We start from the raw sequence: 111,307 nt of genomic DNA on the forward strand, positions 1-111,307 counted from the left end.
ACATTCCAGTAACCCTAGCTCTCAAAATAAGGAAACAATAGGACTATGAGTTCAAAACAAGCCTAACCAATGCAGTGAGTCGGAGACCAGCTTGGGATGGACTTAAAATTTTATCCTTAAAAAATTAGGCATTGAATTTATCAGATAAATATGAGTATTACTCCAAGACGTATATCTAAAAGAACTTGAAACAGGGACTCAGCAGAGACATACATGCCAGACAGAGTTCACTGCAATATTAACCACAATTACCCGAAGGTGGAAACATCCCAAGTATCCATCAACAGATGAGGGGATAGATAAAAATTAGTACACAATGAACTGTAATTCAGCCATCAAAAGGGAACATTGTATGTCACACCTGGATGACCTTGACAACATTATGCCAAGTGAAATAAGCCAAACACAGAAGGAACACCTGTGTGTATCCACTTAATTAAAATATTAAGCATAGGCACCAGGCATAGTGGCATACACCTGTAATCCCAGCACTCAGGGAGGCAGTGTGAAGTCTAGCTCAAGGCCAGCCTGTCCTACAAATCAAGTCCAGGACAGCCAAGGCTACAGAAACCCTGTCTCAAAAAAAAAAAAAGAAAGAAAGAAAGAAAAGAAAAGAAAGAAAGGGAGAGAGAGAGAGAGAGAGAGAGAGAGAGAGAGAGAGAGAGAGAAATATCAAGCATAGGCAAATTCATAGACCACCAAGTAGACCAGAGGTTACCAGGAGCTGGGGATGTGCAGTTATTGCTTAATGGTTACAAATTTCTGGATAGGGTGATGAAAAAGTTTTGGAAATAACAGTGACAATTGTGTAACATTGTGAATATAACTTAGTGCCATTAAACTGTACACTTAAAATATAACAGCAAATTCTATGCATATTTTACAACTTTTTAAAAGCTAGCTCAATAAAATAGAAAAAATCACTCAAAACTGCTCATTACGGCTAACTTTTATTTGTATTCAAGGACATAGTGGTTCTTTTGCACTGTTGAATAAATTTCTTTAAAAGTAGCAAACATCAGAGTGGACTTTCATCTAGCCTACCAGAGAGATGGGAAAATCATGACCTTATCTGCAGCTGTACAAAGTTAGCATAGCAAAAAGGAAACACGACGTAAATATATTCAAATCCTTCATCTCCAATACTTGATTTCAAGGATTGAATCTTGACAACATTAAAATTATTGTCAAATAAAACTCAGACCAAATTAGCAGTGGTTTTAAAAAGGGAGCAATTTAATCATTATAATACAGAGTACTTTAAGAAGTTTTTAAATGTGTAAAAGAAAAACAGCTTAGTGCATTCAATTGTTACAGCCTTTACATCACTTCTCTTTTTTAAAAAAGTTAACAGTAGTATGAAAAAAGCCACCCACAAAGCCAGCTGTCTGAGTGAAGAAATCAGCAAGTTGCAGCATTTGGAATTGCTAATAAAGCTATAGTTAAAAAATAAAAAGTTTATAAAAATGAAAGCAGCATGCATATTCAAGGATTTTTCATAACATTTCTCATTAGCTGACAAATATTTAACCAAGAGCTTAGTATTTATTACTCATTAAATTAGAAAAAAAAAATGAACTGGCCAAACCCACTACGTGTGATCATTCAAAAGAAATTGTTAAAGTCCAAATATAATAAAACTGAAAATTTGTTCTATAAGGAAATCACATTTTGAAAAGTGGTCCTATGATCACAACAGAGAGGGTCGTTCCCAACTGAGCATCAGCACCGTCTAGTCACCAGGCAGTAGGGACTCGGTCCGAGCTGTCTGGCACAGCAGAGTTAACACCCCTGATTCTTACATGAAAAGCTAATTTGCAACTCCTTAGGGTTGGTTTGGAATTTCTTTCTCTATTCACTGAAATTACTACACAAGGTAGAATTTCATGAAAAAGTAATTCCAGGGAAATCTGACTTGAGCCTGTCTGGCATTCCTGATTCCCACACCCATGAGCACGCACCGCATGTGTTTGACTGTGGACTCTGTTTCACATGTTTGGAGCAATGTTTAGACTTTCTCCCTACTAAGTTCTTTTTCCCTTTGAGGCATATCTTGAGTTTAGTAAAATACAAATCAGATTCTGATAAAGAGCAGTCACATGAGTGCTGCCAATGCAAACAGTGGTTCATGAATGTTTAGTGAAGGGTCCAGTCCTGAAGGCCAGCGAGCCATGGGTCTTCCTGTCGCAGCACCACACGCACGGGCGGCTTTTCACACTGCAACTGTGCAAGCCCACATACAGCTTTAATTTTGGTGTAGGACCTGATAAATAAGACACAGAAGTAAAATACGGTTTGGTTCCCACCCCCCCATTTCTAACAACTTTTACTCTGTAGAATGTTTGGTCACTCAAAGCTGTAAGCTTAGTCACATGTCAAAGAAGACAGGCAACACAGCCCATTGTACACGGCCGTGAGCTGGGCTAAATGTGAGGACAAGCTCTAGTGGTCACTAACCCCTTAGAAAGTCAAAGATTCACAAGATTTCCATCCTGTCATAATAAAAATGTGCTGTATTAAAATTTCAATTTTTACAGGCTTTTTTTTTTTAATTAGCGCTCTATTTACATTGCAGAACTTCTCCCAACTGCAGCAGTCTGACTTTGGCACAGCATCAAGTTCCATTTCTTTTGGACATTGGATCCTGTTTTGAGAGTCTGTATGCCCCAAAGCATGTTCAGTGTCATCCAGGATTGGGCCCATTCACAGTAATTCAGACATTGTGAGCTGAAGAACTTATTCTCCTTCAGGATTTTAAGTAGCTATAAAAGAAAAGCAAACAAACAAACAAACAAACAAACAAACAAAACCCTCAAACTTTAAAGACATCTGTATTGTAATTTTTGCTCAGTTAGCCACAAATACATTCTGCACTGTCTTTAACAGTGAGCTCACTTACCACACACCTCACTGTGGAGTTTGTGTAAACCATGGGTGTGTTCTTCATGTGCCACATTTGCCTTTAGACACATGACTTTCTGTAATCATTTATAGAACTGTTTGTAGGAAGATACTTTATTGTCAGTTCTTGCCACATGAAATCTAAAGACTTATAGTATTTCTGTAAATAATATATATATATACACATACTTCATGTTCTGCAGTATCTCTTTATCACATTTCTTTGTGTATTCATCAAAGTTCATATTGAACAATGAATCCTGGGATGTCTTCTGTGTGTCCAGCTGCAATAACTATTTTAGGAAGGTTTCAGTAAGTATTTTTGCAAGCTGGATCATGTTTAAATAAAACTTTTAGAGGAAACCTATACTGGTAAGTGAAAATTATTTTATTAAATGAGTTATAACACACTAATGGCTTTATAACTTTAGAGTTCCAGGTATTTCTTACGTTGTGTACATGATGTGTGCTGTGTACATGTTCCCGGGGATGGAGCACAGGCCTCCTGCATATGTGCCAGCTGTTGGTAGGTGTCAGGGGTTGTTCCTCAACTGCTTTTTTGCCTTAATTTCAGAGATAGGCTCTTCATGAAGCCAGCAGAGCTCTGACTCAGCTACAGCAGCTGGGCAGTGAGGCCCACTGCCCCCCTCTCCCCATCCTCAGCTACAGTGGCTGGGCAGGGAGGCCCACTGCCCCCCTCTCCCCATCCTCAGCTACAGTGGCTGGGCAGGGAGGCCCACCACGCCCCTCTCCCTGCCCTCAGCTACAGTGGCTGGGCAGGGAGGCCCACCTTGCCCCTCTCCCCACCCTCCCTCCTCATGCTGGAGTCACTAGTACTGTGGGTGTAGATGGGTGCTGGGACATGAATTCAGGCAAACATTTTATCTACTGAACCACTTTCCCAGGCCTGCCTTCCTTTGTGTTCCAAAAGCAAAAGACACATATAGCACGTACAATATAAACTTCTGAAAACTAGACTTATGTGAATTTTATGGCCATAATCAGTATCCATAATCACATATTCTATAATTGAAAGTCAGGTCCAAGTAAACAGTATGGAAGGTTCATCATTTTTCGATGATTACAATTCCCCAGAAAATATCTGCAAAGGCTGCAACAGTTCACTGCAGCACAAAGCTTGTTGATTTAATCTGGCAGAGTACACGTTCTTGCGTTTAGCAATGAAAAAAAAAAAGGCCTGCTACAAATATTTTATGTATCTGGGTCAGAACAAAGCTTGTGTTGATGTCATGAGGAAGTGAAAGGCTAGATTTGAGGATAATGCTACAAAACTCTTGAGCTTCCTGTGACTTAAAATGACAGCAGGATCTTCTCTGACCTGCAATGAGGCTTACACTATTGATGTAAATAAGTGTAACTCTAGTTCATCTGACTTTCTGTCCTAGGAATGTTAGTGAGAAGAAAGCTGGAGAAAGAACTGTTAATAAGTGAGACTAGTGTGTAGCCTTTATTAACGTCTCTATAAATAATTGCTAAAATAAACAAACCAGTAAGATGCCTCCCAACGACTGAGAAAATACTGTGTAGAATAGTAGGCTGGAGAGGAGCGAAGCCAAGGAGCGAAGCCACAGAGCTAAGTAGCTTTGCTCATACCCAAATTCACAGCGAAGTCTATGCTCCTTTCCCTCCCTCAGTGTTTGAGAACACTACAGCAATTTCTGACAAGTTGCTGTTTAAGCTAAGAGAGGAAACAGGCATTTCATGACAACTACACTGTTTTCAAACAGTGCGCTTTTATTCTGGAATACTCCCAAATGAACCATGTTCTTAAATCCCAAAAGAACTAAGAACTGAAGTGCCAGGTGAGGGTGTAGCTCAGTGGTAGAGTGCTCGCCTGGCATGACCAGCCCCCTAGCTCACGCCCCGATATGCGAACTCACAGAAAGTTGCAACTATTTGCATCTATAGTAAATTTTTAGTTTAATCTATGATATATTAAGGAACATACCAAAGCTTTTCACATTTAAACCGTATTTGTTTGCATACTTAAGACTACAGAGATTTTATATTGCTTTAAGAGAGGGTCTTGCTATGTAGCTCAGGCTAGTCTCAAACTTGAAATCCTCCTGCCTCAGTTTCTTTCTTTCTTTTTCTTCTGCCTTGGTTTCTTAATGTGTTAGGATTATGGGAATATGAAGCCACATTGAGCAAGAAATTTTATCTATTTTTTAACCAAACATAGTACTTATACTGTAGGAAGGTTATCTTTTGCCAAAGAGCAAAAGTTACATGACTGAGTTAATTTATATCACATATCAAGTCTGTTATCTGCCTTTTGATCTCTGTGAGAAAGAATTTGTATTGTAGTTGCTCAAAAGCAGATGGCACCTAAGCACTAGTGAGTTAACCCAGGACCTAGAATTGGCCTTTGTCTTTTAACAGAAAAAGATAACTGCATACACAATGCATCTTAAACTCCAGCTGAAAGTCTATTAAAGTTTTGTGAAAACAATGATGGAGAAAAAGATTCTCCTTTTCTTAGGTTTCCTGAGGCCCATCAGTCCTTGTGTTTGTGGTCACTCCCTTCTGTATACTTGCTCTTCTTTTTAGTTTTGTTTTTGAGTTGTTTCCTTATATAGATAAAAATGAAGCATTAGCAGACAGAAGGTTACAAGGAATACCTTTGAGTTATCTTTAGTGTTTGTTTTCCATGTCCCCTCTTACTTTCCTTTGAAACAAACTAAAATGTTTTGAATGACGCTACATATCATAATAATACATGTCACAACTAAGAGCACCTGGTCCTCTGACTGGGAAAAAGTTTTAGAAAAAAAAAATAGTAAAGTGAAGATCAGCACTAGGGAGATGGCTCAGGTCACTAAAGTGCTTGCATAAAAACATGAGAACCCGGATTCAGATCCAAGACCCCTCATAAGAGCCACACACAGCAGTGCACATCTGTAATCCTAGTGCAGATGCAGAGACAGATGGCTCCTTGGAACTTTTGGGGCTCCCTGGCCACCTACTATTGCTAAATCAGTGAACTCCAGGTTCAGAGAAAGATGCTGTCCCAAAAAAATACAGTGGAAAACAATAGAGGAAGACAGTATCAGCCTCTGCGCTCCCCCCCCCCCCCCCGACACACATGCACACACGGGCATGAGTGCACACACACACACACACACACACACACACACACACACACACACAGATGACTGAACCAACAAGGTGACTGTTAAAACATGTGTATGACTGATGGTTAATGCAAAGGCTGAAACACTTACATTCAGTCATCTGATTTAGAAAGCTTCCGCTTCACATGTCGTGGGGGTTCCCAAGTGTCACTATCATCTGTTTCTTCTTCATCTTCTTCCTGCTCATCAATAACTTCCTCTTCCTCTTCATTTTCCTCAAATAACTCTATACCTAGCTCAGATCTTCTCTGTCTTTCTGCAAACCACTCTCTGACCTGCTCATAGCCCATGTGTGATCTGTTGACAAGTTCATCAAGGTCTTGCTCATTAAGAAATTTGTGCTTCAGGTAATAGTCCTTAAGTATTGCTGTTCCAGTTTTGAACTTTATGAGCGATGGTACCCTGTCCCAGGTGTTCATCCTTTTGCCTCCTCTGGGCCTCCCACGGGGTCTGCCTCGGCCCCGTCCTTTGGGTCTGCCTCTCCCCCTTTTCCTAAGGGAAGACAGACCATTCAAACTACTTGAATTGGAGCTTTGATAGTAGTAGTACCATTTCAAGTTTCCATTCTTCCAAGCATATCGGGTGTCCCCAAACCAACTAACTATATCTGTTCTGGCAAGTCCACTTTCTTCAGCCAGTTTGTCATACTCTTCTGGTGACGGCCACTGTGTCCGGACAAACGCACTTTTAAGCATGTGCAGCTGCTCTGGCGTTTTCTTACATACCTTGCCGGTGCCTCCTGACTTAGGGGCAGCTGCTTCCTCTGCAGGAGAGCTCTCTCCAGGCTCTTCTTTGGAACTACCTACGTTACTTTCATCTGCCTCTGTTTTCTCATCCTTTAAAGCTTTTGTTTTATTCTTCTCTGTAAACCAAGCATCAATTTCTCTTCTAGTAAGTTTGGTTTGCGCTCTTAACCTATTTAATTCTTCATCTGTAAGGACAGAACTGTTGAGAAAACTTGCCTCAAGGACACGAAGTTGCTCTGCAGTTTTCTCTTTAAACTTCTGGGGAGCAAAGTCAGGAAAGGGGTTCCACGATTGTTTCTGCTGCGAAGCAGCTACAGCTGGGGGCTCTGGGGTTTCGTCACTGGAGTCTATGATGATGGTGGCAGAAGAGTCACTCGTGAGATGTAAGCACTGATTGCTCTTTGAATTTCTCTGGTTGTACCTCGTATCACTAAACCATTTTTTAATCTCGCCTTTGGTAAGGCCTGTTATTTTCATAAGCCTGATGATTTCTGAGTCATGGGGAAATTGGTTTTGAAGGTAGCTAACTTTCAGTTCTGCCAGCTGTTCTTTAGTCTTTTTGGCCCGGATGCCAAATGAATCCGGGTTCACGAGTGCAGCTTCAGGCCTGACGCTTGGCAATGACGGAACTGCTGCTGTGGCTGGTTTTGTTTCTGTAGCAGGCTGAGCAGCAGGCACTTGACTCTTCTGGACATTTGTTTGATTTGGGACCCCTGCCACTGTCAGGGCAATGGGTGCTGTTACTGGCAAGGTGTTTGTTCCAGCTACCTGGGTAAGGACCAGACCTGGCTGACCAACTATTTGGCATGTCTGTAATATAGATGGTAACCCGTTACTCCCCGCCGAAATGTGTGTAGGAATGACAGTTATGGTCTGAGGTACAGTATGTACTGTTCCATTGAACTGTTTTCTCCTTGCCTCTTCTACTTCTTCAGGAGTCCAACTAACACCATGCTTTAAGCGTTGGGCTGAAAACCAGATCTTGATCTGTTCCTCTGTATACTTTGCTTGAGCAGAAAGAACTGTAATTTCTGACATTGTAGGATAGGGGAATTTGTTGTAGGTATTAAGTAGAAGAGGATTGTTATCCAATGCAGCATTGTAGGTAGGAATGCTATTAACAGGGATTAAGACTTTAGGGACCAAGTTCGAGTTCTGCTGAGCAGACACTGCAGTTATCACCTGGGCTAGGCCCGGAAGAACAGCTGTAGGCGTCACCACGGTGCCGGTGGGATTGGGATGTGCTCTGTTGACGGTGGAAGTACTTGTACTGGATTCTGAAGCTGAAGAATTCACATTTTCTACATTCCCTCCCTGGCTTGCTTTTACTCTGTTCTCTTTCTCTTCAGGGTTGTCCTCAGCTGAGTTATGGTGGACTGTAATGCGTTTGTTTTCTACTTTACTTTTCATCATTTTCATGATGGGAGTTTTACTAATGGAGATTCCCGAAGAAGAAACATCTATAGATTCTCCTTGTTCTGTATTCTCCTCTTTAACAAAACTGCCATCAAAAGTTAGATCGTTTATTGTTTGTTCAAAGATTGTCTGGTTATTCCGTTTCACCATAGTTAGCTTGAAATTTTCTTCTCCTGGGTGGTATTTCAGATTATGTTCAGAAAGTGCATCATACCTTTTGGTAAGAAAATTGCATTCAACACAAACATAGGATGAATTCAGCACAACATTGGGATGTTCTGAATCTACATGGAAAGTAAACATATTTAGATCTGGAGTTTGGAAAGTACAATATTTACATTCATATCCCCCTTCCACTTTTTTGTTTTGCTGATTGTCAGAATCCACAGATTCGTGAACTTCTTCATCGCTGCACACACTCTCTGCTCTAGCATTCTCTATGGGTGTAAGGACAGGAGGGCCTTCATCCAAGTCTGATATCAGCTCAACATCTGGATCCTGCTCACTGGCAAGGACCATGCAAGGCGTTGTTGATTTCCGTCTGCTTGCCATTTTGATTCTAGTGGGGGAGATCTCAGTGGTGACGTAAGAGCACTGAGGTTTAAAACTGTTTGGAATCCTTCATTTGAAAACAGTGGCCTCTGGCTCTTCAAGTCCACTTTTGTACTCAACAAGTCTCACTAATAGTGTTTCCATGATGCACTCAAGTAAAAAGCTTAGTTGGCAGATACAACACTGCTGAACTGCTGAAATGTATGAAGCACAACTCCAATCACCTACACGGAATAAATTTAAAATGAGTGATGATGATTTTTAATCAAATTATATTATTATATTTTACTTATGTTAAGCTGTTGCATAGTCAATTATACAGATCTATACTGTGAAACAGGAATCGGGAGAAAAGACCCTAAGAATCTAAATAGACTTCTGACTCCAAGCCAACAGACCGAAGACCATATGATACTTCGGGGTCAGACCCAGTGTGTTTATTTGGGTCTTTTAGTTAGCTAGATCATAGGAAAAGTAGAGAAGATGCCTGCCATGGCAAGCCAATTTTTACCAGTGCAAAGGAGCAATCTGTTAACAGGAAGGAACTGTAAACATGGTCACAGCGGCATGCATACGAAGTTCAACCCGTCACCTAGGTGCTCTTCCTGCTCCTCTCTCTGGGTTCAAATGCTGAAAGAATAGGGTTGAAGCTCCTTAAGGCATGCGTGGTTCCCACCACTCTCTGCCCCAATCTCACTTTTCTCTCTCATCTCTTGACATCCCCCCCCTTCCTATATGCAGCCATCCCAAGAACACCTGGTGCGTTTGCACGATTTTCCTCAGGCTGCTCTTGATTCCAGGCTATTTGTTGTGTAGCTGACGGAATATCTTCTTATTATAAATCACCTCTCCTTTTATTTTCTAGTCTAGAGTTCTGCATGTTGGAGCACAGCACTGCTGACATTTCTGCTCCTGTTCTCCACCTGTATCTGCATACTTGTGGTCCCTTATCAGAGATACTGTGTCCTGTCCTTTCCCTGCCCTAAGCCCCATAACAATTTTATTATGATAAACAGTCCCCAAAACTCTACAAGAAGCAGAAGACCCCAGTATCTTCAATATAACACTTGCCCAGCTGAGCTTCTCTGCTGACCTCTCCTTCATGTCTGACTGACAATGCAAAAAGGAAGTCCGTGCTGAAGCAGCTAGTCACTAAGTGCCAATTACCCTGAATGGGCAGGAATGAGAAAGCAGTTCCATAGCCCCCAACTGGGCAGAGCAGACTGCCACAGTCAACAATAGCTGCAACTCACAATACTGACACTGAGACATCAACACTTATGCTTGAAAATCACCGAACTTTACACTTGAAATGGATAGATCTTGTGATAAACTTTTAAATTACAAAAATACTTCTAATAGGGGATTCCAAGATGGCGTCGACCAGTAGGCACCATAGCTGAGCTTCTCCGAGGAGACCAGAGACTTGAATGGAACCACAGACTGCTGGATTTTGAGAACTGTAGGTGAGTGGGGCCCCAAACTCCGCAGACCACCAGGGGGTCCAACCCCGGGACAAGCGACAGCCCCGAGGGCTAAACGCACTCCCCAAACTCTGAAAAGGAATCCACAATCAAGCTGTAACCAGCACAAAAAACCCAAATTCGCCACTTGGGGAGGAGAGTTTCCGGAGCCCCAAGCCTGAGGAGTCTCAGCGAATAGGGTGAAACTACCATTGATCCTCTTCATCCACACCACGCTGAACTGCGGACGGCACCTGCCTAACCTGGGTGGAAACACAGGTGGCGAGTCTCACCAAAACCAACTAGAACTGGGGACCGCGTCCGCGTCCTGCGCTCAAGCTGAAGCCAGACGCAAAGGATTGACCCGGCAAACTGGGGCCGTTAGTAACCGGCGCGGTCTGCTCCCACAGCCCAGTGGGTCCGCCCACGGTATAGGGAGCCGAGGGTCACGCTTGCAGGGACTAACTACTGCCCTAAAGGGAACTGGCAGTACTCCAGCAGGAGATTCACGCCAGCGGTCTGAACTGCTTTTGGCACCAGCTGAGTGGCCCGGCTGCAGACAATCCCCAAACAACTGAACTAACTGGGTCCATCTCTGTGGGCCCGCGACAGATCCACCCAGGTTATCGGGAGCTGTGGGTCTTACTGGAAGGGAATAACTGCTGCCCTAAGGCGACGCACTCTGCCTTTCTCTAGCAGAAAGGGAAAATACAGGAGATTTCTCGCCAGCCGAGGGGACGAGCTGCTGGCTCTGACTGGGCTCTCCCTGAAAAATAGACCTAGCAGGGGTCATTCTTGCGCGCCCTCGCTAGGACCGCCCACTTTATCCGGAGCTGTGGGCCTTGCTGGCAGGGAATAACTGCTGCCTTAAAGCGTCTGGGAGCGGTCTAAGCGGCTTGTGTCGCCAGCCACCAGGACGAGCTGCTGGCTCTGACTGGGCTCTCCCTGAAAAATAGACCTAGCAGGGGTCATTCTTGCGCGCCCTCGCTAGGACCGCCCACTTTATCTGGAGCTGTGGACCTTGCTGGCAGGGAATAACTGCTGCCTTAAAGCGTCTGGGAGAGGTCTAAGCGGCTTATGTCGCCAGCCACGGGACGATCTGCTGGCTCTGACTGGGCTCTCCCTGAAAAATAGACCTAGCAGGGGTCATTCTTGCGCGCCCTCGCTAGGACCGCCCACTTTATCCGGAGCTGTGGGCCTTGCTGGCAGGGAATAACTGCTGCCTTAAAGCATCTGGGAGCGGTCTAAGCGGCTTGTGTCGCCAGCCACCGGGACGAGCTGCTGGCTCTGACTGGGCTCTCCCTGAAAAATAGACCTAGCAGGGGTCATTCTTGCGCGCCCTCGCTAGGACCGCCCACTTTACCCAGAGCTGTGGGCCTTGCTGGCAGGGAATAACTGCTGCCTTAAAGCGTCTGGGAGCGGTCTAAGCGGCTTTTGGCCCCAGCCACGGGACGATCTGCTGGCTCTGACTGGGCTCTCCCTAGCTGTATCCCACAATATAGGGAGCTGTGGCTCATGCGGGCAGGGTATAACTGCTAATTTATAGCAAGCTGGGAGTGGCCTGGCATACAGGGGCGTGGAAACTGCTACCTCCTCAGATACTGCCAGTGGCCTGAAGCCATATGGTTACAGGCACAGATCCTGTAATCTCCAACAGGCGGATCCTAGCTGTGTCAGCTCCTGCAGACCCAGCAAGAACTCCCAAATTCATGGGAAAGGCTGGACGCACCTACACAGTGTAGAGGCAGAGCTAAAAGACAGCTACAACCCAGAAGATCTGATCCACCGGGGGTCTTGGCTACAAAACAACAGGAAAGACAGACAGCTGGGACCAACCTACACAACCAGAGAGCTTGTGTGCTGACCTTACTATAGATCCCAATACTGCTGACTTGAGATACAGCAGTAAGGGGAAAAGGCCCAAACAGAAACCTACTTCGCAGGACTCAGCCTGGAGCCCAAGGTGTTGAGAAAAATCTACAGGAGTAGAATCTGAATCACCAGCCTGGTCCTGGGAAGTACTCCCTGTTCCCCACAGGTAAGGGCACCCTACCTATAATCAGACATCAACTATCCACTCCCAAACAGGGAAGGTCACTACAAACCACCTCCCAACATTAGAGTCACCAAAATGACAAGGGGACAACGAAAGAATGCTAACAAAAACCAAAACAGGACGGCATCTCCAGATCCCAGCAATCCTAATGAAAACAACCTGGAGAACCCAACAACAATGGATATACATGAAAACCACCTCAAATCCTTATTAAATAAGATGATATTGGAAGAAACAAATAAATTTTGTAAACAAATGCAGGAGGAAGCAAACAAGAGGGCTGATGACTTAAAAGAGTCATATAAAGAGGCATTTGAAGAATTTCAAAAAAACACAAATAACCAGATGAAGGAAATTATTAAAACAGTTCAAGACCTGAAGATAAAAATGGAAGAAATCATAAAAGAACGCACGGAAGAAAAACGTGATCGAGAAGCATCAGAAAAGAAAGCAAACATCTCAGAGGTGGCCTTATCCAACAGATTGCAAGAAATGGAAGAATGAATATCAGGACTTGAAGATACAATCGCACAATTGGAAACAATCATCCAGGATAATGCTAAATCTGAAAAGTTCCTGACACAAAGCGTTCATGAAATAAAAGACAACATGAAAAGACGAAACTTGAGAATAATAGGGATAGAGGAAAGAGAAGGCAACCGACTCCACAGCCCAGAAAATATCTTTAACCGAATAATAGAAGAAAATTTCCCCAATTTGAAGAAGGAGATGCATACGAACATACAAGAGGCCTACAGAACACCAAATAGAATAGACCCAAAAAGAAAATCTTCCCGCCACATAATAATAACAACACAAAATATACAGAACAAGGAAAAAATATTAAAAGTGGCAAGAGAAAAAGGACGAGTAACATATGAAGGCAAACCTATCAGAATCACTCCTGACTTCTCAGCAGAGACCATGAAAGCCAGAAGGGCCTGGACAGAGGTTCTGCAAACGCTAAGAGAACACAGATACCAGGCAAGACTACTATATCCAGCAAAATTATCAATAACCATTGGAGGTGAAGACAAGATATTCCACGACAAAAACAAATTCACACAGTACCTAGCAACAAATCCGGCTTTACAGAAGTTACTAGAAGGAAAACTCCACCCCAACTGGTCAAACTACAACCAAAAATACATAAGAAATAAATAACTACACCATTGCAAAATCACAACTTCACAAAAACTCGATTGTTATAAATACCAAAAATGAAGGGACTTACCAATCACTGGTCATTAATATCTCTCAACATTAATGGTCTCAACTCTCCAATAAAAAGACACAGACTAACAGAATGGATGCATAAACACGACCCAACATTCTTCTGCATTCAAGAAACACATCTCAACCACAAGGACAGACATTGCCTCAGAGTGAAAGGTTGGGGAAAAATATTCCAAGCAAATGGTCACAAGAAACAAGCTGGGGTAGCTATTCTAATATCTAATAAAATAGACTTTCAGCCAAAATTAGTCAAAAGAGACAAGGATGGTCACTTCATACTGGTCAAAGGTAAAGTCAACCAGGAAAACATCACGATTTTGAACATCTATGCTCCGAATACAAGGGCGCCGACATTTGTAAAAGAGTTATTAACAAAGCTTGCCCCATTTATCGATACCCACACATTAATAGTGGGAGACTTCAACACCCCACTTTCACTCAAGGATAGGACTTTGATTTCAAAACTAAGCAGGGAAATAACCTCATTAACCAATGTCATGAATCAAATGGATCTAACAGATATCTACAGAACTTTCCACCCAAACGCAAAGGAGTATACCTTTTTCTCAGCACCCCATGGAACGTTCTCTAAAATTGATCACATAGTTGGTCACGAAGCAAACCTCAACAGATACAAGAAGATTGAGATAATACCTTGTATCTTATCAGATCACCATGGTCTGAAGCTGGACTTCAACAACAATAGAAATAACAAAAAGCATACCAACATGTGGAAACTAAACAACTTTCTACTTAATGACACATGGGTCACGGAAGAAATAAGGGAAGAAATAAAAGACTTCCTGAAATTCAATGAAAATGATGGAACAACATACCCAAATTTGTGGGACACATTGAAAGCAGTGCTAAGAGGAAAATTCATAGCACTAAGTGCCTTTAAAAAGAAAATGGAGTCATCCCACATAAACAACCTAACAACACAACTGGAAGCCCTAGAAAAAAAAGAAGCAGAAACACCCAAGAGGAGTAGACGCCTGGAAATAATCAAACTCAGGGCTGAAATTAATAAATTAGAAACAAAGAGAACAATCCAAAGAATCAACAAAACCAAGAGCTGGTTCTTTGAGAAAATTAACAAGATAGACAAACCGTTAGCCAATCTAACTAAAAGACAAAGAAAAGCTATTCAAATTAACAAAATCAGAAATGAAAAGGGAGACATAACAACAGACACCGAAGAAATACAAAGAATTGTAAGGACCTACTTCAAAGACATTTATGCCACAAAATTTGAAAATTTAAGGGAAATGGACAAATTTCTCGACCGATTCCATTTACCAAAATTGAACCAAGACCAGATAAACAAATTAAATAGCCCTATTTCGCCTATAGAAATAGAAGCAACCATTGATAGTCTTCCAACCAAAAAAAGCCCAGGGCCAGATGGTTTCAGCGCAGAATTCTACCAGTCCTTCAAAGAGGAGCTAATACCGATACTATTCAAGCTATTCCGAAAGATAGAAATGGACGGAATATTACCAAACTCCTTCTATGAGGCCACAGTCACATTGATACCTAAACCCCACAAAGACCCAACAAAAAAAGAGAATTTCAGACCAATTTCTCTTATGAACATTGATGCAAAAATACTCAACAAAATACTCGCAAAGCGAATACAACAGCATATCAAAGACATCATTCACCATGACCAGGTAGGCTTCATTCCAGGAATGCAGGGATGGTTTAACATACGGAAATCCATCAATGTGATCCACCATATAAACAAACTGAAAGAGAAAAACCATATGATCATCTCTTTAGATGCAGAAAAAGCGTTTGACAAAATCCAACACCCATTTATGTTTAAAGTTCTGGAGAGATCGGGAATACAAGGCACTTTTCTAAACACAATAAAGGCTATATACAGCAAACCAATAGCCAACATTAAATTAAATGGAGAGATACTCAAGGAAATCCCTCTAAAATCAGGGACCAGACAAGGCTGCCCACTTTCCCCATATCTCTTTAATATAGTTCTTGAAGTTCTAGCCAGAGCAATAAGACATCAAAAGGAGATCAAGGGGATCCAAATGGGAAAGGAAGAAGTAAAATTATCCCTATTTGCAGATGATATGATAGTGTATATAAGTGACCCCCAAAATTCCACCAGAGAACTCATACAGCTGATAAACACCTTCAGCAAATTGGCAGGATACAAAATAAACTCAAAAAAGTCAGTAGCTTTCCTATATACAAATGACAAACAGGCAGAGGAAGAAATTAGAAAAATTACTCCCTTCACGATAGCCACAAGCAATATAAAATATCTAGGAATAACCCTAACCAAGCAAGTGAAGGATTTATTTGAAAAAAACTTTAAACCTCTGAAGAAAGAGATTGAAAATGACATCAGAAGATGGCGGGATCTACCTTGTTCGTGGATTGGAAGAATCAACATAGTAAAAATGGCCATCTTACCAAAAGCAATTTACAGATTCAATGCAATCCCTATCAGAATACCTACTAAATATTTTGAAGATATTGAAAGAACAATTCTCAACTTCATATGGAGAAACAAAAAGCCCAGAATAGCAAAAACAATCCTATACAATAAAAGATCCGCTGGAGGAATCTCCATACCTGATCTCAAGTTGTACTATAGAGCAACAGTAATTAAAACAGCATGGTACTGGCACAGCAATAGGCTAGTGGATCAATGGAATCGAACTGAAGACCCAGAGATGAATCCACACACATTTGCTCACCTGATTTTCGACAAAGAAGCCAAATCCATTCAATGGAAAAACGACAGCATCTTCAACAAATGGTGCTGGTCTAACTGGATGTCTACATGTAGAAAATTGAAATTAGACCCCTATTTGTCACCATGCACAAAACTCAAGTCCAAGTGGATTAAAGACCTCAACCTAAAACCACAGACATTAACCCAGTTAGAGGAAAAAGTGGGGAAGAGTCTGGAACTCATAGGCACAGGAGACAACTTCCTGAACAGAACACCAACAGCCCAGGCCTTAACATCAACAATTAATAAATGGGACCTCATGAGGCTGAGAAGCTTCTGTAAGGCTGGTGACACTGTCAAGAGAACAAAGCGACAGCCTACAGACTGGGAAAAGATCATCACCGACTCTTCATCTGACAAAGGTTTAATATCCAAAATATATAAAGAACTTAAGAAATTAAACACCACCAAACCAAATAACCCAATTGAGAAATGGGGCGCAGAGCTAAACAGAGAATTCTCAACAGAGGAATATCAAATGGCTGAGAAACACTTAAAGAAATGCTCGACCTCCTTAGTCATCAGAGAAATGCAAATCAAAACGACACTGAGATTCCATCTTACACCCATCAGAATGGCTAAGATCAATAACTCAACTGACGCCTCATGCTGGCGAGGGTGTGGAGAAAGAGGAACACTCCTGCATTGCTGGTGGGAATGCAAACTAGTACAACCACTTTGGAAAGCTATCTGGTGCTTTCTCAGAAAAATGGGAATAGGGCTTCCTCAAGACCCAGCTATTCCACTCCTTGGAATATACCCAGAGGATGTACTACCACACAACAGGGACATATGCTCAACCATGTTCATAGCTGCCTTATTCATAATAGCCAGAACTTGGAAACAACCTACGTGTCCCTCAATAGAAGAATAGATAAAGAAACTGTGGTACATTTACACTATGGAATACTACTCAGCTATTAAAAACAAGGAATTTCCAAAATTTGTGGACAAATGGATTGAACTAGAAATTGTCATAATGAGTGAGTTCACACAGAAGCAAAAAGAGCTAAATGGTATATACTCACTTATATCGAGACACTAGTCCAAGGTGTACGTCCCCATGAAAAACTGTACCTACCAGAATAGTGGGTAAGAGGGGAGGACATCCTATTGAAACTTTAGGTGGGAGAAGCCTGGGAGAAAGAGGAAATGGAAGGATCCAGTGGGTCCTGGAAAACTATAGGCGAGTCTGGGCCCTGGGGTCCTCTGCAAACTGTGGCGACAGCCAAGGAAAAAATAGGCAGTAAAAACCTTGAACCCCTACCCGGACTAGCCGATGGACATTCTCCACTGTTGAGTGGAGAAGGAGATCTAACTTTCACACAAACTCTGGTGCCCCATATTTGAACATGTCCCTTGGACGGAGATGCCTGGTGGCACTCAGAGGAAAGATAATAGGTCACCAAGGAGAGACTTGATACCATATGAGCATATTCAGGGGGAGGAGGTCCCCCTCACACACAGACTTAGGGGAGGGGAGGGGAGTAGTAGGGGGGAAGTGGGAGGAAGGGAGGAATGGGAGGATACATGGGATGGGCTAACAACTGAGATGTAATATGTATAAATTAATAAAAATGTATTAAAAAAAAAAAAAGAAAATAAAAAAAATAAATAAAAAAAAAGAAAAAATAAATAAAGTAGAAATATATTAAAAAAAAAATACTTCTAATAAATTTGCAGTCAAAATATTTAAGGTCAACTTTTGAGGCTAAGTCAAGGTTTATGTGTTTCTGAAGTCTAAACCAAATTCAAATAAATACTATTAGTGATTATACTTATTTGTCTCTAGAATTTCAAGTGATTTTCATACACTGGCACCATTCCTGTCAAAGCTGAAGGAGAAGGAATCCAGTTCAAGGGCCTGATAAGAAGCTGTGCTGACAGGAAACAAAGCAGTATGCCCACATTTGAAGGTGCTAAGACTAAGACCCTCCATATATGATCATTCAAACACAAACTCCATATTCATCTAACAGATTCAAGCAGCACACAGAAAGATGCAGTAAACATCCCTAACAACGAGCATCAGCTTAGTTACACATAGCATTAATAGTCCACATCTCTACTTGTAAAAATGAAATCATGAGCTGGGTGGTGATGACACACACCTTTAATCCTAGCACTCAGGAGGCAAAAGCAGGCAAATTTCTGAGAGTTCAAGGACAGCCAGGGCTATACAAAGAAACCCTGTCTCAAGAATCAAACAAACAAACAAAAACAAAATGAATGAAAGAAAGAAAAAATCATGGGCTGAAGAGATGGCTCAGTAATTAAGACCACTGACTGCCCTTCCATAAGACCCAGTTCAGTTGCCACTATCCATATGGTGGCACAAGACCAAGTGTAACTGCAGTTTCAGAGGATCCAATGCCTGTTTCTGGCCTCTGTGGGCACTGCATACATGTAGTGCACAAACATACTTGCAGGCAAAACACCAATACATATAATATATAAATAAATAAATCTCAAGAAAATAAAATAATGACATTTCCAAGATATTGTACATATCTGTAGGTCATTATGTTAATGTGAAATAATGGGCTGGAGAGATGGCTCAGAGGTTAAGAACACTGGCTGCTCTTCCAGAGGTCCTGAGTTCAATTCCCAGGAACCACATGTTAGCTCATAACCTACTATAATGAGATCTGGTGCCCTCTTCTGCTGTATAAACATACATGCAAGCAGAACACTATATGCATAGTAAATTAAAATCTTTAAAAACATAATAATGTGAAATAAGCCAGAGTTACAAATACTATTTAAAGACTTATGTGTATGTATATATATATATATATATATATATATATATATATATATATGCATATATAAACACAAGCCATAAACATATATGGGGGTAGGAAAGCTGGTGTGCTGTGAAGTATAAAGGGAACAGTGAGTAGGCAGAGAGGGTTCTTAAGGGAAAGGAGGAGAAGGAGGGGGTAATGGAATATGTGTGGCAGGAAAGCATAAACAAAGGCTGTTTGGAGGTAGGAGACCACCAAAAGGAAGAGATGGGTATGACTAAGGAGAAAGTATAATGGCATGTACTATGAAAGTACCATTTAAAATGTGTTTTCCTACAAAACTTTTATTTGTAAGAGATTATAATTCAAAACTGTTTAGCTGTTATAAACTAGTATCTTCTAATCAAATAGGAATCATTGATATTTTCAAGCTGTCAATCACACAGCTATTTGATAGCTGTTTATTATTAAATCAGGGGATCCTTAGAGTTCAGTGGTAGCAATGAGACTGAAGGTTCAATATCCAGCACCATAAAAAAGAGAAGCAACAGAGAGAACCCCCCAGTAGCTCCACTAAGTGGAAAAGCAATGCATTAACAGTGAGGACAGTGCGGAAGGGTGGGAAAGTAAGCGATCTTTTGACTTTATTCTTCTGGATCTGAAAGAGGTTGTCTTTAATGGGGGTATACTAACAGCTAAAAATCAAAGACAGGTTTATTTTCCAAAACTACTTCAAAGTAGTTTTCAAAATTGTGTTTTCAAAAAGGGGGCCCTCCTGATGACATGGGAGCAGGAGAGCAGGCCCTGCCCTGAGGACACAGGAGCAGGAGAGCCATCCCTGCCCTGAGGACACAGGAGAAGGAGAGCAGCCCCTGCCCTGAGGACACGGGAGCAGGAGAGCCATCCCTGCCCTGAGGACACAGGAGCAGGAGAGCCATCCCTGCCCTGAGGACAAGGGAGTGGGCCCTGATCCAGGACTCTGAGTGGACCTCACCCCAACATCTACCCCATGTATGACTGCTGGAACACATGAAGGGGCCAGATCTGTAGATTCAAAGATTAAAAATCTCCTTGACACACAGAAACAATGAGATATCCAACAGCAGTCTCAGTGAGGATCAGGTGACAATAGTGTAGGCCTCAAACCAGACCCATGACTCATAGCAATGAACATTTGAAAGTAAACATATGTGGACAAAAGGCTACATTGTGTAATAAACTACAGCTTCTGTGACAAGATTTTTTTTTTCCCGAGACTGGGTTTCTGTGTTCTCTGGGTTCTCTCTTGCCTCTCCGGGACTCACTTTGTAGACCAGGCTGGCCTTAAACTAACAGCACTCCGACAGCCTCTGCCTCCTGAGTGCTGGGATTAAAGGCGTGTACCACCATGCCCCTCTGTGACAAGATTTTTTGTTTGTCCATTTTATTTTACTGGGGGAAGGAGATGGATTTTTGTGCATGACGTGTAAATTATAGATATTCAATAAAAGTAAAAAGGAAGAAAAGAAAAAGAAAAAAAGGGGGCCCTTTCTTCAAACAAATTACTCAGAGAAGCCAAAATATAAGTCAAATTATGTTTATGAATGTACGCAACTGAAGATGACGATACTGAGACAAATTAATCTCAGAAAGACAAATATCCTATGTTTTATCTCTTTTATGAATCCCAGGTTTTATACAGACACATAAAAGCTTATGTTTGCATAGGACATGGAATAGGAGCAAAACTAACTGAATGGGTAGGAATAACAGCAGGTGGGAGGGAAAAATAACAGGAGGGGTGAATGTGGTCTACCTTGATATGCGTATACAAAAATGTCTTTATGAAGCCCATCACCATGTAAAAAGCACATATGACAACGAGTGCATTTTTAAATGAAGGGAGCTATAGAGTAGCTGGCTGATAGAGGGAGCTAGAGGCTGCACTACTCCCTGACGGGAGTCTAGGATCCCAGGATGCCACTTCTCCTTTAGGGCTCTAAGAGATGTTTGGGAACCTGTGTCTTACAACTTAAAAAACCAAAACAATCCATCAGTTTCATCCAAATCATCTCACTATGCCACAACTGCACCATGTGATCTGAAACCAATCTAGAGTGAATTCGGTGTCGTTTTCTGGCCAAACGTTTAAGGCCAGCCTGGGCAATCCCCAGTACAGGACGGGAGAAGCAGAGCCTGGGATGCTAGGGCTAGAGCAAAGTGCAGTCTTAGTCGCAGAAGACAGACTGAGCAGCCCAGGCCCCTTTATCTTTCTCATGCTTCAGAAAAGATTAAGCTCTCTGTGCTGACTTCTTTTTTTTTTTTTTATCTTATATAGCATATAAATAAAAATAGGCCATCAAATTATTGCTTTTACTTCTTTTCCTACCAGCTCCCTAATTCTAATTGGTTAAGTGAAAATCTAGTCAGATGTAAACAAATTTTACTTTATTTTTCCACTTAGTGTATATCAGAAGATACTCTGCAGGAATTTGCTTTCTCCTTCCACCACATGGGACTGAACCGCGCCTGGCTTGACAGTCCTTTTTTAAAAAAGAAGAAAGGCAGGAGAACTGGCCTAGCAGTTAAGAGTGTAGAGGACCTAAGTTTGGTTCCCAACACCAATGTCAGGTGGCTCACAACAACCTGTAACTTCACCTCCAGGGCATCTGACATCCTCTCTGGCCTCCACAGATACTCTCCCACCCCAGTCATAGCATATACTAATGTAGACACATACACATAAAAATAAATCTTTAAAAAGTATTAAAAAGGATTTAGCCAGGTGTAGTGGTGCACTCCTTTAATCCCAGCACTCAAGGAAGCAGAGGCAGATGGATCTCTGTGAGTTCGAGGCCAGCCTGGTCTTCAATGTGAGTCCAGGACAGCCAGGACTACACAGGGAAGGATTTAGCACAGCATGACAAACGTGTCAAGCTAGCACTAAGGAAGCTGAGGTCAGAGAATCACCAGCTCGAGGTCAGCATGGTGACCACAAGGCCAGGCTGGGCTACATACGGAAACTGCCCCCACCACAATTTTTCTAAGGCTGTGGTTTAAAAGACAAAAAGCAACCTACTTACCTCAAGACACTCAGACTGCTCCATATCTGGGACTTTTGTATTTAGCTATGCTGGCCTTTGAGACTCTTCCCTCCTCCAAAGCTGCTCGCTACAACTTCCCTTCACCTTCTCTTTGTTTTGCTAACAAAACTGGAATCTGGATAGTATTTAAATTGTTCTTGTGGTGGTTTGAGAGAAAATAGGCTCCTATGTCCTCAGTTGATGGAACTGTTTGGCTAGCTTTGGGTGCAGCCTTGGTAGAGGAGGTGTGCTACTACGGTGGGCTTTGAGGATTCCAAAGCCCAGGCTTGATAAGGAATGAGGACCATCCTCAATCTGTGGGTAGAAGGACAAACGTTTAGAATACAGTTGGAGATCGTGTTGATTTAGTAAAGAGGTAGTTGTGGGTTCTCTTCAAAGATCTCTAACAAGGAGCGCTCACAAGGCCTCAACCCTGCATAAAGAACTGTAGCAGCTAAGGAATGCTGAGAGCGGGGGAAAGATTTCTCCAGGGGAGAGCAGATCAGTTGGTTCTCTGATACCAAATAGCATTATTCAGACTGAGAAGGTTATGTGTGGGAATATATTTACTTATATACTTAGCAACATGTAGCAATAACTTAAAAAGACCAAGAATTTAAAAGAGAGCAGGTTTGGAGGGAGTATAGAGAGGGGAGAAATGATGTAAATATATTATAATTTCAAAAACAAAAGGGGAAAAATCCCACACCGTTCCTAGTTAGCACTCTGCCTCATAATTTCAGATCTGATGTAAGCTCTCAGCTACTGTTCCTGCACCACGCCTGGCCCACTTGCTGTCATGCCCCACCACTGCCACCACCATGGTCATGGACCCTCACCCTCTGGAACTAAATAAAGATTCAACTCAGCCTGCTGGCACAAACTTATAAATTAAATGCTTTCTTTTATAAGTTGCCTATAGTCATGGTGTTTTGTCACAATAGAAAAGTAAATAAGAGAGTTTTTTCTTTTTTAAGTTATTTATTTATTTATTATGTATACAGTGTTCTGCCTGCATGTACACCTGCACACCAGAAGAGGGCATCAGATCACATTATAGATGGTTGTGAGCCACCATGTGGTTGCTGGGAATTGAACTCAGGACCTCTGGAAGAGCAGCCCATGCTCTTAGCCACTGAGCCATCTCTCCAGCCCCATAAGCCTCTTAAGAAAATATGAGAATCCAAACATCCCCCAAAGCTTCAGGATTTGGCCAAATGGCTCAATTCTGTACATGTATTTAGTCTAAAAACAGATCAAAGAACAAAAAGGCAGTGTTGGAGACAGTTAAGTGTCTTCTGAGCAAGAACAAGAACTGAGTTCAATATGCAATAACCACAACAACAACAGAGCCAGACATGGACATGGTAGGGCACTTCTAATTCCAGCAAGGGGGAGTAGGGACAAACAGATCACTGGAGTTCCCTGTCCTGCCTTGGGTACTTGGCAAGTTCCAGGCCAATGAAAGGTCCTGCCTAAAAAAACCACAGTGGACACCACCTGAGAAATGAGAGCCGAGATTATCCTCTGGTTTGCACTTGTGCATGTGCACAATGTGTGTGTGTGTGTGTGTGTGTGTGTGTGTGTGTGTGTATGTGTGTGTGTGTGTGTGTGTATGTGTGTGTGTATAAAATAATCTTCAAGGCTCTTAAAGTTGTAATTTCCTGCCAGGCATGGTGATGCACACCTTTAATCCCAGCACTCGAGATGCAGAGGCAGGCTAATCTCTGTGAGTTCAAGGTCAGCCTGGTCTACAAAGCAAGTCCAGGTCAGCTAAGGCTACACAAAGAAACCTTGTCTCAAAAAAATTTTCTAGGAAACAATAATTTTAGGACAACTGACCCATTTCATGGAAGAAGAAGGTCAGACATAGATTAATTAATTCACAGAGGCTGTGTGGGACAACATAAAACCATGGGATTTAGAGTTGTTCTCTGGAAAAGATACTCAACTAACCGTTTTCACCTATAAAACCAAGCTTCTTCAAAAACTTCATTCAACAACATTGGAATGTCAACCATGTGCTGTGTACTGTGTCCTGCACTAGGGATGCCAGTTGACCAAGACAGTCTGCCTCCGCTCAGCCACTAGCAAGGCAGCGAGGGAAAGTGGCCTTCAGACATTACTTGGAATAGCTCTGACCAATAACAGGAAATTAGCAGGAACCACATAAAGCACAGCCACAGAGAAGCCTTCTCAGGGAAACAGGGATCACCCACCTCAAAGGCAAACAAGAAGTGTTTTCTTCACAGCTCATATGCAGAAAGAGTTTAGTTGTCTTCCCCTCTCTCAAAAAATCTGGGAGAATAAAAGATAGCATTTTCATATTATAAAATTTTCTTTTTAAAAGTAACTTAATTGAATTAAAAAGCAGGAGTAAAAATTACTACTATGGAGCTGGGTGTGTGCTTGTAATCCCAGCACTTGAGAGGAGAATAAGAGGTTCAGTGTCATCCTCTGCTACACGGCTTGCGGCCAGCCTGGGTTACCTACATGGTGACCCTATCTCAATGAAATAAACATAGATATAAGGGTGAAGAGATGACTCAGTGATAAAGCACCTGCCACAGGAACATGAAGGCCAGAGCTCAGATCTCTGGAAACCCCTAAAGCTGGGTGAGCATGGGGTGGCCTACCTGAAGTCCCAGCATACACAGACACACACACACACACACACACACACACACACACACACACTAAAGGCAATAACACAAACACAGGAAAGCTGCTGTAGAGAAGTCATTGCAGGTGACAAACACCTCCTCCTCTGGAGTCCGATTAAAAGTGGCTCCAGATCAACCTCAGGCCTTGTACTATTTACTATAAAAGTAGTTAGAGGCCAGCTGTACTGGGCCTACAACACTGGGTCCTAAAACATAGTAAAAAGTATCTAAATGATTAAGCACTGTATTATAATTACTTTTGGAAAGTTCATGGGTCCATAGAAAAATGTTTTTTTCTTTATTCGTTTTTATTATATGTTTTGCCTGCATGTGTGTCTGTGTGTGCCTAGTCCTTATGGAAGTCAGAAGAGGGCACCAGATCCCCAGGAACAGGAGTTACAGACGGCTGTGAGCCACTGTATGGGCCAGTGCTCTTAACCTCTGAGGCCATCTCTCTCCAGCCCCAGAGAAATAGGTTTTAAAAGCTGATAAAAAGTCCTTTGTTGCACTGCCATTGAAAGAGATAACAACAGCCAGGTGGCAGTAGTGGTGCATACTTTTGATCCCAGCACTCAGGAGGCAGAGGCAGGTGGATCTCTGACTTCCAGGCCATCCTGGACTACAGACTGAGTTCCAGGACAACACATAAAAACTGTGTCTTGAAACCCTTGCCCTCCAAAAACTAAAAAGTAACAACAAAGAACATGGAAAGAATTTATCTAAATAGTATCTATTTTATTATATAAATAAATTTGCATTATATTAATTATAATAATTAGGAGGAATATGTATACTTTTGGACAAGGACTAAATGAAAATATTTTTAAATGGGCCTTTCATATGTTACAGGTAGAATGTATATGATATTTATATATTTTCCTTAATGGTTTGATATTGTTTTCCTATAAAATATAACAAATAATAGTTTTAAGGAATTAAAATTGCAAACAAATAATAGTTTATTTTTATGCTAGTGTTAGTTCTGAGATAGGATCAACTAAATAAGCTGAGTGTTTTGTTTGTTGATGCAGGGTCTTGCTATAGAAGCCCAAATTGGCCTCAGACATAACATTCCTCTGCCTGAGCCACCATCCTGACTTCACTCTGAGTGCCTGGACTGCAGGACATGCCTAGCTCAAACTGCAAGCATGCTTTCTTTTTATTTTTAAGGCAAAAAAAAAAGGTTACATAAAGTTCTTCAGAGGTGGCAGGACCCCATCCCCCAGCAAGTGTGCTCAGGTGTGTCTTGGGACATTGTTTTCAGAGGTGGCAGGACCCCATCCCCCAGCAGGTGTGCTCAGGTGTGTCTTGGGACATTGTTTTCAGAGGTGGCAGGACCCCATCCCCCAGCAGGTGTGCTCAGGTGTGTCTTGGGACATTGTTTTCAGAGGTGGCAGGACCCCATCCCCCAGCAGGTGTGCTCAGGTGTGTCTTAGGACATTGTTTTCAGAGGTGGCAGGACCCCATCCCCCAGCAGGTGTGCTCAGGTGTGTCTTGGGACATTGTTTTCAGAGGTGGCAGGACCCCATCCCCCAGCAGGTGTGCTCAGGGGTGTCTTAGGACATTGTTTTCAGAGGTGGCAGGACCCCATTCCCCAGCAGGTGTGCTCAGGGGTGTCTTAGGACATTGTTTTCAGAGGTGGCAGGACCCCATTCCCCAGCAGGTGTGCTCAGGTGTGTCTTAGGACATTGTTTTGGATTTGCTTCTCAGAGCCTCCAAAAGCACCCATATTCTCTCGGGTGGCTCTAGTCACGCCAGTTTCCATGGCTCATCTGCATCCTGGCTCCTCTGAGAAGATGCTTCTAAGTCAACTCATGATTCAGAACTCATTGAAATAATTACAAATACATGTATCTATAGAAGGACTCAATGAAAACAAAATTTGTTTCATCACAGTATAAAAATATTGGGAGCTCTTATACAAGTTCTTTTATGGTCAGAAAGAATGTGTTTGGCTTTCCACTATATCTCTAGGCTTAACAAAGAACATATTAAGGTCCCAGCAATGTGTAAAACTTACTTTTTAATGTCTGTAAGGGCTAGAGATGTAGCTCAGTTGGCAGAATGCTTGCCCAGCATGCATCAAAATCCTGAATTGGTTTCCCAGACAGGCATGGTGGCACACACCTGTAATCCCAGCACTCCGGAAATAGAAGTGAGTTGTAAGTTCAAGGTCATCCCTGTTCACAGAAGGAGCCCAGGATACATGAGCCCCTGCCTCAAGAAAGGTTAGAGGACGTGTCTGAAGAGATGGCTCAGTGATCAAAAGAGAACTGTGCTCTCCCAAAGGACCCAGGTTCAATTCTAACACCCCCATGGTGGCTCACAACCATCTGTAACTCCAATTCTATAGGGTCTGATGCCCTCTGCTAGCTTCTGTGGGCACAAGGCATGCAAGTAGTGAGCCCACACACATACAAACAGGCAAAAACAATCATGCACATAAAAAAATTAAAAATCTTTAGTGTGTATGTGTGCATTGCACTTCCTTGAATGCTCATTTACAGAACAACTATTGAAAACTCTGTGCTTTGCTTTATAGATTACTTGTAGTAAGCCCATATAGATGAAAGTCACTTTAGCCATCAGAATATGAAAATATGGGAGCTGGAGAGATGGCTCAGAGGTTAAGAGCACTGGCTGTTCTTCCAAAGGTCCTGAGTTCAATTCCCAGCAACCACATGGTGGCTCACAACCATATACAACGTGATCTGGTGGCCTCTTCTGGCATGCAGGCATAGAAGCAGGCAGAACATTGTATACATAAAAATAAATAAATGTTTTTTTAAAAGAATATAAAAATATTCTCCAACTAAAGCACTACTTTATTAAAATATAGCAGTAAACATTCAACAAAAATTTGCTAATGCCTAAATCTCACTAGTAATAAGTAAGTTTTATATATGAATAGTGTATATCTAATTTATAAACTAAGAGTGAAACCAAAGGAGGAAAACACATTCCAAGGACTATTTTTGTGGTGAAATTCAAGTGAAAACAGCATAGTTCTTGCAACAAGAGCAAATACAATTTGTACTTAGAATTATGACTTCTGCTCTGTAAAAAAAACTATAATAATCTAATATAATTTCAAAATATTAAAAGGTAAGGTTTTTTCCCCCGGAAAAGTGAGTAGATTTTGGATGGAAAGATGGGAGAAATATATAGGGATGATAGGACAAAAAGTAGATTATTGAATCTACTCCTCAAGGACTTACTACTCATAAATAAGGTTAATTTTAATTCATTGACATAAAATTTTGTATATTGATACAAAATAAGTTTAATTTTTACACATTGAAATACAATTCAAATTTGATGTTATTCTTCACACATGGTATTTCTGCTCTAGTGTGAGGCATTGTACACATGCAGCTCAATTAATACATGGTTTACTGCCAATACTATGATAGTGCTACTGTAAGCTGTTTAGGATAATTAAGTAATACAAGTCAATCATCATGTCAAGTATAGGAATATACATCCTAGGTTTAACAGATATGATTCTGTTAAGGTTCTGTTAAGATCAGATAAGGTCTTCACAAACCTCAGAGACCTGAATAATATGGCATTTAAAATGTTTCTGCTATTTTAAGGATTATGTGACAATAAGACAGGTTAACTCCTGGGAGTACCCATCCTGTCACAAAGAAGATGATAAGCATTGAAGAACCCCCTTGTGGAGATGGCTTCAAGTGTGGCAAACCAGCTACTAGACAAAAATGTCCTTGTTTCTGCCACAGAAAAGTCTGCCTAAAAATGGGCAAGCTTAGATGCAGGTAGAGTTGATGGTAAAAGTCTGCCAAGACAAGGTAAGCAAGTCCTCAACAGTTCCTGCCTCACAAATATTTGTCAGATATACTGGACCAGAAGGCTGAAGATGATGCTCTAACTGGGTGACCAGTCAGGCAGTAAACTAAATCTGTTATTTTTTCATTTTGGAAGCTGTCAACCAGCACTTCCTGTTTACTCAGGTAGTTAACTTTATTCCTCCTCAAGTCTCTGATAGGGTTGAAGACCAGATAGTTTTAAAATTAAGCTTAGTTGTTTAAGAGTTAAGAAGATATTTTTAGGTCCAGATAGATATTTTAGGTTAATAGATTTGACCTTTGATAGAGAATGATTTACATTCAAAACTTTAGACTCACAAAAATAGATAATATCTCTTCAAGGTTGCCAAATATCCTTTGATTAGACATTATGTCTGTAAGTCTTACTATTAGTTTTTGTAATTTTTCATAATTGTTCTTAATGTATATAAAAATGGGGAATTGTTGAGGGTTGGTCTGATGTATTTTGATGCTATTTAATAAAAAGCCATCGCACCTGGGCAGGACAAAAAGGAGATAGGTGTGGCTAAGGTTCCCAGGGTTTGGAGAGGCAGAGAATCTTGAGAAGAAGAGAGACTGAAGGAGAAGGGAGGAGAAGAAGGCTGCCATGGGTTAGATGGAAGAGAAGCACATGGCCGGCATGGATGGAGATTTGGCCCAGATGAAGAACATTAGCAAGTATATAGGATTATGGATGGGAGGTAGCTTGATAGTCATTATTAGAGCCAGATGGCATGGGATTGGAGCAGGTATCTCATGCCTGCCCCACTATGGGAGGTAGTTTAGAGGATTAATGTCTGCCTTGTCCCAGGTTAACTAAGGTTATTTTAAAATATAACAGGTGTCTGTGTTTGGATTGATTGATAGCAGGTTATTATGCCATATTAATAATTATAGGCCAAGCCGGGCGTGGTGGCGCACGCCTTTAATCCCAGCACTTGGGAGGCAGAGGCAGGTGGATCGCTGTGAGTTCGAGGCCAGCCTGGTCTACAAAGTGAGTCCAGGACAGCCAAGGCTACACAGAGAAACCCTGTCTCGAAAAAAAAATTATAGGCCAGATAATAAGCATTATTAGACCATATGGGTAATATAACACAACAGGTTGGTGGTTAAAGGCACTGCTCTTCTAGAGAACCGCATGGAAACTCACAAATATCTGTCCTCCTGCTCCAGGGGATCCAACGCCTCCTCTGGCCTCCCCAGGCACAAGATAAACACATGATGCAAAACATACATGAAGGAAAAACATCCATTTTCATAAAATAGGAATAAATATTAGAAAAATGTTAAAGTTACTGGATTCTATGCTTATTAATAAAAATGTTAAATGTTCTTTAAATGTCTATAAATTAGACAGTCATAGCTGTACTGAGTCCCCAAGCCTTTTTTCTTTTTGGTTGTTTTATATTTCAAGTTAAATGATTAAGAGATAATAGTATAATGGCCTACTTGGCCACAAAAGATGTTATTTTTGTAAAGTTGTGTATGAATAAAAATAATATTTTTACATCAAATATGGGTCAAATAAAAATATTTTAGAAGATGCTATAGTGTGTTAGGTTTGTGTTAGGTTTTATTTAGCATCAAATAAATAAAACTGCTTTCAAATAGCAAAACTGTGGGCTGGAGAGATGGCTCAGCAGTGAAGAGCACTGACTGCTTTTCCAAAGGGACCTGAGTTCAATTCCCAGTGCCACACGCAGCTCACAACTGTCTGTTACTCCAAGGTCTGACACCTTCACACATGCAGCAAAACACCAATGAAATAAAAACATATTTTTAAAAAAGCAAAAATATATGCACTAAGAATCATATATAGTCCTTGAGACTTCTCAGGACTCTGCTCTGTTTAGTTTCACTATTTTCACCTCAGAGTCAGAGCTCTCTTTAGCTAGCTGGAAATATTTACCTTCACATGTTTGTATTCAAAGTAAAAATTACAAGTCCAGTAAGGTCATAAATTACTTAAAACAATATGCAAGGAATAATGGGATCCATTTAAAACAAAAAGATATCCACTACACTTAAACAAGAAAGGCAGACAAACAGACATGCAGAAAGGTACAGTGACCTAAGGCATTTTCACCTTTAAAATGTAAACATGTAAATAGCCTAGTTCTTTAAAAGTACTAAATTAAGCTGGGTGCAGTGGCACATGCCTGTAATCCCAGCACTCAGGAGGCAGAGGCAGGCAGATCTCTGTGAGTTTGAGGCCAGCCTGGTTTATAAAGCAAGTCCAGGACAGCCAAGGCTACACAGAGAAACTCTCTCTCAAAAAAAAAAAAAAAATTAAATTAGGAATCTGACAACACAAATGTATACCCATGTAAATGGTTTTTAAATATTACTGGCAGTTAGAGTAATTAACTAAAAGATAAGTCTCAAGAAAAATGTCAAAACCAAAAGAAGTCCAGTATTAAAGTGACTAGAAAGACAGAACTGGATATGACAAAAGAGAAGGCATCTAAAAGCCATGAGCAAAGAGATGCTAACTTCGGAGGATCTCTTCGTGTTGGAAGGATCCTGTTTGAGGCTGCAGTCTGGATAGCCATTCTGACTCCGCACTAGGCGTGAGACTCCCTGTTCAGCAGGCCCTCCAGCTCTCTGCCTCACTCCATCTGGAGAGTGTCTTTAGACACAGATGCCCCTAACCACATTTGATATATGGCCCTAGACACAGCTCCACCTAACTCTCCACTCCCTGCGCCTATAGGATAATTAGATACTGTGCTCCCATGCATATGAAAGGAGCATGCTGCCAAATGCAGAAAAAGCATCCTTATAGTGCCTGGTTTCAACCAATTATGAACACCTATGCCGAAAGCCCCCTCCCCACTCCCCAAGGGCTATATAGCCTTTGTTCTCCCTGATTAAAGTTGAACTAGCTCCTGAAGTGGTTCCTGGTGCTTACCGCCTTCCAGGCCCCGCATCGCATCTGCTGCCCTTGCCTTGGTGGCGGGCTGGTGGCCACCAGCCTTCCCAGAGAAAAGGAAGGAGAACCACCCCTTTGCAAACGCTAACAAAAGCTGAAAAGTAAGAAACTACCATTCTACCTGCTTTTGTTCAAGTCAGAGAGTGGAACTTACTGCACTGAGGACTAAAGAATCCAGGTTAGACGAGCTCCTGCTGGAAAGCTCTGATCCGACATTGGAGGAGGAGAAGTAACAGCGCAGTTTGCACATTCCTGCTGTGAGGTGGGGGTGCCACACTGAGTGACATGAACCAGGTTTATCTTGAAACTGACTTGTTGACAGTCTGTGAATGTGACCCAAAAGGGCTTGTCTGCTGCAGAGTTTTCCCCTAGTTTTTTCAAGAAGGTGTGCTGTATCTTTCACACAAGAATGCTATTCTTAGTTCTGAGTAAGGCCATCTTCCTTTAAGAGACTGGAAAATCATTCATCTGTCCATTATAGTCCCTATTCATAAAATAAGGCAGCTATTACCTACTTCACTAAGGATATATTTATTTGACTTTTTAAAAATATTTAAAGTAACAACTGGACTAAAATATTTCAACTACTAAGTATATAATCTAGCGTTTAAAGTATGGTCAAAATATTAAAAATTGGTATGGCTAATATTACTAAATATATAACATCTTACTTTGCATGATTATGGTTCACTATTATCAGTAGCCTGTATAATTGCAATATATTTTTAAGTATTTATGTCTTGACATTAATTTTTAATTATATTTCTTTATTTTCTGTGTGTGAGCATGTATATCACAGCAAATGTGTGAATATTAAAGGATAACTTGCAAGAGTTGGTCCTCTCCTTTTACAGTGTGAGTCTTAGAGATGAAACTTACTTAGGTCACTGGCCCTGATATATTTATTTATTTTGTTAAAGACAGATCTTACTCAAACACAAAGATTCCTCCATCTCTACCTCCCAAGTTCTGAGATTAAAAGCATGTGCTACCATGCAGATGTATTTTTAAATATAGATAAAAGAGTAGTAAATTTTTTAGATAGTTTCCCCACATTAAAGATCCTTCACATGCCGGGTGGTGGTGGCTCATGCCTTTAATCCCAGCACTCCGGAGGCAGAGGCAGGCGGATCGCTGTGAGTTCAAGGTCAGCCTGGTCTACAAAGCAAGTCCAGGACAGCCAAGGCTACACAGAGAAACCCTGTCTCGAAAACACCAAAAAAATTTAAAAAGGCCTTCACTGATGATGTTCCTTTGTCTTCATACTACATTATTAATGGATCTAGTGCAGTGCCTAACACATGGAAGATTTTGGCAAATATTAGCTGGAAAACAAATTATAAATACCGTAAATAATGTATTATGAGGGACTAGAGAGATGGCTCAGCGGTTAAGAGCATGTACTGTTCCTGCAGAGGCGTCAGGTTTGGTTCTCAGTACCCATGTCAGGCAGCTCACAATCACCTGTAACTCCACTTCCAGGGGGATCTGATACCCTCTCCTGGCCTCCACAGGCACGTGCACCCACATGGGACATGCATGCACACACTCCCACACATACACAGGCAACTACACATACTCAGGCACACACACACACATACAAAAATTAATCTTTAAAAATAATTTATGGGGCTGGAGAGATGGCTCGGAGGTTAAGAGCACTGTCTGTTTTTTAGAAGGTCCTGAGTTCAATTCCCAGCAACTATATGATGGCTCATAACCATTTATAATGAGATCTGTTGCCCTCTTCTGGCCTGCAGGCACACATGCAGGCAGAATATTGTATAAATAATAAATAAATAAATAAATAAATCTTTTAAAAATAATAATTTATGATGAAATTAAAACAATCATAGTTGTTAAAGTTTGAAAGCAAGTGCCTTTTTAAAGGAAGGTATCATTTCATAGTTGCTTTTTGCTATTTTTATTTTGTATTCATGTTTATGTGTGTCAGTGAAGTATATTCCATGTGTGCAGGTTCCACATGAAAGCCAGAAGGTGGCCTCTGATCTCCTGGAGCAGGAGTTACAGGTAGCCACTGGATGGGCTGGGAACTAAACTCAGGTCCTCTAGAAGAACAGTAAGTGCTCTCTCTTTGGTGGGGGGGTGTGAGACAGTCTCACTATGTAGCTCTGTCTGCCCTAGGACTCACCATGTAGACCATGCTAGTCTCAAACTCACAGAGATACACTGGCCTCTGCCTCTCAAGTGCTGGGATTACAGACTTATGCCACCATGCCTGGCTGCAGTGTGTGCTCTTAACTACCACCAAGCCGTCTCTCCAGCCCTCAGCTGCTGCTTTAAGGAAAGCATTTTTTTAAAAAGAGAATGATTATCTTTTTTAAAAAAGGAGTGTGTGTGTGTGTGTGTGTGTGTGTGTGTGTGTGTGTGTGCATGCACATGTGTGTAGGTCCTCATAGAAGCAAGAAGGGGACATTACATCCCCAAGAATCTGGAGTAGAGGCAGCTTTTTTTTTTCATATACATTTATTTTATTACACATGCATAAAACAAACTACATACAGCAGGGAGAACCATGAGACAATCATGAGTTATATAAATGTTACATTCATAGTGATTTGGCTATTTGTATTTGGCAAACCTGAAGTAAACATCTTTCTTATCTTGTTGGGTCTAAATTTATGAATGAAATTCAGTATCTATCATATGTCATCTCTATTAACTTAATTCCTTTATCTTGATCTAAAAAGATCTTATCCCCTAACAACTAAACTTAATTGTAAAGAGGCAGCTTTTTAAACATTAGCCACATACAGTATTATGGACACTTAAGTGAGTGCATCTGTACTGGGGCTTTACCATCCCTAAATAATGAAACACATACCTGCCATTGCTTCCTCAGCACTCTCTCTGTTCATTAAAGCAGAATGTTATCCCTTCAAATGAGGTCCTTGGCTCAGGCCATCATCACAAATTGTCCCAAAGTAGCTAGCAGTCTTCTCCTACAAAAAAAAAAAAAATATATATATATATATACTATTATTTTATTATTCTAGAAATCACTTAGACTTATTAATTGCTATAGTTTAGGCCTTAGCTTTTAAAAAGTTTTTAATTCTGGGGGAAAACTTATTTTCTCATAGAACTTTATATACATGTACACATACATATATACTCACATACATATATTCATATACGTCCAGCATTTTTATATACATATACATGTGTGTACACACATATGTATATATGCATGTGTGTACATATATACATATATGTCCAGCATTTATATGTACATATATGTGTGTATAGATATATTTATATATAAATGCCAAACTCAATATTGATAGGAAACACAAAATTTTAAAAGTGCATTAAAAAAATCTACTTATAAGCTAGGTAGTGGTGGTGCATGCATTTAATCCCAGCATTCAGGAGGCAGAAGGAGGCAGATCTCTGAGTTCAGGGCCAGCCTGATCTACAGAGTACGTTCCAGGAGAGGTAGGGCTACACAGAGAAACCTTGTTTTGAAAAAAATAAAATCTAAAAATTTAGCAGGGCGTGGTGCACATACATTTAGTCTCAGCACTCTGGGAAGCAGAGGCAGGTGGACCTCTGTGAGTTTGAGGCCAGCCTGGTCTACAGAGTGAGCTCCAGGATAGCCAAGGCCACAGAGAGAAACCCTGTCTTGAAAACCCAAAAAATAAAAAAATTTAAAAAGTCTACTTATACAGAGCAACCTAGTAACTATTACATTATTTTCAGTAAAATTCCAAAATGCTATTGTGACAAAATAAGTTACAGAAGCACCTTTAGAAACAAAGAAACAAACAAAAAAGTAGACCTTATTTTGGCTCACAGTTTTAAGGTGAGGCCACAGCAGCATTCATAGCTACATACACACGAAAGATTTGCTCACACACTCATGGACCAAGAAAAGGTCAAGAAGGCTGGGCCATACGGAAGCCGGAGACTCACTTCTTCCAGCTGGGCCGTGCCTCCTAAAGGTGCTACAAACCTCTCAGAATAGCACTGCCACTAGAGGCCACGTGCTCAAGTACATGAGCCTCCTGGGACATTCCACATTTAAGCCAAAGAGATTTTTAGCTATAAAGTTGTTACCTAATGACATTTCAGTATGTTGTCAAGTATTAGTATTGTGCAATCGAAAAATGAGAATTTCCCCTCATGGTACTGCATGACTTTAATCCTAGCGCTTGCGAAGCAGAGCACTTGGGATCTCTGGGAGTCCAAGGGCAGCCGGGTCTACATAACAATTTCTAGGCTATCCAGAGTTACATAGTGAGAGACTCTATCATATACACACAAAAATTTTAATTCATTATTCTCTGAAAATTCAAACTAATGTCTAAAATGTTTGGTATATTTCCAAGAGTAACTAATCCACTTGGAAAATTTGAATAAAAACTACGAGTGCTTCTTTTACTAAAATAATAGCAATATTTTTGAAGGTGGAAATATTTTTTATCTATTTATATCCGCATTGGTGTTTTTGCCCTAACATATGTCTGTGTAGGGGTGTCAGTTATTGGAGTTACAGACAGTTGTGAGTTGCCATGTGGGTATTGGGAATTGAACCCAGGTCCTCTGGAAGAGCTCCTAACTGCTGGGCGATTTCTCCAGCTCCGAAGGTGGAGATATTTTTGTTTCTGTTCTTAAATGACAAATACTCTAAAGCACAGAGAAAATCATCCTTTATCTTCCCAAATACTTATATTTTTATCCTGCTAATAGTGCATACAAGGTTATAAAGAATCTTCTTAAAAAATAATTTATAGCTGGATGCAGTGGCACACACCTGTGATCCCAGCACTCAGGGAGGGAGGCAGAGGCAGGAGGATTGCTGTGAATTCAAGGCTAGCCTGGTCTACAAAGCAAATCCAGGACAGCCAAGGCTACAAGAGAAACTCTATCTTGAAAAAAAGGAAAGAAGAAAGAAAGAAAAGAAAAGAAAGAGAAAAGAATGTAAATATATTTTAAAAATCCACTAGTAAACTTCTCAGTTGACTAAAAGCTTAGGCCAAAAAATTCCACTAGTTTCATGAAAAGGAAAAGAGCATTTTACTGACAGACGCAGTGAAGCACTGCATTCTCTCTAGAGCTTAGGACTCTACAATTTTTTTTTCTAGTATCTCCACATGCAGCCACTCCTTCCACTCCATCTACAGGACATGGATTAGAAGAGAAAATGGGGGTGGAAGGAGAAAATAGGAAACAGCTGTCAAAGAGGGAGGTTCGTTTCAAAAGTCAATTATTAATATAGTAGGAAATTGGTAACCAGCTGAAATTCATTCTTAAATCACACAGAAAGGGCAAGATGTTTTACTGAGATGAGCTGCCAAGACACGTGAAGGCACAGACCAACAGAGGCATACCAGATGAGCGCTTTGATTCTTCTGAATGAAAACCGCATTTGTCTGATGCTATTCCAGTTCGGATACAGAGATTCCTTGAGGACATTTCTCTCTAATTCAGAGCTGGGTTTTTTTGTTTTGTTTTGTTTTTGTTTTTTAAGTTTAGTGTAAGTGTATTTCAGAAATTAAAGAACTCAACCATGTACATTATATAATGAAAAAGAACAAGCTGTTCTGGCAGTAGTTATGAAGATGTAAACTCTGGGCTCTTCAACCAGCTGCGTTCAGACCGGCACTGCTGCTCACTCCCTGCTTGGTTTAGGGCACCCGCCTGCCCCTGCACTGCAGCCTCCTCACCTACAGGGTGGGACAGGTGACAGTGCTTTGTGGGGCTGTCAGGAGGACTGGAAGAAGCAGTTATGTTTTTAGACTGTTTTCTGGTACTTAGTGAGAACTCAATGAATTTTGTTTGGATTTTATTTATGGTATTACTTTCATGATATATAACAAAGGAAGTCTTTGTTTAAAATTAGATCAGTACTAAAACATTGTAAAATATTTTTTTTAAAACTGGGTACCAGTCAACCAGTGCATTGAACTCCCTGTTTATAATCCCAGTATGTTAGTATATTGGCTTTAACAGTAGACAAATAATATAATTCAACCCTCTATACACATATATACTCTGAGTTACCTTCAAAATGAGTCATTTTTATATGACACACTGTAAAGGGTATTTCATAGAACTAACAAGTCTTTGACACAAATAATCCTACAGTAAGGAGGAGAAATTGTTCTTCTTAACCTTTACACTCCCAAACACAGTCCATGCACAGTTAAGTTTTAACAACCTTCTTTTTCACAAAAATGGGCGGTGAAAGGAAATATATTTAGCACAGCAGGAAGGCATAATTATGAGTGACTATCTACAAATATCAAAGCTTCCTAAGTCCTTTCATGACAACCAAAAAGGAGAAATGCCTATTTAGGAGAAGGAAAACAGGGGTTCATATCATAATACTAATCTGAGTTTGAGGTCAGCCTGGTCTACAGAGTGAATTCCAGGACAGCCAAGGCTACACAGAGAAATCCTGTCTTGGAAAACAAACAAACAAATAAATAAAACAAACAAACAACCCCAAAACTCTAATCACCCAAAATTAATAATAGCTATTATTTTATTGTCTGTCTATTTATTTGTTTATTTATTTATTTGGAAGGATGACACATGCTATGGTATAGAGGACAGCTTTTGAGAGTCTGTACCCCTTCTTTAGACCACATGGGTTCTGGGGATCAAACTATGGTGATTAGAGCTAGCAGCAAGCCCACTGAGCCATTTTACTGCCCTGACAGCTTTTATTATAAATAATATATGTATACATATGCTATTTGATGATGCATTTTAAAAGATAAGCTCTGATATGAATTTTTAAGTTCTAAAACTAAACTCTGAGAATGAGAACCATGCAAAAAATAATTTCTCGAGGGGCTGCTATGCTTAGTAGAGCACTCATATGGCATGCACCAAGACTTGGATTCAATCCCCACCACAACATAAACTGGGCCTCAGAGCACACAACTATAACCGAGAAGTTTTAGAAGGTAGGATCTGGAAGCTCAGTTCAGGGTTCTCCTTAGCTACATAGGAAGCTTGAACCAGCCTGGGCTACATGAGACCCTCTCAAAAAATATTCAAAATTTAGCCACACTCCTGTAATTCAAGCACTCAAGAGACAGAGGCAGGAGGATTGACTGTAAGTCCCAGGCCAGCCTGGGCTACACAGTAAGGCTATGTCATTTTGTTGTGGTTGGTTGGTTGGTTTTTTTGAAACACGATTTCTCATTGTAGCCCTGGCTGGCTTCGAACTCACAGAGATCCATCTGCCTCTTCCTCCTGAGTGCTGGGATTTTGTTTTTGTTTTCTTTTTCAAGATAGGTTTTCTCTGTGTAGCCCCGGCTGTCCTGGACTTGCTTTGTAGAGCAGGATAGCCTTGAACTCAGAGATCCACCTGCCCCTGCCTCCCCAAGTGCTGAGATTACAGCTGTGTGCCACCATGCCCAGCTAAGCTATGTCTTAAAAGTACCTGGTGGGCAGCTTGGTCTTCATGCAGGTCTCCTAGTCAGGGGAGCAGGGGCTGTCTCTGACAAGGACATTCTTGCATGCTTTTTGATCACTTCCTCCTGGTGGGGCTGCCTGGCCAGGCCACCTTGGTAGAGGATGCACTCAGTCCTGATGTGCTAGGGTGGGTAGGTGGGTGGGGAGGCTCCCCTTTTCTGAGGGGTAGGGGAAGGGGGGAATATGTGGAAGAGGGAGGGAGTGGGCTATGATTGGGATGTACAGTGAATACATTAATTTTTTAAAACACATTTATTTTGCTGACTTCTTGATCAAATGTCATTCTGAAATTGCCTACACACACACACACACACACACACACACACACACACACACACACACACAGATGCACACGCACATTTTAAAATTTATCATTGTTTAGGCCAAAGGTACATATCAGTTAAACATCTTTGTGTGTGTGTGTGTGTGTGTGTGTGTGTGTGTGTATCATCATAACTCTTAAATGCATTAAAGAATATTAAGGATATAAAATGCTAAGATTAGGCCAGGCGGTGGGGGCGCACACCTTTAATCCCAGCACCCGGGAGGCAGAGGCAGGCAGATCGCTGTGAGTTGGAGGCCAGCCTGGTCTACAAAGTTAGTGCAGGACAGCCAAGGCTATGCAGAGAAACCCTGTCTCAAAAAACAAACAAAACAAAACAAAACAAAACGCCAAGATTAGCCCTGGCAGGTGGGATGGTGGCACACACCTTTAATCCCAACACTTAGGAGGCATAGGCAGGCAGATCTCTGTGAGTTCAAGGCCAGCCTGGGTGAGTCAAGGACAGTCAAAGCTACACAGAGAAACCTTGTCTCAAAAATTAACAACAAAACAAAACAAAAAGATTAACCCTGGCTATTCTGGAACTCACTGTGTAGACCAGGCTGGCCTTGAACTCAGAGATTCACCTGCCTCTGTTTCCCAAAAGCTGGGCTTAAAGTTGTGCACCACCACAACCAGGCTGAGTATCTTTTAACAACAAAACCTGGATCTGGAGCGATGGCTCAGCCATTAAGAGCACTGGCTGTTTTTCCAGAGGACCTCGGTTCAATTCCCAGCACCCATGGCAGCTCACAACTGTCTATAACTCCAGCTCCAGGGGATCCAAAACCCTCACACAGACATATATGTAGGCAAAAATATCAATACATATGAAAATAACAAATCTTTAAAGAAAAGAATAAAACCTGAGCCAGGTATGGTAGTGCACACCTGGAATTCTAGCACTTATGAGAGTTGCAGACAAGTATGAGTTACACTGTATTTTTAAAGCCCTCCTGAATTATACAATGAGACTGATCAAAAAACCAAAAAGTAAAATATTTTAATGAACAAATCTGGTAAGTACATAAAAATTTTTTATATTTACATAAAAGTAAATCTTATAAAATACAGATTTTCAAATTTTAAACTCAAATGTAAATTATGATTAGTATCTGAATCACCAACTTTATTCAGGCAAATCTGATTTTCAGAGCAATCAGGATACAATAAATGTTACAGTAATATTATAAAAACATGAGTTATTATTCAAGGGCCAACATCAACATTCTAAAAGTAAATATAATTTAAATTACTTTTAAGATTACATAGGACGTTTTTAAAGATTTTTATTTTTAAAAACATTAACAGTAAGAGCTGGACGGTGTTGGCGCATGCCTTTAATCCCAGCACTCAGGAGGCAGAGGCAGGTGGATCACTGTGAATTCGAGGCCAGCCTGGTCTACAAAGTGAGTCCAGGACAGCCAAGGCTACACAGAGAAACCCTGTCTCGAAAAACAAAAACAAAAACAAAAAAAAGAAAAGAAAAAGAAAAAATTAACAGTAGGGTTGGAGAGATGGCTCAGAGGTTAAGAGCACTGGCTCTTCTTCCAAAGGTCCGGAGTTCAATTTCTAGCAACCACATGGTGGCTTAAAACCATCTATAATCAGATAGTGCTGGTATGCAGGCATACAAACAGAGAGAACACTGTATAAATAATAAATAAATCTTTAAAAAAAGAAAAAAGAGAAAGAATAGAAGGAAGAAAGAAGGAAGTAAGGAAACACAAACAAAAGGAAAGGAAAAAATTAACAGTATACTGGGTGCAGTGCTACACACCTGTAATCCCAGCACTTGAGAAGCCGAGGCAGGTGGCTCTCTGTGAGTTGGAAGCTAGCCTGGTCTACAAAGCAAGCCCAGGACAGCCAAGACTACTCAGAGAAACCCTGTCTCAAAAACAAACAAACAAACAAATAAATATAACAGTAAGTATAGTTACCATAATGTAACAGTTATAGTGATGTTTTACATTTATTATATGTATGTGAGTGCTCTATCTGCATGTACACCTGCAGGTGAGAAAAGGGCATTAGAGGGAGTAGATGGTTGTGAGCCACCACATTGTTGCTGGGAATTGAACTCAGGACCTCTATAAGTGCTTTTAAGGGCTGAGCCATCTCTCCAGGCCCCATGATGTTTTGGGTTTTGTTTTGTTTTTGTTTTTTAATGCACAATAGCGCAGGGAGGATGGCTAAGTCAATCAAGTGCTTCCTGCACACACATGAGGACCTGTGCTACATCTCAGCGCCTGTGTAAAAAAGCCAGGCACTACAAGGCACACCCACAGTCCCAGGCTAGAGAGACAACAAGACACCCCTGCGGTTTGTTGGCCAGCCAGCCTAGCCAATTCAGCAAGCTCCAGGGTCAATGAAATACTCAAATCTTTCGTAGACAGTGACTGAGAAAGACAACCAATGTTGACCTGTGGCTTCCACATGCACCTCCACATGCAAGCACACACACACACACACACACACACACACACACACACACACACAAATATGGGTAATATTGGCTATTATCTTAAGACAATACAACAATCTGAGCATCCTCCTAAATAATTTCATCAACAACAATGCTTAAGAAAAATTGCTTAAGAAAAATTAGCTTAGTACTCAGTTTTCAACATGTTTAAAATTCAAATAAGCAGGCTCTTTTGACCCTAAATCTACAGTAGTAAAACATAAATTAAAAGGCTATTTCTTCAATTAGATTCATGATAAATTTAATTATTTTAATAGCACTTTCATTTAAGTATTAAACCATAACTTACATCAAGTTAAGTCTCAAATATTATGCCTTTTGTACAATGTAAAAACAAACAAACAAAAAAGCAACACAGGGACTAAGTATAGCTTTTACTAAGAAGCAAAGTAAAAAAGGATGCTTGGGCTGGATCAACGGCTGCTGTTCCAAAGAATCCCCATACCCACAGAGTGGCTCACTTCAGTCTGTAACTCCAGTTCCAGGGAATCCAACCCCCTCTTCTGGCTTCTAAGGGCACTGCATGCCATGGTGCACAGACATACATGTAGGCAAAACAGCCAAACACATGCAACAAACACAAGCAATACAGTAACTTTTTAAAAGAGCCCATGACAATAAAAAAAGAGAGTTCATCACATCACTTTTCCATATGAATGTGAATTAAAAATAAAACAGAAAATCTTCAAAACAAGCCTCCACATGTATGCTATTGACTACATTAGTAAAACAGCAAAGCTCTGCTCCTTTTAAGCAAAAAAAGAAGAATCATGAGAGGTGAAACCACTGCGACATCTTTCACGTCGTACCCTCAAGCCAAGCAAGCTCAGCCATGTGGGAGATAAAGCTACTGACGAGCATCTTCCATGAAGACAAATTTATGTTTTCAGCCTAAGCATATTTTCAAAGCATCTGGCATCGATGCCTCTCTGCTTTGGCAGACTAATCTGTTCAGAGCTGAGTATAACACTAGAGCTGTATGCACTGTGGGGAAACCAAGCAACAGCGCACATTTAGAGGAGTGTTCCAAAGGCTGAGCCACAGGCTAGTTATACTTGACCTCCATCTTAAACATTGTCACCAAAAACATTAATCTCTTTTGAGAATACAAGAATGGCTCAGGAGTGTCATAAGAGTTGTTGGTTTTTGTTTTGTTTTCTCATTTTAATCTAAGCAGTCAAATGAAACATGTCAAAAGGTAGTTATACAAAAAAAAAACTTAAGTTAAATTCTGTAAATTCTATATTTAAAAAAATACCTAAGGGCCAGTGAGGTGGCTCAGTAGGTAAAAGCATTTGCCACCAAGCCTGACAACCTGAGTCTGATCCCAGACCCTACACAGTGGGTGAAGAAGCAACTCCTCAAAGTTGTCCTCTGACCTCCACATGCATACAGTAGGATGCGCACACAAACGAAACACATAAGCACAGACAGTAAATAATAAATGTAAAAACGTGAGTATCTAAGGCTAGTTGAGATGATGGCACCACTTGTAATGCCAGCACTGAGGAGGAAGAGGCAGGAGGATTGCCATGACTTCAAGGCCAGCCTGGGTATATTTTGAAACTCCATTTCAAAACAAAATCTGATTATGTATTTTATTTTGCCTAAAATTAGTCTGCATACTTTAAAAATGCTTGGAGGATTGAAAGAGAAACTAAGTGGGGGGGGGGGAAATACTCATAAATGTCCCTTTTCTTAAATGCCCTGTTACCAAACTACTGTCTCTGGTAGCACTCAACCTTTCCTTCACTTAAAATCTGGAATCAGAATTACTCCTTTAGAAACAGAAATAATCTATGTGCCAACAGCCCTGTTAGAACAAACTTTTATTAATGCCCATTACCAGTTTTATTATAATGACTTTTTCAGGGCATTTTTATGGAAACATCATTATTGTTGCATGCAAACTAAAGCTTTAGGACTGAAATATAAAGACTAGCACCACAAAGAAAAAGGTGCGCTTATATCCCCTCAACACACACACACTCTCTCTCTCTCCTCTCTCCTCTCTCTCTCTCTCTCTCTCTCTCTCTCTCTCTCTCTCTCTCTCTCTCTCTCTCTCTCTCTCTCTCTCTCTCTCTCATTTCCTAGGGGAAAGGTGGTTCTTACGGCTTTTCATTTGCCATCACATTAACCTCAGAGAGAATTGTATCTTCGATTTACATGGAATCCCACCCTACTAAACACGTCACAAATTCTCAGCCAGCCTTTTTTTTTTAATGATTTTTCTCCTAAATATTATCCCTTCTCGGTTTTTTGTTTTGTTTTTGTCTTTTAGAGAAGGGCTGGTGACAGAAAAGCGCTGTGGCATTCCTGCTCTATAGCACACCTCTCCCCTACATTCGGTTTCCCAATTGCTGTTCCCAGAGGCTTGGTCTCTAAGTTAAGGATAGCACGCGGGGTCTTATTCTTTGCTTTTGCTCCTTCCTTACTGGTACCCATGGAGTACCTAAACAAAGACTGTCAAGTTCCCTCACATGAAACTTTGGTGTAAATACACAGGAAATAGCTTCTGTAGGGTCTCGGCTTTCCAGCCATCAAACCCCAATCCGTTTTATTTCCTCTTCTGGCAATTCATCCCCATCAAGGGGTCAGTGGTCGTTTCCTTTAAGCCTCAAGGCTTGGAAATTCCTCAGGTCCACCGTCCCCCAAGTCCCTGGACTCAAGCCCCGGACCTCTACAGAAAGAGACAGGTGTGTTTTCACCCTCTTTAATTAACTTCTCCCCTAAGATCCTGGTCTTCCCCACAAATCCAAAGAACTGTACTTTTTAAGGATACAACTCTGACTCTTCCCAGTTAAGGTTTCCCGTGGCTCTGACTCCAAAGCCAACGCTCTCTAGCCCAGCAGGAGACCCTTGGCTGACTCTTTAGAGGGGCTGCGCCGCGTTCCCACGAGGTGGCCCCACGCCTCCGAAGGCCAATGGTCGCGATCTACCCCCACCCCGCAAGGACCTGCACAGTAGTTAGGGTCCGCTGTCCCAGAGACGTCCTCCCCCAGGGAGACCAGCTCCCCACCCCCTCAGCACCCCCAAGTTTTCAATGCTCTCTCAACCAAGGCGCTGAGGCTTTCCCTGCAAACCCCTGCCCCGAGCTCCGTCCTCGCTTTGACACCCCCAGGAGCACCCAGAAGCTGCGATTCTGTCGGCCGCCCGCTCTCCCCGCACGGGGCAGGCCTGGTCCCTCCGGGTCCGATGCTGCGCACCCCAACGCCGTGGGCTGGGTCCTGGGGGTGGGGTGGGGGGGAGTCCTCTGCCCTGCTGCTGCTGTCCGTCCCGTGCTGAGCCCGCGCCCGCGCCTCTCGGCTTCTCCACCCTCCGCGAGCTCCGGCTCGGCTTCCACCCGCAGCCCCGCGACCGCGACCGCGGGCCCCAATACCCAGCCGGCTCGCGCAGCTACCTGCAGGGGCCGCCGCGCCTCAGCGCCTCGCCGCCGCCATCTTGCATTTCAGAGCGACTGCACTTTTCAGGGAGTCAACTCTGACCTGTGAACCCTAACCCCGGAACCACTCGGAGGGCCCTCGCGCGGGGGGCCCCACAGAGCTCTGCGGGCCGGCCGGAGCTCCAAGACGATAGGCTGGGGTGCGAGGGAGACTCCCGTCCCTGAGCCTTCCTGAGGCGCGAGGAGGAGCCAGCCAAGGCGGGGCGAGCCGGCGCCCCACTCGAGGACTCCGCGGATCCTCTGGGATGCGACCCAGGCCGCTCCCCCAAGATCCCTGCGCTGCGGGAGGTGTGAGCCGCCCCGCCCTCTGTCAGGAGGAGCCACGCCCCCTGTCAGGAGGAGCCACGCCTCTGTCACCAGAAGCCACGCCCCCGTCCTGGGAAGCCCCTCCTTCTGGCCTCGCGAGGCCCCGCCCCTCTCAGGCGACTGCTCCGCCCACCGTTGTCACAAGTAAGTCCCCGCCTCCCGCGACCTCCGTCTCTTTTCTTCCATTGAAACTGCCTTGGTCTTCAGAAATCCCAACTCCCCTGAAGCCGATTCCCAAGGCCCCGCCCCCCAAAACCACGCCCACTGTCACTCTCGGCTCCGCCCTGGGAGTGCCCTCTGGATTCCAGCCGCGCCCCCACCCGCTGTCAACAGTCCCAGGCTCCTGTCAGCTGCAGCTCCGCCTCTTCTAGCCCGAATCCAGCAAGAGCCAGAGCTCCAGCTTCGGACAGGAAAAGTTGAGTGTAGCCCCACTTGGAACCTCCCGCCTCTACCTCCTGCCGCAGTACCCCTGTCCCCTGCGAGCCACTCACTGATGCTGAGAGCACCGGGCCCTGCAGCGTGGCCAGCTGACGACCTCATCGTCTTTTTCACCTCCTCTTCCCTTCCGCCCTCTCATCATTGTTAAAATGAAAATACAAACGAAGGCAGAAAGAAACCACCCACTGTATTCACGCTCCGGACGTAAGAGAACTCTTTGGCGCCTGGATGTTTAGTCTCCACCCCCATCCCCGTCAGGGACCCTTTGCGCTTTGATAGCAGGACTCCACCAAGCCACACCAATCCTAAATTCTGCAGTCTGCAGTTGCTTGAGGGGAAGGCTTCGTTGATGAAATCAACATGCACAATATTTAGTTGCATCCTAAAATTCTAAAACGTATGTATGCTGAGGCTTAATGATCTCACCAGCAGAGGTGCTCAACCCTGTCCTACTCTTACCTTGTTTTTAAAACAAAAATTCAACAGCACTTTAGCTTCTTGAAACTAAGTTCAGAATGTAAACTACTTATACAAATAATGTTAAGACATCAATGTAAGTTTTGATAAAGACAAAAATAGAGAGTGATTTATAGTACTGTACTCACATCAGCAAAAATAATAAAACAATACAGTACCCACAATGTATTTCATAAGAAAAATACAAGACAAAAAGTCACAGAGAGAGAGAGAGAGAGAGAGAGAGAGAGAGAGAGAGAGAGAGAGTTTATGTTCACCCAAAGACAGTTCCAGGTCCACTGAGAATCCCAGTTTGGGATTTAACTCTGAGCAAAGAAACTATTCCAAATACAAAAATTCATTCTTTTGTTCATGCATTCACCCATTAGCTTTTCGAGCACAACATGTGCCATGCACTTGAGGAGATGTAAAGCTGACTAAGGCCAGCCAGTTGACCCTTGCTATCTAAAAGGGATTGTTCTGGAACCCTCCAGGATACCAAAACCTATGGTTGTTCAAGTCCCTTAAACTGAGTGGCATTTGCATGTAATCTGTGCAGGTGCCCCATGCAGTGCCCATCAGCCTGGTGTAGCTGCCAGGCAAAGAGCTGCCGTACTGTAACAGTTTAGCAAAGCGTGACAAGGAAAAAAGTCGACTCGTTCAGCGGGCATGCGTGATTTTTTTTCCCTCTGAACATTTTGATCCACAGTTGGTTGAATCATAGATACGGAAGCCATGGAAGCAGAAGGCTGTGTTCTGTCTTCCAGGATCTTACAGACTAGATGCCAAGCAGAAACGTGCTCGTAAAATACATCAAAGTGAAAAGCCAGACGAGGGAGAACCAGAAGCGCCTGGGGCATATGGACTTCACCTCTCTCCCCCAGATCTCCCTCTGTCTTGTTCTTTTCTTATTCCTCCTTTTAGCACCAGTTTACAGTCTTTCTCTCTCTGGAGCACTCAGCCTGCCTCACTCCCTAAAGCCAACAGCCCAGAAGCCTCCCAATTTAAGGTCACTCCCACAGGGCATTTCTGTCCAGGAAAGCAATTTCAATAGCACAGTGCTGGGAACAGTATTCCTGGCTGAAGTGCTGCCAATTATCTGGCACCCTTGCACAAAGCAAGACTGTTAGCAGCATTTGAAAAAAAAAAAGCGGTTGCAGACTTAAGCAATATGCATATATGTTTCCCATAGCAGATTGTGCCAGCCCACATAAATCTGTTTAGAGACCACACTTACAGGGTAACTTGTTTTTATTAAAATAAACTCATTTATAAAAAAAATTGTAAATATGACTGATTTTAACAGCTGCGCAGTTCCAGAAGTAAGTTTTAACCATGGCTTGGCACAGTGAGAAGTCTGGAGTTTTTATGCATAAGCTTGGCGGCTTGTCATACACAGATTGGCATGACAAAGCCTCAGTCCCAGGCATTAGAGATGAGAAGCCGGTCGGTAGGTTCTTAAAAAGCTCGGCACTTCTGCACTTCAGAGCCCACCCCACCTTCGGAGCAGTGAAAAGGATGTTTGTAGGAAATGAAGCACTTTGAACAAAAAGCGGTAAATGCCAACGTGATCTTGGGAACAGGCTTCCAGCAGCTCTGTTTATAGACACTGCCTTTTGTTGTTCTTTTTCGTCTTTCTACCCTTTGCAGGGGAGGGGGGGCAGTGGGAGAGCAGTTTTTAAGACATGATACCGTGAAACAGGCCAAAAAGACATCAAACGAAGACACTTTAAACATTTGACTACAGTTAGGGGAAACTTGAGAATATTGCCCTTGTGAAAAGGTCCCACAATTCTCTGATGGCTAGTTCAGAAGGTGAACAAACAAACAAACAACAAACAAACAAATAAAAATGGTCATGCTAAATGTTGGTCCCCCAAACAAACCTTCCAGGTCAGTTTTAAGACAGGTCCTTGTAAATAATACACCTATGGTGACAGCTGGAGAAAGGAGCTCTGTGCTCCTGAGAGTCCTAACAGTGACCTCATGATTCCATCTTTGCCTTCCTTTATCTAGGACTAGAAGCATAGCTAGGGAACACAGGACAGGAAAATCTGGTTTCCCAATATTGAGTCAAGTAGTGACACATTGTTAAACTTTATAATTCAATCGTTTTGCCACCTGGGTTGGCTCACCTATTAGGATGTAAAGTTATTTCTACCAAAAAATATAGTGCTTTTTTACATTTTTATTTATTTATTTTTGAGACACGGTCTCACTATATAGCTCACCTGTCCTGGAACTCACTCTGTAGACCAGGCTGGCCTTGAGCTCACAGAGATCCGCCTGCCTTCTGCCTCCTCTGTGCTGGAATTAAAGGCATTTACCACCACACCTGGCTTCTTGTTTCTATCTGAAAAGTACAAGATACAAAAGTCATTATCTCTGAGTAGAAAAATCCATTCCTAAAACTGTCAGACATGGGGGGTCAACATTGGAAAAGAAATTCTGCTTGCTACCAAAACATTTCAGTTACAGGCTTGTATTTTCCATGAAATCTCACACCTTGATAATAAACTCTGGATGTTTTTGATGTGTTATCCCTCTTTAGGCTCCTGATGTCTGTGAGGTAGATGGTGCTATTTGCAGTCAGCGTATGAGCTACCTGATGTTTGGAGAGATTAACATTCCCAAAGTAACTAAAATGAGATTTGAATCCATCCTGACCAGTCCCGCAACCTAAGGCTTTATTACACTGCTCCTAAAAAAGGCAATGGTTGCATTATTCAAGTTTAGTCCATACTGAAGAAAGTCATGGGCATTAAAGTCAAAACAATTACTGTAGAAGTCCCCAGAACATGAGGTGTGGGACATGGCTGAGGGCTGGAATGCTTGTGCTTGGAATGCACAAGACCCTCGGTTTGATTCTAGCACTGAACAGAGGATGCCAGAAAGTTTCTAAACTCACAAGACTGCGGGACACATGCCTGGCCCTGCTTATCTGGGCTGTGGCTCGAGTAATCGCTGTTGGACTTGTCTGTAGTTTGCAGGTAGGTTGTTTGAGGGGCTGTCTGGTCCAAGGAAACTACATTCGTGTGATGTGGAGCTGCATCTAGAATAGTCACAGGGGTGACTAACTACGTATCTCCTCTTCTGGTAACATAGCCCAGACCCATACCCATGCAGCCATAGAGACCCAAATAAGCAAGAAGCAGGGTTGACAATCTCTTGAAGGTCACTCATACCACATTCTAGTGGGCACCATCAGTCACAGATCAGGCCAGATTCCACGTGTTAGTAAGAGCAGCTGCGTAGCCACACTGCAAGAACAAGGCTCTCCTCATACCCGCTTTACCATACTCTGGGACCGAGTCAGACTTTTCCCCTTGTCTATGTTTGTTTTCACTTGTGTGAGATTAAGACAATGGTATAGCTGATGTATCAGTTCTTTCTCGAAGGGTTGATGGTTTGTGCAAGGGGCGTGGCTTATCCTAACTTCTCAGGAAACATTAGCCACGCTGATGCTAATGACCTCAAAAGTCTCTCTGCCTGACAGTCTTGGGGAGGAGGCAGGCATGTCTTTCCTTAGGGAAACATGATGACGCTGTTGCCCTTGCTCTTGATTTCCTTCCGGTTGATGGTCCTGTAGGTATGAGAGAAGGACATTGGGTGAGCTAGCTCAGTTCACCCACTCTGTGCACACCCACTCTGTGCACACCCACTCTGTGCACACCCACTCTGTGCACACCCACTCTAATCTCACCGCTCCTCATACCTTTTAAGACTCCTCTTCAAGCCTGACACATTGGCACACACTTTTATTTATTTATTGTGGGTTTTTTGAGACAGGGTCTCTCTGTGTAGCCTTGGCTGTCCTGGACTTGCTTTAGTAGACCAGGCTGGCCTTGAACTCACAGCGATCCACCTGCCTCTGCCTCCCAAGAGCTAGGATTAAAGGCATACACCACCGCGCCCAGCTCAGCACACACTTTTAATGCTAGCATTTGAGTGACAGAGACCAGAAGATCATTGAGTTCGGTCTCTCTAGAGTCTGATCTACAAAGCAAATCCCAGGAAAGCCAGGGCTACACAGAGAAACCCTCATGAAAAAAAAAAAAGACTCCTCTAGATGGCTGGCAAGATAGCACAGTCAGTAAAATTCTTGCTGAGCCAGCATGAAGACACTCAAATAAGTGCCTGGTGCGGCGCCTCTCTCTCTCTCTCTCCCCTCGTCGCTCCCCCCCCCCCTCTCTCACACACACACACACACACACACACACACATCTGTGTAACTCTAACACTTGGTGGCAGGCAGGGCCCAGGAGAGAGAGACTGGCTCCCTGACCAGCAAGCCTAACCAACCAGATAGCTGTGGATTCAGTGAGAGACGACTGTCTCACAAAACAAGGTGGAGTGTGCAACAGAGGATACTCACTGATGACCTCTGACCTCCACATGCATGTGCAAAACCAAACAAAAGCCTTCTAGAACAGCCTCTCGACCTGTGAGCCGTGACCCCTTTGGGGTTCAAAAGACCCTTTCGCCGGTGTCACATATCAGATTCATATCAGATATTTACATTATGATTCATAAGAGCAGAACAATAACAGTTGTGAAGTAGCAATGAAATAATTTTGTGGTTGGTGGGGGGGAGGGGGGTCACCACAACATGAGGAACTGTATTCAAGGGTCGCAGCATCAGGGAGGCTGAGAAACGAGGCCCAGGGCTGTGGCTTGGCTATGAAGTTTCCTTTCCCTAAAAAGCTTGGTCCCCGGTTTGTGGCACAACTGAGAGGCAACTGAATCAGGAAAGCATTAAACTCACTGATGGATTGGTCCATTGATGCATTCACAGCCGGATGGGCTATCAGAAGGAGGGAGTGCAGTGACTAGGTCATGTCTTCAAAGGATACCTCTTCTGCCGGCCTCCCTGGCTTCCTGGCTGGCGTGATGTAAACAGCCTTCGCGGCTACATCCCCCTTCCTCCTTCCGACATGCTCCCAGCATGATAGGATGCCTTACTGCCTGCCCAAACACAATGGAGACACCGAGCACAGACTGAGCCAAAATAAGTCTTTCTTCTTTTAAATTGCCTGGGGTATTTTGTTATAGCAGGAAAAAAAAAAAGTGACTAACAAAGCCTGTGGGATGGAACCATAAAATCCCTGGGAAGTCAAATAGAATTTGGAGTTGGAACACATGCTCTTTAGCAACAATGAACAATCTCTGCCAAATATTATGTTTCAAAATCCAGATCCTAAGGAGAGGATCTGTATGCCCCTGTACATCTTGTCATAAAAGTTTGTTAGAAAAAAACCCAATGGTATGTAGAGTTCCTACAACTTATTTCCTAAGAATTTTATGGGTTTATGTTTTAGATTTATACCTACAACCTATTTTGAGTTGTTTGTTCATTTGTTTGTTTTTTAGGTTTTTTGTGAAACATGGTTTTTTCTGTGTAACGATGGCTGTCCTGGAACTTGCTCTGTAGATTAAACTGGCCTCTAACTCACAGAGATCCACCTGCCTCTGCCTCTTGAGTGCTGGGATGAAAGGGATGTGCCACAACTTCCCAGCTTGAGTTGATTTTTATGAAGTGTATTCTGTTTTAATTGTCCTTTATAGTGTAGGAATGTAGCTCAGTGGTAGGATGCTTGCATAGTATGAATGAAACCCTAAATTTAAACCCTAGCACCAGAAAAAAAGGTAGTCCAATCTGCCTGAGAAATGGCAATCCTGGGGAGAAAAAGGCATGTTTGTGTGGGTATCAGAGGCTGCATGCAAGCAAGGGCAGTTTCTTTGGAAGATGGCCGCAAAGCTAGCCAACACAGAGACTCATCTCTCCTGGATATTTCACATCCTTCTCTCATATTGGAAATTGCCTTGTTATAATAATAATAATAATAATAATAATAATAATAATAATAATAACAACAACAACAACAACAACAATAATAATAATATTAAAATCCCAGCTTCAAGAATCTTTAATTCACTTTCCATATGACTACCTCTTGATAAAATGAGAGAGGGTGCCTACTTCTTTCACCAAATACCCATCTCATACTTTTGCTCTCCCACAGGTGGTATGCCAGGGCCATCATTTTATAAATAGCATGGCTGAGGGACTTCAAAAACAATCATTTTTTTCTCACAGTTGTGGAGGCTAAAAGCTCAAGACGGAGGTGTTGCCAGGATTGCCTGGCTTATGGGGCTAAAGGACAGTCTGTAGCACGTTTTTCTCCCTCTTCTCCGTGTCTTTGTGTCACCTTCCTTCTGAATAATCTGAATTTTCTTTTTCTAAGACCAGCACTTACATAGGATTAGAGTCTGTCTTTTTTTTTATCTCTGGTTTTGGCTTTTTGTTTTTTCGAGACAGGGTTTTTCCTGTGTAGCCTTGGCTATCCTGGAACTCACTCTGTAGACCAGGCTGGCCCTGAACTCACAGAGATCCGCCTGCTGAGTGCTGAGATTAAAAACATGCGCCGCCACCACCCGGCTTGGCACATCACATTGTGACAAACTTTTAAAAACAAATTTCACATATGCCTATAATTTCTACCTGTGCATTTCTCTTAGTCAATGAACATGACGTGAGTATAGTATCTCCTCTTGTTAACGACAGTGCAAACCGTCTTGCTGTAGCAAGCCCTGCACACACAAGCTTAGCATTTGATCCAGTTCTCATCCGTCAAAGATTCTTAGAGTAGCAAGGGACTCTAGTTCTGCTCCCTTCCAAGTGTAACTCAGGGCATCCAGGCTGCCCGCCCCCCTCCCAATACAGAAAAGATGATGTGCAGATGTGAATGATAAATGTGCCCTCATAGTCTCCACCATTTGAATACCTAGCCCCCATTTGGTTGGCACTGTTTGGGTAGGTTTAGGAGGCGTGGCCTTGCTGGAGGAAGTATGCCAAAGCCTTGCCTAGAGCCAGTTTAGTCTCTCTGCTTGGTGCTTTTGATTGGAGACATGAACCATGTACCTCTGCTCCAGCTTCCGTGCCTGCTGCTTGCTGCCAGCCTCGCCATCATGATGGACTCTTCTCGCTCTGAAGATGTAAGCCAAATAAGCACATCCTTCTGTAAGTTGCCTTGGACACGGTGTTTTTATCATGGCAACAGAAAAGTAATAGTACAGGTGGGGAGCAGCTGGACATCTGGACGAGGAGTAAATGTCTCTGTCTGCTGTCTTGCCAAGGGGCATCATTTTGGAGACTGTGTCCAAGAAGAATAGAACTTGTGGTTCCCATTCCACCCTATGATGGAATACAGTCTTCGTTAGTCAGTCTTGAAAGACAAAGAAGACAAAGGCCACTGACCCTCTCTAGTGAGGTGCAAGGTAATCTGATACATAGATGTTTGCTTAAACTTGGATTTGGATACAATTTGATTTACTGTGTTACAAATCCCATTGCGAGCCAGGCGTGGTGGTTGTACGCCTTTTAACCTAGCACTCAGAGAGCCTTGTGGACTGAGCAAGTACTGGATTCCTGGACTTTCCATTCACAGCCAGTCGTTGCTGGATTAGCTGGACTGCAGCCTGTTAATCGTTTTAATAAATCCCCTTTATACACACACATGTGTTTTATTTTTCATTCTATTAGTTATTTTACTCTAGAGAGCCCTGACTAATATAGAGGGGTAGAGGCTCATCTCATGTCCCCTTTCTCCTCATAATTCTTTTTTGTTTGTTTGAGTTTTTTTGGAGGGGGAGGGTCCAAGACAGGGTTTCTTTGTGTAGCCTTGGCTGTCCTGGACTTGCTTTGTAGACCAGGCTGGCCTCGAACTCACAGCAATCCCAAGTGCTGGGATTAAAGGCACCGCCACGTCCGGCTTCCTCATAATTCTTATGATCATCTTGTCATTTGTAAATTGATGCAGCTACCATGATCTCGTTCTTAATATGAATGAATATCACAGGTTGAAAATATAAACCAAGTTCTGGGCGTGACGGTGCATACCTATAACCTGTAATCCCAGCACTAAGGAGGAAAAGGCAGGCAGATCTCTGTGAGTTTGAGGCCAGCCTGGTCTACAAAGTGAGTCCAGGACAGAGAAACCGTGTCTCAAAAAACAAACAAACAAACAGATAAACCTTTTAGCTTGGACTTCTTGTTAGGCAAGATCCTCAATCTGTAATCTATTTATACATTACATAGCTGGATGAGAAGTGAACAGTTTATAATAAGCAAGTTAATATAAAAGGTAATATAAAGCTATGCTTATGGGACAGTAATGGCACTTGCCACCAAGCCTGTCAGCCTGAACTCAATCTCTGGGAGCCACACAGTGAAAGGAGAAAACCAATTCCCACAAGGGTCTCCCTAAGTATCTCAGAGTGATCTTGAACTCGGGATCCTTCTGCCTCATCTTCCTGAGAGCAGGGGTATTAACATGCTCTACCACCCCAGGCTTTAATAACCTTGAAAATTTCTTACCCCAAAATAGTTAAGGGACAGCATAAAATATAAGAAATACATAAATTTTCAATCTGGATAGACAATGATTATTTTCTGATTTTGCAGAGGGGGGGAGCAGCGATCATCCTTTAGATATTTCAAACTTTGTAACTGCTAAAATCACTAAAAGTAACTTAAAATGTTTGTTTTAATTAACAAATGCAGGTAATTGTTGCCGAAACTTTAAAACATAAAAAAAGAGGATTTGTTTGTGTTTCCCTGTTCTCTGCCACTCCTAGCATTTCACCACATTTTCAGATTGGCTATTTTTAAATGAAAAAAAGTGCTAGCTTATCTCTTTCTTTTCCTGCGAGGCTGTCTGGACTAAGAACATAAGGAAAGTGTCCTTTAGGATAGAGTGGCATTTTAGTGATTATATTTTATACCACAGCTGTGAGGTGAAGGCTCAGAAGAAACCAGAGAGTTCATGTGAGAGCGGTAATTTACATTTTTCCTAGTGAGGTGGGGAGACTGGAAATTTTTAAGAAAGAAACAGAAAAGACACATTTGCTATGGTACTAAATATAATGCACGTAAACTGAGTGAATAAATTAATTACAAAACATAAGATTGAGGATAACTTATTTTTTTTTCTTTTTAAATCATTAAAGCAAAGGCTTTTTTCAAGACTCTGATTTCCCTAAATATTCACCCTAGTAAATAGCTATAATTAGGATTCATCACACGTAATCAGTTTCCAAATTATTTCATGAATACATTATCTATTGCTGCGGCCCCCTTTTTTCTCCCCTAAGTCTCACAATGGGCTTTTGATCCCACACTTGTAACTCACGATGTCCACACGCCCAGGGTATCCGTATCGCACTCGCTTGTATTTGTAAAGCATTTTAGTCCCATCTCTTTTAAATCATTTTGATCCAGCATGTGCTCTAAAGACAGAAGCCTTCCAAGGGCCCTCTTTGCTGCCTGTTAAACGCTGTTCTCTGATTCCCAGCCAGAGCTCTGACGCTGGCGACGTCCGTTACTCAAATGTAAGCAGTTTCATTTCCAACCTTTGCACGCTAAAATTACATACCTTAAACATGTTTTTTTCTACTCTTCCTCCTCCTCCTCCCCCTCTTCCTCCTCTTCCCCCTCCTTCTCTTTCTCCTCCCTCTCCCCCCTAACGCCCCCATCCTCCTCCTTCTTTTTCAAAGCAGGCTACAAACGGCACGATTGTGAAATAAAGCAACTTTTACAATGGAAATACATTTGCAAATAAAATTATGTCACCACAATGAAATATTGAGGAAATTAAGTGCTGGTTTGTGAACCTCAGCAGCTAAGTGTTCTGGTTTGAATCTGGAGGTTCTGGAGGCTTGGGGAAATGGGATCTAGCTTGGGGTGCCACTAGAAGTAGGTTCTGGAGGCATATTCTCCCTCGCCACTTCCGGGATCTTTCTCTCCACTTGCTCTTTGCCGTGGTATGAATGGCCTTCCTCTGCCCCTCTTATGTTCCGCTCAAAGGCTCGGGACTAAGCAATCGCACACAGAACCCTTTGCGATAGTGGCTCAAGATCTTTCCTAGGTTGTTTCTGTGAGCTATTTTGGTCATAGAGACACAAAAGTAGCTAATACATCAAAACCTAAAGTATATGAACAAAAAAAATTAATCATAGCTCCTATTAGGTATTTAGCAGCTTTCTACTTTTATTTTATAAATGGAGTGTCCTAGGTCAGGCTTGTCCTAAAATAGCCCCTAAGCAAAGGATTGGGAAAGCATGTGGGTTCTTTGGTAGGTGACACCATCGTGGTCCTTTTAAGGGAGAGGTGACACAGATAAAGGAGATGAGGCTCTCAATCAGGGGAGCAGCTTCCAGTAGGGTTTGAACTTGAATGGAGAAGCTACAGTGAAGACGACACCTGGGAGCTGTCCAAAGCAAGGAGGATAAAGGCTGCTGCCTGCCTGCTTCTCCTACTATCTAACATGTATTTACAGTAGTGCCGGCTCCTGTCACTTCCAGCTTACCTCAGAAGGCAGTCTCCTGGTGCTGGAGGAGGTCGATGTTGACCCATCCAGGAATGATGAAGGCCAAAGGGAGATGAAGGAGCATCTACAATAGCTACTTAAAACACATGATGAAGAATGTGGGTTTAAGGGCTGGAGAGATGCTCAGCGGTTAAAAGCACTGACTGCTCTTCCAGAGGACCTGGGTTCAATTCCCAGCACCCACATGGTGGCTCACAATTGTTTGTAACTCTAGTTTCAGGGGACCTGACACCTTACACAGACATGCATGCAGGCAAAACACCAATACACATTTTTTTAAAAATGTAATTTTTGCAGGGCGGTGGTGGTTCATACCTTTAATCCCAGTAGGCAGAGGAAGCTGGGTATCTGTGAAAATACCCATACACACAAAATAATTTTTTAAATGTGGGTTTTAAGTTACACAGACCTAGGTTTGAGTCCCTCTTCTTCCTCTTGTGTGTGACAATGCCTAAATGGCTTAAGGTAAGCCTCAGTTTCTTTATTTGTAAAGTGAAAATAGTACCAGAACATACTTACTAAACCTTGTGGGGCCTTTTTGGGGTTTAATATATGGAGTGTAGACTACAAATTGTTGGGGGATGATCTGATGTGTTTTGATGCTAATTATTGCTTGCTGTCTGTGACCCACCTTTTGCTAAATAAAAAGCCATCCCACCTGGGCAGGGCAGAGGAGATAGATGGGGCTAGGAGAGAAAGAAATTCGGGGGGGGGGGGAAGAGAGGACTGCCAAGAAAAAAAAGGAGAGAGACCTAAAGGAAAGAGAAAAAGGCTGCCATGGGTTAACTAAAGGAAAAACACATGGCTGGCGTGGATGGAGAATTTGGCCCATATAAAAAACATTAACAAATATTTGAGATTATGGATGGGAGGTAGCTTGATAGAAGTTATTGGAAGCAGATGGCATGAAATTGAGGCAGGGATCCCATGCCTGCCCCACTATGAAAACTAGTTTACAGGATTGATATCTGCCCTTCCCCAGGTTAACTAAGGCTATTTTAAAATATAACAAGTGTGTCTGTGTCTTAATTGATTACTAGCCAGGCCTGCTGACAATACATGTAATTTTAAAAAACAATAACAAATAAGGTAAGACTTCACTGTGTGTATTATAGAACTGACAGGAATGCACATTGAAGATTGTGTTGACTTGTGGCTTTGTTGTCTGTGATGGAAAACTCCTGGCTTGGCTTCTGGGCTCACATTTTCCTATAATCTGAGTTTCACATAGAACAGACCAAATTATGCAACACTGGCCTCTCGACAGAGGTGATGTGGACATGGGCATGAGGACCAATCCATTTCACTTTTTTTTTTTTTTTTGGTGGGGGAAGCTATTGATTGATTGATTGAGACAGGGTTTCAACTATCCAACCCAGCTGGCCTCAGTACCCAGAGGATGACCTTGAAATCCTGATCTGTTTCCACCTCCCAAGTGCTGGGATTGCAGGTATGTGCCGTGGTGCCAGGTTTGTACAGGGCTGGGAATCAAAGCCAGGGCTCCATTCATGCTAAGCACGCACTCTACCAAATGAGCCCTGAGGCACATAGGGCTTTCAATTTACAACAGAGACTCGCCAAGCCTGAATGACTCAGCTTTGTCTAGTCACACTAATGACAACTATTTTAAGAACTGCCGATAACTCAGAGGAACTCTGGTTCTCTTCCACTACTATTTAGTTTTTCCAACCATTTTTTCAAATATGGTCCTTTTGCTAAAGTCAGCATGAGAGAATTTCTGTTAACTTACAGGCTAAGAGTCACAAACCAGCTGGGTGAGATGGTGCACACCTGTAATCCCAGCACTCAGGCAGAGGTAGGCGGGTCTCTGTGAGTTGGAAGCCACCATGGTCTACAAAGTGAGTGTAGGACAGCCAAGGCTACACAGAGAAACTCTGTCTCCAAACAAACAAATGAACAAACAAACAAAATCACAAACCAAATAAAACCCACCTGTTTGTAACCCAGCAAGTTAGCTACTGTCTGCTGCCTGTCCTAATTACTATTTATGCATAAATATAGACTTCCCTTGCATTTTGTTCTTGTTCTCAGAACTAGGGAAAATAAAGACCTCAAACCTTCTAGTCCTTTCTGCAGACAAAGCTTACACAATTACAATTAATTTTAGATGGATCTCAAATTCATGAGAATGCTTCCTATGCAAAGAAACATAAGTAAAGCTAGCTAGCGACTGGTCGTCTCATAACCTTAGAATAATAAATTTGGCAGAAGTAGTTTCTGAAAGTGTAGTAAGAATGATCTGGTAGCTTTCTGCAAGGCTATGAACTAGATCCTACCCTGCCTGGGGCAGTCAGAAGGTAACTTTCAGGAGTTCCCCCCCCCCCACTGTATACATATAAATAAATATTTTTTAAAAATCCACTTTAAGAAGATGGGCTTAAAATGCTTGCCCCTTTTCCGTTACTTCCAATCAAAACTCCTCTAGCATTCAGTATGGTTTGGTTTTAGCACATGCCTCCAGAATTAGTTCAATTAACCAACAAAAAAATTATTTTGCACTTTTGTTCATAGTCTTCAGTGAGTGTGTAATTTTAAAGGAAATATTTAGGAATGTTACACTGCTCTCTGATAAAGGCAAGATACTGCTAGAAAGTAAGGAGAAACTCTAGCTCATCAGCCTAAGGTAGATACAAAGTTACTGATGACTGGACAAGTGGAAACACAGGCGGGTGAGGAAACCTTCCCACCATTCCGTGGACGACTGAAGAAAGTCTGACAAGACCTCGTCGTGGAGGAGCTGTGCATCCACATGGTCTAATATTTATTACAGGTAGTTATTGTTTCTCTGAGTGAGCTACTGAGAAACACCAAGAGAGCAGAGAGAGAGAGAGAGTGAGGTTAGGGTGTTTATCCCCATTCCCTCTGAGCTTACTGCACACGGGTCAAACCCCCTCACTGAGTGGCCATTGATTCTATGAAGGGAGCTGTCTCAGGGTGGCTGTCTTTGCACTTTCAGTAATGACTCCTTGTCATCACTCTTCTGGAATTAGGGGTAGTGGCTAGCACCTCAAGCATACATTTTTATTTTATTTTATTTTATTTTTGCAGGGGAGGAGGTGTTGGGTTTTGAATTTTTTGGATTTTTCAAGGCAGGGTTTCTCTGTGTAGCCTTGGCTGTCCTAGACTCACTTCGTAGACCAGGCTGGCCTCGAACTCACAGAGATCTGCTTCCCAGAGTGCTGGGATTAGAGGTGTGTGCCATTTGTGCATACATTTTTAAGTGCTCACCACTGGTACTGTTTCATGCCAACATACTAATATAGTAATTAAATATCAGACACGACCCCAGGTTAAAACAAAACAAAACTTAAGACAAGAACTGAAATTGGGTTACTTGTAATTTGGAATTATATCTCATCTTGAAAATGTAAAATTTATATGTGTGTGTGTGTGTGTGTGTGTGTGTGCGCGCGCGTGTGCGCGCGCACGTGCATGCAGTTCTACTAGGTATATGAACAAAACTAAAAGCAAGATCTCAGAGATAACTTATTCAGCCCTGTTCGTGATTTACACAGAAATGCAGGGGTAACCCAGGTATTTGTCAATGGATGAATAGTCTTGATTTTGTGTTTCCTTAATAAAACACCTGACACTGGGGCCAGAGAGATGCTTTGAGGGTAAAGTAACTTGCTTCTAAGCCTGACAGTCTATCTAAGTTCAATCTACAGGACTCACACAGCAGAACAGGACCAAGTCATGCAGGCAAAGCACTGTATACATAGTAATAAAGAAAAAATCTTTTTAAAAAAGAGCAGTTTGCCTAGAATAGGCTAAGCACATGATGTGGCGTCAGTGACAACCTGTCCATCTGACAACTCCTCAGTCCATCAAGATTTAATGCACTTTTAAAACCAAGGCCTCCAAGACCTAAGTATTTTCAAGTAGGCACCTTTCCATACCATCCCTTTCATTTGCAGGCCAAGCTTCCAGCACATGAATGCTTGGGGACAGGCTATATCTAAGTCATAATGGACCAGCAAATGTGCTATAGAGTAGAACATTCTTCCTTTTAAAAAAGGAAATTCTAGCATGGTGGCACACACCTTTAATCCCAGCTCTCGAGGGGGGTGGGGGCAGAGGCAGGCGGATCTTTATGCAATCAAGTCCAGCCTGGTCTACAATGGGAGTCAGGACAGCCAAGACTACATAGAGAAACCCTGTCTCAAAAACAAACAAAACCAAGAGGAAATTCCGATTCAGGCTATAACAAGACACTACTCTAAAGTAAAACATGCCATCACAAAAAGACAAATATTATAACTTTCAATTAGAGAGGGTAAAATAGTCAACATTTCATGGGCAGAAAGTAAGATAGCAGTGGTCAGGGTGTGGGTCAGGAAGTGGAGAGGTTTTCTAGTTTCGCTTCTGTGGCTGTGATGAAATACCTACCCTGACAAAAATCAACTATGAATGAAAGCTCAAGCTCAGGTCTTCATTCATTCTTGCCTGTCAAGTTCTTCATGGCCTGAGTTATCATGGCCCTTTGTCTATATTGTTTCTATCTATCTATCTATCTATCTATCTATCTATCTATCTATCTATCTATCTATCTAATATGAATGCTTTATCTGCAGAAAAGGGCATCAGATCACATTATAGATGGTTGTGAGCCACCATGTGGTTGCTGAGAATTGAACTCACGACCTCTTGAAGAACAGACAGTGCACTTAACCTCTGAGCCATCTCTCTAGCCCTATCCTTTAGGGTTTTTTGTTGTTGTTTTGTTTTGTTTTTGCTTTTGGTTTTGTTGGATGGTTGGTTAGTTTTTCTTTTTCTTTTTGGTTTTTTTTGAGACAGGGTTTCTCTGTGTAGCCTTGGTTGGCCTTGACCTCACAGAGATCCACCTGCCTCCCTGAGTGCTGGGATTACAGGTGTGTACTACCATGCCTGGCTCAGATTGGTTGATTTTTCAAGACAGGGTTTTTTCTCTGTGTAGCCCCAGCTGTACTGGAAGTCACTCTGTAGACCAGGCTGGCCTCTAACTCAGAGATCCTCCTGCCTCTGCCTCCAGAGTGCTAAGATTAAAGGCATTTGCCATCATGCCTGGCTTCCTTTAGATTTTTATAATATCAGTATGCCAAATTTCTTCCCCAACAAAGGCTTGCTAAGAACATAGATAGAGGACTAGAAAGTCTACATGTCCCCAGTACTCAAGTCGGACCTGAAACCTGCCAGCCCTTCTGTCAACAACCCTATCGATCCTTAAGCACCTATCTTTACAATTCTGGAACAATCTTCACTGTGCATTGTTCTCAAGGTGAGCCTTACCAACTTTCCCTTAGAAAAAAAGCTGCTGTATCTGGTCTTATCAAGGACACCACAAGAAACCCCACAGACCTGGGCGTAGTGGCACAGGCCTTTAATCCCAGCACTTGGAAGGCAGAGGCATGCAGATTGCTGTGAGTTCAAGAACAGCCTGGTCTACAAAGCGAGTCCAGGACAGCCAAGGTTAACATGGAGAAACCCTGTCTTGAACTGTCCCCTAAGAAAGAAAGAAAAAGAAAGAAAGAAGGAAAGAAAGAAAGAAAGAAAGCCCACAAAATCAACAAACCTGGACTCACAGGGCCTCACTGAGACTCAGGGTGACAATCACGGAGCCTGCATGGGCCTAACCTAGGCCTCTGTATATATGTTACAGTTGTGTAGCTTGGTGGTTTTGACGGACTCCTAACAGGGGAAGCGGGAGCTGTTTCTGATGCTTTTGGGACCCTGTCCTCCTACTGGGTTGCCTTATCCAGCCTTAATATGAGGGGAGGTATCTAGTCTTAGTGCAACTTGATATGCCATGTTTGGTTGCTATCCCTGGGAGGCCTGCCCTTTTCTGAAGGGAAACAGGAGGAGTGGATGGGGAGGGAGGAAGAGGGCAGATGGAAGAGGTGGGGTGGTGGTGGAAGGAAAACTGTGGTCAGGGTGTAATATATGAGAATACATTTTTGTTTGTTTTTTGGAGACAGGGTTTCTATGTAGCCTCGGCTGTCCTAGATTTGCTTTGTAGACCAGGCTGACCTTGAACTCACAGCAATCGGCCTGCCTCTGCCTTCCAAGTGCTGGGATTAAAGGCGTGTGCCAGCATGCTTGGCTGAGATTTTTTTTTTTTATTAAAAAATAAAAAATAAAAGAAAGAAGCCTCTGATTGCTTCCACGTGGCTCTTGTGGTACAGCCTGTTACTATGCCAGGACTGCTTTTGACAAGTGCATTTGATCACACTTCTTCGACGTGTTCAGGGACTCTGAACCTTTCCAACTTTTACTTCTTAAAAGCAGCAGATGAGTAATGCTTCCAGAGACTCTGAACATCCAAATTGCAGTCTCCAGGCTGTGCGCTCAGCTCTGTGGTAAGCATGCGCAAGGCTTCCACTTTTAATTCACAGAACATTTGCAACTCAATTTCTTCTATACCTTTACTAGTTGAGAATTCCATTTCACTATTGATAACAGACCCACCAGAGATGTAAAAATGGAAGCCCACTCCTTGAAGAAGTCTAGATGCAGCTGCTTGAACAATGATCTCCTAAAGCCATCATGAGGGAGGGGCTATTTTTTTTTTCCCACAAATAAGAACCCATGTTGTGTCCTTAAGATCTTCTCATAATCCAAGGCAGCTTGTTTTTTTGTTTTGTTTTGTTTTGTTTTTCGAGACAGAGTCTCTCTGTGTAGTCATGGCTGTCCTGGACTGGCTTTGTAGACCAGGCTGGCCGTGAACTCACAGCGATCCGCCTGCCTCTGCCTCCCGAGTGCTGGGATCAAAGGCGTGCGCCACCACACCTGGCTCCAAGGCAGCTTTTCAGCTTTGGCCATTACTCCATATGCACTCACACTAATAGGCACACCCAGATACCAGAGCTCTCCTAGAGACTGGGCACTTTCCTTTTTATTTCACCGGCTGCAATTTTGTCACAGAACCACATTTTGTTGCAGTGGTAGAAAGAAATAGTTGTGCGTACAGCTATGAAGATCAAGGTAAGGTAAGGGGTGACCTCAGGTCACTGGCAATCTTTTCCTAATGATTAGTCTTATCTAAGCGAGCTTTCACTCCTGTAACATATCTAGCATGTTGCAATCTTCCAGTTGTATCACTTGAGCAACAAAATGTTCTCTCAATGTGTGCTCTATGTGGCAAACAGCAATATGAAAAAAAGATCAATTAAACTTTACAATGTGCTAACTGGAAATAATTAGAAGCAAGCACCCTCAAAATTACCCTTCCAGAGGATAGCAAGTGGGAAGAAACACTGTATTAGTGATTAGGATCAATCAACTCAGGGCTAGAGATGGCTCACGAGGTTCTTCTCTTCCAAAGGACCCAGGTTCAAATCCTAGCACCCACATTGCAGTTCACAACTGTCTGTAATTCCAGTTCCAGGGTTATTTGACACTCTCACAGACATAACATGAAGGCAAAACACCAGTGTAAGCAAAATAAACAAACAAACATGCCCTCAGACTTGATAGTAAGCAACTAAGTAACTAAGACGTGACCACTCCCAAAAGCTCATAACTGTGGTCTGCATGTGAGGAAAAAAAAAAAACAGCAGAGTAATATTGGCTTAAGATTCCTTTACATGGCTGGACATGGTGGCACATGTCTGTAATCCCAGCACCCTGGGAGGCAGAGGCAGGCGGATCTTTGTGAGTTTGAGGCCAGCCTGATCTACAAAAGGAGGTCAGGATAGGCAAGGCCACACAGATACTGTGTAGCGTTGGCTGTCCTGGACTTGCTTTATAGACCAGGCTGGCCTCGAACTCACAGTGATCCACCTGCCTTTGCAGGTTTTTCAAAATCTACTAGAAATATAGATTTGTCACTTTTGAAATCTGTCAGTCTTGAAAGAATGATGTAACCACAAAACCACTCCAATGTCAACGGTAATTTACTTACACACACACACACACACACACACACACACACACACACACACACACACACACACACGTTTCTTGTTTCCCAGGCTAGTCTTAAATGCCAGTTTAATTAAGAGCTCCTCCTGCCTCAACCTGAGTGCCCAGGCCCACAGGCACTTACCACCATACCTGGCAGACCAACAGCATTTTAATGGATGCATACTAATATGAAAGAAGATATGTATTTGTTTTACATTCAGTTAATTTTTATATGTTTGTTTCATGCCTATGTAGCCCTTGTTGTCCCAAAATAATGAAGACCAGAATGGCCTTGAATTTGAGGCAATCCTCTTGCCTTTACCTCCCAAGAACTAGGATTAAACAAGTAAGCACCATGGTGTTTGAATGTCCTATCTTTGCCCAGTAGGTAAAGGCACTTACCATACCAGCCTAATAACCTAGTTTGATCCATAGAATTCATGTAAAGGTGGAAGAAAGATTCCACAGACTTGTCCTCTGACTCCTACGTGTATATTATGACGCATACACACTCATGTTTTTCTAAAGAACTAGAAACAAGCAACGGTTTTCAACTTTTAAAATTTATTATACAAGATGTACAATGAAAGGATACATCTGAAATAAATTATAATAAAGTCAATAAAAACTATTAAGCACAACCTTTTCTGTTTATTGCTTTTTTGAGACAAGAGTCTCAAGTAGCCAGGCTGGCCTCAAACTTACCACGTAGGTCTCTGCCTCACAGGCTGCACGCACACACACACACAGTCAATTTGTACATCATCTCCAGAAATATGAACACGTTAGTGTTTGTCATTTTTTTTTATTTGTTTGTTTGTTTTTTGAGACAGGGTCTCTCTGTGTAGTCCTGGCTGTCCTGGACTCCCTTTGTAGACCAGGCTGGCCTCGAACTCACGGCAACCCATGTGCTTCTGCTTCCTGAGTGCTGGGATTAAAGGCATGTGCCACCACGTCCAGCTGTGTTTTTCATTTTTAATAGGTACATAAGGCAGCATCTAATTAAGGCATCCAAATTACTGAATTTTAGAAATCCTTTAAATATCTACATAATAAAAGACAGCTCAACTTGATACTAAAATCTATACTCTTGAGCTAGGCATGTGCTCAGCGTACACTCGGCCCTAGGTTCAATCCTTACCACCACCATTATATCACCAACAAACCCCACAGCCTTTCACTTCAGTTACCACTCTCTCTACTCTTTTCAAACAAGCTTTCCAAAAGATGCTACTCTGCAAGCAGAGGCTTGACTATCCCACTGAATATTGTATGGAAGCAAGATGGTTTCAATTAGGAAAGAGAAATTTTTGGTATCAGTAATACAACATTTGTATTTATTGCCATATATTTGTATATAAAAAGTATTTATAGAATATAACCTAAATACAAGGGTAGAAAGATAAACAGTTGTCAAATACAAAAACTAGTCACTAATATATTTGTTGTGTATGTAATTACAAAAGTAAATGATACATTTAAAAATCTTTATTAACCCAAATTAGAATTACAAAAATGTTTATCTAAAGACATTAACTTTTATATTACACACAGAATACAGAATTGTATTGAAGACCTCTTCAAAATCACAACTTGAATTTTGGCAGATGGAGAGGGCATTAAAGGAAACCAAAAAAGACAGCAAAAATACAACATATAATTCTGATACAAAAACCTACCAGGAAGGGTAAATTAAGATTGCTTCAGCTAACAAAAAAATGACAATGTTACTAATTATTAAATGTCAAAAACCATTAATTACCTATATATCTTTAAGATCTAGTCAAACAATTACTACCATTACAGTGCTTTGCTCAAGCATCCAAGACTTACCAATTATCTTACTACATGTACATATTAAAATACTTTTACTGTTTTAATCTTTTCTTGAAGATGCAAGATTTCATCTTATCTTGCATCAGTTATGCAGACATATCTGAAGACAATTAAATAGGAATTGAATATAAAAATACTTGATGCATTGATATCATGATCTCGAACAATTGAAATTTTCTACTGCTCGCTCCATTTTCTATGTAGGAGACAGAAAAGAAAAATAGTAAGTTTCAATACTGAAAAAAAGCTGAAAACATAATTTCATTGTTTTTTTCAACAAATATTAAAAATATTAATTATCCATGTAAATATCTGGCCAGTTATTGATACTTATATACAATGCAAACAATAATATTCTTCATACAGCATGTACATATCCTAGTGCTAAACGCCGCCCACATGTGCACACCTCCCACCCTGACTCCATATACTAGGTGGGTATATGGTAGGCAGGTGGCATTTTATATTTTATAGGTGACTGGTAACATAATTAGCATCCAACAAGGTTTTTCTTGAAAGTAAAGACAAGTAGGCTACTTTATTTGAGAGAGGTCTTACTATAACACCAGATTGGACTAAATTTATGGTTCTTTTGCTTCAGGTTCCAAATCTGGGATCACAGATGTACACAAACCTTAAACACTTATTTTAGGGGGAAAAAGGCTATTTTTTTTTTTAAAGTTCCATATTGTAGTGGATGTTAACATGTTTTAATAAAAATATCCACCACATCATATCCATTCTAGATTTATGATACACTGAACTTGTTTGTATCTACTAACAATCTATAATCTTGATATAAAAATGGCCTTTCAGTTATTATTTTTTCGTTTTAAGTAGCCCAAGCTGGTATTAAACATGCTACATGGCAGAAGATGACTGAATGCTGATCCTCTGCCTATGCCCAGATAATGGGATTATAAGTGTGTCACCACACCTTGGTTGGTCTTCAAATTTTTCTTAAGTTAAAAAAAGTCATCTTTAATGGAGATATTATATGGCAAAAGGAGTATAAAACATTTCAAATTAGCCGGCGTGGTGATGCACACCTTTAACCCCAGCAGATTTGGGGGCTGAGGCAGATCTCTGTAAGTCTGCAGTCTGCATAGTGAGTTCTGCACAATCGGGACTATGTAGAGACACCCTGTCTCAGAATAAGTAATAAAAACAGTTTTAAGTCAAAACTTTACCTGAATAAGTGTTGTTTTGTCATAGTCCCTGCGATGCTCATAAATACACTGGCTGATTACTGCATACAAATTTTCTAGTTGGAATACATTATATTCTTGACTTTTTTTAACAACAGTCTTCAAAAGAGTCTAAAAGAAAAGTATTTATAAGTGCCAGATTAATTCCTTGCAACAGGATTTTAAATTTTGCATGCTTGAAAACTTTTTAAAAAGCAGCATGCAGACTAAGCCACTGCTGAGACATGGAAGGCCCTGGCGATGACTCTTAAGACTTTCTTCATTCTGTGACACCAGTCTTAGCCCTGGGTTAACTCTTACTATCCCAGAAACTACAGCGTAAGCTGCTAATTTCAATTATATCCACAAACATCTCCAGATAATTTCTTTCTTTTTTTTAAAAAAATCCATTTACTTAAATATTTATTTAATATGTACTATATGCATGCCTGGTACCCAGAGGCCAAAAGAGGATACTAGATCCCCATGGACTAGAAATGAAAGGCATTAATTTGTTAAACTGCCCTATGTGGGCTGGGGATTAAACCTAAGTCCTCAAGAGCAGCCAGAGCTCTTAGCTACTGAACCAGCTCTCCCAGCCCAGAAGAACTTTTCCTGAAGGTCAAGGAAGTTAAAAGGAATCCTTATGTAGCTAATTTACCACTAGTCTGCAACCCAGCATGTGAGGAAGACTGAAATACTTAGGAAAAGCATTATGATTACAGTTTAACATACTTTTAACTGTGTATGGTTCACAACAAGTGAGGGTGTAGGCTGAGAGAGAATCACCAGAGCCTTCTCCATACTGATAAGCTGTTGCTGTTCTACCTGGGAACGTCTAGCTCGAGTCATTCGCAGAATACCCATTTCTAAAGAGAAAAATTAAACAAGTATTATTTGGTTCACATAATGCCTAAGACAAACAGCTAGACTAATAACAATGTGTACTTAGAACATAAGAAGTGGTTCTGGGTTAATCTTTTTGTTGTAAGATTATGCTAAGCCATTTACATTAAGAAATGGTACACAAGCCAGGTGTGGTGGCATTTGCCTTTAATTCCAGCACTTGGAAGGCAAAGGCTGACAGATTGCTGTGAGTTCAAGGCCAGCCTGGTTACAAAGTGAGTCCAGGATAGCCATGGCTACACAGAGAAACCCTGTCTCAAACAAACAAACAAACAAACAAACAAACAAACCTAAAACCAGAAAGAAGAAAGAAAGAAAGAAAGAAAGAAAGAAAGAAAGAAAATGGTATAAAGTATCAGAAACAGTTGGCTGAGCTTGCTAATAGCTGCCTTTAATCTCAGTACTCAGGACACAGAGGCAGGTGGATATTTATTTATTTATTTATTTATTTATTTATTTATTTATTTATTTAACTCACAGCGATCCATCTGCCTCTGCCTCCCGAGTGTGGGATTAAAGGCGTGCGCCACCATGGCTGGCTAGGCAGGTGGATCTTTATGACTTAGAAACCAGGTTGGTCTAAAGGAGTTCCAGGTCAGTTGAGGCCACTTAGCACAACTTGTCTTAAAGCAAGCAAGCAAACAAAGAACCAACCCCATCAAAAACATTCTAAGAAGTATTTCTCAAATTGATTATTTAGGGAATTCCTCAACAGGTACCTTGAAAGTGGCAGAAGCAGTATGCCAAGCCAGGCATCGTTCTCAGCAATGAATGGTATACTGATCACTAAAGAAGTTAATGCTAAGCTGGATGCTGGTTGTATCATCTCTTTATTTGAACAATGCCTCTTCAGGAATTTGAACATTGGCTCATTCTGTATTTCTTTTTTAGCACACAGCTGGGAAGAAAAACTATGCATCTTTGCTCCCTTCTTTTCTGATCCCTCCTCCTTGTACATGGGTTAGTGGTTGGTTTGCTTTACTACTGTGGGTGCACTTAAGAGACTCTCTATTGTGTATCCAGCTCATCAGAGTAACAGCTGTAAAGCATGGGACTCTGCCATGACCCTAGAACTACAGGGATCGATTCCCCAGGAGAGTCCATCTTCACAAAAACCTTAGTTTAATAATTCTGACATTTTATAGTTTTGTTTTTTAAAGATTATTAGGTATACAGTGCTCTGCCAGCAAGTACACCTGCATGCCAGAAGAGGGCATCAGATCTCATTATAGATGGTTATGAGCCACCATGAGGTTGCTGGGAATTGAACTCAGGACCTCTGGAAGAGCAGGCGGTGCTTTTAACCTCTGAGCCATCTCTCCAACTCTGTTTATTATATGTATACATGGGTGTTTGGATCCATTAGCTGAAAGGTTAAGTAAAGAAAACACTATTTTTTTTTCTTAGCATCTGTGCTCTGAAAGACAGCAAAAGCAACAAACTGGTATGTAATGGCTTGTTTAGGAATTATTTTAAGCTTTAAAGGGTATTTACTTTTTTTTCTCTCTTTTGTTTTTGAGACAGGGTCTCTCTATAGCCTTGGCTGTCCTGGAGCTGGCTCTGTAGATCAGGCTGGCCTTAAACTCAGAGCTCCTTCTGCCTCTGCCTCCCAAGTGGTGAAGGTGTTTGCCTTTGAAGTGAGACTTACCCTTTGACTCCTTTTCTTCGGGAATGTCCATGACCTGGGGGCTAGAAGCATCTCCATGGCAATCAATTCTACCTATCCTCAATTTTGTACAATCTGTAGTTTGTTCAGATTCTTCCAGTTCATTCTCAATATGAGAGGTACTTGAGTTATTTTTCAGGTCCATGTTGCTTTCAGAGGCATTTTGCTTATCATTTTCTTCTAGAGAAGACTCTCCTGTATTTCCAAGCTCAGTGTGTTCTGCACTTGTATGTTGACTTTCTTCTGTATCACTCCCCATTTGGTTATTTATATCACTTTGGCTACTGTCTTTTGCTTGTGAAATTCTCCTTCGCTTTATTTTGGTGTCTATCCGCCACTTTAACTTTTTACGAAATTTCCTCTTCAATTGTGCTTCAAGGAATTTAACAAAAGAAACAAGATGAAAAGTCAAGAAACCATAGTACTTTCACATGGCTGGAATACAGAAATAGTAAATTACTGTGACAAGACAAAAATGTGAACAAATTCCAGGTTATAAAATGATCTGGCTCAAGTTGAGATTTTTAAATTATTACAAAATCTTGAAGCCAGGCACTGGCGATGCCTTTAATCCTAGCACTTAGGAGGCAGAGACAGGCAGATCTCTGAGTTTGAGTCCAGCTGGTCTATAAAGTGAGTTCCAGGATAGGCAAGGCTACACAGAGAAACCTTGTCTTGAAAACACAAACATTTTGAATATCTTTAAGGAAGGCAATGAATTATCTATGTGATGCATTATCAATTATAGCTGAGCAGCAGGGTGGGATATAAACTGAATAGCTGAAGGTCAAGACGTAAAATGACCTATGCTTACACAGCTAAGGTATACCAACCATTTTTTAAGCGTGTTATGCCTGCTAATTCATTGGAATTTCACTTTAAACTGATACCATTAGCAACATCACTTTACAGTGGAAGAAACTGAAGGTACAGAGAGTTCAAATATTCTGTCTAAGGTAGACAGTAAAAATATACTTCATTTGTCTTGGGAAGAGGTGAAACTTAAGAGATGTAATTACTGTATTAACAAAGCCAAGTATAAGACAAAGTAAAGGACATGGGAAAGAATAAAGGAACTTCATAAAGATTACTCAAGACAACTTACCAGGTGTGCTGCAAGCCATGGGAGTACAAGATGCCTTTAGCTTTTCATTCTGGTCTTGATCTGACCTTTTTTCACCAGTAGAACTTTGCTTTGGCATGACATGATAATAAGATGGTGCATATTTGGAGGAGCTACAACCTTATAAACAGATAGGATTTTAGAAATTGTTTCCAGAACTCAAAATCACACAAAGAATAAAAGGATCCATCTAGAGCATCTTCAGATGCCCAAGCATTTCCCTACCTCTTTTCTTCCTAGATTCCTGAATTTCTTCACAAAGCTGCTCAAAGTCTTCATCAAGCTCTTCTTTAATTATTGCATAGGCAGTGTCTCTTAAAGCACAGGCTCTATGCCTAATAAGTCGATCTAAAAAATGAGAAAATAAATTTTTTTCCCAAAAGTAAACTGGGGTGGGGTGGGGGTAAAGATAGCAGCCATTATAATTCCTTAACTTCATACAAAGAGTAAAAGTTACTATTCTGGTTTGGGTGGTAATCTAATGATTTAGATATGCTTCATTATAGCAGACTACACCCAAAGCATTTTTATACCCTACTAAGAGCCCCCTAAAGATATCAGAAAAGGGGAGAGGGATGTAGCTCAGTGTGCTCTCAATTATTTTAAGGAACCGTGAAATAATATACCTGTAATGACAGCATAGGAGACTAGCAGGGGAAGCTAGAGGAACAGGAGCTTATGGTCACTCTTAGCTACAGCCAGAAGGCCAACCTGAGCTACACGATGTTAACGTTCACAGGGGGCTGGCATTCCTTAATCTCAACACTGAGGAAGCAGAGGCAGGCAGATCTGTGAGTTTTAGGTCAGTCAGGGGTAAACTGTGACACCCTATCTGAAACAACCCCTGCCCCCAAAAAACAAAGGGAACTTTCAATAGTTCCTTACAATGATCACTCTAAAAATGGAAACAGAGCCATCTTTGAACATACTTTTAATTATTATTAATAAATATTAACAATAATTAGTTAATATCAAGCACATATTATTACTCTACAACTTATGTGATAAAATGTGCACAGGCATAATGGCACATGCCTGTAATCTCAGCATTTGAGAGGCAGAGAGGGCCATTAGGGCTGTCTCAAACAACAACAACAACAAATGCAGGTTTTAACTAAAAGAATACTTTGAGGGACTAGAGATATGGCTCAACTATTAAGAGCCTAGGTTCAACTCCCAGCACCCACAGGGCAACTCACAACTGTATCTTCAGTTCCAGAGGACCCAACACCCATATACAGACACACACGCAGGCAAACTACTAATGCACATAAAATTAGAATAAATCATTTTAAAAACTAAAGTAAAGAAAGAAAAAAAGGGAATTCTTTGAAATCTATTAGTGTTTATCTTCCCACTTTCAAAAAGAGCACAACAAGCTATTTTGTGTCTCGTTGGGGTAGTGGTTTTCAGCTTGTGGGTCACAACCCCATAGAGGTTGCATATTAGATATCCAGTATATCAGATATTTATACTACAATCCATAACAGTAGCAATATTACAGTTTTGAAGTAACAACAAAATAATTTTGTGATGGGTAGGTCAAAACAACATGAGGAACGGTATTAAAGGTCACAGCATTAGTAAGACTGAGAACCACGGCATTAGAGAATACATTATGTGGTTAACATTTAGGGATTTGAGTAAGGAAAAAAAGATGTGTGTTCAAATTCTGCCCTTGTTCTTTCCTGGCACTGTGACTCTGAACAAAGGTCCCCTGCCCCAGGGTTTCTCTGTGTAGCCTTGGCTGTCCTGGACTCACTTTGTGGTCCTGTGGCTTCAAACTTAAGAGGATCTGCCTGCCTCCACCTCCCAGAGTGCTGGGATTATAGAAGTGTGCCACTGCCACTTTGCCTGGCTTCTGAACAAAGTTTTAACCTTCCTAAAGTGTACTTTTTCAGCTGTAGCATACAATAAGGATATTGTGAGATTTACATGGTATTTTGAATATAAAATATTTATAATTTAACACCTCACATTAAAAGCAAACAAACCCAGAAACCCCATCAACAACCTTCATTGTCAGTAGCCCCAAAACCACCCCCTGAAAAGAAATTTACTAATGCTTACCTCCAGGATCTCTATCTGGATTGTATTCCAAAGCATTACTACAGATTAGATCAATATCCCTCAAATAGTCTTTCACAGTCAGATACTTATGTAAATCAATTTTACTGATTACAGATGAAAGGTCCATTGGTTGCTTTATTACAGTGACATAATCAGGAACCTAAAATTCAAGCAAATGACCAAATCACTTAATAAAAAAAAGTTTTTCTGTAAAGGCAATACAGAGGATATAGAATAAGGATACTATTATTTATATGATTGCTTTGGCTCTATGTTAAATCTATTTACGCTTCATATTTATTCCTATTCTCAAGCAGTTATATTCTCTAGTAATATCATATATTCCTTTCCTTCTGTAACTGCTGCCCCATTCTTCAATGTTAGTTTAAGAACAGACTCTGTAAAACACTGTAACACAGGCCTGTAACCCCAGCACTTAGTTCACGGTAGCCTAGACTACACAGTAAATTCTGCCCATTCTGCACTATGAAGCATGTCCCTGTTTCAAAAACCAAAAAACCTGCCTCAAAGCTCAACTTTCATTCTACACATAATGGTAATACCATACAGAATTAAAACATTCTGAAATTTCTTTTGTCTAAATAGATAGAAAAGTTAACTGTCTATTCTCCAAAACAAAGGAAGTATATTAGATAGCTCTTAAAGCCTACACATACTTAGGATGCTACGTTTATGTGTCCATATAGAGAACACAGGGTTAGAGTACAGCCAGACACCTAGGTGAACTACTCAGGCTTTCGCTTTAAAAAAAAATTCTTATGGCTTAAACTCATTTGACCAAAAGAGGAAATTAGTAATACCTCATCAGGGTCAACAGGCTTAGTAAAGACTCGGAATCGCTTGTCAATAGCAAGCCTATGTGTAACATTTCTTAAGAAAATCCTGAGTTCTCTGAATGTGTCTTCTTCTTGTTCTTCAAGCCGCTTAACTTCTTCTGCTGTCAGTGGTCGTGGTTCGGGTGGTGGTGCTACTGGGAGGACCTCCAAGGCCTGCAAAACTTCACATAGATGAAAATTTTTAGTTAACACTCTCCAAAAATTGGAGGACAACAAATAACTCAATGCAAACAAAATGGGGCTCTGAAGGGTTATTTTATTTACAATTGGTAGGAAACCAAGAATTTACAAAAATAAGACCATAATCTCTATCCCTACACACCTTTAAAATGAAAGCTAGGAGTGGTGGTCCACACCTTAATGCCAGCATTTGGGAGGCAGAGGCAGGTGGATCTCTGTGAGTTCAAGGCTAGTCTGGTCTACAGAGTGAATTCCAGGACAGCCAGGGCTATACAGAGAAACTGTCTTGACCTCCATGCCCCCTCTGAAAAAAGAAATGAGGGGGCTTGAGAGAGTTCAGCTTTTAAGAGCGTCTGTTAATCCTGTAGAGACTGGGTCCATTCCCGGCACTGGACCTCTGTGACTGCACTCCCAAGCTAAGCAGCTCCTTAACCAGCAATGAGGGACAAACACAGGAGCACACAAGAACCAAGAGTAAAACTGTGATGCTGTATGCACTTTAAAGACAGTTTTTTGGTTTTGATTTATTTTATTTATTTATCTTTTTAAAAAGATTTATTTATTATATATGTGTACAGTGTTCTACCTACACATACACCTGCATACCACAAGAGGGCACCAGATCTCGTTAGAGATGGTTGTGAGCCACTATGTGGTTGCTGGGAATTGAACTCAGGACCTTTGGAAGAGCAGCCAGTGCTCTTAACTGCTGAGCTATCTCTCCAGCCCCGGTTTTTGGCTTTATTAATTAGGATTACTAACCTGCTTTCTTTTTTGAAACAGGAGCCTTTGCAGCTTGTTTTAAAATTAAGTCTTCAAAAAATCTGGTCCGTTCTTCTTTATTTGGTAACTGGACATTAAAAATTTCTCCATAATCATGGGTAAATAATTCTTGTACCTTAAAAAAAAAGTATAACACATACAGATTATACATGTATGCAGTATATGCAAACACACAATGCATGTTACTGATTACTTAATCCAACAGTATATTAAACACTTATTTTTAATTAAAATATTTAAACATAAGTGTTTTTTGAGACAGGATTTCTCTTTGTACCCTTGGCTGTCCTGGACTTGATTTGGAGACCAGAGAGATAAGCCTGCTTCTGTGTTCCCAAGTGCTGGGATTATAGGATGTGCTACAGCTCCCAGAAAATATACGTTTTTTGTTTTTGTTTTTGTTTTTTGTTTTGTTTTTTTGTTGTTGTTGTTTAAATATAAGTCTTTTAAAGTAGGTTCGTAGAAGCAGGGGAGATGGCTCAGTGGTTAAAAGTACTGGCTGTTCTTCCAAGAGGACCCATGTCTGCTTCCTAGCACCCCCATGGCAGCTCAGTCACCTGTGACTCCAGTTCCCGGGGATCTAATGCCCTATTCTGGCCTCTGTAGGCACTGCACAAGTGACACAGAACAGGCAAGCACCCAGGGCACCCATACACACAGAATTAAGTATGAATATACATGTGTTAGATTAGTAACTAAACATCAGATTATCTTTTTTTTTTTTTTTTTTTTTTTTGGTTTTTCGAGACAGGCTTTCTCTGTGTAGCCTTGGCTGACCTAGACTCGCTTTTGTAGTTCAGGCTGGCCTCGAACTCACAGCGATCCGCCTGCCTCTGCCTCCCGAGTGCTGGGATTAAAGGCGTGCGCCACCAAGCCCGGCTAACATCAGATTATCTTTACAACTCAAGAAGCCAACCAGAATATAAAAACTGTTATTATACACTAATTATTGACAGCATTATTCACAAAAGCCAAGATTTGTAAGTAACAGAAATGCCACTGTGAGGTGGCATGTGCCTTTGATCCTAATACTCTGTGAGTCCAAGGCCAGCTTGGTCTACATAGAAAGTTCTGCTCAGCTAGGGCTGCCCAATAAGAAAGCCAATGTCCCCAGAGCTGGCCAAGAGCTACTTCAAGTTCTTCCTGGTACTAATCCAGAGCACAACGTCATTTCCACCTTTCATGCTCATGTACCAATTTAATTATTACCATTATCAACCTAATCCCACTTCAGTGTCTTTTGGGGATTCATAATATCTTCTATTTCACCGATGACATTATTCTCATCTTTGCAGTCCATAATATTATGAGAATCAAAAGTGTTCTCTAATGACATAGCTAGCCACTTGTAAGCACTTTTCTCTTTTTCAGTGGTTATATGGATTAAAGGCAAGACCTTGTGTATATATAATATTTAAATGCTCTATCACATATAAGCCTAATGCTTACACCTCCAAGTATAAAAAAAATGAAGCATTATCCTTACATACATTGTGGTCTAATCACTAATTCACTAAAAAAAAAAGTTCAAAGCGTAATGATTTACTTATTTACTTGTGGTTTTTTAGAGACAGGGTTTCTCTGTGTATCCCAGGCTGTCCTAGACTCACTCTGTAGACCAGGCTGGCCTCCAAATCGCAGTGATCCACTTGCCTCCACCTCTCAAGTGCTGGGATTAAAGGTGTATGCACCCATATAAATCATTCATTTACAACTAAGCCCTTCTGCCGGGTGGCAGTGGCTCACCTTAATCCTAGCACTCGGGAGGCAGAAGCAGGTGGATCTCTAAATTTGAGGCCAGACTGGTCTATAGAATTCCAGGACAGCCGGGGCTACCCAGAGAAACCCTGTCTCAAAACAAAATGCCTCCCTACATATTACTAGTCAATAAGGCCTAAGAGAAACAAAATCCAAAACAAACACAAACAAAAAAACATAAAACTTGTTGGGGGTGGTGATGCATGCCTTTACTCCCAGGACTTGGAGGAAGAGGCATAAGGATCTCTGTGAGTTCGAGGCCCGTCTGGCTTACAGAGCAAGTTGCAGGATAGCCAAGGCTACACAGAGAAACCCTGTTTTGAAAACCCAAAACCAAAACTAAGCCAAAAACATAAACTAGGGCTATTGTTTTTGGTTTGCCCACCTAACCTAGACAGAAGACTATTGCTTTAGAGACTACTCAAATAAGTGTCCCTTATTGTTTCATTTACTTCAGCAGCACTTGAATTTTCAAGAAAGTTTTTAAGTTGGCATAAGGAAACTCTTAAACAGCAAATCCCCCTATAAATTACCTCTTCGGGCAAAGCCAAATACGGTTTGTCAGAAGTTGCAAGTAGTAAAACTGGAGCAAATGAAGGTATATTCTGTAATAATGTCGTAAATGTGGCTTTGAGTGTTGGTCCAACTATTTCCCACCACAAGTGAATATGTGGGACGTAGACTATGCTGGGTGCTGTTCTCTTAGCTTCACGAATCATCTAATTAAAAACAATAACAAAAACAACAATATATTTGGTTTCAAAGACAGCACATTAGTAATGTTAGCATTACAGTAACTTCCAAGAATTCTCACACAAAACCTTCAAATTTCTTGAATGCTTCTCCCCAAAAACCCTCACAACTGTTTTAAAGTGTTTAATAAATGTTTCATTTGGAGGAAAATAATTTATTTAAGCAACTAGGAAACAGGCCAAGAAATACACAAGAATATTCTGTTGTGTAACCAAAGCTAAGCAAGTACAAATACAAAGAATTTTTATATTAACCAATTAAATCTAAACATATCAACAATAGAAACAGCAGAGTATTTGTGTACCAGATGAGGAACAGCAATTGTTTTAAGTACTTTAATTCTCATAACACCCAAATTATTATATCATACCTTGCAAACAGGAGAAAATAAAAGAGATCTAACAACTCACTCAAGGACACATAGATATTAAGTAGTAGATGTGAGCCGGGTAGTGGCGGTGCACACCTTTAATCCCAGCACATGGGAGGCAGAGGCAGATGGATCGCTATGAGTTCGAGGCCAACCTGGTCTACAAACTGAGTCCAGGACAGTCAAGGCTACACAGAGAAACCTTGTCTAAAAAACCAAACAAAAACAAACAAAAAGTGGTAGATGTGAGAGATAAAATATACACCACTTAATAACTAAACAATATTACAGTTCTAATTTGTAAGCTTTAAGTTTAAAAAAAAAAACTTTTTAAAAGTTCAAGTTAAAAAAATAAAAGCAGAGGGAGTCCACTCCAGACCTTGTTTCTGAACCGCTGCTGTATCTTACAACGTGTTGGCTGGGAGACTTACCTGGGAACATGTCTCTTCAGGAGATGTAGTACTGATGCCAAAAAGAACAGGAATGTCTAATGTATATACAGTAAATTTTTCCAAAGCATGGATGACAGCTGGTGCCAAATGAGAACTCTGCCCAAATCCTGGTTCTCCCACTATCAATAGTCTTGGTCGAAAAGACATAGGTTGGTAGCAGGCATTTCTGAAAAAAATATTAGTAAGTTGTATTTTTTGGGGAAAGCTTAAATATTTCCCTTAAATTGCCAACTACAAACCTTTAGAAGCCTTACCAATTTGACTAGCCAATTGTAACGTGCCTGAGTTTTGCACAATGATTGTCCCAGATTTAAGAATACTTTCAGGAGCAAGGCACGGTGGTACACACCTGTAATCCCAGGTCTCAGGAAGGCAGAGGCAGGGGAAAAGCTGTGAGTTTAAAGCCAGCCCGCTCTCTGAAACAAGTCCTGGACAGCTTAGGCTACACAGAGAAACCCTAACAAGACAAAGAATACTTTACATCATAATGACAGCTATAATAACAAATCTTAGTTTTTCTTCTTCTTCTTCTTTTTTTTTTTTTTTTTTTTTGGTTTTTCGAGACAGAGTTTCTCTGTGTAGTCTTGGCTGTCCTGGACTCGTTTTGTAGACCAGGCTGGCCTCGAACTCACATCGATCCACTGCCTCTGCCTCCCGAGTGCTGGGATTAAAGGCGTGTGCCACCATGCCCGGCTTCTTTTTTAAGATAGGGTTTCCTGGCTATTCTTGAACTTGATAAAGTAGACTAGGCTGGCCTCAAACTCATAAGAGATCCACCTGCCACTACCTCCCAAGCACTGGGATTAAGGCATGCACCACCATACCTGGCCAAATATGGTATTTTTTAAATGCTTAGGACTTTATTTTTATGTGCTTGAGTGCTGAATGCATGTCTGTATCGCCTGCAGGCAGTGCCTATGGAGGCCAGATATTGTACCCCTTGGTACTAGAATATAGATGTTAGCAACTGCTATGTGGGTGCTGGGAATTGAACTCAAGTCTTCTTGAAGAGCAGCCAGTGCTCTTAATTGCTTAGTCAGTCTTCATACCCAAACTTTGATGCTTTTTGTTTGAGACAGGGCTTCTCTGTGTAACCTTGGCTGGTCTCCAACTCTCACAGCAATCTGCCTGCCTCTGACTCCCCAGTGCTGATATTACAGGTGTGTGCCACTGTGCCCAGTGTGTATGTGTGTGAGTTCAAGTGCACGTGAGTGGGGTGGGCTAGAGGACAACCTCAGGTGTCATCCTCAGGAACACTTGCTACCTTCACAGACTGGGTCTTTTATTGGTCTGGAGCTCACAAATTAGGTCAGACTGGGTGGCTAGTGAGCCCCAGGGATCCTGCCTTTCCAGTACAGGAATTACAAGAATAATCGCCATTTTCAGAATTTTCACATGGGCTATAGAGGTTGAACTTAGGTTTTCATGTTTGAAATGTAAGCATTTAACCAAATGAGCCCTCTTTCCAGGCCTGATCTTTTAACTTAAAAAAAAAGTTTTTGGAAGCCAGGCGTAATTCCAACATTCTGGGAAGCCAGCCTGGTCTACAAACTGAGTCAAGGACAGCCAAGGCTACACAGAGAAACTGTATCAAAAACAAAAACAAAAACAAAGAAACAAATTTAAAAAAAAAACCCCAAAACCCAAAAAACCCAAACTCTTATTTTTATGGAATTAACACACCAAAACATACCTCTGCAGGGAAAACATACCTATTTAAATGAAGAAAATTTAAATTTTCTTTTGTCTGATTAAAAGTTTTCTGTGAAAGTCCATTTTCATACACGGATGGTGCATCATCATCACTGTATGCCAAATCACTTTCTAACAAAGGGCAAGAAACACCTACAAAATAAAACAAAACAAACAAACAAACACCGAATCCATTAGTAATTTTTCTTTGTTACACTTTCTTTCTTTCAATGGTCAGTCAAGTTTTATACCTGAATTCAAAGCTTTGCTTGCTCCAACTTCCACATGTGGAAATACTTTCTGTAGGGCTTCTAAGATCATACAAACAGTATTTTGCAGGAGTGGTTTCACAATGGCAGACAGTGCCTGTCCAGGTGATGTCACAGCTCTCTGGGAAGCTGGTATTATCTTCTGCATGGCAGTCTCAAAATCCTTAGCTGAGATACTAATTGAAGAGAGGTCCAACTGTAGCTTCTCACTGGTGGTATAGATCTGTGGGTACCGTCGACGCAGGGCACATAAAGCAGCTTCAGCGCATATTGACTTAATATCTGCACCACAGTATCCTATCCCCATCATCCAAGGAAAAAGAAAAAAGCAAAGCCCTCAAACTATGACACAGTCATAATTTCAAACAATTTAAAAGTTAAAGCTTAGATTAGTAAAACATTTACAGGTAACCAAACTAAAAATTCTCACTTAAAGACTCATACTCTGCAGGGTTCGTTATCTGTCAAATAATAATACTAATCCACAGGGCTATTAACTATTTTCAAGTCTGTGCTGTTCTCAAATTCCTTCAATGACCAACTTGCCCATTTTAGGAAAGACTTAATTATGTTTATGTCATGTGAAGGTGTGCACATAACAGTGCAGATGCCCACAGAGGCCAGAAAGAGATATTGGATTCCCTGGAGCTGGTAGTTGTGTGCCACTTGACATAGGTTCTGGAAAAAGAACTTGGAGCCTCTGTAAGAGCAGTGTGTACTTTTAACAAACAACTGGGCTGTCTCTCTAGTCCTCAATTTTCTTATTTTTATGTTTTATTTGTTTGAGAAAAGGTACCATTACATACCCATGATACTTGTTATACTTAAGATGGCCTTAAGCTCATGGCAGTTCTGCCTCAGTCTCCCAAGTGCTGGGGACACAGGGATGTGTCGCCACACTTGGGCAAGGATCAGTTCTTTAATATCTAAGAACTTGGAGGTGAACCCATGCTAGAAGAGGTGGAATGCAAATGAACTGTGCTGCCTTTTCAGGTTAGCTCTTCCTTCCTGTGCAGTCAAGGATGGCCATTAACTGGCAGTCTACCTTCATCCCCTCAGCACTACTAGCATTGCATGTATGTGCAACCCCATCTGGCTACATCTGTTGCTTTGTTATGTGTGAGCATGGGCCCGTGGAGGTTAGAAGATAACTTTGTGGAGGCAAATTCTTTCTTACCACCGTCATGTGTGTTCCAGGGACTGAACTCAGGTCACCAGGCTTGAACTGCAACTTTACTTACTAGGCCATCTCACTAGCCTTTTAAACTTCAACTTTAAGGCAAGACCTTGACTTGTTTCATCTTTGAGATGAACAGAACATTTTTCACACATGCTCAAAACAGTATTTACCAACACAGTTTTCTGCTAGTTCTTCTAGAAAGATGTCCAGTGGTTTTGGATTCCAATCTCTTGTATGAATCTTCAGAATTTCTTTTCGAGCCTATGAAAAAAACCCAAAACCTCAATTTTAAATTTTCACATTTATACCATTAAATTATTCTAATTAGAAATGCTTCAATTTAAACTACTTTTGATTAAGCATTTAATGTGCATTTTCATTTAATGTGCCCAGGTTATATTCATCATTTACATAAATAAAAAAATTAAACAAAGTATTATTATTTCTGCAATATATTAAGAATACTAACAGCTTTACTCATTTGTTAAGAATATACATTTTTAAATTTTAATTATGTCTTTGAGTAGGTATGTGCTTTTGGATTCAAGAGAGTGTTGGATGCCTCAGCTCGAGTTACAGGTGGTCCTGAGCCACCCAATGTGGGTGCTGGAAACTTAACTAAGGCCCTCTGAAAAAGGTGTAAGCACGCACTCTTAACCCTGAGCCACTGTTCCAGTCAGGTCTACTTGTATTTTATTACATCCTTCTCAAAAGCATTAAGTAGTTTCAGCCTAAGTAATTATTGCAGTACAATGATGTTCTGGAAGAAGCCAAAGCTAATGAACTGGCTAAGGACTCATGAAGCTCCTGAAATATAACTGGCAAAATCTTAAGGATGTGCTTAATTTAAAACAATTTTAAGAGCAGTTGAGGAGGAGATAGTATGATGCTTAAAAAATAAATAAATTATATCTATTGCGCTCTTTCAAACACTCATAAGATCATGATATAAAACTGTCTGTTGCTGGGATGGAAAGCAGTACAGCAGGTTAAAGCACTTGCACACAAGCCTGAGGAGGAGCTGAGTTCTAGCCACAGGACCTACATAGTACAAGGGAAAACTGAGCACAAACACTCCTGCCTATCCCTCCACTCCTTCCATATAAAGGATGTAATTTTACAAAATTGTTAATAATAGGTATTTAAACTTTTCTTACTTCTTTATCAGGTAGACTGAAAAGGAATTCTCTGTCAAATCGCCCAGGCCTTCGTAAAGCAGGGTCTATGGAATCTAGTCTGTTGGTAGCTCCAATGACCACAATTTCTCCTCTGCTGTCCAAACCATCCATAAGAGCTAACAGGGTTGAAACAATAGAACTAAACATAAAAAATAAGAAAAAAAATTAGTACCATGTACAAAGAATCTATCACTCAGTAATATTTCTTTTGGTAAGGTTTAATTTCAATATATAAACGTGCAAATGAATTCTTACAGCACTTAGCTACTTTTCTTTTTCTTTTTGTTTTTCCAGACAGGGTTTCTCTGTGTAGCCTTGGCTGTCCTGGACTTGTTTTGTACACCAGGCTGGCCTCAAACTCAGAGATCCACCTACCTCTGCCTCCCTGAGTGCTGGGAATAAATAAAGGCATATACCACCTCTCCTGCTGGACAAAAATTTTAAAATAGGGAATATGGCTGGACAGTGGTAATGCACGCCTTTAATTCCAACACCTGGGAGGCAGAGGCAGGCAGATCTCTGAGTTTGAGGCCAACCTGGGCTACACAACTACTGGTATATATGAAGGCATGCAAATGTGCCTTAGGGTACCTAAAAGGGGGGTATGGGTAGAAATCACATGTAATTTGTAGGACCACTTACTTGGAAAGAAACTCTGAAATACTAAAGCTGAACTGTGACAGAAAGTAACCTATGGCTGAAGAGTGTGGCTCAGTAATAAGAGTCTCTCTGCATGGTATATTTGAGGCCCTGGACTCTGTCTCTAATGCCTCAAAAGAAAAAAAAATTTCAAACGAACAAATTTAGACGTGGGGTAGATTTGTAGCTCTCTTCTAATCCTGGAGAGAAGAAATCAGGTCCTAAAGAAACTCCAGAGAAGTCTCCCTCAGTGCCTGCACTGCCCACCCCATTCCTACCCTAAACTTGTGCAGCTCAGGGCTTCCTCTCTGCCAGCTTCTGACTGCTATACAATCCAGCCACTGTTCTCTGCTTTTCCTCTGGGCTCTCCTCTGCCTCTCCACTTGCGGCCTGGTTCAATAAACTCTACCTCATATCTTATATTCATTTTAAAAAGCATGACTTGTCTACCTTTCCCCCACCAAGACAAGGTTTCCCTATGTGCCCCTGGCTTTCCTGGAACTCACTCTGTAGACCAGGTTGCTTGAAATCAGAGATAACCGGCCTTGGCCTCTTGAGTGCTAGGATTAAAGGTGTGTAGCATCACATGCAGTTCAAATTTTTCCTATCTTTCAAATGAGGCTTGGTTTTCTTAATAAATAGAATTACTCTACAAGGTATTTTTATTTGGCTCAGGTACCTGTGCTAGTTTGAGTAAGTATGACCCCCAGAGACTCAAATATTTGAATGCTTAAGCCAGCAGGGGTGGAACTTTTTAAAGGTTTTAAAGGTTTAAAGGAGGTAAGGCCTTGCTGAAGTGTCACTGGGGTGAGCTTTGGGGTTTCAAAAGCCCATCCAAGACCCAGCCACTCTGCTGCGTGTGGATCAGCATGTACAGCTCTCGGCTATTTCTCCAGTGCCTGCCTGTGTGCCATCACACTCCCTGCCATACTAGACTACTCTCTGCAACTGTAAGCAAGGCCCCAATTAAATGCTTTCCTTTACAAGAGCTGCCTTCGTCATGGTGTCTACTCAGGGCAATAGTCAGTGACTAAGTAAGACGGCACCTGAAGGCTGGAAATACATCTCAGTGGTAAAGCACTTGTGCAGCAAGCTTAAGGCCCTGGAACAGTCTCCAGTACTGAAGGAAATTTAAAAACGGGAAAGCACCTGAACAAGTTGGCAACATGTAAGCTATTTAAATATTTGAGCAGAGAACTTAAGAAAATTGGCTATGTCCCCCACATTCTATACTACAGTCCTGTTATTACCAATGGCCTATGAATATGTTTGTATCGAAAGTTAAATCTTCTGCAACCAAGATATGAAAACTGTATTGACAATTACCGATACTCAGAACAGGTTCACTTAAAATGTGTGTGTGTTCTTTCATGATTTAACTCTTTTCTTATTAAATATAGTATCTTTTCCCCCATTTATTTATTTAATCGCTTCACAGCCTGATCCCAGCCCCTCCTTCATCTCCTCCCAGTTTCACCCTCACAACCTCCTGGCCCTCATTCCTTGCCCCATTTTCTTCTCAGAGAAGAGGCTCCCAAGGGCCACTACCTTACCCTGGCACCTCAAGTCACAGCAGGACCAAGTGTATCTTCTCCCACTGGGGCCTGACAAGGCAGCCCCACTAGGGGAAAGGGATCCAACAGCAGGCAACAGAGTCAGAGACAGCTCCTATTCCCATTAATTGTTAGGGGATCCATATGATGACCAATATATCTTAATTTAATGTTTTTGCCTTTTTATTTTTAGAAAAAAGTATCCTTTTTAAAAATCATTCTTTTCTCATATATTACATCCCTCCCTCCCCTTGGTCCACTCCCCCACCTCTCAAAAAAGGGAAGGCCTCCCAGGGACAACAACCAAACACAGCATAACAAGCTACACTAAGACCAGGCATATGTTCTCACATCAAGGCTGGGCAAGGCAACCCATAGGAAGAAAAGGGTTCTAAAGTCACAGGCAAAAGAATCAGAGACAGCCCTTGCTTCTACTACTAGGAACCCCACAAAAACACTGATCTACACAACCATAACATATGCAGAGAATCTAGGTCTGGGCCTACTTGAGACCCAGTTGGTTGATACATTGGGCTGTATTCTTGTTCCCCATTTAATTCTTATCTTTCATGTAACATTAACTCAACTCAATCAAGCTTTACCTGTGAATCTGATCTTGCCTGCTAGATCGTACTGGAGCCAGACCATCGATTTCATCAAAGAATATAATTGCTGGGCGCATCTGATAGGCCTAAAAGAGGGTCCAGCAGTCCTGTGTTGTTACCACAAGAATCCTCAAACATATCTAATAACAAAGCATTCCAATCCATTTTCACTCAAATTTATCATAAATCTATTAATCTGTAAACTGAAGCATATACCTTTTCAATCTATTTCCATTGAAACTTGCTTGCCAAAATTTGTCATGTATAACTATTTATAAGAGTAATGTAAACTCCAAAAAAACGGGTATTAGAATTTTACATACATATTAACATAATTAATTTTATTTGTATTATCAACTTGAAATGTCCAAAATATTCCAGTAGTTATATACCTTGGGTTTTTATTTGTTTGTTTTTGTTATTGAGACAGGATTTCTGTGTGTAGCCTTGGCTGTCCTGGACTCCCTTTGTAGACCAGGCTGGCCTTGAATTCACAGCGATCTGCCTGCCTCTGCCTCCTGAGTGCTGGGATTAAAGGTGTGCTCACCACATCCGGCCTTACCTTGGGTTTTATGCACTTATAGTTACTGGATGCACAGCAAAACTTCATTACTGACTATGGAAACAAATAGTGGAGGACAGTGGCACTCTCCCTCCATGCTACATAGAAAAACATCACTCAGCAACCAATAAAACTTAAAAACAACTATTTTAGTGAATGCCAAATAAAGACTCTTAGATCTGAGAAGGTATTCTGAACCATTTTCAATGTCAGGCGTGGTGGCATTTGCCTTTAATCCTGGCATTTGGGAGGCAGAGCTCTGATTTCAAGACCAGCCTGGTCTACATGAAGAATTTCTGGACAGCCAGAGTTCCATAGAGGGACCCTGTCTAAAAAACCAACAACAAAAAGCAAAACAAATAACTGTTCAGTGCTATGTCCTAGTAGAACAGAAGGTATTATTTCACAATGTACTGTCAATACATGGTGACATGGGAAACTGAAGGCTAGGAAAGAATTGCCCTGTTTCCACATTGTGAAATAATACACTATTATTAAGCTACTCAGGAGACTACTCCTTTACTGGGTATGAGCTGATGTTTCTAAAAACTCAGATTCATTTATTTCTATCTCTAAAGCTCTTTGCCATAGGTCAGCACTAAAAAATATTAACACTAAGAAAATAAATAAAAGCACTGGTGCTAATATGATTCAAAGTGGCTAGGTCCATCCAAAACTGGCAGGCAAACTAGGCAGTGCTGCCCACAGGTGCTGGTTTTAGAGGCAAGAAGGGTGCAAGACTAGAGGAATGGGTCGTTGATTCTTCCTCCACAATGTCATTGAACTACTGAGGCCAGAAGGCATGTGGCAGGTAAGTTCCTGCATGAAGGCCCTCGGAGGGCAAGAAGCTGAAAGAAGATTCTGTGACACTAACGTGGGGCCTAGGTTGCCATGGACACGAGGAGCTGCATATAAGGAGTGTAATTTCAAGATGTGAACTCCAGCTTCCTATCTGCCACCATGCCTGCCACTTGCTGCCCCAACATGGTAGATTCTTCGCCCCCGCCCCAAGACAGGGTTTCTCTGTGTGATAGCCTTGCCTGTTCTGGACTTACTTTGTAGACCAGGCTGGCCTCGAACTCACAGTGATCCACCTGCCTCTGCCCCCCGAGTGTTGGGATTGAAGGCATGTGCCATGATAGATTCTTATCCCTCTGGAACCATAAGCCCAACTAAACTTTCTTCCATTAAATTAAAAAAAAAAAAGAAAATTTAACCCTTAAACAGTTTAATTTGCAAACTAAAATCGGTAATTTTAATATCATACCTGATCAAATAGCAATCGTAGCTGTCTTTCAGATTCTCCTACCCATTTACTCAGACAATCAGCACCTTTCCTCATGAAAAATGCCACCCTTTTATCTCCTTGGCTGCACTCATTGGCAAGTGCTCTAGCAACCAGTGTTTTTCCAGTTCCAGGTGGTCCATAAAACAAACAACCTCTGTAAAATATGATAAGCACTTTCTGTATTAAAAAGCAGACTCTAACACACAAACTAAGTAAAAAAATGTAAAGTTGTAAGAAGTCAAGAGAAACAACAGCAGCATAGCACACATTGTGGCTACAGGTAAAAACATCTATAGGTTACCTTGGGGGTTGAATTTTAAACTTTTCAAAGACTTCTGGATAAAGTAAGGGAAAGACCACCATCTCTTTTAGAGCTGCAATGTGACTGGACAGGCCACCAACACTATCAAATCGCACCTGCAGTGAAACAGGACACAGATCTGAGTTAAAATTAAAGCACTGCCTTATGTGTCACAATGAGCCCACATCAATAGATTAACAATAATATTACAAATATTTTTAATAACTTATTTATTTTATTTTATGTGCATTGATGTTTTGCCTGCATGTGTGTCTGTGTGAGGTGTGTCAGCTCCCCAGGAACTAGCATTACAGACAGTTGTGAGCTGCCATATTGATACCTGGGTCCTCTGGAAGATCAGCTAGTGCTCTTAAAAACTGAGCCCTCTCTCCAGCCCCCAAATATTTTTTTTTAAATGTTTATTTTATACGTAACTATGTGGACTCTGGGAATCAAACTCAGATCCTCTCTAAGAGCAACAAATACTCTAAATACGATGCCATCTCTCCAATTCCCCAAAGGTTTGTTTTTTAAAGTATATATAAAGATTTAGGTTCCTGATAAGAAAATAAAAACAAGTTTTCTTTAACTTTAAAACGAAAGTGATGCCAGGCAGTGGTGGCACACGCCTTTAATCCCAGCACTTGGGAGGCAGAAGCAGGGGATCACTGTGAGTTCGAGGCCAACCTGGTCTACAAAGCGAGTCTAGGACAGCCAAGGCTACACAGAAAAACCCTGCCCCCCCAAAAAAATCCCAAAAGTGAAGTGAACAAAATTATACCTCAAGTCTAGCACAAATTTTAAAATACTCACTGAAGAATCTAGTTGCATTGGATCAACATCAGCAAGGTTTGCTCCAATTTTCATTCGATCTTTATAAATCCCTCTTATTTCATCTTTCCGAAAATTTAGTGGAAGGCACCTATTAAAAAACACGCACGCATACACACATATATAAAGACACACATCAAATCATCCTCTTCTCTATACTCCATGTTACAATATTATTAATAAAAAATGTTTGGGGCTAGGGAAAATAGCTCAATGGATAAACTGCTTGCTGCCAAAGCAGAGGGCAAGAGTTTAGCAATCTCCGAAATCTATTAAAATTTGGGTAGAGGTGGCAGGCCCTGCATATTCTCAGGGTCCTAAAGATAAGATAAAGAATCCCCAGAGCAAGCTAGTTAGGCCCAAGGGCGAGCCCTAGTTCAGTGAGAGGCCCTGCCTCAAATTATGAAGTGGAGAGTGACTACAGAACACATGCAGTGTCATCTTTAGATGACATAACATACGGAAGTGGAGTTAGACATTTGTGAGCCATCATGTGGGTGCTGCATGGCATGGTGGTAGGTGCCTACCAGCACTTAGAAAATAGAGCAAGTTCTAAGCCAGTCTGGGGTATGTCGGACCTTGTCTCAAGAACAATAGTTGGGGGCTGGGGAGACAGCTCAGCAGTTAAGAGGACTGAACTGCTCTTCCAGAGGTCCTGAGTTCAATTCCCAGCATCCACATGGTGGCTGACAACCATCTATAATATGATCTGGTGGCTTCTTCTGGCCTGCAGGTGCACATGCACGCAGAATACTGCATACATAATAAATAAATCTTAAAAAAAAAAAAGCAACCACCCAACCCTCCTGTTTTAGTAACCATGCATTCTATCCTACCATTTGTTTCAATGAAAGAGATTTGTAGTAAGGCAAGAGTTCGCTTTGTATTAACCTCTGGTGCAACCTTTTAATCAACTAAGCTATACTTATTATCCCTAAATTATTCTTTCTCACCACCTATAAAAAAGCTATCCCAGGAAGCTGGATGTGGTGGCGCGTGCCTTTAATCCCAGTCGGGAGGCAGAGGTAGATGGATCTCAGTGAGTTGAAGGCCACCCTGGTCTACAAAGAGAGTCTAAGACAGCCAGGGCTCTGTTATACAGAGTCTTGAGGGGTTGGAGTAGGGGCGAGGGGTGGGGGTGGAACTAGCCAAGGACGGGCAACATGGCTCAGGAGTAACGTCAAGCCTGACAACTTGAGTTTAATCTTTGGAACCCACACAGTAGAAGAAACCAACTAAATCAAATCCTCTAATCTCCACAGGCATATCATGGTATGCATGTGTGCATAAAATGATGCATCAAACATATATAATTGTAAAGAAAATTATTTTTTAAAATATTTGGTAGTTTTATAAATCATCAATGTAGAACTCATCCATTCCACTTTCTCTCCCCTAAAATATTTTGTTGAGATCAAGCTTACCACAGAGCTCAGGCTGGCCCTAGAACTCTTAAGCCTCCCTATCTCAGGCCCAAAGTGCCGGAATTAAGGGTGTGAGCCCCAGGCTCAGAACTCACCTGTTAATAGCTCTATTTCGGTTCCTTTTCCTTCTCCTCTCAAAGTGCTCATCTTCAGAAGAGGAAGAGGAAGTAGAGTCACTACTGTGGATTGCATGCCTTCGCCTACATGGGAAATTGATATCAATCAAAATGAGGGAAACAGGAAAAAGGGACAGAGGACATAAGTATCAGAACTATCTATTCCTAAAGCAATGAAATAAAGCTTTGTTGGCTAAATCTTAAGGTAAGACACAACCAAGATTAAGAAAAGAAAAACAAGAGGTTGTGCTAGAGCTGACCATAAGCTACTCATTAAGATAAAAGTTAATACAGGCACTAACTTCTTAGTGTTGAGACAGTCTCTCTGTGCAGTGCTGGCTGACCTGAAACAGTATGTGGACTAGGCTGGCCTCAAACTTAGTCATCCACCTGCCTATGCCTTCCAAGTGCCAAGAGTAAAGGTATATGGCATTATGCCTGCCTGAACATGCATTTTTATATCATATAAGGTTTTATATAAGAAATCAGCTGGGCATGGTGGCACACGCCTTTAAGCCCAGTACTTGGAAGGCAGAGGCAGGCAGATCTCTGTGAGTGGGAGGCCAGCCTGGTCTACAAAGTGAGTGCAGGACAATCAAGGCTACAGAGAAACTCTGTCTCAGAAAAGAAAGAAAAGAAAGAAACTAAAAAGTCACGCTGGAGAGATGGCTCAGAGGTTAGGAGCACTGTCTATTCTTCCAAGAGGTCCTGAGTTCAATTCCCAGCAACCACATGGTAGCTCACAACCATCTATAATGAGAGCTATGTGATCTGCTGCCCTTTTCTGGCATGCTGATGTACATGCAGATAGAGCACTCATACATAAAATAATCTTTGTTTAAAAAGCCAAGTGTGGTGGTGCACACCTTTAATCTCAGCACTTGGCAGGCAGATCTCTGAGTTTCAGGCTAGCCTGGTCTACAAAGCAAGTCCAGGACAAACAAAACTACACAGAGAAACCCCGTCTCGAAAAAACAAAAAGGAAATAAAAGAGCTGGGCGTGGTGACACACACCTTTAATCCCAGCACCAGGGAGGCAGAGGCAGGTGGATCATTCTGAGTTCAAGGCCAGCCTGGTCTACAAAGAGAGTCCAGGACAACCAAGGCTACACAGAGAAATTGTCTTGAAAAACCAAAATCACTCACTTTGAAATGCCAGTTGGGAGTGCTGGTGCATCCCTGTAGTCCCAGCAAACCAAACCAAACCAAAAAAAAAAAAAAAAAAGTTTGTTTTTTTAAAGATAACTTTTTAATGGAAAAAAAAAAAGTCTATCAAGAAAGAATTAAAGCTCAGCAAGATTGCTCACAGGATAAGGTAAGTGTACCCATCACCAAGGCTTAGTGCCTGAGTTTAACTGCTGGGACCCATAAAATGAAATGAAAGGAGAGAACTTTGCCATGAGTTGGTGACACATACCTGTAATCCTAGCACTTTGGAAAGCAGAGGCAAGTGGATCTCTGTGAGTTCGAGGCCAGCCTGATCTACAAAGTAAGTCCAGGACAGCTAAGGCTACAGAGAAAACCTGTCTTGGGGGGTGGGGTGGGGGGTGGAATCTGCTTTCCATGACCAATACATGATCAAATAGTTTAGACTCCCTGAGAATTGTTTAAATAGCTAAAAACTGCTATGACTACAGTCTTATTTCCGATAATTACACTTTTTCAGCATTTTTGTCGTTTCTATTTACAAGCCACTATTTATACTACCCAAACTTTGGTTACTCTAATTTATCAGAAAGCCTTATACTAAGGATGGGAAAATAAGTATAGGTTACCTATAAAAACTTAGATCTAAAAAAAAAAATCTGTTGGGATATAAAAGAAATCCTTTACTGAAACAACAATTTTTTCTAAAACAAAATCTGTTGGGATATAAAAGAAATCCTTTACTGAAACAACAATTTTTTCTAAAACAAAAGAAATAAACTATAAAACATCCAGAAAAAGATGGCTAGTGTCATGATCAAGCCCAGAAACTATATAACTTAGAATATTTAACATGGTGGGAGATTTTGCTTGTGAGAGTATATAAAGGCTACAGTCTAAATGTGAAATCTAAGTGAAACAGTCTCTGTAAAATACTTAACATAGGGCCTAACTACAATACACACTAAGTCAAAGTAGATCTATTACTCAATGTGGTACCATGGAACAAACTATCTTACCAAGTAGCTATTAATACTTCCTATTAATGAAAGCAAAAGCAAACAGTCACTGGTCATGGAACTAGAGCAAGGCTCTTCCATATGTGAAATTCTAGAATTCTATATTAATGCACACAGTCCAAACACTCTAGAATCCCGCCACAATGCTGGCCTGCCATGTTACAATAAACTGATCACTATTTCAAACCTCACCTGTTAATTCGTTTACAATAGGGACTTCTTGGTCCTGTAGAAGATAATCGGTATCTTGGTCTTGCAGGAGAAGCTGGGCCTCTATAAAATATGTTGGGTTTTCTCTGGTGACGAGGTTCTAGAAAAAGAAACATGGGCATATATAATGTAAAATATAAAAAGAAATTTTGTCCATTAAATTTTTACAAAGGTGCTACCTTCCAGGAAAGTGCCAGTATCCATAGATTTCACTAATGTCATTTATATATGGAGCTGATATTAAAAATATGCGGTGGGGGGCTCAGCAGTTAAGAGCATTTGCTGTGAGAAGACCTGAGTTCCATTCCTAGTACCCACACTGAATGACTTACAGCCACCTGTAACTCCAATTACAGAGGATACAACACTCTTTTTGGCCTCCATGGGCACTTGCATGCAGGTGCTGCACACAGACTCACACCGACACATATAAATAAACAAGTATAAACTATGTATAGGGCAACTAAATAAAATATACACTAGCCACACTTAATCACTGATTATACATGCATAAAAGATCACAAGAATTGAAGTATAGTATTAATAGATGTAAAAACATCTTAGCTTTATAAATATAAAAGACACAAGATCTCAAAATAGCTCAGTTATTTTTTTTGTTCAAGGCTTTTTAACTCTCCTTACAAGAAATGACAATGGGATAAACAAACCAAGCTTTTACATCTAATTTGGAACAGAGTAAAAAAATACTACCAGAGCTGGGCACAGTGGTGCACACCTATCACCCCAGAACTCTGGGAGGCAGAGGTAGGCAGACTATCATTAGAGGCCAGCTGGGTCTACAAAGCGAGTCCAGGACAGCAAAGGTTACACAGAGAAACCCTGTCTCAAAAACAAAACAAAACAAAAAACTATCAGAGCATAATGACACCATGCCTATAATCCCAGGACTCAAAAGGGTGGAAGCAGTAGGATCACCCCAAGTTTGAGGGCAGCCTTGGCTATGCAGAAACATCCTGTCTCCAAGAAAGGAAATATGAGCATTTAGAAAAAAAGTGGGTTCGGCATGGTGGCGCATGCCTTTAATCCCAGCACTTGGGAGGCAGAGGCAGGCGGATTACTGTGAGTTCGAGGCCAGCCTGGTCTACAAAGCAAATCCAGGACAGCCAAGGCTAACACAGAGACCCTGTCTTGAAAAACGAAACAAAATACAAACAAACCAAAAAAGTGAAAAATATTTTTTCAGAAAACAAAAACAAAACAACAAAACAAACCAGGGCTATTGAGATGAATCAGCAGGTAAAGGCATTGCTACAAAGCCTGCCAGATAAAGTATGATCCCTATGACTCACAGTAAAAGATAACTGATTTCTCTAAGCTGTCTTTGACTACACCCCATGTGCACCATAGCATGTGTGTGGGTGTGCGTGTGTGCACATCCACACCCACCTTCCACAGAATACTTAAGTGTAATAAAAAATGTTAAAAAAGAAAAATAGGGGCCTGGAGAGATGGCTCAGAGGTTAAGAACACTGACTGCTCTTCCAGAGGTTCTGAATTCAATTCCCAGCAACCACATGGTGGCTCATGACCATCTATAATGAGATCTGATGCCCTCTTCTGGCCTGCAGGTACATGCAGGCAGAATACTATATACATAAACACAAACATAAATCTTTAAAAAAAAAAAAAAAGAAGAAGAAGAAGAAAAAAAGGACAGAAAAGATAAGGCAATACAAATCTTTCTCCTGAAAGATCATTTGCAGTACTTACTTTCCAGTGGTGCCTGGTAATAAACAGTTGCTTTTCTCTGCCTAAGATAGTACCGTTTTTGATTATCTTCTTCTCCATCTTCATCTTCATCATCTTCTTCATCTTCATCATCTTCTTCATCTTCATCATCTCCACCATCATCATCCTCTTGCTCTTCACCCTCTTCAGAAGATTCTACGATTAAGAATAGAAATAGGATACAAGTGAGGGGATAACATTCGGGATGCAATATGAATAAATTATAATAAATTAAAATTTTAAAAATAAAATAATATATGTAGGAGGCCAGTGAGATGTCTCAGGCACCCGATTAACAAACTTGAGTTCCATTCCCAGGACCCATAGAGCCAGAGAATCAAGTCCTGCAAATTATCCTGATTTCCACATATACTCAACTCTTACCACTACCCTCAAAATTAATGTAATGAAAATTTTACAAAAGAAATATCTACTTTTCAATTATTCATAGAAAGAATTTGCAACAGTAAGAATTTTTCAAAATTAACGTAAACATTATACGCCTTTAATCCCAGCACATGGGAGGCAGAGGCAGGTGGATCACTGTGAGTTCGAGGCCAGCCTCATCTACAAAGTGAGTCCAGGACAGCCAAGGCTACCCAGAGAAACCCTGTCTTGAAAAAAACCAAAACCAAACCAACCGACAAACCAACCAAACCAAAAAAACAAACCAAAACAAAACAAAACAACCACCCTTAGAAGCAGAGTAGGGATAGGGTAGAGAGATGACTCAGTGGTTTAGAGCTCTGGCTATTCTTCCAGAGGTCCTGAGATCAATTCCCAGCACCCACATGGTGGCTCACTACTGTCCTAGTGCTCTGGCTATGGGATTACATAAGTTTGACAAATATATTTATGATAATAGTAAGATAGCCTCTACCAACATTTAAAATATATTTTTGAAGTTGTTTTTTACTTAAAAAAATAGATTAAGTCTCAAATACAGTAGTAAAATTAACTTTAATCTCTTTAAAATATAGATATATAATGCGCTATCTGTAGTTTTATTATACAAACAAACTAATTACTGTGAAAACTTCTTTTAAATTATTTTTTTGTTTTGTTCTGTTTTTTTGAGTCAGGGTTTCTCTGTGTAGCCTTTTGTAGACCAGACTTGCCTCAAACTGAAGACATTTGTCTGCCTTTGCCTCCCCGAGTGCTAGGATTAAGGTGTGTGCCACCTAACCAGCTTCCTTTTAAATTATAATCACCTCAAACTACAATAAATGCCACAGTCTAAGTTAGAAAGCTATTTCCTACTAAGTTAAAATTACTTAAATTTGAAGCCAGAAAACATAAGATTAGAAGACAAAAAACTGGGGCTGGAGAGATGGCTCAGTGGTTAAGAGCGCCGTCTGCTCTTCCAGAGGTCCTGAGTTCAATTCCCAGCAACCCCATGGTGGCTCACAACCATCTATAATGTGATCTGATGATAAAGTACTCATATACAATAAATTAAAAAAAAAAAAGACAAAAAACTAACCCGCACTGCCATCTTGGTTATCAGTTATTTCTTCATCAGCTTGTTGAATAGCCTTTCGTCTTCCTCTTGTGTACATTTTAAGATTGTTCTACAAATGTTTAAACAAAATCTATTAATACTTAGTCTATGCTCACACAAAAATTAAAAACTTCTAATTATTCTTAAAATGAAGACATAACTATAATCTTATCATTCCAGTAGTAATTTGTGACTAATCAAACAAATGCTGGACAAAATGAATAAATCTTTTTTTTAACCCTCTTCAAAGTTTTATTTCACTAACTTCAGGTCAAATTTCCACAAAATTGTTTTCTGCTCAATTACTACCCTTTTTTGGCTTCCCAAAATGGTAGTACCAAAACATTTCTGGGGCAGGGAGAAGAGACCACTTTAAGAAGCACTGCATCTACTCATCGTCCACAAGGCAACAGAGTTGGGTTTCTGATCGTTCAACAAAACAAAGCTTTAATAGCATCCAGGAGGGCAGACGGGCAAACCAGGCTGCAGACGCTCTTCAGCTTGTCAGAACCAGGCCAAGGAAACCTATTCCACACCCACACAGAAGGCACTGCCGCTCATCTTTTGTTGTTGTTGTTGTTTTTTGTTTTTTTGAAACGGGGTTTCTGTGTGGCCTTGGCTGTCCTAGACTCACTTTGTAGACCAGGCTGGCCTCGAGATCCGCCTGCCTCTGCTTCCCGAGTGCTGGGATTAAAGGCGTGCGCCACCACGCCTGGCCTGCTCATCTCTTCTTTTTCTGTTGCCGCAGCATTTTTCTTCTTTTAATTATCATCTCATGTAGTTTCTCAAGTCCTTCCTTTAGTCCGTCTCCTATGATTGCACAGGTGGGCTGCAAATGCCAAGGAGTCGCTGAGCTCAGTTCACCCATTGCTAACAACAACTTCTCGATCTCTGAGAGAGAGAGTGAGTTCCTCAGGTCTTGTTTGTTAGCAACTATAAGCACGGGGACTCCTTGATTCTCTGATATCCTAGTTATTTTATGAAGTTCGGTTTTGGCTTCTTCCATTCTCTCAACATCGACACAGTCCACCACAAACACAATGCTGTCTGTGCATTGGGTGTATGACTTCCACAGTGGCCTTAATTTCTCCTGACCACCTACATCCCAAAAGTGGAAAGTGACTGTTTTGGAATTGACCAAGGTTACCTTAAATTTCTCAGTGTTAAATCCTTTGGTCGGTACAGTATTTACAAATTCACTGAACTGCAGCCTGTATAAAACTGTTTGTTGTCTTCCCAGCACAGTCCAAACCCAGAATAACAGTTTGAAAGGACTGAAAGGACGGCAGGCTGGACAGGATGGACATCTGCTCTGACAGTCCATTCCCCGTTTCCAGCTGCAAATGGCGTCCCAAACTGAACGCGTTCTCCTTTATCTCCTTAGAATTTCTCTTCCTGGGTGATCCAGCCACATGATTGCTGGTTGACAGTCCTCTGTGGTCCCGTCCCCACGGCTTCCAGCCACTGGGGAGTCTGTACCCTGGCCTGACGGCAGCCCGGCCAACACTGCGCACCCATTGCGGTAACGGTGATCGCCAGCCTCGCTGCTGGCCACGGCTCCCAAAATGATTAATTATTATCCATAGATGGATCATGCCCTAGATAGGTTAGGTCACCACCTAATGAAAAAATATATTCACCTCTTCTGCTTCATTGAACACTCCCAAATCTTCAAGTTTCTTCATTCGATGTCTACGCATCTTTTTCATGTCATCCATCTTTTGAAGTACAGCTTCAGCAGTGCTTTAAAAAATTTATTAAGAATATTTCAGTAATAAGGGAGCATTTACCCACTTGGGCAAAACATTCCAACACTTCTTTCCAAGAATTTGAACACATATAGAACAAAGCTTACTGATAGCCATTCTCCTGTATGTTTCACACAAATCAAATAGATTACAGTGGTCAGTCAGGATGGGGTCAGGGATGTAGCGCAATGGTACTGCACTTCCCTGCCAACCATGGAATAGGTATTCAAGCCAGGCATGGTGGTGCACACCTTTAATCCCAGCCCTCAGGAGGCAGAGGCAGGTGTATCGCTGTGGATTTGAGGCCATCCTGGTCTACAAAGTGATCCAGGACAGCCAAGGATACACAGAAAAACCCTGTCTCAAAAAACCAAAAACCAAAACAAAATAAAATAGGTATTCAATCCCTAAAGTCTAGGGAGAGAAAGGGGAGGAGGTGGCCATGGTACTTAGGAGGCAGAGGCAGGCAAATTTCTGAGTTCAGGGCCAGCCAGGTACACACTTGTGGGGGGGCGGGGTGAGAGGGATGGTGTGGTAGCAAAGTGCACAATTCTTCACTGATAAAGTTTGTTCTAGATACACAGTTTTGATTTTAAGCATGTTTACTTACTTTGTTATAAGCTTGTCAAATAGCACAGACTGGTTCACAGTACTGTAACGACTTCTAATCCTACAACTTCTTCGAACTTCAACATCTCCATTCTGTTCATGCAAATGTTCTGTACTTGGAACAATGTTTCTACTCCTCAATGAGTGAGTAACCGAAACAACTTTATCTTCATAATATGTACAGAAATATAAACAGATTTCATAAGTATTAACAAAACAACTTGAAAATGCACAGCAGGACAGCAACTTTGATGCAGTAAAACTATACCATCTTAAACTTTTTTTTAAGAAAAAAGTTTGTTACAACATACCTATGGTATGATCTACCCCACTTCAGAGGAGATATGTCATATAAAGACTTATATATTTAGAAAGTTTAAAAGTTTATAATAGCTCAACTGAAAACAGCTCAAGTCTATTGAAAGAGGAAAATATAAGCCCACATGTATTGAAGAGATCTGCAATACCTGACCACAAGAAGCTCAGATACATCCTGAATTAAAATATCAGCCTGGGTAATAAATCATGGCATATTCATATAATATAATCCAACACAGCAACAAAAGTAGCAACATGGAGAATACTCAAAATTAATTTTGAGTGAAAAAAGTGAGGTAAAATATCTTGTATGATTTTGCTTACATATACCTCTAGGTAATACAGGCTAATCTACAGCAGCAGAAAACAAGCCAGGTGGTGGCAGTGGCAGCATACACCTTTAAACCCAGCACTAGGGGAGGCAGATACAGGTGGATCTCTGTGAATTCAAGACCAGCCTAGTCTACAGATCAAGTTCCCGGATAGCCAGGGCAGCCAGGGCTACACAAAGAAACCCTCTCTAGGAGAAAAAAGAAAAACAAAAAAGACACTGGTGGTTACTTTGGAATCTGAAGGCAAGAAGGGAACTGGAAGAGCCAAGATAGATTATATAACAGTGTCTTAATCACTGTTTTATTGCTGTGAAGAGACATCATGGCCAAGGCAACTCATAGAAAAGAAAACATTTAACCAGGTGTTTGATTACAGTTTTAGAGGTTTCGTCCATTATCATCATAGTGGGGTGCATGGCGGCATGTAGGAGTTGCTGGAGCAGTAGCTGATAGCAGCATCCTGCTCCGTATTTGAAGAAAAGGCGATACACTAGGCCGGGACTGGGCTTTTGAGACCTCATAGTCCACTCCACTTTCTTCAACAAGGCCACGCCTCCAAACCCTTCTAACTCTACCAGAGTTCTATTCCCTGGTGACTTAGCATTCAAATATATGAGTCTATAGGGGCCATTCTTATTCAAACCACCACAGGAGCTTAAAGAAACTTTTAGGAGTAAAGGTTATTTTTACTCTATTAGTATGATGCCTTCTTTTACATACCATGCCTGTTATAATGAATGAAAATCATAGCTTGGCTGTAGTGGCACACACCTCAATCCCAGCACTCGGGAGGCAGAGACAGGTGGATCTCTAAGTTTGAGGCCAGCCTGGTGTGAGTTCCAGGACAGCCAGAGCTACACAGAGAAACCCTGTCTCTAAAAACAAAAACAGAAAGAAGAAAGAAAGAAAGAAAGAAAGAAAGTCAAATAGCCTGGACCACTCAGGTCAAACCTAACAAACCACACACTTTATGCACACATTAGTGCATGGGCTTCAGTAGTAAACCTACACACATTATGAGTCACAGGCTTTAAAAGGCTGAAGTGTGCCAGGTGTAGTGGGGCATCCCTCTAATCCCAGCACTCATGAGGTAGAGGCAGGTCTGGTCTCCGGGGGTTTGAGGCCAGTCTGGTCTACAAAGTGAATCCAGGACTGCCAGGGCTTGGTTACACACAGAAGCCCCGTCTCAATAAATAAATAAGAATAAATAAATAAATAAATAAATAAATAAATAAATTGCTGAAATGCTGTTGACACAACTTACCATCTTTGCATTCTTCCTTTTTTTTATCAGCTTGCTGTCGAGCCAATTGCCTATTATGAAAAATATGCTAAATGGATTAAAATAGACAGATACTTAAATTCTACATTCTTTATGACAAACTAAGGTGGAAAGTTAAGTAAGTCAAGAAAGCAAGATACTCAGATACTTAAAACCCAAAAAACATTGAAAATATTTCTATGCTACGGCTAAACAAAAGTCTGTTTTGAATTCAGTGACAAACCCATTTATTCTTGTTCTTGTTTTGTTTGGGGTAGGGTCTGTGGTGATCTGAATAGGTCTGGCATCACAGACTCATGTGTGTGAAGGCTTGGTCCATAGGGAATGGCACTATTAGGAGGTATGGCCTTGTTGATGGAAGTGTCACCGTGGAGGTGGGCTTTGAGGCTATATATGCTCAAGCTATGCTCAGTGTGATGCACACAGTCCCCTTCTGCTGCCTATGCATCAAGATGTAGAACTCTCAGCTCCTTCTCCAGCACCATGTCTGCCTGGATGCTGCCATGCTTCCTGCCATGATGTTAATGGACTAAACCTCTGAAGCTGTAGGCCAGCCCTAATTAAATGTCCTTAAGAGATGCTGAGGTCATGGAGTCTCTTACAGCAATGGAATCCCTAAGACAGTCTCACATTGTAGCTCAGGCTAGTCTTGAATTAATAGCAATACTTCTGCTTTAGCCTTCATTTTTATTTATTTTTATTACATGTATTTATGCATATGGAGTCTAGAAGGTGTTGGATCACCTGGGGCTTAAGTTCCAGACTACTGTGAGACATCTGACACAGGCGCTGGGAATTGAATCTGGGTCCACTGGAAGAGCTGGAAGCATTCTTAGCTGCTGAGCAATTTCTCCAGCCCCATCTTGACTCACCTTTCTAAGTGCTGGAATTATAAGTGTGAGCTCCCACACTGGCTATTAACTCTTAGCCAAACAGAAAAATCAAGTAATACCTTGTGAAATGTCTGCCATTCGAGTGTTTCTGTGTTCCGTCCATACTCTTATCAAAACTAGAATCTGAAGAAATCTGTGCTTTTTTGTTCAAAGACCTTAAAGAACGCTTTTTGTGGTAGATTTCAGCTCCCTTAACTGAGGATCCACCCTTTAAGAAAAAAAAAGCTGTTGTGAGTTTTATTTTAGTTAAGACCAATATTAAGTGCTCAGAGTTTTCTCTGATTACAAGTTAATAACAGTTGCTTTTAGTACAGGATGATTTTTTTTTATCTCTCCAAGAAACAATAAATCAAAACAAACAATTATTTCGCTACAAGCAGGCTATGAAACTGCAAATACAGAATTTACTGCCAGACATGGCGGGTGGTGAATGTCTGCAACCCCAGCACTTGGGGTAATGGGAGATGGGAGGCACTAGGATCATCCCCGCTTTATACAGGGCGTGAGTGTGAGGCTGAACTGGAATATCCGGAACAGAGAATAAATACGGCCAGCTAGACAGTTCAGTGGTGAGGAACCTGCCTCCAAGCCCGAAGACCTGAATTAAAATCCCAAGACTCATGGTGGAAGGAGAGAATAAATGCTTGCAAGTTGTCCTGATTCCCTCATGTGTACACACCACATCCACAGAAATAAAAATCAAAATAAAATTTACATATCAAAAAGAGCTACAATAGAGCCGGGCGTGGTGGCGCACGCCTTTAATCACAGCACCCGGGAGACAGAGGCAGGCGGATCTCTGTGAGTTCGAGGCTAGCCTGGTCTACAAAGCGAGTCTAGGACAGCCAAGGCCACACAGAGAAACCTTGTCTCAAAAAACCAAAAAAAAAAAAAAAAAAAAAAAAAAAAAAAAGAGCTACAATGGGGTGATATTTCGTTCCTTTCTTTTTTAAGTTTTATTTTCTAATCAGTATCTTGCCTGCCTGTGTCTGATTCCTCTAGAGGCCAAAAAAGCAAGTTGGATCCCTTGGAACTGGAGTTATAGTTGAGAGCCACGATATGAGCGCTGGGAATTGTACCCAGGTTCTCTGCAAGAACATTAAGTGTTCTTAACTGCTAAATTATCTTTCCAGCCTCAAGACAACTAATATTTCTTTTCTTTCTTTTTTTTTTTCCAGTCAGCGTTTCTCTGTGTAGCCTTGGCTATCCTAGACTCACTTTGTAGACCAGGCTGGCCTGGAACTCACAGAGATATCTGCCTGCTTCTGCCTCCTGAGTGCTGGGATTAAAGGCGTGTGCCACCACGCCCAGCCTCATCTTACTCTTATTAGAATATCTATCCTCCTCCCTCCATGGCATGCCCTCCAGACATGGTGACAGTGCACTTCTTTAACTCCAGCATGTGGGAGGCAGAGACAAGGATACCCCCAAATTCAAGGATAGCCAAGGCCACACACACACCCACACCTTAAAAAGCAAGACCCTGTCTTGAAAAGCCAGGGGGAAAAAAGCAGCCCCCAAAAAGAATGTGAAAATTTGTCAAAACAGGAGCAAATACATATTGTTGGCGAGAATGAAAAACAGTGTGGTGAGCCGGGCGTGGTGGCGCACGCCTTTAATCCCAGCACTCGGGAGGCAGAGGCAGGTGGATCCCTGTGAGTTTGAGGCCAGCCTGGTCTACAAGGTGAGTCCAGGACAGCCAAGGTTACACAGAGAGACTCTGTCTTGAAAAACCAAAAAAAGAAAAACAGTGTGGTGGTTCCTTAACAATAAAAGATATCACACTGGAAGCCAGGACGTCTTTGATCCCAGCACTCAGGAGGCAGAGGCATGTGGATCTGTTAGTTCAAAGCCAGCCTGGTCTATAAGGAGAATCCAGGACAACCAGGGCTCTGTGAAATAGAGAAACCCTATGCCAAAAAAACTGAGAGAGAGAGAGAGAGAGAGAGAGAGAGAGAGAGAGAGAGAGAGAGAGAGAGAGAATATGAAACACACAGCCAGGCACTGGTGGCACATGCCTTTAATCCCAACCCTTGGGTGGCAGAGACAGGCAAATCTCTGAGACCTGAAACCGAGGTCAGCCTGGTCGACATAGTGAGTTTCAGGACAGCCAAGGTTACACAAAGAAACAGTCTCAAAAAAAGAAAGAAAGAAAGAAAAGAAAATGAAAGAAAAGAAAAAGAAAATGAAAGAAAAGATTCCACTTCTGGGGATAAATAAAAAAAAAAAAAGTTATCAGTCAGATACAACACATCCACGGTCACAACACAATATTACAACAGCCAAATGGGACCCTCCCAACCATCCTTTCCCAGAAGAGTAGATAAATGCAGTGTGGGACTGTCAAGATGACTCAGGAAGTAGATACTTGCTACAGAACCAGATGACCTGAGTTCAATCCCCAGGGCCCACATGGTAAAAGACTTACCTAGGTTGTTCTCTGACCTCCACAACTGTCCCGCATAAAAAATAATGTAGCTTGTTAAGTTATTAAAAAAAGCAGAAGGGGCTGGAGAGATGGGTCAGCAGTTAAGAGCACTGACTGCTCTTCCAGAGGACCCAATTTACCTATCAAATCTGTTTTAGCTCTTTAGGTTTTCCTGCTCTGGCCATGCTCAGTGAAGACTTGCGTCGTGTTACCTAACCACACAAGTGCATTCACCACTCTATGTAAGTCTTCCTACTCAAGCTTTTAGCACCTTATTATATTTTTTTATTTTTATTTACTTAAAAAATAAAAATAAGAACAAAATGTCTCAAGTAGCCTAGGCTGGCTTCATATGAAGCAGAGGATGACTTTAAACTGATCTTATGGCCTCTATCTGTTAGGTACACAGGTGCACACCACTACACCAGGCTCTTACTATAATTCAAAACAAATTTTACACATGGTTCACAAATTAGTATTGAGTTTAAGTGTTTTTCCAGATATTTAAAGAAACAAAAAATTATTAAAAAAAAAAAATCACATAACACACCGGGCATGGTGGTGCATGCCTGTAGTCCCAGTACTCAGGGAAGCAGAGGCCAGCTTGGTCTACAAAGCCAAGGCTATACAGAGAAATCCTGTCTCAAAAAGAAAATAAAATCATGCACACACACACTTTTACATATTGCAGCACATCTACTTTAGCTAATGGCGTATGGATGTGTAAGTAAATACATTGGGCCTTGTGGCCCAGCCCTGTAATCCCAGCTATACAGGAAGCCAAAACAGGAAAACTACATGTTCAATGACTGCTTAGGCTTCAGAGTTCAAGTCTAGCCTAGTTATCAATAAAACCCTGTCTCAAAAAACAAACAGCTGGGCGTGGTGGTGTACACCTTTCAACCTAGCACTTGGGAGACAGGGGCAGGCAGACCTCTAAGAGTTCCAGGCGAGCCTGGTCTACCTACACAGGTAGCCAGGGCTACATAGTGAGAACTATGGACTGTGAGAGTTTGGTATTGTAGTACTTGCCTAGCTTACTCAAACCCTACAGAAAGAGTGTAGGTAAATACAATCTAAAATTAACATACAACTCAATCACACCCCCCCCCACACACACATGTTCTACTATCCATCCTTAACTGTGTAGCCTTGGCTATTCTAAACTCACTTTGTAGACCAGGCTGGCTTTGAACTCACAGCCATTCGCCTGCCTCTGCCTCCCGAGTGCTGGGAGTAAAGGTGAGTGCCACTGTGCCTGGCTAACAAAAATGCTTTCTAGCTTGGGCTGGGAAGAATGGCTTCTGCAAAGAAGCTTGGCCATCGACAAGGTGGTGACTGAGATTACACCATCAGCTTCATAAGCACTTCCATGGACTGGACTTCAATAAGAGCGCCCCTAGGCACTCCAAGAAATCTACAAATTTGCCATGATTGGAATGAAGACTTCAGATGTGCACTGATAACAGGCTCAGTAAAGAATAAGGGAGGGGCCGGGTGTGGTAGCCCACACCTTTGGTCCCAGCACTCGGAAGGCAGAGAGGCAGGTGGATGGCTGTGAGTTCAAAGCCAGCCCGGCCTACAAAGCGAGTCCCAGACAGCTAAGCTACAGAGAAACCCTGTCACAAAACAAAAACAAAAACAAAAAAAGAATAAGGAGTGTTCCATACTGTGCCCACATTTGTTCAAAAAGGGTAAGGAGGCTGAGGATTCATCAAACAAATGCGATACACGCACACATTGGTTACTTAAGTGCCCACTACTACACTGAAAAATCTAGTCAATGCACATGAGAACTAACCTGCTGAACGTCAAAAAATATAAATAAAATAAAATAATATGTAGCCATGGGTCACTCTCAGCACCTTCAGAATTTACAGGCCAGTCTCCAATATTAAACCAAGAAAAACCAAATTAACGAATTAGAATGAATAAATATAACCATAAGAATGAATACTACTTCTACCATCTATTGATAAATATGGGACAGGGAATTAGGAAATATTCAAATACTAAGGTAAGCAGAGAATTAAGTTTTTTAACATATTTGACTTAAAAACAAGGAATTAATATGAAGCCCCACATTAGAAAACTCAAGTACAAAGCTATCTCAATTGTGGTATTGATGGTGTTTTATAATATGACTGTCATTCTTGAGGACTAATTCTTTCTTTAAATCCAATATGACACTCCCTAATTAAAACCTCTAATTAGAAGATCTACAAAAGTAAATTGATTTACAGAAAGGAAGAATATTTTGTTTCAGAAAGATAATGTGGCCAGGTGGTGGTGAACACCTTTAATCCTAGCACTTGGAAAACAGATTTCTGAGTTCAAGACCAGACTGGTCTACACAGAGAAACCCTGTTTACTGTAAACTCAGGCCGGAGACAATTCTCTTCACCCCATAACAGACTGTTGTATGTACCTCAAGGGCTCATATAGCATATAGGACATGGTCTCTGTACATCAGGCCTAGCTAATTTCTTTGTGAATAATGATAAGCAAAAATAAATACTGTACTTACTATGTGCCATTTTCTGTTCTAGAATACAGTGCTAACAGAATAAAAATTGGTAAAAATATAAATTACAAAATCAGGAGATTAGCTAGGTGTGGTGGTGTATCCCTTTAATCCTAGCACTCCAGAGGCAGAGACAGATGGATCACTGTGAGTTCAAGGCCAGCCTGGTCTACAAAGCGATAGTGTAGGACAGCCAAGGCTACACAGAGAAACCCTGTCTCCAAAAAACAAAACCAACCAACCAAACAAAAACCAGATTACAGATGTCCTAGAAAGGTTGCAATTGCTAGAACAGAGAGCAGAGTAAAATATCTTGTAAAGAGGACTGGCTTGTAATTTTAAGTAAGAAATGTTTCCTGACCCACATCTCTGCCAATTCCTGTACCTGACTGAGAAACAAATCCCGAAAGGTCAGGATTTTCAATTTAGAAGCAGCAATTTCAGAGTTTAAAAGCAACAGCAACAACGACTATAGTTTCATGCCAGTTCCACGGAAACATAGACGTCGGTCTACAAGGCACTCACTTTATATAATGACCCTAATACAAGACTGACATTGTCTGAACTTAAGGGACACTGCTGCGTCACTCCCACCACAGCACTCCTGTCACTGAGACTGACTTCCAGGCTCCTGACCAGCTTCTCCCGTCCTATTTTTCCTACTCCCAAAGCGCCCCTCTCTGCAACAAGCCCACCACTACCGCTTTCGGTAACTCTTGTCCTTCAAAAATCGAACCGGTCTTTGAGATAGGCAAGGAGCATTTGGTGCGAGGTCTCTACCTATCCTTTGCGAACCTCCCCATAGGTACTAAAACTGCAGCCTGAAGTGCCAGCCCAGGAAAGGAAAGGTCTGGGAGGCAGAAAAAAAAAAAAATCCGAGTTCCAATGTCAGAACTTTCAAACCACTTTCTGTTTACTTTTCTGGAGTCCATTTCTTCGTCTGTCACACTGATACCATCACTACGGTTCCCCTAAGGCTTGCCATGAGGCATAAACGGAAGTGCATACGAAGTGTCCGTGTTTGTCCCTCCACGTTATGCAACCTGACACTTGACTTCGCGGAGGTCTTATGATGGAACCCCCCCACCCCACCCCACCCCCACGTCCCCGGACCGTAAAGGGAGGTCAATGGAATCAGAGTTACCATCTGTGCCCGCACCCCCTTAAAATGCTGATGTGCACGCGCACAAGCAAGTCAGCAACCTCGGGTCGCACTCCCCTGACTGACAGGAACCGGGAATGGAACCGGCGCGCGGGGGCGGGGCGGGGGGGGGGTGGTGACCAGGGAGGGGGGTGGCTGGAAGAGACGGCGGGGAGATGGGGACGGCCCAAACCACCTCAGCTCGGCCCTACGCAGCGCTTCAGCTCCGGCGGGCCTCGGCTTCTTCCTCTTGCGTAGAAAGAGGTAGCGACCAACTGTCCAGCCCCGCTGCTAGCCAGCTCCGTCTCTCCGGAACCTTCCATTCAGCGGGTCCGCGACCGCTCACCAACCCTGCAGGGCGCGCGCGTCCCCTCAGACCGCCGGTCCCCCCACCCCCCTCAGCGCGTCTCCTCCACCCAGGGCCTGAGGGGTGGGGGTCCCCGCCCCAGGCCGGTACTCACGCCCTTGGCCGCCGCCGCCGCCGTGGGCACCCTAGATTTCTCCGCGGCTCGGGTCAAGCCCGACCGATTCCGCCCGCTGTCCTCCAGGCTGAGGAAGTCGCTAGATATGTCCAAAGGGTCGGTGGCCGAAGAGGTGTTGGAGCGATTGTGCAGCTCCAGGCTGCTGCGGAGGACCACCATCGTGTCCCGCTGTAGAAGCCGGGACCCGTAGCCAGAGGGAAGAGAAGTCCTGAGCCCCGGAGGATGCTCCTTAGGCGCTCCCGCGCTCTGAATTCTGGCGCCACAAACTGCGCGCCCAGCAGCCGAAGCGTACGCGCGCGGAATCCCTCCGCCGCGGGCCACGCCCCCTCCGCCGCGGGCCACGCCCTCCGCACCTCCCCGAGACCGACAAACCCGAAACTCCTCCCATCTGTAGAGCGCTGAAGCCTATGCGGAAGTGAATAGGGAGTCATGCAAACGGTGACTGGAACCTAACAGGAGTTTGAGACTTCTTTCTTCCTTCTGTAGTTCCGGCTCTCCGCCTTCAGTGGAAGGACACGGAGAGAGCGGTGCAGCGTCTTGTTTGGAATTTTGGCGCGTGAATGCGGAAGGCCCCTTTGGCCACCTGCCGGCTGCTTTCTGCCGTCCAAAGCTTCAAACGCAAAAATAAATAAATAAATAAAAAATAAAAAAATTAAAAAGTCATTAACCCAAGCACTTTGCCTTGATAGGTTTGACTTTGAGGCTGAAGAGGTTTTTATTGATGAATTAATGAAAATAAACTACCGGAAAAAAAAGTTTAATGGTCTTTAAATGAGAGCTAAAAGAACTGGCAATAGCTACTAACTTGCTATAAACTATTAAGGATAATTATGACACCCAAGTTAATGGTCACTCACCTTATAAGTGATCAAATTCTTTAATGTGCTCAGATCTGTTTGTAGTCATGCTAAGTACAAATGTCATTTACAGGGACGTTAGGTGTTTAATCAAAAAGATTTCCCCTGATAAACAAACACACCAGCTGTCTCCAAAAGAAGATGAGCAGCAATGGACTCCACCTGGACCTGCTTCAAGGGTGGGAACTGACCACCTGGCAAAGAACTGCCCCATGCCTCACCCACCCACACACCAGAGTCCTGTCCAAACTGGACACAGGTTGACTGCTCCAAAGTCCTCCTCCACCTGACAGACCGGAGTCTGACAGAAGACTGAGCAGTCCTGGGTAGCAGCTGGTGGTGAAAGACTAACAACCTCTGCTGGAAACAAAGTGTTGAGATCACCCTGGAGTAGTCCAGGTGGCTGTCCGGGCAGTGGGTAAATCACTGTCATTCTTAGATAATACAGAGCCCATTTGGCAGTTTTGTTTTTTTTTTTTTAAGCCTTATAACCTTTGCAGCTTCTAACCTTTGCAGCTCTGGCCCATTTTGAGTTGAGGTGCTCTCTCTCTCTCTTCATAAACAGTTTCTGTGGCTGGCCATGGTTGTGCACATCTCTAATCCCAGTATTCAGGAGGTAGCAGCAGGCGGATCTCTCTCTGTCAGTTCAAGCCAGTCTGGTTTACAGGGCGAGTTCCAGGAAAGCCAGGGCTACAGGAGAAACCTTGTCTCAAAAAACAAAACAAAAACAAAAACCACCAAAACAAAACAAATGTGTGTTAGTTAAATAATCGGTTGGGATTACACATCTGTACCACCACACCCATTTTATGTGGTACTGACGATTAAATCAAGGGTTTCTTGCACAGTAGGTAGACTTACGCCATTCACAACGCTTAGCCTTACTCAGAGACATGAGAATTATGGTCACAATTTCAAAGTGATGCAGTTGTTTATTATATAGTGTACTGAGTCACATGATATTGTATAGTGTACTGAGTCACATGATATTGTATGGTGTACTGAGTCACATGATATTGTATAGTGTACTGAGTCACATGATATTGTATAGTGTACTGAGCCACAGGACAAAACATTAACCATGAATGTAGTTTCTAACAGCTGTGTCAGTAGGATGCCTTCCCCTCCCTTCTCCTGCAATTCAGAAGTCTCTCAGTGGTTCTCAAAGGAACTATCAGGAAGGACACAGCCGAGTCTTGAAATCTCCATGGGAGGACCATGCTTCAAATAACCATGACTTACAAGACAATGCACCAGCCAGCACCTACTAAGTGCACCACAAACTCACTCCTTGTAGCAAATCTATTTAGATAATAGCATTGTTAACTTCATTTTACAGATGTGGAAACCAAGGCCCAGGGAGTAGGGTGGTAGAGAAGTAATTTGCTCAAGGGCACATTTATTAACTGGTAGAACCTGCCAGTTGTGTTCAAAGTCTAGGCATGGTGATGTGTGCCTGGAATTCTAACAGCCAGGAGGTCCGGCAAGAAGGAAAGTCAAGGCCATCCTTGACTATACAGTATGTTCAAGGCTAATATGGGCTGCAGGAGACCCTGCATCACCACTGCCTTGGCACAGGTACTCTAAATTACTCAGGAGACTGTTGGGGAATGGTCTGATGTATTTTGATGCTAATTACTACTTGACCCACCTTTTGATTAATAAAAAACCATCCCACTTAGACAGGACAAAAAAAAAAATAGATGGGGCTTGGAGAAAAAAAAATTCTGGGGAGGACAAAAAAAAAAAAAAAAAAAAAAGGCCACCATGGGTTAGCTAAAAAAGAAAAGTGCATGGCCAACATAGATAAAAATAATTGGCCCAGATAAAAAACATTAACTAATATTTAAAATTATAAATAAAAAATAGCTTGATAGACATTATTAAAAACAAATGACATGAGATTGAGGCAGGTATCCCAGACCTGTCCCATTATAAAAGTAGTTTAGGGGATTAATGTCCACCCTGCCTTAGGTTAACTAAGGCTATTTTACTTTATTTAAGTTTTGTTTTTGGGTTTTCCAAGACAGGGTTTCTTTGTGTAACCTTGGCTGTCCTGGACTCATTTTCTTTTTCTTTTTCTTTTCTTTTTTTTTTTTTTTAGGTTTTGTTTTTCAAAAGAGGGTTTCTCTGTGTAGCTTTGGCTGTTCTGGACTCACTTTGTAGACCAGGCTGGCCTTGAAGTCACAGTGATCCGCCTGCCTCTGCCCCCCAACTGCTGGGATTAAAGGCGTGGGCCACCACACCCAGCTATTTTAAAATATAACCAGTGTCTGTGTCTTGATTGATTACTAGCTGGCCATACTGATAATACTGATAATACAGATAAATTAAAAACAATAGGAGACAATCACAGGTTAGGCAGCAGTTGAATATAGAAAGTAACTACAAAACAGAGACAGTTTCAAGTACAAGCTTGAAACTGGTTCCTATTTGTTGAGCAAGGCTCAGATCGGCTATGAGAAGGCAGATCAGTTTGCTAGTGTGACCAGTGTGGGATGATGTGCAGTTGGCTGGGCAGACAGGCAACCCCCACAACATGGTGTGTAGGAGTGTGGGTGGGGTTGGGTGGTATGTGGGGCAGATGAGGGGGAAAATGAGGAACAGCAGAGCTGATTCCCACAGTCCCTGGGGCAAGAGTGCTAGAGAGAGAGGAAAGAGGCCAGAAAGCCACTGTGTGACCCTGCCGTTCACCGACAACTGCAAGCAGGCTTCCTCAAGTTCCGTGTTTCTGTGTCCAGAGGGTTGAAGAAAAGCTAAACCTTCAAGGTCACA

At 41.6% G+C, this 111,307-nt stretch overlaps 2 protein-coding genes and 1 pseudogene across 6 annotated transcripts; all 3 read right to left on the reverse strand.

Moving 5' to 3' along the window:
• Nucleotides 1-1,215: 1,215 nt before the first annotated feature.
• Nucleotides 1,216-45,440, reverse strand: ZHX1 (zinc fingers and homeoboxes 1). Of its 3 annotated transcripts, XR_014773297.1 has the most exons (6): nt 45,183-45,440; nt 34,369-34,486; nt 24,318-24,396; nt 6,147-8,994; nt 2,569-2,762; nt 1,216-2,263 (listed from the first exon to the last, which is right to left on the reverse strand). XR_014773297.1 is itself a non-coding variant. In XM_084750995.1 (5 exons), the coding sequence occupies exon 4, from the start codon at nt 8,768-8,770 to the stop codon at nt 6,149-6,151; it is 2,622 nt and encodes an 873-aa protein (XP_084607121.1). In that variant the 5' UTR covers nt 8,771-8,994; nt 24,318-24,396; nt 34,369-34,486; nt 45,183-45,440; the 3' UTR covers nt 1,216-2,762; nt 6,147-6,148. The 3 variants fall into 3 exon arrangements, 2 of the variants coding, with proteins under 2 accessions (XP_084607121.1, XP_084607122.1); XM_084750995.1 differs by having other exon boundaries at nt 1,216-2,762; XM_084750996.1 differs by lacking the exon at nt 24,318-24,396 and having other exon boundaries at nt 1,216-2,762.
• Nucleotides 45,441-66,187: 20,747 nt separating this feature from the next.
• Nucleotides 66,188-107,983, reverse strand: ATAD2 (ATPase family AAA domain containing 2). 2 transcript variants are annotated; one of them, XM_084750989.1, is made up of 28 exons: nt 107,655-107,950; nt 101,160-101,308; nt 100,190-100,239; nt 98,277-98,442; nt 97,559-97,661; nt 95,901-95,988; nt 94,400-94,573; nt 92,651-92,768; nt 90,273-90,377; nt 88,736-88,844; nt 87,923-88,038; nt 87,601-87,775; nt 85,769-85,857; nt 82,954-83,113; nt 81,967-82,057; nt 80,599-80,913; nt 80,368-80,500; nt 78,635-78,821; nt 77,614-77,799; nt 75,302-75,437; nt 74,324-74,520; nt 73,503-73,662; nt 71,658-71,780; nt 71,415-71,552; nt 70,292-70,681; nt 68,473-68,606; nt 67,741-67,869; nt 66,188-66,746 (listed from the first exon to the last, which is right to left on the reverse strand). In XM_084750989.1, exons 1-28 carry the CDS (start codon nt 107,832-107,834, stop codon nt 66,702-66,704), a joined length of 4,146 nt encoding a protein of 1,381 aa, XP_084607115.1. In that variant the 5' UTR covers nt 107,835-107,950; the 3' UTR covers nt 66,188-66,701. The 2 variants fall into 2 exon arrangements, 1 of the variants encoding a protein (XP_084607115.1); XR_014773296.1 differs by lacking the exon at nt 68,473-68,606 and having other exon boundaries at nt 107,655-107,983.
• LOC311579945 (ADP-ribosylation factor-like protein 4A) lies at nt 96,147-97,302 on the reverse strand (annotated as a pseudogene). Its single transcript has one exon. The product of its transcript is annotated as an ADP-ribosylation factor-like protein 4A (transcript).
• Nucleotides 107,984-111,307: the final 3,324 nt, after the last annotated feature.

The sequence above is a fragment of the Acomys minous genome (genome assembly GCF_964271855.1).
Source record: "Acomys minous genome assembly, chromosome: 12".
Lineage (NCBI taxonomy): Eukaryota > Metazoa > Chordata > Mammalia > Rodentia > Muridae > Acomys > Acomys minous.

What these genes read in the sequence shown, in the direction of transcription:
- ATAD2 (XM_084750989.1), bottom strand. Translation starts at nt 107,834, where the DNA reads ATGGTGGTCCTCCGCAGCAGCCTGGAGCTGCACAATCGCTCCAACACC. An exon ending in TCAGTCTACCTGATAAAGAA is followed by an intron (nt 82,058 to 82,953) that starts GTAAGAAAAGTT and finishes TTTTTTTCATAG; the next exon opens with GCTCGAAAAGAAATTCTGAA. An exon ending in AGCCTGTTGACCCTGATGAG is followed by an intron (nt 73,663 to 74,323) that starts GTATTACTAATT and finishes CTTGAATTTTAG; the next exon opens with GTTCCTGATTATGTCACTGT.
- ZHX1 (XM_084750996.1), bottom strand. Translation starts at nt 8,770, where the DNA reads ATGGCAAGCAGACGGAAATCAACAACGCCTTGCATGGTCCTTGCCAGT.